The following is a 141615-nucleotide window of genomic DNA, read 5'->3' on the forward strand; positions in this document are numbered from 1 at the left end:
AGAAACCCCCCTCGAAAGTCCCACGTGACTACATGTCTCACAAGCAAAGCCTCGCAGAGCTTAGCTTCTATGTGTAAACATGGCGTCTTTCATTTCGACTGACACTCTGCAGAGTATTTCTGAGTCCATTAGTTTAGCATTTCTGCTGGATTTTCACAAAATATCAGCCACGACAATGGAACCAACAAGTTCATGTCATCTTTTTTGGACGACATCAAGGTGTTTGAGCCACGCGATGCCTCCAACATTGTGAGCGTTGCAGCTAAATGCTACTGGTTGATGAGGAAAACAGCAGATCTTCACACCCTCAGCATAAATATAGCTGTGGACAAGATCACTGATGGCTAATGTTCTTGCAAGGCTGGGTAAGTCGGACATTCATGGTTTTGAGAATTCGAATGTGTCTAGGCCTGATACACGGTACTCGGTGCTAGCGTGGCTAACACGATTACAGTTTAGTAAAAGCTAGCGTGGCTAACACGATTACAGTTTAGTAAAAGCTAGCGTGGCTAACACGATTACAGTTTAGTAAAAGCTAGCGTGGCTAACACGATTACAGTTTAGTAAAAGCTAGCGTGGCTAACACGATTACAGTTTAGTAAAAGCTAGCGTGGCTAACACGATTACAGTTTAGTAAAAGCTAGCGTGGCTAACACGATTACAGTTTAGTAAAAGCTAGCGTGGCTAACACGATTACAGTTTAGTAAAAGCTAGCGTGGCTAACACGATTACAGTTTAGTAAAAGCTAGCGTGGCTAACACGATTACAGTTTAGTAAAAGCTAGCATGGCTAACACGATTACAGTTTAGTAAAAAGCCTTTTCAGGTGAAATAAAATCTTTAATGTATGTCAGATACGGTCACATTGCATATTGATCTGTTCAGCTAACGTAAGGCTGTAACAGACAGGCTTCAGGGTGTAGAAGTTGTATCGGTACTGCCATTATGCTGTACTTGGCTAAAAGGTTTTCATAATGGATGTGTTTATTATTGACTATTTTTTTCATTCACTAAACACAAAGAAAGCAAAGCAATAATACTTACGCCAGCAGACACTTTGTTCTTATTGATCCTACGACGGTTGAGCTGCAAATGCGGTCGTGCACAAGCTTTGATCCAAGCAAGGCTTTCCATTTAAGAATTTGGAAATCTGTGAATTTTAGTTCCACAAACACGATCAGGATACCTGACATCGCCTGTACAGATACCCCACTGACGGAAAACCTTTTTTTTTCGAGTCCTGACGCAAAAACTTTCTGCCGGTCTGCTAGTCCACAATGTACATTAGCATGAGTATGTGAGACGGTAACCCACGTGATAGCTGCGCTGTGACGTCAAATGGGCATTAGCCAATGAAAGGCGGACCCTGTGGTAAGGTCCATGGAGACACTCAGCCCCGCTACAACAGAACCGGACATATAAAGTCCGAATTTTATGAGAATAAAACTGTTTTGAGGCAAAAAAAAAAAAACATCATAAGTTGAGAATAAAGCCATAATTTTGTTATAATAATGTCATAATATTACAAGAACAGTCTAATTTTTTGAGAAAAAACTTGAAATAATACGAGAACAGTCATATTTTAAGAATAAATACAAAATATTACAAGAATAAAATGTTGAAAATAAGGTTAAAATAATACGAAAATAAAGTCACAATATTTTGTGAATAAAGTCTAAATATTTCGACAGCCAAAAATAATAGAATAAAGTCATAATTTTGAGGCAATGAAGGGAATATTTTGAGAATAACAGTAAAATATTACAAATGATACGAGAATAGAGTCAAAATAACACAAGAATCTTACATGACTTTATAATTTTATTTGTTAAATCCATCCAGAAAACCACATAATTTCTCAGCAGAAATTAATTTTAGAATAATTAATTAAATAAAATCTATCAAACTGTAGGAGCTATTTTCCCATTTTTTGGTTAAATCTTAGAATTTAAATTGTTTAGTTTATTCTTATTGTTTATTTATCATTAGAATTTTTGTTTAATTTGCCGTTTAGAATAAGTTCTTTGATTAGGAATTCACTTAATTAGTTAATTAATTTCAGGTTGGGATGTGGGTATTTCACGGTATAAATATGTGGGTCTTAGGTAGCATATTATGCACGTGGTGGTCATAAGGTTTTTTACCAGCCTACAGAATTAGACAATAAGTCATATCAGTTTTTATTGTCAGTCAGAGAGCAGGTGCAGGAATAGGAGCAGAAGCCTGTAACCTTTTGTCTGATCTGAAAAGAATAAACCCAAAGAACTATATTTTGACTTTTGATCCGTTTTTGCTGCGTAAACCAGAATCCACGGTGCATCAGGTGACTATTTCAGTTTGATTCACCTTTTCTTTAGATCACCTTCGAGTTTTGAGTTTTTTGATTTTTGAATTTAAGTTTAGAGACAAATGGTCACTACACAAACTTTGACTTCCTGGTAAATTTATAACAAACATCTTTCTCGCAGTGAATCTCCATTTTGTGTAAATTTCACATATTTTCCATCATCGTCCCAGTTTCACACCGTGACCTCTTTCCTCTCGGTCTTTGTGACTTTGCGGTGGCGCTCCTGTGTTCAGGAGGAAGTTTTTCTTTCTTTTTTTTTAGTGCGTTGCTTTGCGTGGCGTTGCGTTGCGTTGCGTGTCCGCCCCCTTCCTTCCCTCCCTCTTCATTTCCTCCATCCTGCTGCTGCTGCTTCACATCGGCGTCGTGAGGGGCCAGAGGTTCGGCTGCGACCCGGAGCATGACGCGTCAAGGTAAGACGGAGCATTTCACCGCCTCACGGTCCGAGAAAACCCGGCCGGTTCGGTTCTGAACGCACTCTGGCGGCGTGGAAAAACCCCAAACAAGTCAGAATCAGAACTTTAGAAATCACTCAATCTGATCTGACGTCAATGAAAGAGACATAATCAATCAGAGAGGCATCGATCCAGGCTGTGGAGGACGAGCTGTGCTGTTTCCCTGTTTCTGAATGCAAAGTCAAAACACCTGCGGACAGGTGCGAACACGCCGGTGTTGCGTTCAAGTGCTGTCGGAAACACGTTTTTGGTCAAACTTGTGCACCGTGGCTTCCGTAGACGGTTTATTTAAATGTTTTTAATCAAAAACTTGCTTCGATGACGCAGATTTTAGCAATTGTGGCTTGAATCTCTACAAAAATAATTCACTTTAAAAATGCTGCTAACACAAACGCAGCTGGGTGAGGAAGTCTGGATTTCCTCCACAATAAATGACAGAAATATTACTCTTTTTTTTAAAGTGTGTAAACAAAAACAACAACAAAGGTGTATTTGCTGATGACGTCACATGATGACGTGATGTTTGAGCGGATTTGCTGGTTTCAGGTGAACGCTTCAGTTATTCTGAGGTTTCTGTGACTGATTGTCTCCAGTTCATGCCCGGTCCAAGATGGCTGCCGCCGCAGACGGTCAGAAAGATAATTACATCAATTAACAGATTAATTATGACATATTTGACCTCATCTTTGCTCCCATGTCCGCTTGTATTTGGGTATTTTAAATATTGAATCCGTTAAATTAGGGGTGTCAAACGCATTTTGTACCAGAATATTTTGATAAAACCAATTAAAAATCTGCTAAAATCGCTGCAATAACTACTTTTTAAAATCTTCACATTTGTTTAATTTGGTATTGCAAAGATACAAACTGCTTTGATTTGATTGATTGAGAGTCAAGAGGGCCACATACGTAGCTTTGACGGGCCAGATTTGGCCCCTGCGCCTCCAGTTTGGCACATGCCTTAGATAATTGTTCCATTTTTCCAGATTTTTGTCATATTGAAAGTTTCAAATCATCCATCATATCTAAAACTAAACAAAAAAAAAAGCCTAATTAGGTGCAGAGGTCAGTTTTCTAATGATGGATTCAGCAATTAAGTTAATAAATGTTTCCAAACTAACGGCGCGCGTTGAGGTAAGACGGCCTCTGAAAACGTTCGTCTCACGTTTTCCAGGAAGCCTCTGGATGATCGCTGGGATCTCCGTGACGATTTCTCCCTCCGGTTCTGGACGCTGTGCAGCCCGAACGATCTTTGCTCTCACTTTTCTTTTTTTTTTTACTTTCGGGCTGTTATAATGCGTAACCGTGGCAACAAGGTGTTGCTTTTACAACTGGGAGCAGCTGATTAGCATCTCAAATAATATCTTAACTATGACCTGGGGGAGATGAAAGGAGCTTCATGGATGCAGAGAGAGAAGCAGAAGCGTTTAGAGAGGAGCGGCAAAAGCAAAGGAGGAGGATTAGCAGAGCTAGCTAACAGCTGATGATGCCATCCTGGACTTTTTCTGTTTTATTTGGAATCTACCGCCTGAACACTGAGCAGGTATGACGTCATTAGACTGTCTTCAGTCAGAGGCGTCTTCAAAATCGCTGCGATACTGACTGCTACTGGAGATCCTTCCAGCCCTCCACAACAAATATCTGAAGAAACTCAGATTATATGAGCTATAACAACATTTAATGACCTGTTAGGATAAATTAAAAAAAAAATGTAATTGAATTTTAAAACAATTTTAACAACTTGCGAGTTCCTGAAGTAACTTTATGGCAACCGTTGCTGCCAATCGTTGCACAACCGGTTTTCCAGTTCAGAGGGTAATTAGGTTTTCATGTAGTGACGGGTTTTTTTCTCCCTTCATGAATGAATGAATGAAATCCTGATTTAAAAACTATGAATAATAATTATATGCAAATGTTAGGATTTCAGCTCTTTTCTGCAGACGTTTTGCACGTTTCAGCCAAATTGCACCAAAAAGTTAAAATTGGTTTCAGAAATGGGAGTTAAAGTCTATTTGGGACGTTTCAGTCATCAGTTCTGGAGAAATTCTTGAAACAAACTCCAGTTGGTCATGAATACATTTTGTTACGCAACAGTAATTTCCGTTACCCAAAAAGATTCAGTTTGGTCCAAAACAGTTTCCAAAGCTTTCCTGTTTGTTTGTTTTTTTTAAAAAGAGACGATTAACCAGATTCATTTCTGGTGAATTAAAAGGAAAAACCCTTCAAAGTGTTTCTGGAGTTGAATCTTAACGGTATAAAACTGGCTCTTCCTGTTGGAGACTTAAAACATGCATTTCCTTTTCCTCCAACCGGTTCTGAGCTGCTACCGGGTCTCTGCCGACCCGAGCTGCGGCTCGTTTATTCTGATTTGTTGTTGCTGTGGTAACGCAGCCGTCGCTTTAACCCCATTCTCACTCAGTTCCTCTCGGTAAACATCAATTCTGTAAAAGTGACAATTTCTGCTTGGTTAATTTTGTCCTAAATGTGATTGGTGGCTGCTTATCTGTCCTTAATGTTGAGGAAGTGATTTCTTTTTTTATCCCGCTGAATAAAAACTGATCATGTTGACAAACCCAGAAATTACATTTTTTTTCTCGGGTAGGAAGCAATAATCGAGTTTCTCTCTTATCAGCGGCGCTGATGGACGTTGGAATCACGTTGAGTTGGAGGCCAAAAGGTCGATTCGTCTCGTTTTTTTTTCTTCTGTTGGGATAAAATGTCGAGATAATTCAGATTTGGATTATAGACGTGTGGTTACGGTGGGAGTTTCTTCTCTGCACTCTCTAATATATCGCAATATCATCTGCAAACAATGAAATAGTGTGAAAATGCAAAGTTTTACAGTCAATAGGCATTATTATTTAGATTTTTACAGTTATTTTTTCAAGTTACATATGTTTCATGTTCCATTCTTTCCCATATTTATCTAGTTTCTCGTTTTGTCTTTTTTGTGTGAAGTGACTTTCCCTTAACTTCTCACCGAGATTTAAGAGATTAAGTTAATAATTCCTCAGAAAGAGGAAAAGGGATTTATTTGTTTCAGTAGGTAACGTCTCATTACATACGGAGTACCTCAAGGCCCAATACTAGGACCCCTTTTATTCAGTACACTGCAAAAACACAAAATCTTACCAAGAATTTCATAGTTTGAATATCTGATTACATTTAAAATAAGACTAAACTAACTTACAAATAAATTTAATCATGACGTAGAGCTTATTTTAAGTCTATAATTCCTTAAAATTGGGAAAGAAATTCTGGTTCTGTTGGCAGATTATTTCAGTTGTAACAAAACATTTATTTCTTGTTTCTAAGTGAATTTATCTTCCAATGATGAAACATTTTTCATCAGTATTAAGGATTTTAATTTACTTAAAATAAGCTCCTTGCTAAGTTTTAGCCTTATTTCAAGTGTTATCAGATATTCAAGCTAGACCAGAAACACTTGGTGAGATTTTGTGTTTTTGCAGTGTATCTTTATGCTCCGACTCGCTCAAGTTATTACAGGAAATAAGATTATCTGTCAAAACTATGCAGATGAAACGCAGATTACAATGTCACCTTCAGGCCTGACGCAATTAATCAATTAATCACAAGATAAATGATAAAATCAATATGGTTGTACTGGAACTGCAATTTTGTTGTCTTTCTGACAGAGACGATAAAATTCTTCTAATTTCCATTTGCATGATTTATTGTTTTTCAGTTTCTACCAAGAACTGGATGATAAAAGTTTTCATTCTGGTGTTTTTGTTCCAACTAACTTATTTTTTGAGGGACAGTTTTAATTTCAGATACTTTATAATTCAATTAACTTGCTAGTTTTTGGTTGTTTTGTTTTCTTTATTCTGAATATTTAAAATGTCTTCCAGCTCCAGTGTTTAATATTCATCAGAATTTAAAGTTTATTGATCTTTAAGAACGTGTTCTGAAATTATAATGTCATTATTTCTGTTGCATCACTGGAAAATGGTCTAAAAACAACAATGTTATCGTTTATCGCGATAACCTCTGGGACGATTTATCGTCTAGTAAATATATCAGTAATATTGACTAATTAAAGTTTGCATGATTTTATATTCAGTGGAAACTCTGCGAGCGAAGCTGGTTCTGCTGGACTGAAGCTGGTTCTGTTGGACTGAAGCTGGTTCTGTTGGAGCGAAGCTGGTTCTGTTGGAGCGAAGCTGGTTCTGTTGGAGCGAAGCTGGTTCTGTTGAGGCGAAGCTGGTTCTGTTGGAGCGAAGCTGGTTCTGTTGGAGCGAAGCTGGTTCTGTTGAGGCGAAGCTGGTTCTGTTGGAGCGAAGCTGGTTCTGTTGGAGCGAAGCTGGTTCTGTTGGAGCGAAGCTGGTTCTGTTGAGGCGAAGCTGGTTCTGTTGGAGCGACGCTGGTTCTGTTGGGGCGACGCTGGTTCTGTTGGAGTGAAGCTGGTTCTGTTGGGGCGAAGCTGGTTCTGTTGAGGCGAAGCTGGTTCTGTTGGAGCGAAGCTGGTTCTGTTGGAGCGAAGCTGGTTCTGTTGGAGCGAAGCTGGTTCTGTTGGGGCGAAGCTGGTTCTGTTGAGGCGAAGCTGGTTCTGTTGGAGCGAAGCTGGTTCTGTTGGAGCGACGCTGGTTCTGTTGGAGCGAAGCTGGCTCTGTTGGAGCGAAGCTGGTTCTGTTGGAGCGACGCTGGTTCTGTTGGGGCGACGCTGGTTCTGTTGGAGCGAAGCTGGTTCTGTTGAGGCGAAGCTGGTTCTGTTGGAGCGAAGCTGGTTCTGTTGGAGCGAAGCTGGTTCTGTTGAGGCGAAGCTGGTTCTGTTGGAGCGAAGCTGGTTCTGTTGGAGCGAAGCTGGTTCTGTTGAGGCGAAGCTGGTTCTGTTGGAGCGAAGCTGGTTCTGTTGGAGCGAAGCTGGTTCTGTTGAGGCGAAGCTGGTTCTGTTGGAGCGAAGCTGGTTCTGTTGGAGCGAAGCTGGTTCTGTTGAGGCGAAGCTGGTTCTGTTGGAGCGAAGCTGGTTCTGTTGGAGCGAAGCTGGTTCTGTTGAGGCAAAGCTGGTTCTGTTGGATCTGGAGTAAAGTGACTCTAAACTGAGAACTCTTCCTCTGGTCGGGTCTGTGAACGGCGCCTCCTCAGCTGGCACTCGTGACCTTTGACCCCCCTGGATGCAGTTGAACATTTTCACATCTTTAAGGAGGAAATATGTCACCAGCTGTTAGCGACTCGTGGGAAATCGGTGACCGTGTTGGTGAGATTTTGTAGCTTTGAAACCAAAATGGAGGAAGTTTAAGACGGAAAACTGAGCAGATCTTACAGGACAAAAGCTGGAAAAATGGCAAATTGTCCAGTTCTGGTGCATCTAGTCCAGTGGTTCTTAACCTGGTTCGATCGAACCCCAGGGGCTCGGTGAGTCGGACTCAGGGGTTCGGCGGAGCCTCTGCCGCGGAGGTAAAGACACACTTGTGTAAAGTCGTGATGACGCCCCGCTTTGCTGCAGAGGATCACGTTACATTGCTTAGCCAATCAGAGGATCACGTTACATTGCTTAGCCAATCAGAGGATCACGTTACATTGCTTAGCCAATCAGAGGATCACGTTACATTGCTTAGCCAATCAGAGGATCACGTTACATTGCTTAGCCAATCAGAGGATCACGTTACATTGCTTAGCCAATCAGAGGATCACGTTACATTGCTTAGCCAATCAGAGGATCACGTACATTGCTTAGCCAATCAGAGGATCACGTTACATTGCTTAGCCAATCAGAGGATCACGTTACATTGCTTAGCCAATCAGAGGATCACGTTACATTGCTTAGCCAATCAGAGGATCACGTTACATTGCTTAGCCAATCAGAGGATCACGTTACATTGCTTAGCCAATCAGAGGATCACGTTACATTGCTTAGCCAATCAGAGGATCACGTTACATTGCTGAGCCAATCAGAGGATCACGTTACATTGCTTAGCCAATCAGAGGATCACGTTACATTGCTTAGCCAATCAGAGGATCACGTTACATTGCTGAGCCAATCAGAGCTGCGGAGGAGCCCTGATTGAAGGAGCTCCTCTCAGCAGGGATTTGAACTTGTGTCTTTATTTACTTCAGCAAAACTCAAAGTTTTTACCACATTCTGTAGCTTTCGCTGTTCTTCTAAATCTGCTCCTTAGTCGCATCTTTTCAGGGTTGCTACTGCCTCTAGTGGCGTGGGGGTGGTAACACAACTAATATCATTACATTACTAAATAAGAATACCACAAAGTCTTTAGTGTGTCGGCGGGGGTGGGGGGCGGGTAGGAGGAATAAGAAGGGTTCAGTGAATGCGCATATGAAACTGGGGGGTTCGGTACCTCAAAAAAGGTTAAGAATCACTGGTTTAGAGCAACGTCAGTTAATTTGCTTTGGTCTCAATTTGCCTTTTTTTGAATGATGAATTAGTTTGCAGACTTCTGTCTCAATTATTGTGGATATTTTAATGGCTTCTAGTTCCAGTGTTTGTTGGAACAAATTGAAAGTTCTAACAGACTTTAAATTTGTTGTAATTTAAAGTTTAAAGATCTTTGAAAGGATCTGCTCGCATAGTGTAAATAGAAATAATTTTTGTCAAAAAACTGATACTTTGAGATTAATCCCAGAAATTTGCCAAACAAATAAAGTAAATTATTGAGTCTGAAAAGTCAAAGATTTTTTTAGAAAAACATCTGAAATTGTGAAAATAATCTCAGAATTTAACCAGGAAATTTCTTAGTTTGAAAAGTTGAAAATCTTGTAGAAAAATTTCAGAAATTTTGACATTAATCTGAAATTTTTGAGAAAAAACTTTGAAGTTAGAAAAAACTAATCTAAAAATTTCAGATTTTTTTTGCACATTTTGACTTTTCAAATCCAGAAATTTCCTAATAATTTTGCTAAAAATTTATTTTGACAATTTATTTAGGAAATTTAGTCCTTTTCTCTACCCAGAATTTCCTTAATACGTCGTCGTATTATTGTATTTATTATTATTATTACCATTATGTGACTTGAAAAGGTCTCAAAATAACAATATTATTGTTTTTCGCAACAATCCAGTAAAGTTATCCAGACAGATCTACTCAACATGTTTTCTTTGTAATATTTGACAGTATTTTTGATTCACATTTTTTAGAACGGATTATAAATATTCTCCAAAATGTGACTTTGTTTTTGAGGAAATTGTTAAAAATAAAAGCAGATTAATGTCCTGTTTAGCTGCGTTTGTCCAGAACACAGATGGAAGTGAGACCCGGTCCAGAAGCGGAAGCCGAACACGAACCGGGTCGACTTTTAAGCAAAACTTTTCTCAAGTTCTGGTTCAGGAGCCGGTTTCTTTTTCTTCCTTTTCTCTCTGTGCAGAACGATTTCCTCTCTGAGGTTTTTCTGGTCACGCCGACCCGGTTCTATAAATGACCGACCCATTTGTCTCGGTTTTGTGGAACTAATTTTGGAGGAACAAGTTTCAGTGAATGTGAGCAGCACAGTTCACAGTAAACCCAGCCGGTTCCTGACAAAACGGGTTCAGTTTATATTCAAACAACAGATAATTAATCCTGTAAAATCTCTTTATTCTCCAGCTGGAAACAAGTTTTCTTTCTAAGGAAATTCGGTCATTAACTTGGCGGTTTATTCTTCCTCCTCCAAGCATGTGGCGACAGCGGACGTGGTTTTCAAAGCGTGAGAAAAAACTTTAATCTGAGAAAGATTAACATGAATTTCCAGATTGAAATGCGTAAAAGCTGCAAGAAATCTGAATATTTCTATCATTTCCACTGAGAGACGGACGTTTCTCCCCACTTTTGTTTTCAAAATGCGATGTGAACGCTACTTTATTTTAGATCTTCCTTTAGATTTTCACTTGGATTTCGAGCTGGACTTTGACTAGGCCATTCTAACACATGGATATGCTTTGATTTAACTTCATTATCTCCTGCTGGAAGCTGAACTGCTCTTTCAGTCTCATGTCAGGACCAGCAGGTTTTCTGAGATGATGATGAGCAGCGTTGAAATTTTCCAACATTTTGTATCCGAGTCAAAAAACAAACTTTGGTCGCGTCTGATCAGAACGTCTTCTTCTACATATTTGCTGCTTCCCAGTTTTTAAACACGACATGTTTTTATTTATTTCCAGTCTCGTACAGAAACCTGATTTTTGTAGCACACAGCAAATATTTTCCTTTTCAAAGGATGGAGATTCTGTAAAATTGACTTTATGTAATAATGTTATTCTCATATCATTAACATACCTGGGGTGTTGCTTTGATTGTTTCAAAATGTTTAAGAAGCCCTTTCGTTTCCATGGCAACCATCAGCTGCTGTGTGAAACGCCGCCAAAACAAACTGAAACGCTGCTAAGGCTGTGATAACTTCACGGAGGCGGTGTGTCAGAAAGAGCAGGATCTTCTTAAAGGGACAGTATTTTGTATTTTCCAGCCATTTTATAGCACAATCAAGTAACTGTTGCCTTCAGTTGTAATAAAAATATTAGACGAAAATATATCAAATATGACTTATAAGAAACTCGAATTCATAATTTAATGTCGTTGAAATTGGGCCTCTGTCTCTTTAAGAAGCTCCTGCTCTTCATTAAGCTCCGCCCCCAGGAAGTTATCACAACATGGCTCCTCTATTAAGCCTTTAACAACATCTTTACCACTGAGAAGTGGCTCCTGTAATGAGCTCAGCAGATGTTTGCTAATTACTGCTGGCTAGTCTGAAGGAGCTGGGAGGGGGAGGAGCTTCGCCTTGAAGGCGGGGCTAGGTCCAGCCAGGCTTTTGCACCATGGAGATTAAAAGATTTCTCAAACATGCTTGAAGGAATCAAGTTATCGCTCCAGGTTTGTTTATGATGCGAGAATAACATCATTACATGATACTGTCCCTTTAAAGAGACAGAAGCCCAATTTCAAGACGTCATATTTTAATGACAACTGAAGGTGACGTAGTTACTTGATTGTCACAAAATGTCACTGTGTCCAGAAAATACATGTTGTTTCTAATTTATGTCACATAAAATGCTAGTGAAATACTTTGTTGGTCGAGGTTGGAATGTAAAAGATGAATATTTTTCCAGAAACGATTCGTCTTTAGGCCATTTTTGGCGTTTGAATTCACTGCTGCTGTATTTCCTCTCAGCCCAGCTCCGTCCCTTCGCGGCGTAGCGCCACGGACTGACGGACAGATGCTGCAGGTGGAGCCAGAATGAGTGCCGTTTCGCTACTGCAGGAGACGCTGATCAAGCGTTCGCAGCAGAAGAAAAGGACGTCGCCGCTGAACTACAAGGAACGAGTGTTTGTCCTCACCAAGACCAGGCTGACGTACTACGAAGGGAAACCAGAGGTCGCTCTTCCTGCCTGCTTTTTTTTATTTAAAAACATCAACATGGTGGCAGCTCAGCTTTACACACAAACACAGGATTTCAGTTTGAAATCTGGGCCGGTCACAGTAAGAAATAAATGAATCCCATGACAAGGTTGAGGTTTAGTAGGAAGTCTGGTGTTTTGATCTCTTTTTCAGGACAATTTTATTTGTTGTTTTGTTTATTTTGGATATTTAAAATGTCTTCCAGTTCCAGTGTTAAAATTTCATCACAATTTAAAGTTTATTGCTTTTTTTTTAATGTGTTCTTGCATTTTTATTATCCCATCACCATTATATTACTTGAAAATCGTATCAAAACAACAATATTATTGTTTAGTTCAATAACGTCTGGGTCAATTTATCGTCCAGGACAATTTGTTATCATGATAGGCCCACATGTAGCCTGTACACTGCAAAAACACAAAGTTTTACCAAGTATTTTGGTCTAGATTTAGTGCAAATATCATCCTACACGTAAAAGAATACAAAACTAACTTAAAAGTATTTTTTAAGAAAGAAATGGGAGCTTTTGAAGTAAAATAATTCCCTAACATTGATGGAAAAGTACTATTTCTTTCTGAACTTTCTAACTTTTAAGTTAGTTTTGTATTTTTTTAAGTGTAGTAAGATATTTGAAGTAGACAGTAGACACCAGATTCATTTACTTGGTAAGATTTTGTGTTTTTTCAGTGTATCGACAGTGTTTGTCATCAAGTAAATACACTTCAAAATGTCTGTCAATGTTTCATTTGAGATTTAAAGGCATTCAGGGTTTCAGCTGTTTTGCAGTTTTCTGGAAGTTTGCTCCAGATTTGCGGTGCGTAGAAGCTGAATGCTGCTTCTCTGTGTTTGGTTCTGGTTCTGATGCAGAGCAGAACCAGAACCTGAGAGGTCTGGAAGGCGATAGAAGGCTGATTTTATAATCGTCTTTATGTGTTTCAGAAGGTTAATCTTCAACTTTAATATTATTTTAAGCCTAAATCTGACATAAAACTACGCAGAAATTATTCATGTAGATTTAAAAGGATTCCATTTTTATCTAAACATTTTTATTTTACTGTAGTTACAGTTCGCATGCAGTTTGGTTTGAGAGGAATCCAGTTTTACGCCCACATGTCTCCACAGTCAGGCAGATAACCAAATCAAAAACTGTTCTAGAGGAAATGACAGTTTTAGTTTTTTTTTTTTTAGATATCATCAAGTTAAAAAAAGAAAGAAATGAAACGAGCGTTTGCTTATTACTCATCAGATAAACTCCAGCTCAGAAACCAAAGTGTCTGTCGACTGACATGTTAAGTGTGAAGAAACAGAGAAAGCATTTCTGACGCATTTTTTCCACCAACAGAAGAAGTTCAAGAGGGGCTCGGTGGAGCTGAGCCGCATCAGATGTGTGGAAATCGTGAAGATTGGAGGTGGGATTATCCCCTGCCAGAACAAATACCCGTTCCAGGTAAACCAAAAACACGCAGCGCCGCTGCATTCTGCTAAAAGCACGATGAAAAGTGAAGCTCTCATCACGCTTGGAGATGAAAAGGCGTCATGCGTCTGCGCCAAGATAACGATCAGAGCCGAGCCGCAGCTGCTTTAACCTGCAGATCAGCGTTTCGGCTCATTGAAGAGAGGAACTGCAGTCACTCCCACACGTTTCTTACCTGCAAACGTCCTTTTTCCATCCTTCACGGCTTCCTGGTCAGACCAACTGACCGTAAACATGCCCAACTCTGTTAACTGGGTTTATTATTTCACATTTTAACTTTTACTCTCCCAGTTTGTTGCCGAGTCGCTTTCTCCAGGATTTTTATCTGGTTATCACTTTAATCTGCATTCTTTTCCCCAGTTCCTCCATTCCACGAAAGAAAGAGGGACTTTTAAAGTTTAAACTGGTTTTAGAAGTATTCCTTATAAAAATTTGTTAGAATATCCTCCTGACTACCAGGAAAAAAATATTGCCCAATCACCATTTTTTTTAAATCCCACAGTCTTTGTAAGAGAATAAAAGGTTTTATGCACTTACTTTGTCTCTTCCCATAAAATGTGTTATTACTGATAAATGCCATTTTTATGAATTAGAAAAAGGAAGGTAAAAAAGTCCCACCCCTTCACATGTGGTATCATTGAAAAGCCCTAAATGTCTCCAGATACCAAAAGGAATTAATTCAGTAGGATGCAGGGTGTGGGAGATATTCAAGTTTAGAAATGTCCTCTACAGAGGACAAAAATGAACTACTGGTAGTCGGGAAGATATAATAATTTACACGTCTCTTTCCATCATCAAGTCTGACTACTTTATGTATCTAAAGTATTGCATGTTGAGTTCATTCCTGAGGAGGAACAAGAACATTTTTAGTCCTTTTTTGTTCAAAATGTAACAATTTTGACCAAAACTTCTTTAGATTCACCAAATCTTCCTGAATGTTTCTGTGTTTGTGTCCAGGTTGTGTACGATACCAACACGCTGTATGTTTTCGCTCCCAGTCAGAAGAGCAGATCTCTGTGGGTCTTGATGCTCAAACATGGTGGGTCAATAAAAACAAGAACCAGTCAAACTGAAAGATTAGCAGATGAGACATGGGAAAAACCAAGATGGCCGCCTCCAGTGGTTTGAAACCGAGAGGCACGATGCCAGGGGGTAAAGGTCCCCTGGGAAAGCCTGGAAGTTGATTCAAGTGTTTTCCAGGTCTGGATAAGTTTGGAAAAAGAAAATTCACTGTTTCATCCATCAGTTTGTTTCCCATCTGCTCTCACCAGCAGTTTTGTAACATTGGACTTTTCTTCAGAACTTAACTCCAAATCATTGGTGAAAAATTTACATTTTCATGAACTTTTTTCCTGTAGATTTCATCTAAGATATTTGATCATTTAAGTCATCTGCCAGGCTGCTGTTGGAAATCAGAAAAAAAAGTTTAAAGGGGGATTATTATGCAAAATTCATATTTTTGTTTCCTTTGTGTTCTTTCATTTTGCTTCTAAAAACACAGGCGCTCAAAAAAATCACTTGGCTGCTTTTTGTTGTCTTTTAGTTAATGTTACTTTTTTATTTATTCATTTATATTCAGTCATATTTAAATTACATCACATTTATGTATGCACATATTTTAAAAAATTATTTTACTTCTTTTATCGTCATCGTGGAAGGTCTAGCTTGTTTACTAATAATCAATTTCCCTTTCGGGTATAATCTGTTCTATTCTTCCTTTTTATTTTTTTGGCTTTTGGAAGATTAACCATTTTGTTACCTAGCAACCCCAGCAGAATTCCACCCGTTACTTAGCAACCCCAGCAGAATTCCACCCGTTACTTAGCAACCCCAGCAGAATTCCACCCGTTACTTAGCAACCCCAGCAGAACTCCACCCGTTACTTAGCAACCCCAGCAGAACTCCACCCGTTACTTAGCAACCCCAGCAGAATTCCACCCGTTACTTAGCAACCCCAGCAGAATTCCACCCGTTACTTAGCAACCCCAGCAGAATTCCACCCGTTACTTAGCAACCCCAGCAGAACTCCACCCGTTACTTAGCAACCCCAGCAGAACTCCACCCGTTACTTAGCAACCCCAGCAGAACTCCACCCGTTACTTAGCAACAAAGCGGAACTCCAGCACACTTGGTCAGCTGTATAATGGCTGGTGGAAAAGATAAAGTGTTTTGTTGTTGACTTACCGTCCAGAAACCGAACCGGTTCATCTGTTTGCAGCCATTTTAATGTAAAAGTGTAAGTTTGGAGTTTGGGGGCGTGGCCAGCAGCAGCTTGCTTGGATTTAAAGTGACGAGACACCTTAAAGCAGCTCAGTCTGAATGATTTATTACATAAAAACTTATTTTCATGCTCTTTCTAGGCCATGGAGCTATTCTAAGTTGTATTTACAGCATCTGCTGCAAAAGTACAAAATCTTACCAAGTACTTTTGGTTTGTTAGGAAGCATAATGAATGGGTCACCTTTAATCTCCCCTGATGTTGGGCAGTAATGGATGCCGTTGTTCTGTAGCTACTGGACCGGATGAGGTTCTGTTTACCTCCATAATGTTTTGTTTGATCACGTTCTGATGATCATGGCGTTGAGGGCGGATGCTGTGAAACGTTTTCACACTTCGAACCGCACTCTGAGGCTGGTTTCTCTGCAGCCCCCTCTGTTTCCACTGCACTGTCTTTCTTCCTTTTTAGCTCAAAGCGCTAACTCGGCAGGAAGTGGACCCTCTGTCTGCAGATTGATCTGGTTTGATTTTTAAACACAGATCCGCTGCAGTCGGTCAGTTTATCCGTTTCGACATCAAACCCCAAGCATGAAACTAAATTTATACCCACTTAATTTGTTCACACAAAGACAAAAAGTGATTTAGAAAGGCAAAAAGTTATTAAATCAGCAGAAAGATCCTATGTTACTCTTAGTTTTTCCTTCATATGATCTTTTTGTTGTTTTTGCTGCTTCCAGAGATCCAACACAACGCAGGCGTGCTGCTAAAGTTTCACCCCCAGTTCTGGCTGGAGGGCGTCTGGCTCTGCTGTCGCCAGGCAGACAAACAGGCGCTGGGCTGCGAGGAGTACAACCTGTTAGGAGACAGTAAGACCCGCCTCATGATGACACTTCCTGTTCAGTGTGACGCAGCATCATCAGTCAGTCAACTTATTTAGTCAGCTATGGTGCGCTTCTATGCATAGAAAGTTGAGTGGAAGGAAAAATGTAAGTTATATATAAGTGTAACATTTAAAGCTTCTTGAGAGCCATTCAGCTTGAGGTCAAAGGTCGCAGTGATCCCGCCAGGAAAGACGAAACGGAAACATTGAAACTTTCTGCTTCACTGACGGTTTCTGTTCCTCTTCTTCTAGTTTCCAGAAAACCTTTGCCTCCGATTCCTGGGCAGGAAAACACGGTGAGTAAACAAGTCGAGCAGCAGCAGCCGATGAATCAGGAGCAGCAGAGACGCTGACGCAAACACTCTGTCCTGCTGTCCGCAGCGCCGGCCCCGTCCTCCTCCTGTCCCGCAGGACGAAGACGAGGATGACGAGGAGGTGGTGGTGGCCCTCTACGACTTCCCAGGGATGGAGCCGCATGACCTGAAGCTGGTCTGCGGCAGGGAGTACGTCATCCTGGAGAAATGTGACGTCAACTGGCTCAGGGCGCGCAACGAGTATGGGTGAGAGGTCGCACACCGGAGCAGAGGTCACGCAAAACACTTCCGCCATTTTGGCTAAACCTTTTCAATGTCCGCCATTTTGGCTAAACCTTTTCAATGTCCACCATTTTGGCTAAACCTTTTCAATGTCTGCCGTTTTGGCTAAACCTTTTCAATGTCCGCCATTTTGGCTAAACCTTTTCAATGTCCGCCATTTTGGCTAAACCTTTTCAATGTCCGCCATTTTGGCTAAACCTTTTCAATGTCCACCATTTTGGCTAAACCTTTTCAATGTCCACCATTTTGGCTAAACCTTTTCAATGTCCACCATTTTGGCTAAACCTTTTCAATGTCCGCCATTTTGGCTAAACCTTTTCAATGTCCGCCATTTTGGCTAAACCTTTTCAATGTCCACTATTTTGGCTAAACCTTTTCAATGTCCACCATTTTGGCTAAACCTTTTCAATGTCCGCCATTTTGGCTAAACCTTTTCAATGTCCGCCATTTTGGCTAAACCTTTTCAATGTCCACTATTTTGGCTAAACCTTTTCAATGTCCACCATTTTGGCTAAACCTTTTCAATGTCCACCATTTTGGCTAAACCTTTTCAATGTCCACCATTTTGGCTAAACCTTTTCAATGTCCACCATTTTGGCTAAACCTTTTCAATGTCCACCATTTTGGCTAAACCTTTTCAATGTCCACCATTTTGGCTAAATCTTTTCAATGTCCACTATTTTGGCTAAACCTTTTCAATGTCCACCATTTTGGCTAAATCTTTTCAATGTCCACCATTTTTACATTGTGAGCCAAAATTATTAAGTTAAAGCAATCAGAGGTCATTTTTTTCCACTTAAAAATATCTAAATATTTTTATTGTAATCTTTGTGTGATTTAGGGCATGTACAAGAAGTATCAAGAAGTATCTCAGTGAAGTATTTCTATCCATGTCACAAATGTAGTTCCTGTCACTTTATCACTCGACAAATTTAACATCGTACTTATTTGTGGGAAAATTTGCTTATAATTTGTGCTACGGTAGTGATGGTAAAGTAAACTCTGTTTACGTAGCACCCTTCATAGCCAAGTGCTTTACACAAAGATACATGCTCTACTGCTGACCCTGCAGCTCAAGCTGGTTAATGTAAAACTAGAACTTTGTTGCTAAGAATGCAGACGGTGCAATTTACCTGATTCTCACAAGAAGTGAGAACCAGGTGTTTTTGCAGGCGTGTGCACTGCAAAAACACAAACTCTCACCTAGTGATTCTGTCTCGTTTTCAGTGCAAATATCTTAGTACACTTGAAATAAGACAAAACTAACTCACAAGAAACTTTTCAGCAACATATAGAAAGCTTTTTCTAAGTCAGTAATATTGATTAAAAGCAAGTAGTTTCACTGGCAGATTATTTCACTTATGATAAAACATTTTTCTCAGTGAAACGAGAATTATTTTTTATCAATATTAAGGAATGATTGATTTAAAACAAGCTCCTTTATCTTGCATAAAAGTTACTTATAAGTTTTGTCTCATTTTATATTTGCACTAGAAATCAGACCAAAAATATTTGGCAAGGTTTTATGTTTTTACAGTGTGTAATCAATATAAAGAGCTGGACGCCTCAGTAGGGAAAGTGATTAAATTAATCCGTTTTTCAGTTAAATATGTAAAGAATTACACTTTTTTGCAGAATAAACTAGATTTTTTTCCCACTGTTTGTACTTTTTAAACTCGATTTTCTGGGTTTGTTTCTCAGGGAGGAAGGCTACATCCCGAGTAACTATGTGACGGAGAAAACGTCTGGGAACCTGGTGCAGTTCGCGTAAGTGGCTGAAATATTTCCTGGTTCAAAGTTGAAACCTGCTGCTGATTTAGTCTAAATGTCTGCAGCTTTCATCAGTCATTAACTTTATTAACTCGCACCGATCATAAATTTAGTGAAAGAATGATCGAGTATGAAGATTTTCTTCATTAATGAATGTAAAAGTTCACTTTAATGACTAAAATTTCATTGAGAATTTATTTCATTAACTAATCAGGATAAAACCAAGAGATGCGATAAAAACAATATTTTGTTTCTACAAGCAGCTTTTCTCCCAATACGTAAAGTTTTAGATCTGTCCCTTCACAATGAAAGCATGAGGAGAAAATTAACTGACAAAAACAAGGTCAGCAATAACTTTGTCAGCAAATAATTAATCATTGGAGAGTAGTAGAAGAAGAAAGAGATGTAAAGAGGTGAGTTTGTCCAGTAGTTTAAATCTAAAGCAAAATAGATACAGAGCTAGCCCAGGTTAAACCAACTCTATCGTCCCGCCTCCTTGTTGCTAAATCTAGATGCTAAAACATTTCCCTCCTTTATAGGTAGAAGTAGGAACCACAGTGGCCTGCAAATACTTTAATTATCCTCTAAAAACGCTTATAACCGCTTATTTTAATATTTAAAACACCAAATGTACCTTAATATGCTTTAACACTGGCAGTAGAAACCGTTAGAGCTAACGCAGAAGCTAACGTCTACGGTTTATTTTATTTCCGCTATTCGAGGATTCAGCCAATCAGCGCCAAGGAAAAACTAAGACAGCTCTTTGATTGGCTGGCTTGCTAACTCCAGCCAATAGCGCGTCAGGTAGCATTTCTGGTACATATTTCAGATGTCCAAGTTGGATTTTCTTTCAAATGGTTTAGATTTGCTGTAAGAATTTGCAAACAGTTGATTTATTTACATATAATGTGTTTTTTGCTGCCCAGTTAGATTTGTTTTAAGTCACAGTGCAGCTAAATTACTCTTTTAATCTGCTAGTTTTACTGCAAAGGCTACAAATATGAACCTAAACATTCCTCACCTGAAAGTTGTTTTAGTTTCACAAGAACTTTTTGAATTTGTCATGCATTTAAAAAAAATAAAAGTCACATTTAGGTTGACATGTATTACAGAATATAAGGTAATCTCTCAGATTAAGTGTTGGAAGTGATAAAAGTCTTATAATGTTTGTTTCAGGTGGTACAGTAAGGGCGTAAACAGGAACATGGCCGAGGAGCTGCTGAGGAAGGAGGTCAGTGTTTATTATTATTCATTTTCTGCTTCTTCACTTTTAATATTTTAACGTAAACCTTCATAACATGACTGATTCAGACGCAGAAGCTTTTATTTAAATCTCCTCAGTTAAATATCAAGCAGTTTATCTGTTAAATAACCAATATGTTTGGTTTGTTTGTGTTTGTCGCCCCCTGCAGGATAAAGAAGGAGCCTTCATTGTGAGAGACTCCAGCCATCCGTCTACATACACCGTCTCTCTTTACACCAAAGCAGGATCTGGGTAATAATCCCTGTTAGCCTTAATTTCACTGGTTTTGTTTGTTTTAGATTCCTGACAAAACTTCTGTTAGTTAATATAATTAATATTTAGCTTTTTAGATATTTTTAAACCCCTGATTTGACTGGATTTAGCCCATTATTAAAATTAAACATGTGAACTAAACCAAACCTCAGTTGTGTTGAGTATTAATATTGGAGTTTTGTCTTGACTGGTTTAAGATTTCAACCATTTTTCTTTACATCATAGCTGAAGTTTAATCAATCAATCAATCAGTCAAATTTTATTTGTATAGCACATTTCAGCAGCACGGCATTTCAACGGGCTTTACATCAATAAACACAGAAATACAGAGTTATGCAACATTGAATAGACAGTGAGACGAGAAATAAAAAGAAAACATTAAAGAAATTAAAAGAAATTAAAAACATTAAAGACATAAAAACATGGAAGACATCAAAACCCGCACTCTAACCCTAATTCAGCCATAAGCAGCTCTAACCAGGTGGGTTTTAAGTTGAGACTTAAAGGCTCTCAGTGTTTCAGCTGTTTTACAGTTTTCTGGAAGTTTGTTCCAAATCTGTGGTGCATAGAAACTGAATGCTGCTTCTCCTCGTTTGGTTCTGGTTCTGGGGATGCAGAGCAGAACCAGAAGATCTGAGGGGTCTAGACGGTTGGTACAGTAATAACAGATCTTTAAGGTATTGTGGTGCTAAACCGTTCAGTGATTTATAAACTAACATCAGTATTTTAAAGTCTATTCTTTGAGCTACAGGGAGCCAGTGAAGGGACTTTAAAACTGGTGTTATGTGCTCTATCTTCCTGGTTTTAGTCAGAACCCGAGCAGCAGCATCTGGATCAGCTGCAGCTGTTTGATTGATTTATTAGTCAGACCTGTGAAGACGCTGTTGCAGTAATCAATGCGGCTAAAGATAAACACATGGATGAGTTTCTCTAGATCGCGCTGAGACATCAGTCCTCTAATCCTGGAGATGTTCTTCAGGTGATAGAAGGCCGACTTTGTGACTGTCTTAATGTAGCTCTGAAGGTTCAGGTCAGAGGTCATCACTACTCCCAGGTTTCGGGCTGATCGCTGGTTTTTAGTTGTAATAACTGAAGCTGAGCATTGATTCTGGTTCGCTCCTCTTTAGGTCCAAATATAATAACTTCAGTTTTGTTTCTGTTCAGCTGGAGAAAGTTTTGGCTCATCCACACATCGATCTGTTCTAAGCATCTGTTCAGTGATTGGATGGGTTCAGAGTCACCCCAATATCTGCCTCAGGCTCCCAGCTGCACTTAGGTTTGGACTAGGCCGTTGTAACACATAGCAATAGATACGCAGTGATAGTTTTCCTCCACACGTTGCGTTTTGCTTACAGACCAAACGGTTCGGCTTCAGTCTAACATGGATTTGTTCCTATTTCTCCCTCTCATCTGCTGTTTTGTTGTGTTTCGTAGGGAAGGAGGTCCAATGATTAAACATTATCACATTAAAGAGACGCGATGCACGCCCAGGAAGTTTTACCTGGCTGAGAAACACCTGTTCAGCTCCATCCCTGAACTCATCGAGTACCACAGCCACAACGGAGCCGGTAACAAAAAAACCCAGCAGAACGGAGCTTAGCCGACGCTAACCAATGTTATGTCTATGTAAACTCATGCTATGCTAACCAATGCTTGGCACCAACATTACATCTAAACTTTATATTTTCTTTTCTTTCTATGAATAGCTGTTTAATTACACTGAAAGTTTTAACACAATTTGGCATGAGATGCTGAGGGGGTTTAATTCTTAAAGGGGCAGCATCATGTAAAATTTACTTTCTTTTAGCTTTATCGTATCACAACATTGATTATTTCATGACTGCTTGAGAAATCCTTTAATCTCCATGGCAACAACCCAGCTGTGCAAAACGCCTGGGTGGACGTAGCCCCGCCTTCAAGGCCGAAGCTCCTCCTTCCAGCTGCAGTTTCAAAGCATCCTAGATTCAACTCGGCTCCTTCAGACTAGCCAGCAGCAATTAGCAAACACCTGGTGGAAATGAGCATCTGCTGAGCTCATTATAGGAGCTGCTTCTCAGTGAAACGCTGGTAAAAACGTTACGGTGGAGCCATGCTGGGATGACTTCCTGGAGGCAAAGTTTTAGACAGAGCAGGAGCTTCTTAAAGAGACAGAGGCCCAATTTAAAGATGTTGAATTACAGTCAAATTTATTTTAAGTTATATTTGATATATGTAGCATTTTTATAACAACTAAAGGCAACATAGTGGACTGTACTATAAAATGGCACTGTGTGGCTGGAAAATACTCATTACTGCCCCTTTAAATATTTGTATAGCAGATCATTTATGTGTGAATTATTTGTTTTTCAGGTCTTGCTGCCAGGCTCAGATATCCTGTAGGAAAGCAGGACAAGTCAGGTCCGTCGACGGCGGGTTTCAGCTACGGTAACAGCCAGATTATTGTTAATCTTTCTAAAGCGCTGGAGGCCTTTACTCCAGACTTGAGTTGACATATTTTGCAGTATTTTCTTGCTCTTCGTCTAAACCTGGATCTGTTGTATCTGCAGAGATGTGGGAGATCAACCCTAACGAGCTGACCTTCATGAAGGAGCTGGGCAGCGGTCAGTACGGCCAGGTGAGGCTCGGCATGTGGAGGTCTCAGCACAAGGTGGCCATCAAGGCCATCAAGGAGGGCGCCATGTACGAGGAGGACTTCATCGAAGAGGCCAAACTCATGATGTAAGGGCGAGAAAACGAGCAAAACTAGAATTACTGCAGTGGTGTACTCTTAAATTGTCGCCATCTAGTGAGTAATAAAAGGTACTGCAACTAAAAACATTTGTAATAATCAGATTTGTTCAAAAAAAGATGATTTGAGTTGGGATGGAGACCCACGTTTCCAGTGTTTTACAAAGTGGGAAAATAAATTTTGCTTAATGGAAAAGTAATTTATTTTTCTAAAATGTTTTAAGGCTATGATGAAGAGTTTTTTAAAATCAAAATTGGTTTATTTTGCTATCCTTCAATGGAAATGACTTTGTTGCATCATACGAGTCTCATGATCAACAACCGGGTGTTACTACTGGCAGAAACCATGAAGAAGACGACAACAGGAAGTAGCTGGAGGATCATGCAGTGGCATATTTTTTATGGCATCACATGATTTAAACACACATGTGATTTTAATTCTGTTTCTTGTTTAACAGAAACACAGCAATTCCGAAATAGTGTTTGTTCGATGTTAGTGGGACATCTACAAATTTTGCGCACATTTGTAATGGAAATGCAGTCACTCAGCGTAACGTTCAAAACAAACAAAGAGTCCTAGTCATCTCTCCCCCTAGGACTAGACTAGTGTGTTTGTTTTGGTTGTATTTACCCAGAATGCCCTGTGCTGTAGCCCACTTCCTGCTTGTGGAGCGGGCTCTGGTTTGCTTGGTGTTCACATATGGATTTGAAATGAACCAGAGTTCACTTCAGCTAAACCGAGACAGAGACTTTAAGTGGACCAGAGTTCGTATCAGAGACCACAGACAATTGAACCAAACGCTCTTGGCAAACAAGCTGGAGTTCAATTAGAGCGGCGTGACCAGGACTGGTGTGAGTGAACCCAAAAACCTGGATTTTCTTGTGACGGTCCGGTCATTCTCCTGCCGTCTCTCCAGGAAGCTGTCCCACCCTAAGCTGGTGCAGCTGTATGGCGTCTGCAGCCAGCAGAGGCCCATCTACATCGTCACAGAGTTCATGCAGCAGGGCTGCCTGGTGAACTACCTGAGGCAGCGGCGCGGCAGCTTCAGCCCCGGGTTGCTGCTCGAAATGTGCCTGGACGTCTGTGAAGGCATGGAGTACCTAGAGGCAAACAGCTTCATCCACAGAGACCTGGTACGGCTCTTCACGGGTTCTGATTGGGGCTTTGCAATCACTGCTGCTGTTTCATTTACGAGCTGTTTGTCTCCTGAAGGCGGCCAGGAACTGCCTGATGAACGACGCCATGGTGGTGAAGGTTTCTGACTTCGGCATGGCCAGGTATGACTCCATATTCTGATTATTTTCATATCACTCAAACAGATCTGCGGTCATTCAACGCTCCGTTTGCAGATACGTCTTGGACAACCAGTACACCAGCACCAAAGGCGCCAAGTTTCCTGTGAAGTGGTCTCCGCCTGAAGTCTTTAACTACTGCAAGTTCAGCAACAAGTCGGACGTCTGGTCGTACGGTGAGGGCGTTTAAACCACATAACCACACATTTACACATCAACACCCGTACAGAGCTGAGAAACTCACCCTGAAATGAGTCAACATTACTTCTGCTAACTCTAAAACAACAAACCAAGATGGTATTTAGAGGAAGCTAATGCTAAAGCTAGCAGAAGCTAATGCTAAAGCTAGCAGAAGCTAATGCTAGACTAGAGGAGACTAATGGTAAAGCTAGCGGAAGCTAATTCTAAAGCGCCAACTTAAATTTAAATTATATATACACCCTCAATCACCACTTTAAATTTGACATTATAATTTACATGTTCTCTTTTACCCTTATTTTATTTATATTTATATATTTTTCTCTGCTGTCTGTGTTTTATTTCCTGTATGTTTGTAGTTTTAAACATTTACTGGAGGGAGAAAAAAGAGAACATAAGAGGAAACGGATCTGCTACGTCCCCCATTTCAAAATAAGAGCATGAATATAAACTTTGTAACTAAATGAAGAATTCTTAACAGTTAATAACAAAAACGTCAACACAGATGTTGAACTTCATCCAACTGAAAGTTTTCAAAACAGAAAAGTGAATTAGTGTTTTAGAATTATCTAAATAAGTTAATCCAGGAGAAGCTAAGTGTGCTAAGTGTTTTCAAAGTTAGCAAAAGCGCTAAATGCAAAATTAGCTCTGCTATTAGCAGATTAGCGACGGCGTTGCCACCACTGTTTTTCAGATTATTTTATCATCAGACAAAACCTGGAAAAATGCAACAAAAGCATTGGGTTGGTTGGGTTCTGATAGTTTAATAAACCAAATAATTATTTGAAAACAGATTTTTTTTTTTTTTTGTTTTTTATGTTAAAACTTGTTTGATGAGCTAAAACAAGAACATTTAAGGTGCATTTTGAAGACGTTAACCTGCTCGTGTTTGTGTGTGTCCAGGCGTGCTGATGTGGGAGGTGTTCACAGAGGGCCAAATGCCGTTCGACCAAAGTCTCAATCACGAAGTGGTTGCCATGGTAACCAACGGCCACCGGCTGTTCCGGCCCAAGATGGCCCCGTCCGCCTTGTACGACATCATGCAGCTCTGTTGGGACAACGTACGTGGAAGGAAAACCGTAGACATCTGCTTTTTCAGCCTTTTCCTGAGACATTTCACTGCTTCACTGGTTTTGTGCCCTGATCCAGTTTGGCGTCGGATTCACAGAGCAAACGGCACAAATTATATGCTGGTGGAGGGATTTTTCCTTTGGAGAACATTTCAACATGGAGTTAACAAAAAAATATATGTATTCAAGTAAATAATCTGATATATTTTTAGTTTAAAAAAATAATCTAAAACAAATTCTGACTATTGACAGTGAGAAGATTGTACCTGATGACTTAACGGCAGAAGTGGGAGGAGTTTTTATGTTTTAACTGCCTTTTTATTAAATATACTTTTTACAATATGTATAACACTGCTATCTGTAAGTGGTACTAATTGCATGATTTTTCAGTTTTCATGGAGTGAAGATCGAAATTGGCACTAATATTTGTATTTTTGATGATAAAAGGTCTTATTTCCAGAGCAATGGTTATTCATTATTGAATGTAGCGCCATCTGGTGGTCTGTTCTGTTATTTCAATGCTTAACTTTGAAACGGTAACAAGAGACTTATTTTATTGTTGCAGATAAAAGGAATTTCTTTTAGCCGGAACAAAGATTTATTTATTTCCTTTACAACATTACTGTTGTAAAACTAATGATGTAGTAAGTAATTATCGTTAAAACTTCCACCAACGTTAACTGGAAAGTAAATATTTCACACTAAAATAATCTCTTTTTTTTTTGCTGAAAAATCACCTGTAAGTTAAAGTTTGTCTCATTTTAAGTGCACTGAAAACTAGATAAAAATACTAGTTTGGTGCCTTGTTCCATTTTGGCACAACACAGTTACTTTATTGTTGTAAAAAATGGCTCAATGTGGTTGGAAAACGCGTACCGGCCCTTTAAGAGCTCCAGATTCTGCTCCGTTTTTCTAGAGGAAGTGTCTGAAGTTGTATTTTTCTCTCTGCAGAGACCGGAGGAACGTCCGTCTTTCTCTCAGCTTTACCTCAAGCTCTCAGACGTTTTGGAGGACGACGGTATTTCTTCATCCTGACCACCCAGACAGGCTCCTCCTCATCCTCGCTGAAGACGCGCCCTGCTGTCGTAACCTCTCTAAAGGCTCTGTGGTACATATATTTATATTTTAAAGCCACAAACGGGAGGACGGCATTCTGCACAGTAACGCTGCTTAACGCGATGAAGCGTCCAGAGGAACCGACTGCTCATCAGCTGCTCCGTCTCTGCTGAACCCGGTTCAGGACGGCTAACTCTCTGACTCTGACCCTTTAGCAAGGCGTTTCAACATGTTGGGTGGAAGTAAATATTTTTTACTAAGCTTTATTTCTTCTGCTTGTTGGAGTTCTTACTGAAAGTAAAGAAACCCACAAGTCGAGGTGTGGTTTAACTGCAGCACAGACTGATTTTCATGTGAAACCATCACTTAAATTAAACCTAGAAAATATATGTATAACAAACTAATTTTTGCATTTTTAATTAAATACATTTTGTGGCCTCCCAGTGGTTTAAACTATCCAGTTTTGCACATTTCTTTGGGGGAAGAAAAGTTTAAATTTTTTAGACTTATCACACATTGTTTCATCATATTGTGGCGTGTAAAACACGTTTAACGCTCTTTATAACACAGTGTTATAAACAATCTTAAGGATGAGTTATAAAGCCTGAATATGTTGCTTTACATCGTTTTATAACATTTTAACATAGTTTTAACAGATCATACTGCAACAATATTGCTGTTAACATTGTTGTCTTACAATAACAGTATGTTGCCTTGTAATTTATTGTTTAACATTGTTATAAAGCAACATTATTGTTTATAACAATGTTGCTTCGTAACAACATATTGTTTCCAACAATAGATTGTTGCTACGGCAGAATATCAATGCTTTGTTACAATATGCTAAAACAAAGTTTAACTTTTTACACTTTTGTTAAAGTGACATGTTGCTAATCACAAATTGTTTCAACGTATTGTTTATAACATGTTTATAACAGTATAACGCAGTTATGCTTTATAACAACAGCATGTTGTCATAAAGAGCCGTTTCCACAGTCAGTGACGCTTCATCTGCTGGTGATGCAGTAATTCATGAAAAATTAGCCCCAGCTAATTTTTACCCGGTACAGATCTTACCCGGGATCTGTACCGGGTAAGATCCCGGTACAGATCTTACCCGGTACAGATCTTACCCGGGATCTGAACCGGGTAAGATCTGTACCGGGATCTGTACCGGGTAAGATCCCGGTACAGTTTCTTACCCGGGATCTGTACCGGGTAAGATCCCGGTACAGATCTTACCCGGTACAGATCTTACCCGGTTCAGATCCCGGGTAAGATCTGTACCGGGTAAGATCCCGGTACAGATCTTACCCGGGATCTGTACCGGGTAAGATCCCGGTACAGATCTTACCCGGTACAGATCTTACCCGGGATCTGAACCGGGTAAGATCTGTACCGGGATCTGTACCGGGTAAGATCCCGGTACAGTTTCTTACCCGGGATCTGTACCGGGTAAAATCCCGGTACAGATCTTACCCGGTACAGATCTTACCCGGGATCTGAACCGGGTAAGATCTGTACCGGGATCTGTACCGGGTAAGATCCCAGTACAGTTTCTTACTGGTCTACTTGCACTGAATGTGAAATAATGGTTTTTATTATCCTTGGGCCGTAAAACCTCAAAACGAACATACACATTATGGTATAAGTTTCAACTTTATGAATGTACTTAACTGAAATAAATAAATAAAAAAAATTTAACAGACTCCCACAGCATTTCCAGTGCGTTTGTTTATCCTCGTTGCCATGGTAACAGCGCCCAGGTCGACCGTTCAGTGATGAACACAAACGTTATATTTCCTCCTCCATCTCGCCTCATTTCTGACATTCCTTTGACGTTTGGACCATCAACGTTTCACCGGAAGGTCAGGGGGGGAAATGAAAACGCGAGACACGCAGCAGGTTTCAGAGAAAACTGAAGATGATTTCCTCGAAGAGGTTATCTCAAACATCGGACCTCACATTCTGTCATGCGAGTGAGCCACGACTTCCTGTCATGTTTTGAGGAAATGAAAAAATAAACGTATTGCTTCATTAAAAGGAGCCAAGTCACCGTGACACATTCTCGTAAGAAACGGTGAGTTAATGTTTTTAACTAAAGACGTGAATATGATGAGATAATACGAATTTACTTATTTGCAACTTTATATGCGGGTCAAGTTCAATATTTCAATTCAAGGTTTTCAGTTTGTAGTTTTAATGGCTTTGTTATTCCAACATGCTGACAAAAATTTTCAATTTCTACATTGTGAATAAAATATACTGCAAAAACATAAAACTCGAGTATTTTTTTGTCTAGTTGCTGGTTGTAATATCGTAATTTTATCTTATTTGAAATGTAGCTTACAGGTCAGCTAGATTGTTTAAGTCAATACTTTAGTATTGATTTTTTATTTTATTTTTTTTACTACTACGAACCGCTTATTTCACCTGTAATATGCGAAAAATGTATTATAGGGGAAAATCTACCAGTGGAATTGATACTTTTTGAAAATATTGATTTAAACCAGAGGAATTATTTGTGAACTTTGCGGTTAGCTTGAGTGCAGAAGCTAACCGCTTCTGCATAGTTACTCTATGGCAACCAGGGTAACCATCTCACTGGTTGCCATAGTTACTCACGGTTATCTTGCTGTTTGCAGTTAGCTAGCATGTTAGTGTAACCTGGTTGTAATTCTCTTTTGTTATAATCACACAAAATGTCTTTTTGTGATGATTTGTCTTGTTCCTTATCTGACTGAAACACCTGTCGTTGTTTTAACCGTGTTACTTTAAGATCGGAAGCCCCTCCTTTTTATTTCTTCTTCTGTGGTATTGTCTTTAAATTGTTTAGCCGCTTTCGTCATGTTGACCTGCGGGAGAGGTGCGTGCACTTTATTTTTCCATCTGAATACATTCAGTTTATTTATAGATCTATTAAGTTAAATTTTGGTTTAATACTTTAACGCGGTTGTTTTGTCTGTATTCTCGTCAGAAATAAACCGAGAATCATCCGTTCGAAAGATAAACTTGTGTCTCGGTCCATTCACTCGATAACCAGCACAAAAAGGATCCGGTTACATTAAAGGCTGTTGAGTCCCGCCACCAATATTAAAGCACATTTGTTCCCGGTGAGATCAGATCATTGGCTCTCGGTGAGAAGTGCTGAGTGTCACTACATGAGACAAACGTATCCATAGACACCAGATAGCCAGCATCACACTGGTCACAGATTTTGATGGCCATAATAATCCGTGACGTCACTGTACACACCTATAAATTATGTCAGCGTTTAAAACGACTATTTTTCAGAGTTCTGCCGCCTCTTCACCACCATCTGGGTGCATCTGTAACAACATTTAACCCCATGTGTGCGACGCTGGGTGGAGCAGACGCCGCTTGGCATAACACGGCCTGCTGGTCTGCTGTTATGGTGGTGGTGTTGGTTCATAACGAGTTGGCTTCCTGCGTGTTACAGCCAGTAACACGGAGGATGTAGTGGTACGTTTTTTTTTTGTTGTTTGCGGTTTGAGAGCTCCTGTTTCGTTTTCGCCTCGGCGGTGTCCACCTGGACCCCCACAGCTTCACACTGATGCACATGAGGGCTAAAATGTACATTTTCACAAAAAAAAATCATATTTTACTTACAAAGAACAAATGAAATATGATTATTTATTCCTATTTTGGTCACATTTAGCAGGTAGTTGTAGTTGCAGAGTGCAGTGGAGGCAGCAGGACTGTTCTGCCATTTATAAAGTTATAGAATAAAAAATAACGCCAACAAATTGGTTTATTTAGCCATTTAGAAAAAAATGTGGCTGTTTTCAAAGTCATATTTTCACCATATTATTCCTACATTTATGCTACGACTAAACATTTAATTTCCAAGCTAAATTAAATATTTAGTTAGGAAGCTAAATATCTAGTTTGCAACTAAATTTGACTCGGCTAAATATTTAGTTTACAAACGAAAGATTTAGCCTGTGAATTAAATATTTAGGTTGGAGCACTGACAAAATATTTAGTTTGCAAACTAAATATTTGGGTTTCAAATTATATATTTATTTAGGAAACTAAATATCGACTGATAATCTCTCTGCTGCGCAGTTACGTGTAAGTTAATACACTTGAAATGAGACAAAACTAAGATATCATCACCAAAAACCCGACTGAAAATACTTGATAAGTTCTGTTTGGTCGGTGTGAAGGGGTTGGCTCTCCAGAGCTGCCTCAGTTCTTCGGTTCAAGTTTCGTGACTTGATGCATTATCAGCAATAACATTCAGGAAGGAAACGGCTTGTTTGTGTCTCACATTTCAGCAACAAGGAAATTCATTCCAATTTATCCTGGTTGTCAACAGTGAATTGAGCTCAGTTTATTTCTCAGATTAGTTTAAACTAAAACCCAGCAGATTGTAAATCCTCAGAAAATGACATCGGCGTTGCTAACTGTTCTAATGCTAACAGCTGTTTTTGATGTGTGGCTGTTGCAGAGCAGATCTAGATCGACCCACTTTTGTCTCCTCTGATTGAAGGACATGACGTCCCAGCAGGTTTGGTGTTTCCTGCCGACTGCAGCTCTTCTCTTCCTCCTGTCCGTACAAACGATTGCAGAAGTGATGAAGTCGGTGTCGGACTGTGACCGCTTCCTTCTTGACCAAACACCACCGCACATTCCAGGCATCCTGGAGGCCGGGAGGATCCTCGATCAGAACCGGTACAAGCTCATTTGCCAGACCTACGGGAACCAAAGGAGATTTGTGACACTTTACGATGTTCGCAACCGGATTCCGGTGTTTTCCGCTGTCAAGTTCACTGGAGAAGTTTCCGGAAGGAGACCTAAAAGCGTTTGGAAGATCGAACCGCAGGTAGGCTTGTTTTCACACCTGAGAGTCCGGCAGACTCGGTTCGATTTGGGACCAAAGTTCCAACATTTGTTATATTTTCAGATGATGTGGTTGGCTTTCACAATGCACTGAGTCAAACCAACCAAACCCTTTGAAAAACCTGTTCCCCTCCTCGCCTGTGGGGGCACTACACCAAGAACCACTGAAGGGAAAATGACATAAAAACCTCTGAAGAAGACACTGAGCACAACTTCCTTCTTCACAAAATGTAAACAAAAATGGAGTGGTGTCAGATTTTAGCAGTTGTAGCTTATCGCTTTTGCCATTGGCAAAAAACTACAATCAATTTCTTACACTAGACTAGCGTGTTTGTTTTGGTTGTGTTTATCCAGAATGCACTGCGCTATAGGCCACTTCCTGGTTTGATCAATAACAGAGGAACAGCACTGATTAGGCACCTCCCCTCCCATACAGGTAACTAGGGCTCACGTCCCTTCGAGAACGCGCTGAGACGTGATTTTTTTCTTTTAAATTTGTAAATAATTTTTTTATAAACTCTGCCGCCAGGTCCTTCTCAAACAACAAGGTAATCTGAAAACACAAGTCAAGCAAAATGTTTGTGTGAAACCAAAATTAAGGAGCGTAAATTGGAATATATCAGAGAACAGAAATATTTAATGAAACGGCTTCATGAGACGGTCAAGCTGAATCATGAATTATTTGATAAAGTTAAACAGCAGATAAGGAAAGTTCTCACAGAGAGAAGACAGTGCAAGAAGTCAATGGTTTCTGTTCAGGTTCAGACCGATTCACAAGACGACTCAAAGCAGAAACCAGTCTACCAGTCTGCGTCAGTACAAACGGAGACGGATCTACAGGGAACCGGCTCACAATTAAAACCAGTCCATTTCAACCCAAACAGAGATGGATGAACTGGAAACCAGATGTCAATTCAAACCAGTTTATCAGACGATGTCAACACAAACTGAGCTCTGTTTATTGCTAAAAATCCAGCCCTCTGAAGCACAACTGAATGGACATCAGGATCGGCAGACCAAGCTATTGGAAACCTTCAACAATGGAAACATTTCTGGAGAAAATTATGAAGAACAAGAAGTTTCTATAGCAGAAACAGTTGGGGATCAGACGGCCGGTATCGAAAATTATGTTAATTTGATTGAAAAAATTATCTTTAGCCCCCAGCAAATCTATGAAGAGGAACTTAGAAAGGCAGCCTTGAATGCTGCCTCTGAATTAGACATCCTCAATAAAGAAACGGTTTCTGGATTAAACGGTGAACAAGAAGAAGTTATAGTTGGGGATCAGACAGCCGGTATCGAAACTGACATCCATACAAATGAACTAGTGATTGGTAACCTAGAGCAGGCGACTGAAGACGAAATGGTCCCTGAAATACAGCAAGATGGGGACCAGCAAGATGAGAAAAGGCCATTGACTAAATCTGAATCTGAACAGAGAAAGATGGCAGTGGAAGCTGAACTGAAAACCGTTGTAAGACCAATTGAGACGGATCAGAACTTGGTCCCAAACACAAAACCTGACTCAGAAATAACACCAGAGATCCCTCAGACAGTTTGTGAACAAATGGAGACAAAACCTGGCAGTTTCAGAAAACTTAACAGGTACGGTTCATGAAGTTTCCACAGAAGGGGAGAGTGGCCTAAAGGAAGAACAGAGAACATCCCCTCCACAGATAGAGATTACATTAAAGGAAGATGTCATCCAAACATCTCAGGAATCTGAAACTCTAGCAGCTGAAGAGTCGCTGAGGAGAACAATGTCTGCGAACAACAAGAGAAAAAGATCTCACTGTGGAGGCAAATCAAGGTTTTAACTCCAAAACATTGGCGCCAGTTCAAGGACAGATGTGAAGTCCATCCAGCGTAGAATCAATTTATGATTGATTCCACGCTGATTGGCGGGAATTGGAAAAAGAGCTGCTGTTGTTGTTAATTGGATATTTCAATATTAAAAAGGCAGGACTGCATGGTGGGAAATGTCTCCCTGTGTAGGTGTGGGTTCTCTCCAGGTGCTCCGGCTTCCCCCACGTTCAACAGCATCAGGACTCATGTTCATCCACTGTAAGATTTTTATTTCAGATTCAAAACAGAAAATCAGACAACCACATGTATAAGGGAGATTTAGAGAAAGAACATGTAAACAACATGGAACAGAAAGAGCTATCTACCTTCCTCCAAATCTGTCTATTTATATCCATCTGTCTGTCATCTACACATCTATCATAATATTTCTCTCTCTATATAAAAGAGAGGTAGATATATAGATTTTTATCGATATATAGTTTTATATACATATCTATCTATATAGATATAACTCTCATATATGTGTGTTTGTCTCTCTACATAAATCTATATATAGATTTATATATGTAAATATATAAATAATTAAATAATTAAAAATTCTCCTTTTCTTTTCCTCTTATAACAAGCTAAATAACTCAAATTATTGCTTAAAAATTCGTAAATCAAGAAATGGCACCGCAGTCATTGGTCCTTTACGTTTTAAATGTTGCTTGAATATATCTACATATTGATATCTATATACACAAATCTTTTACACACGCACAGATATTTTGAGACTATTTTCACTCCATTCTTCTCCGTTGAGCTGCTATCAAGCTGCGTCTTTTTAAAATGTCCACTCGGTTCTCCACCGTCTTTAGAGGCAAAACCTTTGGCAGAAATACAGACGTGGTGGGAAGACGCTCATTCCAGGCTAAACAATTACAGTGAAGTTGAATAGAGGCATTAAAAAAATGGATCGGCGATATTCAGTGACGCACAGTGAGTTGTTTGGTATCAGACAGAACGGGTCAGGAGAACAGCGCAGACCCGCCAGAACCTGCAGAACCAGACATCCCTCAATCATTTCCTGAAACCGAAAAATAATATAAATGGCAATTTAAAGAACAAGTCATACAAATAGATCAATAGTAAATAAATAAATATTGTGAAGAGAAACCGCTTATTTTTTCAACATTAAAAACGTTTGTTAGGATTGTGTAGGAAAAATGTTTATCTTTTATAAATTCAGTGTTTTGTGGTCAATATTATTTCAACATTTTATTAATGTGTTGTACAAGTTTATGTCATGGGGAGGCGGCGCCAATGTCGTGTTCACATACACCTCAGAAAGTATGTAGTTGCACCCCTGGCACCAGGGTTTGCTCTTTTGGTCAGACTCTGCATTCACACAACCCCAAACAAATCGGACTTTCTAGACAAACAAACTGGAGTTCAGTTAAAACGGACTAAACGTGCCGCTGTGAATGCACCCTAAAAAAGGGAGGAAGGCGTTCATTTCACAGTGAGAAGAAACAAAACGATGTCTGTTCTCTGTCTTGAATTTATAATATCCAGTTTCATTCCTCACTTTTCACAGCTGGAGGATCCAAATGGAGACAAGAAGATGATCCCCGAAGATAAGAACAGAACCTACAACCACCAGGCCGGCGCTGTGGATTACAGATCCAACAGAACATTTGACCGGGGTCACATATTTCCTAGCTCCTACGCCTCAACCAAAGCGGACAAACTGTCGACTTTCACCCTGACGAACGTCGTTCCCCAAGCGGAGTCCTTCAACAAGGGCAGCTGGAACAAAATGGAGAGGTGTGTAGACTTCCAGGTCCAACATGGCCGACTTCACAACAGACTCACTCAGGTTCACTGAATTTATTCTGACGAGAGGGAAAAAAAATCAAGTCAGTTAACATCAGTCCAGCAGCTTCTGCCCCTATACAGTAAATAAACTACAATAAATAACCTGAAACAAACTACAGCCCAATATCTCTCACTGAGCAGTTAACAGTTGTAAAATTAAACATGCCTTAAACGCACATCACATACCAAAAACATGGCAAAATTACACACAAAACTCTTTGTATAATTAAATCACTCTAAAAATATATATTGTTATATAATACTTGTAAAGAAAAGCACAGTTACAGACGGCAGTAGAAAAAGGTGGAGGAGCTGTCGGTTACTGGTTGCTACGGTAACCGCCAACTGCCAAGAGCAGCTTTACTTTTGCACCAGTGAATGTCAGGAGAAAATAAATTTGGTAAAACAAAATTAATTTGAATAATAAATACATTTTGTTCACATCAAATCAAACCCTGTTACGTGTAAGACTATGACACAGTGGATAACTGGGACATTACTTTGTATTAAAGATTAAAAACATACCTAATGAGAGAAAATCAAGTAAAAAAACCCATGTATATAATTAAATAGATCTAAAATATATGCTAAAATGCAACATAACACAAGATCTGATCCCATACCACAGTTACAGACGGAAGCAGAAAAAAGGGGGAGGAGCTGCCAGTTACTGGTTGCTATGGTAACCACCAACTGTCAGGAGCCACATGACTTTTACCAATGAATGCCAAGAGAATCGATGTCAAAATGTAGCTAAAGTTAAGATCGATGACATTGTTGAAATGAAACCGTGTTCCAGGTGCACCAGATGCGTGATGGAGAAGTACTGCGTCAACAGCAGCGGCGGTACCGGGGGCTTTGTGGTGACCGGGGCCCTGCCCAGCTCCAGCAGCACCCTCAACAACAGGGTCAACGTTCCCACCGCGCTCTGGTCGGCGTTCTGCTGCTACAGCGCCGTGGCCCAGGCGTGGATAGCGAGCGGGCACTGGGGCCGCAACGTCCAGGACGAGTCCAAACGCCAATATCTGAAGACGGAGACTCTGGAGGATCTCCAACACCGGCTGCGCAGGTCCAACTCTGAGTTTGTAATATTCCCTGGATCGAAATGTCCTCTGACAACAACCGTAACAGAGTTTTACCCAGAAATGAAAAACTGCCTCTGCCCACCGACCATCCCGGACCCTTCACCTTCTGTGTCTGGTCCGTCACATTCCCACCTTCTCATGCTCTTCTTCCCTTTCTTTTTATTCTCATATCATCAATTCTGATAATCAAGACAGACTGAACTGGGACAGTGAAAACCAGTAAATAATCATTGGGAACCTTTCTCTAATCTTTCCAGTCTGCGCTGCAGTAGATGGCGCCACCTTGAGGTAAAATTGGTTGCAATCCCCTTAGAAATGTATTCATGTATCCTTATTTATGTGAAACTGTTCAACATTATATGGAATGTGGTTTGTAAAGTTACACAATTAAAAATTAGCATCGATGATCTGGATTATTCAGTCCAGCATTAAAAAAATGGGGTTCATTTTTCAAAGTCATATTTTCTCTGTGCTTATCTTTCATTTATAATGTCAGTTTCAAACTAAATATTTAGTTAAACTAAATATTCAGCCTGAAGATAAACATTTAGTTGCCAAACGAAATTAAAGCTGGCTATTTAGTTAGAAGCTAAATATTTAGCTCCAAGATAGATTTAGTTTAGTTTGAAACTAAACAGCAAGTTAAATATTTAGCTCCTAACTATTTAGTTTGAAGCTGAATATTTAGTTTGCAAAGTAAATATTTAGCTTCATGTCAAAATCTTAGCTCCAAACTAAATATTTACTTAGCAATTTATATATTTAGCTTGAAGCTAAATATTTATCAAGCCAAATATTTAGTATACGCACTAAATATTTAGTGAGCAACGTAAATATCAGCAGAAATTTACAGGAACTTGAACATGAACAGAAATAAACTGTAAAACGGATCAGAAAATCCACAAACTTTTCCAATTAAATCATTTTAATCCATTTTTTGTTAATTTTCTTCAAAGTTTTTAGCATGCAACTTTAAAATACGTTGGTGCAAAAGATGTGATAGTAACACAGATTCGATGTATTTGTTGTTTGATATTAACGAAACCCGGACAGATTGTGACTTTGGAGATGAAGGGGAAACGTGTAGAAGCTGTTTTAGCTCCAGGACTTTAATATCATTTAAAAGAAAATTATACAATGAAAATGGCAGTAGAACATTTTTTTACTTCGCTACAAGCTGAAAAGATAAAATGCTGACTAACAGAGGTAGTGATGCCATAGTTAGATTCTCTATAAAACAAAAATGTTTTATTACTAAAGCAACATGATACAAACTGCTGGAAGATTCAAGTAAGGAACTGTTTATGCTTAGAGGTAGTGAAATCTGAGTTTAAAATAAAATAAAGACTTTTCTCCATCACTTTAGCTTCCATGTGGTGTAAACTAAGGTGGTTACAGCACTGATATATGTAAATAATCACATTTTACACCAATTAGTCATCAAGCAATACAAAATATGTGATGTAAGTAAGTAATGCCAAGACTGAAAATAAAAACACATTTATTTAAAAAAAAATACAGTGAAAAATATTTAAAATATGCTCACTGTACTGTTACCAACAGGTTAATGTTGATGTCAACTTCTATTTTAAACTAAATGTTTAGTTTTTTCAAGAAAACATTTAGTTGCCAAGATAGCATTTAGATTAGCTAAATCTTTAGCTTGTTAACTTGATATTTATTGGCATAAATGCTAAATATTTACGAAGCTAAACTATATTTAGTTTACTTAAGCTACATATTTAGGTCTGAGTTAAATATTTAGTTTCCCAATCTTATAGTTTGTAAATAAAATATTTAACATTCCAACTAAAATTTGGTCTCCTTTTCCTCTTATAAAAAGCTAAATAACTCAAATTATTGCTTAAAAATTCGTAAATTAAGAAATGGCACCGCTGTCATTGGTCCTTTACATTTTAAATGTTGCAAGAATACCATCATAAAAAACATTTATCCCACGAAGACATTTATAGTTCAATGATCCAGATCCCCACAAGGCTCCATGATCCTTCAGTCTCTAAATTTTAAACTCAACAACTTCAAGATTTCTATGGAAAACTATGACAATTTCAACTACTATTACTGTTTATGCAGATGATGTTTTTACATTTTTAAAAAGTTAGTCTATCTAATGTTAATACAGTTTTTGGATCTCCAGAAACGAGATCAAGTCTGTACAGAGACGATAATAAAATATTTTCTTCCCATAGAAATGGCACCAAGCAGTTTTGTCCCATTTGATATGATTTATCCAGTACCTAACTGAGCCTGATGAGCTCCGCAGTGTCTCCATCAGAGTAAAGCATAAACCCAAACATGTAGCGGCTGAGTGAATGTGGGCTGGACTCTGTGGAGGAGAGTCATGGTACAGAGACGCTGTAGAAAGACAGAATACCTGCTCGGTGGTCCATCATCTCAGTTTTCAACATTCATATCACTCCTACGTTTCCCTCGTGTTGCAGGCCTGGTTTATGACAAACTTTAAAAATCATTAAACAGCAGAAATTCTCCTGAAAGAAGACAAAACTACAGAGTGTGTTTTCAAACTGTCACTGAATTTATTTTTGCCTAGAGCAACAGAAATCAGAAAACAGACACTTGACTTTTAGCATTTTCTATAAGCAACTGAACTGATTGTAGTTGGTTGTTTTCACTCTAAGGCACATTTTTCATTTTGATACTACCTTCTCCTGGAAAATGCTGAAATGGCCACACTGGGTGCAAAAGCGGCGAGAAACAGCAATTAGCTTTCATTGAGTACAACAATAAACTATGGAAGAGCATTAGGGCCACTGAAAAAAAGCAAAGAATTTGGTCTTTAAAGCAGTTGGGCAAGTTGTGGAAGAGGACAACAAGCTTTCTGGAGGAACATGTTTGACTTTAGCCAGTTATTTCCATGGCCTAGAAGTCACTGAGGATGCAATTTATTAACAGAAGAGCAAAAAGGTTTACACCCAGGTCTGATTGAAAAAGGTTTACTCTTTTTATGACCCTAATTCTCTTCCATAGGAAGAAACCTAAATACACATTGAAGCTACTTCAGTTTCACAAACTCAGCGGTGTCGTTCGCAGAGTTGGGGAACCTCAGCCCGGCATGTAGCGGCTGAGTGAACGTGGTCTGGATTTTCAGGAGGAGAGTCATGGTTTCAGAGACGCTGTAGAAGGACAGACTTCCTGCTTTGGGATCCAGAAACACTCCTATTCTGTACGAAGGAGGACTCAACACCGGCGTGTGGACAGAGTTCTGCCAGAACGTGTAACCGGCTGAGTGACAGTGCAGCGACCAGGACTTGTTGTTCCAGCCAAACTCGGATTTCTCCAAGCCTCCCGCTCTGCTGATGTTGCTGTATGAAACGGCGACATCGACAGCCCTTCCTTTCCACTGCACCTCCCAGTAGGAGCGGCCAGTCAGGTGCTCTCTGCTCAGGACCTGCAAAGGAATCTTGAATCTGTCTGTGTTGTTGGGGTAATTCTGCAGCGCTGCCGTCGATAAAGCTTTCCGGTCTCCTCTGGATAAGCGAATCTCCTGGTGCGCTGTGTCTGGGTCCAGTGTGATGTCTACTGCGTATCTTAAGAAGTCCTCTCTGGTGGATAGTTCTGGTTTTGACAATAAAACATCCACTTTTGATATCGTCTCAGAGATCTCCGGCCATCCATCGCATATCAAGTCCGCCACAATGGCTTTGACCGCTGACACAGCTTCTGTCACATTCTCAAAGTATCCTGGAGGAATGCCATCAAATATGGAGAAGTATGTAGGCCGACTAAAGTCTGCCCATACAGGACAGTTGAGGAGAAACTGGTTGTGATCCTGTGTGTTTGAGAGCTGCTCCAGCTCAGCGTCTTTCCTCTTCAGCTCACTGATCTCCTGCTCCAGCTTCTTCTGAACATCTTTGACTCGACTCACTTCAGTTTCCTGCTGGGATCTGATCTGCTGCTTCACCTCAGAGCTTCTTTCCTGGAGGAGACGGATCAGCTCAGTGAAGATCTCCTCACTGTCCTCCACTGCTTTATCAGCAGAGACATTGATGGCCTCCACCTCCTGTTTAAGCAGCTTCACGTCCGCCTGCCGGGTCAGGATTCCCAACTGGAAGTCTCTTCGACATTCCTCCAGCTCCTTCTGCTTCTTGGTCCTTTCTGTCGCAGCAGAACCCGTCTTGCAGCCTTCATGTTCATCAACTAAGCAGAGGATACAGATACACTTCTGATGAAGGGAACAGTAAAGTTTCAGCGCCTCGCCGTGATGAGAGCAGATGTTCTCCTCAAGGTTCTTGCAGGGCTCCACCAGCTTGTGTTTTTTAAAGGCAGAAGATTCGTAATGAAGTTTAACGTGATTCTGACAGTAAGAAACTAAACAGACCAGACAGGACTTGACTGCCTTCATCTTCCTCCCAGTGCAGACATCACAGGCCACATCTTCAGGTCCAGCATAGCAGTGATCAGCTGGAGCAGCTTGGAAACCGTGGTGCTTCAGATCCCCCACCAGCTCCGCTAACACAATGTTTTTGGTCGGCACAGGCTTCGGTTTGAACGTCTCCCCACACCGAGGGCAGCTGTGGATCCCTTTCTGGTCTTCTTCATCCCAGTGGTCATTTATACAGCTCAGACAGTAGCTGTGTCCACAGGGAATAGTCGCCGGATCCTTCAGTAGACCTGCACAGATCGTACATGAGAAGGCCTCTGGGTCCAGCTTCACTTTCTTCTGAGCCATCTGATTGACAACTGGAGCACAATGTTGACGTAGAGAAGGAAGATGATCTAAGAGTGAACAAGAACATAAGATTAATTCTTATCAACCAATACTACAGAACCCAGGGTTCAACCAGGGTATTGTGAGCCTGGCAGGTCACCAGTCTTTACTTGCCACCCAACCAGACTTAAGTGTTGTCTGTTTATTTTAAACTGGATTTTTTATATATCACTCAGTTACAGTAAAGACGAGTTAAACTAGGTTTATAGTCAAATCGTTGAACTGGGTGCAAATGGGTGTGAAAAAACTGCACCGTCCCTCTACCTGCCGTTTTCACAAACACTATTGTTTCCAAATTAGGGAGCCTGCTCCTGAACCTCACAACATTTGTAGCTTAACTCATTTTTATTTTTCTACACAAAAACATGGTGTGCCGCTGGTGGGCTGTAGCACCCTTACACCAGGCTTAGCACGTATTATATAAACTAATGCTGATGGGTAAACATATGGACCAGTTTAACAGTTATCAGGGAGTTTAAATCTGCCTTAGTAAAAATAACTGAAAATCAATGGAGGGCACACCAACTCATATACATTTAAAATAAATAAACAGTGAAGCAGCTATGAGGTAACAAAACTGGATGCTAACTATTTCTTATGAAGCTGAAATCGTTGAGCATCTTTAATCTGCTCTGGATGAAACATTTCAACACTTAAACCTGAATTATATAACTCTACATTAAGGGCGGGGCACGTAAAACCAAGTTTGTCATTTGTGAAACCTTTATTTGATTGGTTAAAGTTCAATAAGAGGTTATATTAATGCTGAGAAAAAAAATGTGAAAGAATAATAATGTGATCAAGATGCAAAGAAAAAAGGGGGGAAAACCAGCAAGTAAGACTTTGCAAATCACAAGCTTGGTTTTAGATTTATTCCTGTATCAGTGTAGAGCAATCTGGTCTAGATTTGAAGAGTAAGTATTGAAATTGTTTTCTTGTTGTTTTTTTTTTTACAATACTAAAACGCAAGCAAAACACAAGCAGCGACATTAATGTCATTGTTTATTAAAAATGGATATCATAAAAGGAAGATAGTGACGCCCCTCATTAAACTCTGCTTAGGGCCCCATACAATGGCTGTGACGTCAGAAACATGAAGCGTCCTGGGAGCAAAGTAATAAATAATGACATCTTGAAGATATGCGGTTTGCTTGGTGAAGAAACACGCAAACATTGATTGGAAATATAGAGATTTATCTCTATTAGTGAATGCAGGGCTCCGGTTCAACTGGAGAAACCACGCCGAGTTACTCGATAAGGCGCCTAATTTAAAACAGTTTACGTCTTTCTTTCCTGACTAAATGCAAGTAAAATTCAACAACTTGGCGCACTAATGGCAGAAAGAAATGCATCATAAATAATTTTCTTACCAGCAAGCACGCAACAGTAGCACTGTTCACAACTTCATCCAAAGAAAAACTTCTGCTCAGCTTCTTCTTCTTCTTTTCGTTTTAATGGCGGTCGGCAAGCAACTTAATGGTGTGCATTACCGCCACCTACTGGTATGGAGTGTGGATCAGGACGCAACTCATATAATTCCCCCCCCCCCCCCCCCCCCCCCCCCCACACACACACACACAAAAAATTAAAATAAAAAAACTCCTGTCATAACATAAATATTCAGAAGAAAAGGAATATCCCAAAAACATCTTGTATTTTTAACTGTAAGTTATTCTTTTCTGCTCAGCTTCTTCTTCTTCTGGCATTTTTATGGCGGATGGCACACTGACTGTACCGTCATCTACTGGACTCTAAAAATGCTTTATAGAATTGGATTATATTTAGTATTTAGCTTTGTCTCTGTTTGATTTTTGTGTTAAATATATATATTTCAAAAACAGTTCTGTTTTTCAAAATAGTTTATTGATCTCCTGTAATATTCTAATCTTAAACGTTGTGTACTGACGACATTTTTACACATTTATACAGACTTGTATATTAATTAGACGACAGATATTTTAAGACTTTTATTTCTCTTAATTGTGACGATGTTATTCTAACAGTTAAGGAAAAAACAAAATTTAAGAATAGAATATCACATCAGATCGACAAACTACTTTTAAAAACAGAAATGTGGGATTATTTGTTTAATCGTGAATAACACACTATACCGGTAGGTGGCGGTAAAGCACCTTACATTGTTTGCCAACCGCCATAAAATGACAAGAAGAAGAACCAAAGACAACAAAGATGGCGGCTGCACGTTCGAGTTTTGTTTGGACTGATGAAGAGGTGGAACTTTTACTTCGTGTTACTTTAGAGTATAAATCTTCAAAGCACCAGGAGGACATTGATTGGGAGTCCTGCCAGACAAAGTATGCAGATATCCATGAAGCCTTCGTGCGGAGATACCCAGCCGGCAAAAAGCTCGAGTTCCCCCACAGCACCGAGGCCACCTCCAGGGTCCAGCTGACCTCCAAGCTCAAGGCGATCCGCGGGAAATTCCGGCAGGCTGTGGACTCCGGCCGGCGTAACGGGCATGGCCGTGTGGTGCTGCTTTATTTTGAGCTTTGCAAACAGATCTGGGATGGATCTCCGGACACTGACGCCCTAGAATCTGGGTTAGAGACCGGAGATGTGAAGTGCAGTTTGGGGAGTTTATCGGCCGCCATGACTCCTCGTGCGACCCCGCTGTTCGAGTCCGTGGGGGATGGAGGCTCTCTGAGCAATGAAAACCTTGGTTCCGACGTGAATACAAGGAGAAACACCCTCCAAGTAAGTGCTCACATTTTCTGCAGAGCAGTGGCGGGTCTAGAACATTTTAAATGGGAGCAGAGGAATTCCTATCAAGGGTGTCCAAAGTGCGGCCCGCGGGCCATTTGTAGCACTGGCACCGATTTAATTTTTTATTTTTTGTTCCCCCAACTGCAGCTCAAGAGTTTAATTTGTTCATTAAACTTTTTTATTTTTAATCAGGTGGAAATTCTTACTGACATAATAGAAAATAGGCCTTTTGAAACGAGCAACGGCATATTCTGCCTTTTGCTTGTTGCAAAGTGCTGGACAGTGTTGTAATTAACATTAATAGAAAATGGTAATTACAACACAAAATGTTTGTATTTTTACAGCCAAACTTTACTGAAAAGCTGACTTCGCTGCCCCCAAATCAACTTTTGTTTAGTTTATTAAATAATAAATTAATATTTATTTATAAATCAATTTGTTCGACTAAACGTGAAAGAATGTGAAAAATCCTTTTTAAGTTTTGGCTCTACAATGAATAACATTGCTACAAAAAATGAATAAATCAGGCTAATTTGAGCGACGGATGTGGACGTGTCGGGTGACGTTTTGTTTCTCATTAAAGGCGAAGGTCGCTGGCCACCGGAGAGACCGGCTGAAAAGGAAGGTCCACTCTGATCCGGCCGTCCAGGAAGACCTTCAGATTAAAAGACGCATGTTGGAGTTGCTTGAGGAATCTGAGAAGCACAACAAAGCTAAACTGGACAACCTGTCAGTGCAGATGGACAAGATGTTAGACTCTATTGATGAAGGGATGTCTTTACTAAGAACACTCATGTGTCGGTCAGAGAACAACAGTTCACGTCCTGATGGAAGCAGCAGCATAGATACAGATGTTCACATCCCTTCATCTGGACTCAAGATTGAAATCCAAGCTGCAGCAGCTGATCACTGCTATGCTGGACATGAAGAGGTGGGCTGTGATGTCTGCACTGGGAGGAAACTGAAAGCTTTCAAGTCCTGTTTAGTTTGTTTGATGAATTACTGTGTGAAACATCTTCAACCTCGCTGTGATGCTGCTACATTAAAGGTTCACAAGCTGGTGAATCCCTCCAAGAAGCGACAACAAATCCATCAGAGAATCCAGGACCAAGAGAAAGATGTGAAGCTGCTTCAACAGGAGGTGGAGGCCATCAATGTCTCTGCTGATAAAGCAGTGGAGGACAGTGAGGAGATCTTCACTGAGCTGATCCGTCTCCTCCAGGAAAGAAGCTCTGAGGTGAAGCAGCAGATCAGATCCCAGCAGGAAACTGAAGTGAGTCGAGTCAAAGATGTTCAGGAGAAGCTGGAGCAGGAGATCAGTGAGCTGAAGAGGAAAGACGCTGAGCTGGAGCAGCTCTCACACACAGAGGATCACACCCAGTTTCTCCTCAACTACCCCTCACTGCCAGCACTCAGTGAGTCGACACACTCATCCAGCATCAACATCCGTCCTCTGAGACACTTTGAGGACGTGACAGCAGCTGTGTCAGAGCTCAGAGACAAACTACAGGACGTCCTGAGAGACACATGGACAAACGTCTCACTGAGAGACACTGAAGAACCAAAGACGAGAGCAGAGTTTTTAAAATATTCACAGGAAATCACTCTGGACCCAAACATAGAAAGCAGAGATCTGTTATTATCTGAGGGGAACAGAAAAACAATAATAAAAGAAGAGGAGTTTGAACTCGATGATTATAATGGAGTCTGACTGGATGTTGTGTCTGGTAGGTCACGTGATCGTAGTTTCCTACCAGAACATCATTGGAGCAGGACAATCAATTGATGTTTATTTGGATTCAGTTACAGGTTGTTATGTTGCTACACAGTTAAGTTTCATCACGACAGCATTGAAACTCCAGTACCAGGTCCAGTTTCCTCCAGAATAGGAGTGTATCTGGACCACAGAGCAGGTATTCTGTGTTTCTACAGCATCTCTGTAGAAAGTGACTCTCCTCCACAGTGTCTGCTAGAGTTTGGTTTGTTTCTTTGGATTCTCTGTTGAGTTAATTAATCTAAACATTCAGCAGTGATCTGAGGTCCAGTTGGTTCAGCTGTGTATTTTAGTTTTTATTTATTTTGTCTTTATCATCTCCTGTTTGTTGAATTGAATTTATTGGAGGATTTGTGGACAAAGCTACTGTATTAAAACACTGGAATGGAGAAGATCAAAGGAGAATAAAGAAATAAAGAATAAACTAAGAAATTTTTAAGAAAAAACATTTTGTTCAGCTAAATTGGTTTTGGGAAAATCACAGTCACAAAATGTGAAAACATCACGGTAATAAATAGCTCGAATAATGGTTTAAATGCATATTTCTATAAAAGATTTCCTAGTGACATTAGGAAAACTACCTGAACATCCAAATATAAGAAAAGAAAACCCCACTGAATGGTAACTACATCTAACTAACTACATCTAACTTTTACATTGTTTGAAATAAGGAGCTTTTAATGTCAATTGTCCCAAGGACAAGACCGTTTTTATTACAATTAATTTTGACAATGTTGAATTTTGGGACAAAAGTAAAATAATATCATAGAAAAATTCCTAATTCCAATATTAAACCATGTAAGAATCCTTTAGACCCCAAAAATATGGAGTTAATTATTTCTGAAAGATTATATTTTAGTCACCTTTTTTCACCAAGTCAAAGTGAACTTATATGGACAAAGTAAAGACAAAAATCAGAGAATTCAAAATACCAGTAAATTAATTAACTCTACGGTATAAAATATTTTGGAGTTAATATAATATAAATAAAACCTCAATTAAAGTAATCTTTTAAATATATTACTTAGGAAAAAACTAAACATTAAATTTAATTTTAAAAAAGTATTACCTTTTTTTTGGGAAACAAATTAAAATATATGTATAACATAAAATGGACATTTTGAGCCACATGCCAGTAGGTGGCGATAACGCATACCTTTTGGTCAACCGCTAAAGAAAAATATCAAGAAGAAGAAAATTTGAAGAAGACGGCGGGAAGCCACTAGAGAGCTCCACCGGGGGTAAGTAAAGTTTCATTTAAAACTATTTAAACCAGAAAATATGATATTGTCATAACACCTGGCAGCTAAAGTTATAAAACTGTGCTGTTTGGAAACAGTCCGGTCGTAGAACAGAGAGCTGAGAAACATTTTAGCTCCGCCATGTTGGCCCAGTTTAACCGGAGTTTCCTTTCACCGCTACACCAAGATTAACACGAGTTTATAGACGCGCTTACATAGGATGATTTTACCTCGTTTAGACATTTTAATTTCAACTAAAGGCGTTTAAAATATATTTTACAATACAAAACAACATTTAAATTTTCCCCCAGTTTCTTAAATTGATATTAGATATTTTAGGAGGGGGTGTGCGGCCAACTTTTTGTTTTTAAAAAAAAAAAGTTTTTTAGTTGCGTCATATCCAAAACTATTTGAAATAACCTTGATTTTCACCTTCACCTAGTTAGTTAAATTCAAGGATAATTAAAAACATTAAAACTCAAGGAACACATTTTTTTTTTTCATTAAATTACTTATGTTTTTTTTAATATTAGGGTTTTTTCTATGTGGATTTTTTGCACAGTGAATTGATTTAGTTTTTTGTAAAAAGGAAAATCATGATTCCAAAACGTTCGCTGGAGATTGGAACCAGAACCTGATCCAATTCATCTCCTCTCAACTTTTTGGAAATCATTAAATTTTTATCTGTTAATGTTGATTATATTCTACTGCTGCTCTGTTTCTGAGCTCATTGTGTTCACATTTATTGATTATCAATTTAAAAAATGCCCATTTTACGTCACAGCGCAGCTATCACGTTGGTTACCGGCTCACAAACTCATGCTAATGTACATTGTGGACTAGCAGACCGACAGAAAGTTTTTGTGTCAGGACTTGAAAAAAATTGGTTCTCCACCATCAGTGGGGTATCTGTACAGGTGATGTCAGGTATCCTGATCGTGTTTGTGGAACTAAAATTCACAGATTTCCAAAATCTGAAACGGAAAGCCTTGCTTGGATCAAAGCTTGTGCACGACCGCATTTGCAGCTCAACCGTCGTAGGATCAATAAGAACAAAGGAGTGTCTGCTGGTGTAAGTATTATTGCTTTGCTTTCTTTGTGTTTAGTGAATGAAAAAAAATAGTCAATAATAAACACATCCATTATGAAAACCTTTTAGCCAAGTACAGCATAATGGCAGTACCGATACAACTTCTACACTTTGAAGCCTGCAGAGTCAGTCGAAACGAAAAATCCCATAAAAGCTCAACTCTGCGTGGAGGTTAATGTGAGACATGAAGTCACGTGGGACTTTCAAGGGGCGTTTCTGGGCGGAGCTTGGTAAGGTCCATTGTATTTGTTGTCGTTTCAACTTTTAAGTTGATGTTTTTTCACTTTAACTGCATTTCTTTTAGCAGTGTCACCTTCTTAGCGGTGTCACCTTCTTAGCGGTGTCACTTTCTTCAACAACTCAATGCAATCCTTTTGTAGATGATAAACTTGGTCATTTCTATTAGTGTCTAACATCTCTCTCTCTCTGTTAGACAAAGATCTTAGCTGAGCTTTTACTTTGACGAATTGTAACATCAGATGTACAATTCCCAGACAGTGAATTCAAAACTAGACTTCAATTTATTAATTATTCACCACTGAACAACTTTAACAGTAGTCATTCAGTTAAAATCCTCCACTAAAACAACATGGTTCTCTCTGAAGTAATGATGTGTCTTATTATATCTATCAGTTATAAACTCGGCTGTTAAAGTGTAGTCTGGTCCAGGCACATAAACCAGAATAACAATGATCTGTCTGAACTCCTGAGGAAGACAGTAAGTTTCACAAACCGACAGAAATGCATAATCCACCTCTGATGTGTAGCTACTACTGAGATGTTCAAATTATCTAATGAATGTTTTACTGTTTAATCACAGTAAATTAATACGTCTGATACAGTAAGATATTTATTTAATGCAAGAAATCAGTTGATTTTACTGATTTAAACAGAAAGATGTTTTATAGAGTTAAATATCTTCAAATGTAAAACCTTCATTGAGCAATAATTAACTTAGATCTTTACTATGCAACAAAGCTTTTACAAGTACAAAATGTAAAATATCTGTTAGTCACACAAATGAATAACAATGACACTCTTTACAGTGAATTAAACTAATAGGACCAATGATCAATAGATCAATAAATATAACAATGATTATGGTCGACTGGAGACCAAAGTCATAGTCTGAACTGAAATGCTTACAAAACAGGAAGTGAAGTGAGAAATGCAGCAACAATCTGAAGTCTTTGGAGATCCTCTGCCCTCCCAACAACTGCTGTGAAGCTCCTCCCTTCTGTTCAGCACAGAGTTCAGCTATGCTGCTGCTTTTCCTGGTTCCTCCCATAAAAGTCAGCTGAAAGCTTTAGGTTCGGTACGATCACTGAGCTGACGACACAAACTGCTGCAGATCAGTAAGTAACAAACTTGTGTTTGGCTTCTTGTGGGACACATCTACAGGAAGAATAAAATCAGTGTTGCTGAGAAGTGAAATGGCTCAGAGAGGAAATCAGATGGATTCAGAAAAATATTCTTGTTCTATCTGTTTGGATCTTCTGAAGGATCCGGTGACTATTCCCTGTGGACACAGTTACTGTATGAACTGTATTAAAGACCACTGGGATGGAGAAGATCAGAGGAGGATCCACAGCTGCCCTCAGTGCAGGAAAGAGTTCAAACAGAGGCCTGGACTAGAGAAAAACATCATGTTAGCAGAGTTGGTGGAGGATCTGAAGAGGACTGGACTCCAAGCTGCTCCAGCTGATCACTGCTATGCTGGACCTGAAGATGTGGCCTGTGATGTCTGTACTGGGAGGAAGATGAAAGCTGTCAAGTCCTGTTTATCCTGCCTGGCTTCTTATTGTGAGAATCACCTCCAAGCCCACAATAATGTCCCTGGATTGAAAAAACATACATTGGTGAATCCCTCCAAGACCCTCCAGCAGAACATCTGCTCTCATCATGATGAGGTGATGAAGATCTTCTGTCGTACTGATCAGCAGTGTATCTGTTATCTCTGCACTATGGATGAACATAAAGGCCATGAAACAGTCCCAGCTGCAGCAGAAAGAGCTGAGAAGCAGAAGAAGCTCCAGGAGAGTCGACAACAAATCCAGCAGAGAATCCAGGACCAAGAGAAAGATGTGAAGCTGCTTCAACAGGAGGTGGAGGCCATCAATGTCTCTGCTGATAAAGCAGTGGAGGACAGTGAGGAGATCTTCACTGAGCTGATCCGTCTCCTCCAGGAAAGAAGCTCTGAGGTGAAGCAGCAGATCAGATCCCAGCAGGAAACTGAAGTGAGTCGAGTCAAAGATGTTCAGGAGAAGCTGGAGCAGGAGATCAGTGAGCTGAAGAGGAAAGACGCTGAGCTGGAGCAGCTCTCACACACAGAGGATCACACCCAGTTTCTCCTCAACTACCCCTCACTGCCAGCACTCAGTGAGTCGACACACTCATCCAGCATCAACATCCGTCCTCTGAGACACTTTGAGGACGTGACAGCAGCTGTGTCAGAGCTCAGAGACAAACTACAGGACGTCCTGAGAGACACATGGACAAACATCAAACTGGCAATAACTGATGTGGATGTTCTACTGTCAGAACCAGAACCAGAACCAATCAGCAGAGCTGGATTCTTAAAATATTCACAGGAAATCACTCTGGATCCAAACACAGCACACAGAGAACTGTTATTATCTGAGGGGAGCAGAAAAGTATCAGCACCTAAAGAGGAAGAAGAAGAGATGGAAGATGAACTTTATTCTGATCATCCAGACAGATTTAGTAATATCCCTCAGGTTCTGAGCAGAGAGAGTCTGACTGGACGCTGTTACTGGGAGGTGAAGTGGAAAGGAGAAGGAGTTGCTGTAGCCGTTTCATATAAGAACATCAGCAGAGAAGGAAGATCAAATGAATGTTTATTTGGACTCAATGACAAATCTTGGTGTTTAGCTTGTATCAAAGATGATTATGCATTTCATCATAACAACATTAAAACTCCAGTACCAGGTCCAGTTTCCTCCAGAATAGGAGTGTACCTGGATCACAGAGCAGGTATTCTGTCTTTCTACAGCGTCTCTGAAACCATGACTCTCCTCCACCAAGTCCAGACCAGATTCACTCAGCCGCTACATGCTGGGATCCGGCTCTGTAATGATAAATCCTCTGCTGAGTTCATTAAACTGAAATAGTCAACAGTGATCTGAGGACCAGTTGGTTAAAATCTGTATTTGTTTATTTAATCTTAATCGTTGTTGCTGAGAGATCATTGTCAGTTGGGGTTTTTTTGGGTGCTGCCCTTTCCGGTTTCTCTTCAGCCATGGTGACTATCACTGCTCAGGAGGATTTTGATTAATGTAAACTAATTATTCACATTTATTGCTTTGACAGACCAAATATTGCTGTTTAAATCATGTACAGATTTGCTGATGGAAACCAATTGACAATCAATCAGGAAAGCAGTTATTTTATTGGATGAAGATTAGATCCTTATGATGGGATGATGAGTTTTGCAACTTTAAAATAAAAATTAGTGGGAACTGTGTAAAACTGACTGGAAAGTGAAATCTGGAGTTAGACAGAACTTAGTGCTTCCAGATTTCAGCTGAGAAGCAAAATCTTTCCTGTTTATGTAGAAAAGAGCTGAGATTCTGAATGTAGTTATTCTGTATCGATTACCATTAAAGTGATTATTTGTTTTTTTTTCTATGTGGGGCTTTATACAAATATCATGATTGATTGGTGTGTTTTTCTACTTTAATGATTAATCCACGTGGTGTGAAAATCTGAATCTAGATTTGTGACATTAAGTAGATTATAACGAGTTAATTTTTCATCTTGGTGAACATTTACATAATAATAAAGATGACCAAATATAAAATATTTTGTAAAATCTTTCATTTCACATTTTACTCTCATTTTAATTTTGGGGAAATGGATGACCTTTGCAATATCTGTTAAGCCAACCCTCCATCCACAGTTTGATTAAAATTTATAGCATTTCCTGTCAGAAGAGCCTTTTGGTATCAGAGGCTCAGTAGTTCAGTCATTTGTTGCAGAAACATGTTTGTAATTCAGACACATATAAAGACAGTCAACAGAACACATGGTCCTCATTCACACAGAAATGAAATCTGCAAACATTAACCAGCAAACACACATATGAAAAAACTAAACTATCTTTGGACATAAATACATGTAGAAACAGGGAGTGTTTATCCAAAGCTGCTGTCTGGAGGTCTGTAGCCGTTTTTTTTACACACACAGCAGCACCAAACAGAGAGATCAGCAGTCGGACAAAAACATCCTGTATAAAAACAAATCCTTCTCTAGAGTGGATAAAATTTTACACGTTTTTTTCAAACTCATGTCATGTTACAAAATATAAGCCACATTTTTAACAAAGTTTTTGACAGTTTATGACCGGTTTTCAATTTCACCTACCAGAAATGTTTAATGTATTAAGTAGCATTAAAGCCACACTGTACATAAGTAAAATACAAATATAATTAATTGATGTCTAAGATAATGCTAAAGTTTCTCTCCTTGTGAAATAAACACATATTCAGGTCACACACAGACTTTACAAACATGAAACGGATATTTAGGGCTGCATTTAATTATTTCAGCAACAGAAATCTTTGACCATTTTCAAGTAAACTCGGTTCATAAAATTTGTCCACTTGGTGGCAGCAAAACTCAACAAAAACCAAGCAACAATCCTGTCAGGATGAAAACAAACTAGGTTAAAAAAAACCCCAATTAATTTCTTTTTGAGATTTTGTTTGAAAGAAAAAAAAAATCTAAATATGAACCATACATGCATCCTATAGTTGGTTTCCTTTAACTTAAGCATTGTTTTCAGTATTTTCCCTGCTTAAGTAAATTTAAATAACAGTCAGGATCTACCCCTCCAAATTTAACTCTCTTACTGATGAGGTAGAATATTCAGGTTGAGAATAATGACATGATCTCATGTTAATTTGACATAGTAGGTTGACTTTCAATAAACTAAGCTCAGTGCACTCTAAAAAGCACTCTAAAAAAGTATGTCTTTTTTGTTCACTTGTATTTTTAGGTACTTGAACTACCTACCTGTCTGGACTTGAAGGAACATAATTCCTTGTTCCCTCCCCATTTTAAATAAGGCAGTGGGTGTAACCACAAACATTCGCTGCAGAGACATGTTGAGTTGATCAGAGTTTAAGACACCTTTACTGCAGTTGAGCTGTTGAAACTCACACATCCCAGGAACTGAGAGGGAAAATGGCTGAGAGAGGAGTTCATCTGGACAAAGAAAAATTCTCCTGTTGCATTTGTTTGGATCTACTGAAGGATCCGGTGACTATTCCCTGTGGACACAGCTACAGTATGAACTGCATTAAACACCACTGGGATGAAGAAGATCAGAGGAGAATCCACAGCTGCCCTCAGTGCAGGAAAGAGTTCATACGAAGACCTGATCTGGAAAAAAACATCATGCTGTCAGACTTGGTGGAGGATTTGAAGAAGACTGGACTCCAAGCTGCTCCAGCTGATCACTGCTATGCTGGACCTGAAGATGTGGCCTGTGAAGTCTGTACTGGGTTTTTTGTTTATGCCGATTTTAAAGCTCATTAAACCGAAATAGTCAGCAGGGATCTGAAATCTAGTTTAAGATGTGTACTTTAGTTTCAACTTCTTCAGTCTCCATCATTGATGATGAAACATCCTGACCTCCATTTCTTCACTGCTCAGAGAATCATCTTTCTTCTACTTTGTCATCCTGTTTGGGGTTTTATTGATGGTGGGGTTGGTTTCAGTGCTGCCTCTTCCTGTTAATTCAGCCATGGAGGCTCTCTGCTCATTTTGATTCACCTTAAATAATCAGATTTACATGTCTCACTTTGTCAGACCAAATGTTGTCCACATTAATCCACATGATCATCAATCAGGATATCAGTCATTGTTTTACTGGACAAATATCAAATTCTGCCTGAAGCTGATAGTAGAAGTTAATTTAAAAGTAGAAATTTACAGAACAAGAGTCACTGTCTGCTTCATTCAGACACAAATATTGTGTCTGAATATTGTATTAAATTTCTACAGTTTGAAACGTTTTGCGCAGACAAGTGGTCCCATTCTTAAAATGTTTATATACATCAATTTGGGGCTGTAAATGTGTTCATTGGGAAATGTTTAAAGAAGAAAAACTCTGGAAATCCCTAAAATCCACAGGCTTTGATTGAAAAGTGATTTTCCTCTCTGTATTAACGTTCTTTCAGGGGTTTTTATTTGTAATTTTGGTTTTTTGTGATCTTAGAATTAAAAGTCCTAATAAATGTAAAATCTAATGCTCCTAGATATTTGTAAAACAAATGTCAGTTTAACATGATTCACCATCTTTAGTTTCTGGATCTAATGTTCCAGAAATATTTATTTTAGTTTTTTAATATTTAGTTATATAATATTTAACATTTAATTCAATAAAATTAACCAACATGGCTGACACAACACACCTCGTGTTATTTCAATTTCGCAGTTACAAGTGAATCAATCTTCTTGCAATACATAAATTCATTTGAACCAAACCTGGGAAAAGGCGCCCTGAGCTTTTTAACACTGCCATCTTGTGGACAAAATGTGCAACTACCAGTTTTGGGCTTGAACAAAACCCCAAACTGGTAGTTGCAGTTTGGGGTTTTGTTCAAGCTGACTAAAGTCAGGATATGTGAAGGAAAGCACAAAGGGATCGTGACTGAGAGGATCTGAATCAGTTAAACCTCATCACTGGGAACATTTATTTATGAGATGTATGTAGATCCAAACAAAACCAACATCTACTGAAAGGGCATCCTGAAGTGTGGAGACATTTTCTCTGAGAGAATAAAACTCGACTAGAAATACATGCTGTAAATGGTCTGACGTGGGAACGAGCATAGAAATCTATACTTTTGAACAAGATTTAATACCAAAGTAATTGTTTCTTTTGGCATCTAAACATCCTGGCTGTTCTTTTTCTCTCTTTGGGGTTTGACTTGCAGCTGATGAGGAAGACAGAATCTGGCAGAAGTTGAGAGCAACATCACTTCCTGTCTAATTCAGATGATTTCCCTGATTCTGTACCTGCGTGTTGTTGCACACATGTACCGTAGCTCTGTAAACAAGATCATCAACTTGTAAATGGATTATAGCAATGACTGCCTGACCTAATTTTCTGTCAGGCTACAGGTCCAAAAGTCACATTCATTGAGGTTAAGTTCTTAGTTACAGGTGTGGCTTTACAGACTGTTGTCTGAATTGTTCCTTTATGGAGTTGTTGGTCTAATTTGAAGAGCAGTTTGTTTTTAGTGTTAAGAATTACCTTTTTAGGTGGAGATTACTTAGGTTTTTATAACTGACAAACTGCTGCCAGAATAAGAGAAACTGATCATGAAATCTGGATGTACATTTTAAACAAACCTTGGACTAATCCCAGCTGAGTATCCTCTCTGAACTGGACCCCAAACTAAATACATCTCGCTGTCCAGTAGCTGACAGCGTGTTGAGTTGTGGAGACTTTGGAGCATGTCTGATGCAGAAGGAGAGCATCCTCCCTCAGTCAGACAATCTTGCTGACTTCTGATTACTTCAATTTGAAAAATGTTCTGTGATTTCAAAACTTTAGCTCCCGTTTGTAATTCCAGAGTCCAGTAGGGCTGCAAGGTGTAGATTCAGCCTCCAGATCAATATAAAAACCCTGAGACATTTGGTTATGCACAAGTGGATGTACGTGTGTTGCATGTATCTATCTGCTTGATTGTGTAATGACACAATGTAGACTCTGTTCAACTTGTTGAATATTGTTTAAACTGAATGGTACAACCTCTGGGTGGGACATTCGCATACACTGGTGGGTTTGTGCCTTATTAGAGGCACAAAATAAGGAAAAGTTTTATGCGACGAAATTACAGTTTGCATGACCTGGTTGATTTGCTTCATAAGGGTAAGATCCACATTGGTTCAGCCTGATGTTTATTGCCCAACCCTTTAGAAGGCAAAACAATAATGGAAGAGCTCAAAGTCTGACTGAATGACTCACATGTTTGGATTAAAGTTCAAACTAATTAAACCTCTAAGACATAGAAACTCACACAGTCGTTACTGAGAGGCAAAATGGCTCAGAGAGAAGCACAGCTGCAGAAGATCACCTGTTCCATCTGTTTGGATCTACTGAAGGATCCAGTGACTATTCCCTGTGGACACAGCTACTGTATGAACTGTATTAGACGATACTGGGATGGAGATCAGAGGAGAATCTACAGCTGCCCTCAGTGTAGAGAGGCCTTCAGAAGAAGACCTGCATTGAGAAAAAGTACAATTTTAGCAGAGTTGGTGGAGGATTTGAAGAAGATTGGACTAAAAGTTGCTGCAGCTGATCACCGCTATGCTGGACCTGAAGATGTGGCCTGTGATGTCTGTACTGGGAGGAAGAGGAAAGCTGTCAAATCATGTCTGGTTTGCTTTGTTAATTACTGTGAGAAACATATTCAGCTTCATTATGAATCTCCAGCTTTGGCAAAGCACAAGTTGGTGGATACCTCCAAGAAGTTCCAACGAAACATCTGCTCTCGTCATAATGAGGTGATGAAGATCTTCTGTCGTACTGATCAGAAGCGCATTTGTTCCCTCTGCAATATGGAGGAACATAAAGGCCATGAAACAGTCCCAGCTGCAGCAGAAAGGGCTGAGAAGCAGAAGAAGCTCCAGGTGAGTCAACAACAAATCCATCAGAGAATCCAGGACCGACAGAAAGATGTGAAGCTGCTTCAACAGGAGGTGGAGGCCATCAATATCTCTGCTGATAAAGCAGTGGAGGACAGTGAGGAGATCTTCACTGAGCTGATCCGTCTCCTCCAGAAAAGAAGCTCTGAGGTGAAGCAGCAGATCAGATCCCAGCAGGAAACTGAAGTGAGTCGAGTCAAAGATGTTCAGGAGAACCTGGAGCAGGAGATCAGTGAGCTGAAGAGGAAAGACGCTGAGCTGGAGCAGCTCTCAAACACAGAGGATGACATCCAGTTTCTCCTCAACTACCCCTCACTGCCAGCTCTCAGGGAGTCGACACACTCATCCAGCATCAACATCCGTTCTCTGAGACACTTTGAGGACGTGACAGCAGCTGTGTCAGAGCTCAGGGACATAATGCAGGACATCCTGAGAGACACATGGACAAAAATCTCACTGAAGATCACTAATGTGCATGTTTTACTGACAGAACCAGAACCAAAGACCAGAGGTGAATCCTTAAAATATTCACAAGAGATTACCCTGGATCCAAACACTGCAAACATGAATCTGCTGTTATCAGAGGGGAACAGAAAAGTAACATCAATTGACCAACAACAGTCTTATCCTGATCATCCGGACAGATTCACTGTTTTTCTTCAGGTTCTGAGTAGAGAGAGTCTGACTGGACGTCGTTATTGGGAGGTGGAGTGGAGAAATGGAGGAGTTTACGTAGCGGTTTCATACAAGAACATCAGCAGATCAAAATTGTCAGATGAATGTAGGTTTGGATCCAATGAAAAATCTTGGTCTTTAGAATGTCACTGTTCCAGAAATAGTTACATATTTCATCATAACAACATTAAAACTCCAGTACCAGGTCCAGTTTTCAACAGACTAGGAGTGTACCTGGACCACAGAGCAGGTATTCTGTGTTTCTACAGCGTCTCTGAAACCATGACTCTGATCCACAGAGTCGAGACCAGATTCACTCAGCCGCTACATGCTGGGATTAGACTTTACTATGGATCTTCAGCTGAGTTTATTAAACTGAAATAGTCTTCTGAAGAAGATGTCTATACATTTCTAGAGTAGCAAAATTTCTATTGATTATGCAGAGAAAACCTGGTAATGAATTGAGTTATTCAGTAAAGTGCATTGATTAGATTCATTAAGATGATGCTTTGTGTTTTCTCCAAATGAGACTTTATTTCAACTGTCATGATTTTCCTTTTGTTTTACTGTCATGATTATATCAATTTGATACTTTGTTGTTAAATATGTGCATAAACTGAATTTATCTGACATTTAGCATATTTCATTAAATCTTTCATACCAGTAAACGGTAGTACAATAAAAACTGATAACACCTTTCTAAATGGTTTTATGTTGCTATTATTTATCATTTTATTTGTGGAGAAACAGAGGACCTTTGTAATATCTGTGACTTAAAACAGGTTTTCTATAGGGCTGCATTTAATACTTTCAGCAACAGAAATCTTGTCCAACATGAATCACATCAACTAAACTCAATTCGGCCACTTGGTGGCAGCAAAACTCAACATAAAAGAGTAAAAAAATTCAATCAGCAAACCTGTCGGAAAGAAAACAACTGAGTTGATAAATTAACAGCTATATCTATCCTTAAAGAAATTAATCCTAAACAAAGGGACCCACTGAAGGGACTTTATTTCTCAGCCTGAGGGTTGACCTTTCTTGTCACCCTCTGTCATTGCAGGGTCACAGGTCATACAGACTTAATAACAAGCTTATTCTTCTCGTCCTGATCTGACAGCTGGCTCTGTACGACCAAATTTACAACCCTCTCCCGGGTCTGTGCGCCCAGGACCAGACGATCACATTAAACCCTTTGGGGTCGTCATATCCCAGTCCCAAGTCCCTGAACTCCCCCCAGAGTTGTGTGGAAAATTGGCCTCAAATGGTCACAGAGGGCCATGTTCCACATTCTGCATTGAAAACCAAAGTTCAGAAGTGCCTTTTAGCCCTCTGCTTTGGCTAGGAGTGTCCCACGTGGTCATGCTGGGTTCGGTTTTAAAGACCAGGATTGCATGATCAAAACAAGACCACCTTTTTCTTTGCAGCCCCAGTAATCACCCCAGACACTTTAGGGAAAGTATCAATAAGGGTCAGTGGACGGTCACCAACAATACTTTGCACTGAAATTGGGAAGGTAAGAATAGGTCTCAAATGTGGTTGATCTCTCTGCTTCAGCATTCCCAGGTCTTCACACTGGGTAAAGGTTTAAAGAACAGGATTGCCCGATTAAAAAGAGCCCACACATGCCTCAGTAGACCACTCCTATCCCCTTCAAGAACCCTAAAGGGACCCCAAAGTAGTTTTGGAAAGATAGTGGGTTTGCAAGGGGTCACCAGCAATACTTTGTATTGAAATTGGGAGGCCACAACTGGCTTTGTCACCTCGGCAAGCATGGATCGGTGGGGCCGATCCATTGATTCTTTTTTTTTTTTTTTTAGTAGGCCATGGAACCAGTCACCCATTTCTTTTGGGTGGAATATTCTCTTTAAGACTGCAAATGTCTTCATAGAATCCAGCAAATAAGTTTTGTGGTCACTCTAAGAGGGGTCTTTATTTCTGATAAAGGTTTACGATCCTCGACAGGTTTGGGTCCCAGAATTTAGGAAACCACAACTAGTAGATACCTTCCCTATGCTCAATAGAACTTTACTGAATCCTAATTCCTGTGGTTTTAAACATGAAATAAAGCTTTTACCTTTATCAATACACAATTTCTTTAACAGAAGCCCTTACAGGTAATACCGTTTGTAAATGGATGGCCAATCTATTCCTCAAAGGGAAAAGTTTATTGGATCCTTTATTGTTTTATATCCTTAGAATTTGATAAATTAATTTCTTACTGTAAGTGAGTAATTCACCAGATAACAGCAGTTTGAGTTCTTTGATCCCAACTGTGGGGCAAAACCTTTTAATAGAAACGGTATAATCGAGAAAAATAATAAAGATAACGAGTGAGACTGTCTGGATCTCTGCTCTACTGAAGGTTATTTCTCCTGAGAAAACATTCGGTGTGTTGGCTAAGACACATTTCCACCAAACAAAGACGAAACATAATAGCATGACACAAAGATCAGATTAATAAAGTCATATTAAACTGCCTGATAAACTATTCCACCGTCATTTATGACATTCTGCAGCCATCGTCATCTACCTAGTCCAAATGAAGTAGCGCAAGTTTAACTCTCATGAGCTGATTGGCTTTTTATACAGATTAAATAAAAGTTAATAATCAAACATAAGTGCTCCACAAAAATCCCCCTTTGATCCAGTTTATTTTATTTGACCTTTATTTTACCAAGATGGCCGAGAACAAATTCTCATTTTCAACATCAAGCTGTTCAGGAAGCATCAAATTTACAATACAGGGAACATCACAAAGCAGGAAACAAGCATAAAAATGCAACATCTAATCTATGTGTCTAAAAGTCAAATACTAAACTTCCTCATTGGAGGCAATGAGGAAGTTTTCCCTGATAATTATGGCTGATTGTTGCTCACATGGAGACCACAGCTCTGTAAACTTGTAAATCAAATATGTTAACATTCTGCTGCAGGTTCAAAGGTTTTAGTAACAGGTGTGGCTTTAGAATATAATATGAATATAATGTATTGTCCCACAATGGACAAAAATCCTGTGCAAGAGCAGCAAAGTGGCAGACAAATTTTAAGTGTTCCTTTCTGTAGTTGCTGATCAAATAGGATCTGAAGTTTGTTTGTTTTTTGTTAAAACATTACTTTTTTTAGTTTCTTAAAACTAACAAAATTATGTCAAAATTAAATGTGGATATACATTTTAAACACAAGACAGGGGACAAAAGCTGCTACTGTTAAAGAAATAAGCATTCAGTTTCTGGTTTGAAATACTTCTTCCTGTAACTAAAGTCATGTGAGTCTATCTTCTTCCTGCTATAAAACACCACAATCTTTGTTCACTTTGATTTATATTACCCAACCAGTGGCAGAGCTCAAAGTCTGACTGAAAGAATCAAGCTCAGATTGAAGTTCAGTCATCAAGTCTTTAACAGAGAGAAACTCACACAGTCGCTGTTACTGAGAGGTGAAATGGCTCACAGAGGAAATCGGCTGGAGAAAATCTCCTGTTCCATCTGTTTGGATTTCCTGACGGATCCTGTGACTATTGCATGTGGACACAGCTATTGCATGATCTGTATTAAACAATCCTGGGATACAGATGAGACGAAAGTCTGTAAATGCCCTCAGTGCAGGACAGTGTTCAAACCAAGGCCGGTCCTGGTGAAAAACGTCATATTAGCAGAGTTGGTGGAGGATCTGAAGAAGACTGGACTCCAAGCTGCTCCAGCTGATCACTGCTATGCTGGACCTGAAGATGTGGTCTGTGATGTCTGCACTGGGAAGAAGATGAAAGCTGTCAAGTCCTGTCTGGTCTGTTTGATTTCCTTTTGTGAGAATCACCTTGAAACTCATGATGACGACCCTGAATTAAAGAAACACAAGCTGGTGAACCCGTGCAAAGAGCCGCTACACAACATCTGCTCTCGTCATGATGAGGTGATGAAGATCTTCTGTCGTACTGATCAGCAGTGTATCTGTTATCTCTGCTTAATGGATGACCATAAAGGTCATGACACAGTCCCAGCTGCAGCAGAAATGGCCGAGAAAAAGAAGAAGCTCCAGGTGACTCGAAACCAAATCCAGCGGAATTTGCAGGACCAAGAGAAAGAAGTGAAGCTGCTTCAGCAGGAGGTGGAGGCCATCAATGCATCTGCCGATAAAGCAGTGGAGGACAGTGAGAAGATCTTCACTGAGCTGATCCGTCTCCTTCAGAAAAAAAGCTCTGATGTGAAGCAGCAGATCAGATCCCAGCAGGAAACTGAAGTCAGCCAAATAAAAGAGCTTCAGGAGAAGCTGGAGGAGGAGATCACCGAGCTAAAGTGGAAAGACGCTGAGCTGGAGCAGCTCTCACACACACAGGATCACACCCAGTTTCTCCTAAACTATACTTCACTGCCAGACCTAAGTGAGTTTATACACACACAGGGCATCTATATGCATCCTTGGAAAAACTTCAAGGATGTGATAGCAGCTGTGTCAAAGCTCAGAGATCAACTACAGGATATTCTGGCAGACACTCGTACAAAGACACCAGTTAAAGTCAGCAAGGTGGAGACTTTAAAGTCAGAACCAGAACCAAAAACCAGAAGTGAGTTCTTAAAATATTCACAAGACATCACTCTGGATCCAAACACGGTGAACAAAAAGCTGTTATTATCTGAGGGGAACAGAAAAGTAACGAGAAAGAATAAAAAACAGTCTATTCCTGATCATCCAGACAGATTTACTGGTCACTATCAGGTCCTGAGCAGAGAGAGTCTGACTGGACGATGTTACTGGGAGGTGGAGATGAGAGGAGACAGAGTTGGAGTAGCAGTTTCATACAAGAACATCAGCAGAGCAGGATTGTCAGAGAAATGCGAGTTTGGAATGAATGATATCTCTTGGTCATTTGACTGCCGATCAAAGAGTTCCACAATTTATCACAACAGAGTTGAAACTCCAGTATCAGGCCCAGTTTCCTCCAGAATAGGAGTGTATCTGGACCACAGAGCAGGTATTCTGTCTTTCTACAGCGTCTCTGGTACCATGACTCTGATCCACAGAGTCCAGACCAGATTCACTCAGCCGCTACATGCTGGGATCTGGCTGTTTTATGTTGACTCATCTGCTGAGTTCATTAAGGTGAAATAATCAGCAGTGATCTGAGGTCCAGTTGGTTAAAATCTGTACTTTGGCCCAAGTCTCTTTAGTCTATATCATTGTCACTGTAACCTCAATGTCATTTCTTCCCTTCTCTGAGATCAGCCGTCTTTATGGAGCTACTTGATGTTGGAGTTTGGATGTTGTCCCGTCTGTCCAATGAAGCTCCTGTCTTTCATGGCGAGTTATTTTTGACAACCCAAACTGTTGGTATGAAGCCAACTTCTGCTCCATTAGACTCTGTTTTCAGACAACAAACAATCATTAAGGTTATTCAAATTTTTATATCGTGTGTAAATTGTGACTGAAACTGTGTTTATCCTGTTAATGATTAAACCTATGATGTGTCGGGTAACTGAGACGACTGCACACGATGTCACATAAGAGTCATACAGTCATAAAACTGAATAAAATCCCTCTGATTTGCAGTCCCTGGAGCTGCAGTTATGATAAATGTACTTTTTCCTAAATATCCTTTACAGATTCAGTATTTGGAGTGAATCCCTGCTGAATATTATTTGGTTTTTCCTGCCATGTGTGATTCAGGCTTCAATATTTCAGGCTTAGTTTCTAAATTCGCAGACACTTGTCAGTTTTAGATGTGATTTATGTCTTCATATATAAACTGTCACTGGAAAAAGTGTAAATGTTGATTTAGATTCAATTAAATTTACTGTTAAGTGATCAAATGAAATTTTATTCTGGTAAGCTGTGAAATTGATGTATGAAAGTGTTCTGATTCAAACAAACTGTGTAAATTAAGTACATTTTGATAAAAATTCATTTGTACTTTCAATGAAATGTAATGGAAGCTTAAAATCAAGAAGCAAACTTAATATTTTCAATCGTATTTATCTAGTGGCAATGGTAAAAAAAACAGTCAGTTTTTGATTATAAAAAAGTCACAAGATATTTTTTTTCAGAATTTGTTTATGTATGCAAATCAAAAACTTGAAATAGAATAAAAAGTGTAAGATCTACTTTGATTTTTTTAAACATTAAACTGTAACCAAGAATTGTCTTTAGACACAAAGTGTACATTTTATTGAAATGTTAATTCTTAGGTTTTTTTGTTTAAAAAAATGAATTGAATAAACTCTTACCAAAAAAATGGCTACTTGTTTATTGAACCATCTTCTTTTACTTATTTATTGTCCTGACATTTCAGGATTAATGAATAAATGAGCTGGTTGCCTCCATGCAAAAAGGCAGATTTTCTGATCAAAAACAAAACCTCTAACCAGAATCCTGCTTGTGTGACCAGGGGAAAGGGAAAAGGTACGTCTGGAGAAATGAGTGGGTTTTTGTTGACTGGATGTATGTGAGCGAGTTGTCATGTCACCGGTCCAGACAACAAACGGAAAGTAAAGAATAAAAACCGGTAACACTTTATCTGACGAGGTGTGCACAAGCCTGACACGACACCATCATAAACATGACATCTGTCGTGAACATGAAGGCGTCTTTATGAATGTCTGATTGTTGTCAGGAAGTGTCATTCGGTAAATAATGACACTTTTAATGGAAAGTTGCTGTAAAAATTGCATTAAAAGTCCATTAAAAGTGCCAACTTTGCATTAAAGTGTCATTACTTACAAAATAATACAAAGCCAGTCCTTCTAATGTACTTTTAAAGTAACTTTTAATTAAAAGTGTCATTTACTGAATGACACTTCATGACAACAGTCATATACCTTCATAAAGACTCATTTTCATAACAGGTGTCATGTTTATAACAGGGTCATGTCAGGCTTATCGACATCCTGTCAAAGTTGCATAAAAACCATAAGCAAACTACTCTGATTAACAGCAAAGAGACTTTTCATTGGGATTTCTTCAAAGGAAAGTTACCACACACATCTCACAGACTCCAGAAAGAACCCCGCCCAAACAAAAAGCTTCCCATTGATACAGAAAACGGTCTTTCATTGGACTCCCCCAAACTGAAGCTATCAGACTAACAAGGTGAACACATTCGCTCACAAACACAGACAGGAAGTTTGGATCTCACCCAAAGTGATTCTTAGGACAAGTGATGCTTTATTTATGAAACGTGAAGGTCAGGAGGAGCTGTGAAAATGGCCAAACTGTGGGAGCCATTAGCCTGTTTCCAGCCACCAGAAGACTTCAGACATACTTAGACTCTGTCTGAGTAACACAACGTTCAAACGCTGAGGTGTGTTGATTCTGTTGGATCGGTCCTGCTGGGCTTGTTTGACCAGAAAGCCACTTGATGCTGAAATGCAACTTATACAAGTGTGACGGTCTATTAAAGTTTGCTTAAATTAAATGTGGAGACTTAGTTTGCTTGCTTTCAGAAGGTTTCCTTTGAGTTGCTCAGTTGGTCACGTTTTATTCAGAAGTTGATTTTAATTGTATTTCCTGAGTGTTTTTCTTTTCTCAGGAATTTAACTTCCTAGAAAGTGTGTAATGTCCCTAAAACATGTTTTATTAATGTTTCTATTGTGGCGTCTGAAACCCAGGATGTTTATAGATCATGTTGCTTGATGCCCTTATGGGCTCGGAGTGAGCAGCAGTTTGGGGATGTAGATCTTTGGCCACCATTATAGCAAAATTAGGAATGCTTCTAAAAGACTGTAATCACATGAATACAGCATTTAATGTGAGATTCTTTTGTGGCTTTTATGGTTGCAGTCATCTGTGTAGTCATCACAGTGAACATTAAATGTTTTATCCTACTCCAAAAGAAAGCTATGATAAGTTTCTATGACTGTTTCATATCAGAAATAAACTATGTTGTTGAATAAAATGTTTTTATTCTGAAATTCCTGGGGGTATGAATATGCTTAGGCTAAACTCTTTCAGGAAATATATTGAAAAGAGTTGAACACACCTTTTGGAAATGAGTCAGTCTTAAAACGTGTCTTCTTCCTGCTTTGAGACAGATATTCCAGATTTTCAACATGTCTTGACTAATCCCTAAAACCTGGGAGTAACTAAGACCTGCTGAGAGTCAAAAGTCGGCTGATTTAAATGTTGTCGTCGTTGCTGAGAGGTAAAATGGCTCAGAGAGGAGTTCGTCTGGAGGAAATCTCCTGCTCCATCTGTTTGGATCTACTGAAGGATCCGGTGACGATTCCCTGTGGACACAGTTACTGTAAGAACTGCATTAAAAACTACTGGGATGAAGAACGTCAGAGGAAAATCCACAGCTGCCCTCAGTGCAGGAAAATGTTCAGATTTAGGCCTGTCCTTGTGAGAAACATCATGCTAGCAGCACTAGTGGACAATCTGAAGAAGACTAAACTCCAAGCTGCTCCAGCTGATCACTGTTATGCTGGACCTGACGATGTGGTCTGTGATGTCTGCACTGACAGGAAGGTGAAAGCTGTAAAGACCTGCTTATCGTGTCCAGCTTCTTACTGTCAGAATCATCTTCAACCTCACTACGATGCTCCACCATTAAAGAAACACAAGCTGGTGAACCTGTCCAAGAGTCGACAACAAATCCATCAGAGAATCCAGGACCAAGAGAAAGATGTGAAGCTGCTTCAACAGGAGGTGGAGGCCATCAATGTCTCTGCTGATAAAGCAGTGGAGGACAGTGAGGAGATCTTCACTGAGCTGATCCGTCTCCTCCAGGAAAGAAGCTCTGAGGTGAAGCAGCAGATCAGATCCCAGCAGGAAACTGAAGTGAGTCGAGTCAAAGATGTTCAGGAGAAGCTGGAGCAGGAGATCAGTGAGCTGAAGAGGAAAGACGCTGAGCTGGAGCAGCTCTCACACACAGAGGATCACAACCAGTTTCTCCTCAACTACCCCTCACTGCCAGCACTCAGTGAGTCGACACACTCATCCAGCATCAACATCCGTCCTCTGAGACACTTTGAGGACGTGGCAGCAGCTGTGTCAGAGCTCAGAGACAGACTACAGGACGTCCTGAGAGACACATGGACAAACATCTCACCAAGACTCACTGAGGTTGAGGGTTCACTGACAGAACCAGAACCAAAGACCAGAACTGAATTCCTAAAATATTCACAAAAAATCACCCTGGATCGAAACACGGCAAACAGATTTCTGTTATTGTCTGAGGGGAACAGAAAAGTAACGAGGGTAGAAGAACAACAGTCTTATCCTGATCATCCAGACAGATTCGCTGGTTGTTGTCAAGTCCTGAGCAGAGAGAGACTGACTGGACGATGTTACTGGGAGGTTCACTGGAGCGGAGGAGGAACTGAAGTCGTAGTTTCAAATAAAAACATCGGCAGAGCAGGGAGTTCAAATGAATGTGAGTTTGGATTCAATGACAAGTCTTGGTCATTAAATTGTACCACAGACAGTTGCACTTTTTATCATAACCTTGTTAAAACACCACTATCAGGTCCAGTTTCCTCCAGAGTAGGAGTCTATCTGGACCACAGAGCAGGTATTCTGTGTTTCTACAGCGTCTCTGAAACCATGACTCTGATCCACCGAGTCCAGACCAGATTCACTCAGCCTCTGTATGCTGGGGTTGGTCTCTTCTCCTTATTTTCATATTATGGTGGAGCGACTGCTGAGTTTGTTAACTTGAAATAGTTTCTTTAATCTCCTTCATTGTTGTTGTTTCTCCGCTGCTCAGAGATCTTTACAGAGCTGCTTTGCCATCTCATTTGTTTTTATTGGAGTTTGAGTGACTCTAGTCTTTCAGATATTTTTCATGGTGCAAACTTGTGGTGTTGTTTAGTTAAAATAAAGTTACCTTCAGCTGTATTGCTCTACTTTTAGACAAAAAAGGTTATTCTTTATCTAATAATCCCTGGTCCATTGTATGGTTTAATGGTGATTTTTGCTACTTTGTTCTGTTTGTTGTTTTGTTGATGTTGGAGTTTGTTTGGGTGCTGCCCCTTCCTGTTTCTGTTCAACTATAGGTGCTGTCACTGCTCAGAAGGATTTTTATTCAGCTGAATGACATTTACATTTATTACTTTGTCGGACCAGATGTTGCTGTTCTATCCGTGTACAGATGAGGTTCTATCACATGTGAATATTGTCATTTTGTTTTATAAGTGGTTTGGTGAAAACAGAATATTTATGTTAGGTTAAAAATCAACTACTGGTTTATGTAACACACAAATACTATGAATGAATAAATAGTTTCAGTGTTTTTATTTTCTTCTTTTACTATTTTATTATTTATTCATGTGGTTTGTTGAACATCAGATCTCGCTGTTCAAATGCTTCTAGTTAACGGCTTGATATGTAGTAGATTAATTTGTTTTGTCTCGGATAAACTGGCTGCAGGAAGAGGATTGTGTTGATATAAATGAGTCGGCTCCTTGTAATTCTAGTTCTTAGCTTTTACATTTCTTGAATTACTGGGCCAGGAAGAGGAGCAGCAACTAATCCCAGAACGAACAAAGGCTACAAATTAGTTTTCCTCTTCTAAATTACAAAGCACTGAAACCTCTGTTTGTTTTTTAATCATCTGTCTCAATTTTTATTTTGGATCTGAGGTTTTTATCTTATTCATTGTTAAATATGTTATGTTATGTTGATACTAAAATGAACCTTTTACCTTTGATTCTTTTGGCCTTTCTGTAAGAATCTACACTCCTGTCGTCACACCTTGGACTTTCATTTGACTTGCTGAGTGTGAAGAATTAAACGTACGTCTCCATAACTCCGTCCAGTTTGACCTTTTTAAACTACTTTTGAGTTTATTTCAACTAATCAATCAATCAATCAAATTTTATTTGTATTGCACATTTCAGCAGCAGGGCATTTCAAAGTGCTTTACATAATTAAAAAAAAAACAAACAGCATGTGACAGTGAATAAACAGAAAGACAGAGAAATTTTTTTTTAAGAAAAAAAAGGTTAAAGATAAAAACATTAAAACCTGCACCCCTTGTAGGACTTCAGTTAAACGTCTCACACCTCAGAGTTTTAGTTAAAACGCCATTTAACAAGGATTCTCACACCGCAGAGTTTTAGTTAAGATGTCGTTTAACAAGGATTCTCACACCTCAGAGTTTTAGTTAAGATGTCATTTAACAAGGATTCTCACACCTCAGAGTTTTAGTTAAGATGTCATTTAATAAGGATTCTCACACCTCAGAGTTTTAGTTAAGATGTAATTTAACAAGGATTCTCACACCTTAGATTTTTAGTTAAGATGTAATTTAACAAGGATTCTCACACCGCAGAGTTTTAGTTAAGATGTCATTTAACAAGGATTCTCACACCTCAGAGTTTTAGTTAAGATGTCGTTTAACAAGGATTCTCACACCTCAAGAGTTTTAGTTAAGATGTCGTTTAACAAGGATTCTCACACCTCAGAGTTTTAGTTAAGATGTCATTTAACAAGGATTCTCACACCTCAGAGTTTTAGTTAAGATGTCATTTAACAAGGATTCTCACACCTCAGAGTTTTAGTTAAGATGTCATTTAACAAGGATTCTCACACCTCAGAGTTTTAGTTAAGATGTCATTTAACAAGGATTCTCACACCTCAGAGTTTTAGTTAAGATGTCATTTAACAAGGATTCTCACACCTCAGAGTTTTAGTTAAGATGTCATTTAACAAGGATTCTCACACCTCAGAGTTTTAGTTAAAACGCCATTTAACAAGGATTCTCACACCTCAGAGTTTTAGTTAAGATGTCATTTAACAAGGATTCTCACACCTCAGAGTTTTAGTTAAGATGTCATTTAACAAGGATTCTCACACCTCAGAGTTTTAGTTAAGATGTCATTTAACAAGGATTCTCACACCCATAGACATAGTTTCGTTTAACTGGGACGTTTTCCGGGGGGATTTACATAGACAGTGTGAAAGAGAAATAAAAAGTTAACAACTAGATGAAAAGTAACGATAAAAACATTGAAGACATCAAAACCCTCAATTTAGCCATAAGCAACTAAGCACTGAAAACCAGAGATAAAATGTAATTATACTTTTATATACATAAAAATGCAAAGTGAAAACCGTTTTGGCACTACCACAAAAGCTAATTATCTCCACTACAGACAATTAGTGCCAAGAAAAATGGATGGCAACATTTATACCCACGTAGAGTTGCATTAATTTTTCATGAAGGTCTTGTAATGTCGGACCATTAAGGAAAGTCTTCTCCGGTCTTCTCTCAATGGGTTTAAGGTCTGGACTGTAGGAACCGACCAGAGTGGGAAAATTACGTCTCCTACTCCCAGAACCAATCCATCACAAGTAAAATATTAAATATTACTGTCTTATGAGGGAAGAAAAAAACACTGATGGAAAAACTCTGCCATTCAGTATATTTAGTAGTCAGCTGATCTTCCTGTGGGTGAATAATGTTGCAGAAACATCGGATTATGGCAACGAACAAAAACTGCACTTTTCATCCTATAAGCTGCAACGTCTTCTCAGCATGACTCTATTTGATAGCGTTGACTTGATCCCTACAGGGTGTGTGTGTGTGTGTGTGTGTGTGTGTGTGTGTGTGTGTGTGTGTGTGTGTGTGTGTGTGTGTGTGTGTGTGTGTGTGTGTGTGTGTGTGTGTGTGTGTGTGTGTGTCTACATTTCTTCTATTCACCACTAGATGGAGCCTCTGTACCACAACTGATCCAGACTGGGAACCATGGACATCTACAATGGCGTTTTATAATTATAGTTGTTCCAAACCAGTATGTGAAGATAAATTAGTAAATATGTTACATACACAGTTTGCATTAGTACATTTTATGGGTCGTATTATTGACCTTTGACATTTAGACAGGATAGTTTTTGTTTCCTTGCTGAGAAAGAAACAAACGTTTCAACACGTCTCGGATGCAGTTTAGTCTCTCTCCTCTCTGTGTGTGTGTGTGTGTGTGTGTGTGTGTGTGTGTGTGTGTGTGTGTGTGTGTGTGTGTGTGTGTGTGTTTGTGTGTGTGTGTGTGTCACATCCAGGTGCCATGATGTCTCCTGTGTTGTTGTCTTTATAAACAAACTGAACGCCACAACTGCTGCCATCGTCTTATTTCTTGGTAATGATTAACATGAAGCTTGTGGTGAAACTGATTTATTTTGCATCTCTTTAGTATTTATAGAAACACTTTGAGGAAAACAAAAGTTTAACCATGCATTTATTTTTAGTAAGCACGTGTCTAAACATTAAGCTAGTCTTTCCACAACTAGCCAAATATATAATTTAAGTGGATAATGTGACATATTTGAGATTTCTGCAACCTTATATCACAACATATTAATGCTTCAGATGTCTCTATTAGGGTGCAGTCAGCAAACACCAAAAGCCAGAAGTAATATAACATTTAATTATGCTAACCATTAGATCAGACCCAACAGCTGTTAAAGTGCTCCAGTTGTGAAGATAAACTCAATAAATCGTATTTATACTGTCTGCCATGTAAAGCTGTTGAAGGTGGACATTTAAATGTCTTCCAGCTGCAGTCAGGATTTGACTTTGTCTGGTGAAGTAAATGTAAGCTGTAATTATGAGGGCATAATAAGTGCTTTAAGCTCAGCAGTCTGTATTTATCTTATTTTGAAGTGAGAAAGGAAGTTGTTCTCGAGTTGTCCTGTTGTGTCCGCAGGGTTAAATACTTTAAAAATGTTTATGTGATGTGTTTATGTATTCAGAAGAAAAAAGAAATGGCAACAAAGTGAAAGATAAGTTACACTGTCTGGTAAGTACTGTAAAAATAGAGACCAGCTAAATGTTGCTAAGCTGCTAAATGCTAAAGTTTCTACCAATCTCTGGTGAACTTAATGGATGTTTCACAGTTTTTAAGGAAGTTTGATTGAATTTAAATGCATATCTGGAATTTAAATCACTTTATTTGATTAGTTTTACAATTTTATTGTATTAGTTCTTGTTAAAAAAAAAAATGAAGCATTTTTTTCCCCTGTGGGCCGCGGGCGCCCCTAGTGGTCCGCGAGGTACTGCATGTAAGCGGCCGTTTATTTGCCGTGACGTCATCTCAAAGCGCGACGCTACAGCTAGCTTACGGAAGGATTGTGATTAAAAATACTAATGAATAAGTGGCTTGAAAACTCAAAAGAAAAGCTGGAGATACCGGTGGGAAGGAAACAACGGCAGGAATACAAATATGATCGGAGAGTATTGATCAGTCGATTCGATTCTTTTGAACGAGTCTCGGTTGGTGAGAACTGTTCTGTGCTTGCTTATAATGCTCTGGTCGCACGTCAACAGCTATTGTTATTTTTATTTATTTAAAAAATATTAAATTATTTTAATACAATTGATAGAAATGGGTGGATAATTTTTATATTTAATGGTGCAGAAAATGATTTTTGTTCCTGCCAAAGCAACTCATCTCTATTTTTCTTTTATTGTGCTTCTAAATTACAAATAGCCCTAAAATGTCATTAATTCACTACTTATTTTATTATTTCCATATGTTTGACATTATAGGAAAGCTTAAAATCTTTATGAATATGTAAATAAAATGCACCAAATTGACTTGTTTATGGTTTTGCTCAATTTAAGACACAAATATTTCCACTTTAGGTTGTAAATATTAACATGTCGTGTTATTATGGGGCATTTTCAGATTAGGTGGCCTGTGAGTGTTTGTTAAACGGGTTAGGTTAAATAATCCTGGCGGTTTGGGAATAGACATAGAGATTTATTAACTTGTTATAAATGAAATGATCTGCCCGTGGATCTACTATTAAATAAATATTTTTGACCTAAAGGAAACGTCTATATTTTGATGAAAATGTTAATACAATTGAAATAAGACAAAACTAAGAAGTTTGATTTGGAAATTAGACAAAAATACTTGATGAGATTTTGTTTTTACAATTACTGTTCATTTTATTTTTTATGTTCTTAATTGTAAGTTTATATATTTCCTGAATGTTTCATGTCCGCATGTTATGGAGCTGAAATGCTGCCAATAGTCTGATCCTGGTTTTGAATGGGATTGTGGTGAAATCCTCAGATTGTAACAGTTATAGAGCAGACGGTAGGTGTGTGTGTGCAGGAATGTGCAGCAGTCGACATTCCTCAGACTCAAGTCACAACTGTTGCATCATGGGAAATGAAGTCTGCTCCCATGGGAACTGTACTGATATCTTTGTGTTTCTCTCTGTGAATTTTATTTATCTACAGAAATCTAAAGAAAACGAATCCGCATCCCTCAGGATACAATTACGTCAGCGTTTCATTTTCTGACTTAATCAGGTGTAACTGCGCATGAATGTTAAAAAGGATCTTTTCTCATCCGAATGTGCTTCTTATGCGCGAGACAGAAAGGAAAAAGTGGGGCACTAATCTGGTGAGAAAGGTTTGCAATCTAAGAGCTTTTTTTTCCTGGATTACTACACATATAAGAGATTAAACTCCCCCACAAGCAGCGCCACACATTCATTCCTCCAGACGAATTACATTAATGCTGTCTAACACTCCAGAGTTTATCTTTGTGCCGGATCGGGTTTAATGTGTGCGTCCTCTGCCTCTGGCGATCAGGCTGCGGTCAGATGACCGGCGTGAATAAAAACCGTGTTTGAGCCTCAGCGGCATGTCTGGTATGCGAACACATTCCCCTCTTACAGTTTGAGCATTCAGGTTTCAGCCACTGGGAAAAATATTTACGTTTCTATTCACTTTACAGATGCTGAGGAAGTTTGTAAGTCGTGGTTTTCGCTTGTTTTTCTACCTGAAACTACAAAAATTGAGCTCCAAATTTAGCTTGAGTCCAATTCAGTTCAGTTTATTCAGCACAAGTCATCAAAATAAAGTCAATTTAATTCAATCTGCTCACCTCTTAAACTGTTTCTGACTGTGTGAGATTTTATTACTGTTCAAGCTGCAAAAAACGTAATAATATTTTGGATTTCTCCCATTTATTTCCTGTACTTTTAGTCTCGTTTCTAGTACAAATTTCTCAGTGCACGTGAAAAAAGACAAAACTAACTCTTGGTTCGTTACTGTGATCCTGCAGCAGCCCTGCTGAGCCGGCTGGAAAACCCCCAGAAGGGCTGGACACATCCTAGTCCTCATTTATGATTCTGCTCGAAGCAAGAAAGGTGCAGAAAATCTGTCCTGTTTGATATTTGCTCACCAATGAATTCATGTTTGTTTGACTTTAAGGTCCAGCTGCACAGACTTGTGGGAAATGTGGGAAAATCACAGCAAAAATATAAACACTACCAGGTATTTTGGTCTAGTTTCTGGCTCAAATATCTTAGTACACATGAAATTAGACAAAACTAATTTATGATGGATGACGAGGCTGAAACAAGATAACAATAAATAACAGGAATCTTCAAAACTTAAAGAGAGAATCAACTTTGTTTCCCTGATAAACTGATTAATAGGTTAGTTAAGGTTTTATCTTTATGTTTCTACGTGAATTTTTACATTTTCATGTAAATTTAATTAGTTTCACGTCATTTTGCCTAAAAGTGCCTCACTGCTGCCCCCTTTGGCCAAACTGTGCCTAGCAGTTGAATTTTCCTGTTTGTTGAAATCTGTACTGATTTTGGTCATAATTACAATTTTCACCAATGGTTTCTTCCAGATTTACCACATCCACTGCAAAAACACAAAATCTTACAACTCTTATCTTCTCGTGCAGATTCAGTTCAATTCACTTCGATTCAAACTTCATTAAATATTAAATATTGGTCCATATTGCAAATATAAAACAAAACTAACTACAAGTAACTTTTCAGCAAGAAGTAGAAGCTTGTTTTTTAAGTTAATAAAAACTGACATGTAAAAATGGCTGCAAACATGCACAATTTAACAGCAGTACGTCTGTGAAAAATAGAAGTGGAGCCTCCTGCACAACCAACAGGGATACAGCACCGGTCTTTTCCACACTGCAAGACACAAAATCTTACCAGGTATTTTGAGTTTAGTTTTTACTGCATATATCTTAGTTTACTTGAAATAAGACAAACTGACTTATAAATAACTTTTCAGTCAGATGTAAATTGAATGTTTTAGACCAGTGGATCTTAACCTTTTTTCAGGTACCGAACCCTCGGGTTTCATAAGCGCATTACCTAAACCCTTCTGTAGTGATAAATAAAATATGATTTTTTCCCCCCCAAATTCAAGACATAGTGGTGACCCAACTAGAGTCCAGTTGGGTCACCCTAAGATCACTAAGTCTTCTTAAAGGTAGAGTCTCTGAGAACAGTTCTTCAAAATATAGTCAGTGTTTTCAGCAAAGTTGATCTGACTGTCCAGGAACGACCCAATTAAGGTATTTAAAATTTGTCACAGTTTCAACAGGTTGGCCATCAAGAGAAACTGGAACCACTTTAAGGTCTTTAGATCATTTAATTAGCTCTACATTCTTAAGAGAATTAAAAACTAATAATAAATAATAAATACTTTGCGGTATTCTGATTTAGTAATGTAATTATATTAGTTGTGTTACCACCCCCACGCCACTAGAGGCAGTAGCAACCCTGAAAAGATGCGACTATGGAGCAGATTTAGAAGTTCACTGAAAGCTACATAATGTGGTAAAAACTTTGAGTTTTGCTGAAGTAAATAAAGACACAAGTTCAAATCCATGCTGAGAGGAGCTCCTTCAATCAGGGCTCCTCCACAGCTCTGATTGGCTCAGCAATGTAACGTGATCCTCTGGTTGGCTAAGCAATGTAACGTGATCCTCTGATTGGCTAAGCAATGTAACGTGATCCTCTGGTTGGCTAAGCAATGTAACGTGATCCTCTGATTGGCTAAGCAATGTAACGTGATCCTCTGCAGCAAGTGATGGCAAAGCGGGGCGTCATCACGACTTTACACAAGTGAGTCTTTACCTCCGCGGCAGACGCTCCGCCGAACCCCTGAGGTTCGATTGAACCAGGTTAAGAACCACTGATCTAGACTAATAATTAATTAATAGAAGTTCTGGTTTCCTGGCAGATTATCTCACTTATGACATGTAAAAATGTCTTATTGTAAGTTAAATATTCTGCCAGTGAAACTAGTACTTTTCATCAATAAGGATTTATTTAATTAGAAAAATCTATTATATCTTTCTGAAAAATTACTTGTAAGTTAGTTTTGTCTTATTTTAAGTGTTGTGAGATATTTGCAGTAGAAACTAGACCAAAAATACTTGGTAAGATTTTGTGTTTTTGCAGTGAATGGTCAGATTAGAGATGAGCAAACTGTTAAAACTGATCTTATTGAGTCTGAAACAACAATAGCTGCACCCATTTGGCCTAATTTCTGAAGTTTTCCAGACTGATCTCTCTTTCTGTCTTCTTTTTTGTCTCTTTGTAATTAATGTGTGAAAATACCTGACAGCTGTCCTCTACAAACCCTCTTCCTGTTGTCTTTTGTCTCACACATTCTTAGTGATTAAGTCTCTTTCTTTGCCTCGTACACACCTCAACACTCCCTCCTGCTCTCTCTCTCTTCGTGTGTGTGTGTGTGTGTGTGTGTGTGTGTGTGTGTGTGTGTGTGTGTGTGTGTGTGTGTGTGTGTGTGTGTGTGTGAGGTCACATTCCAGCCATTCAGGTTCAGTGCAACTGATCCAGCAGAGTCAGCACACGAACACAAACTCGGCTCTTTGAGCTGCAGCAGCGTTCCTGAAGTCTTCAGCAGGACGAAGGCTCAAACTTTGTCACCTTCCAGCTGCTGTTCGGCCTCCTGATGTGGACGGAGCCGCTGAGGGGCCAGAGTCAGCAAGCCAAGGGAACCAAGGGCACCAAGGGAACCAAGGGCACCAAGGGCACCAAGGGAACCAAGGGCACCAAGGGAACCAAGGGCACCAAGGGAACCAAGAGAACCAAGGGAACCAAGGGCACCAAGGGAACCAAGGGCACCAAGGGAACCAAGGGCACCAAGGGAACCAAGGGAACCAAGGGAACCAAGGGAACCAAGGGAACCAAGGGCACCAAGGGAACCAAGGGCACCAAGGGCACCAAGGGAACCAAGAGAACCAAGGGAACCAAGGGCACCAAGGGAACCAAGGGCACCAAGGGAACCAAGGGCACCAAGGGCACCAAGGGAACCAAGGGCACCAAGGGAACCAAGGAAACCAAGGGCACCAAGGGAACCAAGGGAACCAAGGGAACCAAGGGCACCAAGGGAACCAAGGGAACCAAGGGCACCAAGGGAACCAAGGGCACCAAGGGAACCAAGGGCACCAAGGGAACCAAGGGCACCAAGGGCACCAAGGGAACCAAGGGCACCAAGGGAACCAAGGAAACCAAGGGCATTGTAGGGTTAAAGCGCTTAGAAAGCATCGGAGTTCAGGGGTCTGCAACCTGTGGCTCGTACGAAACCAAACAGGAAGTTTGATTTGATTATGGTCATTTTAGGAGTTTTTTTCCCAGAAGTCCTTGAGCGAAATCTGCTCTTACTATCTGCAGGTGTGTTCACACCTGTCCTGTTTAATCCGCTTTAATCAAACTCTAGAACGTTTGGTTTGAAAAACGGTGAACTCCGATCCACCTGCAAACTTTGGCCTCAGTTCGGTTGAAGTGAACTCTGACGCGGTTTGAAAGCCGAACAGATTGGTGAAAGCTTCCAAAGCAGAAAGTGGACGACAGCGCAGGGGATTCTGGGTAAATACAGCCAAATTAACCTTCTAGTTTAGCGCTGGTGTGAAAAATGGCTGGTGATCATTCATCCTACAACAGTTAAAATCTGATGCCGCCCCATTTTGGTTTACATTTCGTGAAGAAGGAAGTTGTCGTTTTCAGAAGGTTTTCATGTTGTTTCCTCCAGCTGTTCCTGGTGCAGCGCCCCCACTGGTGGGGAGGGGAACAGGTTTTCCAAAGTGTTTGGTTGGTTTGACTCACTGCAGTGAGAAATCAAACTGGACCAACTGAAAATGGAACAAATGTTGCCGTTTTTGTCCCCAATCGATCTGAATCTACCGGACCACCAGGTGGAAAAACCTACAACAAGCTTCCAAAAGTAGCTACTTATAAAAGTTTGGCTCCTCCCATTTTGCTGAACAGTTTTGTGTTTTATTGTAATGTTGGATTCTGCTCTGAAATCTGAAAACGGGAGTAAATTTCAGTTAATTTTTCTCGCTTTCATAATGAAACATTTTACGTTGTACGTTTTTAGAAAGTTGTTTTGAAGCAGGTTGAGATGAGCTTTATTTTAAAAGTGACTTCATGGCTTCTGACGCCTCAAATTTAAATAATTTTAACCACATCCCTCCTGCAGCCTCTAGTGGCCACTGTTTGTACTGCACTCACGGCTGGTTCCTCATTAGCTCCGTAAGTTCAACCAAACCGTGTATGAAAGCGTCTTAACATCCTGAAATACCAGTTTTTCTTCTCCTTCTCCGTAACTCACTCCGTCTTTCCGCTTTGATCGGTGAGTCTGTTAAATCTCGGCGCTTAGAGACCCACACATGACTGCTTGTTAAAATATACATGAGCACTAAGTCTCCTACATCCCTGCAACACCACCAGCATTCATTATTGATGAACACACACTCTCTCACACACACACACACACACACACGGTGCGGTTTGCAGCAGCATTGTTTATTGTCTTTATTAAGCACATGTTTGCTGCATTGCACCTTTGCAATCTGTCCCACTGGAAACACGAGAGGCAGCTTGTTATCCCACCAACAACAGTTTCTGTTGTGCTGACCGCCGCAGTGCTGGATTTTAATGAAGAAGCTCTCGGCTGTGGCGGCTCCAGGCGGCAAGCAGTTGTTTCACGCTGACGGATGAGATCCGAGGTCCTCACTGACGCTGCTTCAGCTCATGAATATGATGTAAAACAAGCGTTAATTACCTCCAGTTGCTTCGTTTCTGTGAATGTCTTGGCTTTCATTTGCTGAAATGCAGAGAGGTTTGTTTTTTTTTTCTCGGTGGTGTTATGACTTCACCCCCATCGCGGCTCTCCGCGCTCATGTTACACCAGCATGTTTTCAGAAAATGTCAGCTTTCTGAGAAGAAAATTGCTGTTTAGTCTGAACTTTACCTACATTATTATGGAAGTGACGTTCGGTTTCAAAACAAAGAGTTCACAAGAGGAGCAGTTTGTTTGCGAGGGATTATTGTAAAAATAGCATCACAGTTTAAAGGTAGCCCATCATTGAAGCGGTTAAAACAGATCTATGTACTTTATATCTGCACAAAGTCATGATGATCAGAGTTTAGTCTGGTCAGTTCTGCCGTTCAGGTTGAGCTCTTTTAAGGGCCTCTGTCACTTTAAATCCAAATAAGCCGCCAACTCAACGTTTACTCTCTAAACACGTAAAAATGGATGCGCAATTATACAATATTACGTCTTTGAAAAGCAAAAGTGGAGCTTCCTGCACAACCAAGAAGAATCCAGCAAGTGATTTCTGGATGGAAAATCAACAACAAAACATTTGTCTTTTCCAGCAGCCATTGCACAGAACATACAGCAGTAAAGCCAGCTGAACAAACCTGCTGGAGCTCAGCGTTGGTTGCTAGGTGACGATGCAACAGTTAGGAGGTTTTCAAACAGCTTGTTTTCCAACATTTACACTCGCACATGAGAATGGCTGCAAAAAGATCCACAATTATACAACTGCACATCTTTGAAAAGCAAAAGTGGAGCCTCCTGCACAACCAACAAGAATCCCTGCCAGCATGCCTAGGTGAATGCTTCAGTAATCTGTCACTATGATGCTGTTACACCTCCGTTTTCTCACTGTGGGACAATAAAGGATTCGATAGATGAAACCAATAAAGATGAAACCAAAATGTAAGAAAACAAAGTAACTCTATGCCTGAAGCTTAGCAACAACATTTCTAACATTTTGACATCTGAGCTTTGACTATAAACTTGATTCTTTGCCTTTTCTTCAGCTGCTCTGTTGTAGTTTCACAGCTGATGCCGCCATGTTTGACTGTAGGGTGGTTTTCAGATCAGTTGATGGAAAACCGTGTTTTCCTTTCGGATCTGAGGCGTCGTGATGCGTCTGCGCTCGTGTTTTAGTAACGGCGAACACAGACTGCGATCAGCACGTCCCGCTGCTTTTCCCAGCTGCAGCCAGAGCATGCACAGCTCTGAGGTGACATCACTCCCAGGACCCGACCTGCAACGCAAACAGACCCAAACCACCCCGGCAAGAACTCAAGTGGTGAAGCTGACATGAAGCTTTCGGTGTTTTTTTTTTTTTCATAATTTTCCTGAACTCTGCAGGGTTCAACCCCAGACCTTTACTGCACACCGTTCCTCTGTTTCTGCCCGTTTCCTGTCTGATTACTGTAGAGACACCAGAGCGACAGGGATCTAGTCTCCTTGATGCCGCCCCAAACCGACAGGTTGTTTAAAAGAGACACTGAACCAACACATTTGAACGTTTTCATGCGTCCATTTTGGTTTCTGCTGCTTACATTGGCAAACAGCCACTTATTCCATGAGAAACTTTAATGTTAAAAATGAAATAATCTGCCAGTGAAACTACAACTTTTTCATCAATATTAATTCTTTATTGACTTAAAAACAAACTCTTCCGCAAAATGTACTTAATTTTCTTATTTCAGCTCATCTAAGATATTTGCACTAGAAGCTACACAAAAATACTTGATGACATTTTGTGTTTTGTTAACTTGCTGCATCCCTGCCAGCATGCCTACGTGGGCCCCATGTGGGGAAAGAAGGGCTGATTTATGGGTCCCATATGGGTTTGTCCACAGGTTCCCTGGTGGCCCCACATGGGTTTTGCGATGTAGGACCACAGCCTACATGGGCCCTACATGGGCACACCCATATGGGGCCATATGGGTGTGCCCCTGATGGTCCGCCTGTCGGCGACCCCTGATGGTCCGCCTGTCGGCAACCCCTGATGGTCCGCCTGATGGTCCGCCTGTCGACGACCCCTGATGGTCCGCCTGTCCACAACCCCTGATGGTCCGCCTGTCGACAACCCCTGATGGTCCGCCTGTCGGCAACCCCTGATGGTCCGCCTGTCGGCAACCCCTGATGGTCCGCCTGTCGACGACCCCTGATGGTCCGCCTGTCGGCGACCCCTGATGGTCCGCCTGTCGACGACCCCTGATGGTCCGCCTGTCGGCAACCCCTGATGGTCCGCCTGTCGGCGACCCCTGATGGTCCGCCTGTCGGCCACCCCTGATGGTCCGCCTGATGGTCCACCTGATGGTCCGCCTGTCCACAACCCCTGATGGTCCGCCTGTCGGCGACCCCTGATGGTCCGCCTGTCGGCGACCCCTGATGGTCCGCCTGATGGTCCGCCTGTCGACGACCCCTGATGGTCCGCCTGATGGTCCGCCTGTCGACGACCCCTGATGGTCCGCCTGTCGACGACCCCTGATGGTCCGCCTGTCGACGGCCCCTGATGGTCCACCTGTCGGCAACCCCTGATGGTCCGCCTGTCGACGACCCCTGATGGTCCGCCTGTCCACAACCCCTGATGGTCCGCCTGTCGGTGATCCCTGATGGTCCGCCTGATGGTCCGCCTGTCCACAACCCCTGATGGTCCGCCTGTCGACGGCCCCTGATGGTCCACCTGTCGGCAACCCCTGATGGTCCGCCTGTCGGCGACCCCTGATGGTCCGCCTGATGGTCCGCCTGTCGGCGACCCCTGATGGTCCGCCTGATGGTCCGCCTGTCGACGACCCCTGATGGTCCGCCTGTCCACAACCCCTGATGGTCCGCCTGTCGACGGCCCCTGATGGTCCGCCTGTCGACGACCCCTGATGGTCCGCCTGTCGGCGACCCCTGATGGTCCGCCTGATGGTCCGCCTGTCGACGACCCCTGATGGTCCGCCTGTCGGCTCCATTAAAGACGCTCGGATGACGCACTGAGCGTCTCTCCTCCACACAGAACATCTCCAGAGTGAAATGAAACATCATCTCCTGAAAATCAATCCTTCACACATTCCTCTGATCCTCTCAGCCTCGGCCGCTCTTTATTGATTCTTCACACACTCGCAGGATAATCCAGCCAACACACACACACACACACACACACACACTCATTTATATATATATATCTACACGTCTTTGAAGTGTAAATGTGAGAGTTTCTGACTTTGAAGTGTTTTCCTTCCCTTTCCCAGTTTCCATTCGTGTGAATAAAATAAATCTACTGACACACATCCTGTTTTTGTAGTTTTCTTTATTTTTCCTCTCTAATGAAGGTTTTTTTGTCCCGTTTTCACACATGAGCTGCAGAGGAATTTGATTCAGACCTTCTGCGCAGTTTTTCCCACACATGTCCATTCACAGCTGGAGATTCTTTACTCAAGACGTAACGTCCCCCAGTGGGAGGACGCGGTCCAAGCCACAGAAAACACAGCAGTGGGGGGGATGATGGACGCTGTTTCTCTGTTTATGAATGGATTCCCAGCTGCTGGATTCACACTTTGTGTTGATTTTACTGACATGGATGATGTTTGGAAATTTCATTGCACAAATGAAAACGACTTTACATGCAAATTGTAAAGTGAGATGGGAAAGTTCACCTTCAGGGCTGGGACTGATGAGGTTAATCTCACATTTACACTCATGCATGGCAGGAGTGGAGCAGGTTTGGATGTAATTTGGAGAGCAGAGATGAGGGGAAACGAGTCTGTGTGTGAGAAACTCAACAATCTGGAGCAGCTTTTGGTGATTATTTTGTCTCATTTCCAGCGTGCAAAGATATTTAATACAAAAATACTTGGCAGGATTTATGTTTTTGCATTAACACAGTAAATACACAGCAGCAAAATGCTAACAATAAGATCCCTGGTTTGTGCTAAATATGCATCAGCAGGCATTAATGGTATAAATGCACATTAGAAAACGTGCAGCATGTGATACAGATAAATGGGATCAACTGGAATGGATTGAAGTTGTTTTTTCATAAAGTTCCTGAAGACGACATTTGTTATAAATTGTTGTAAATAAAAAGAATATGTTCTTTTGTACGTTTGCTGAAAAGTTTAAGCACATCCATCCATTTTCTTACACCCTTGTCTCTCAGTGGGGTCAGGGGGGTTGCTGGTGCCAACTAGCGTGCCGGGCGAGAGGCGGGGTCACCTGGACAGGTCACCAGTCTGTCTCAGGGCAACACAGAGACACACAGGACACACAACCATGCACACACACACTCACACCTAGGGACAATTTAGACAGACCAATTAACCTGACAGTCATGTTTTTGGACTGTGGGAGGAAACCAGAGTACCCGGAGAAAACCCACCATGCACAGGGAGAACATGCAAACTCCATGCAGAAAGACCGGGGCCGGGAATCGAACCCAGAACCTTCTTGCTGCATGGCAACAGCTCTACCAACTGCACCACTGTGCAGCCCTTGGCTGTGTAAAAATGTGTTTTAACACATTCTGTGCTTAAAACACATTTAAGCGCAGAATGTATTTTAATAATGTTATAAAACACATTTTTACGTTTTTTTTAGCATGAAATCAACAGGCTGCAGCTTTTACTGCCTTTTCTGCTCGTTATCCTTCAGCGCCATTTTAACTGAAGTCTTCTCATCTAACACCGACACAGTGGTGGAATATTCCTCCGTAACGTCAACGCTCCTCAGTGTGGGAACTGCTTAATGCAGAGCTTCAGGTTTTACAAGGCCATCAGGGGGAAAAGTCGCTGGAGGGACGAATACCAGAGGAGGGGGCGGGGGGAACCTTCAAAGCTTTGAATGAGCTGCAGGGGAAACGGATGAAGAGGAGCTGCAGACTCATTGTCATCTATGGCTGCTTTGTGTTTTAATTCAGCTCAGTTATTTCAGACCGACTGCAGGAAACAGCAGCTTTGACCGTCTGTCTGCATCTGATACATGGATTTTAACAGGTTATAAATGTGTGAATAATTACATAAAAGCAACATAAGTTTAGTTTTTTGCTGCAATACTCAGACTGAAGGTTTTAGAGAAATTTATCCTTTTATTCACGCAGTGGGAAGAAATGTAAAAATGTTTAATAGTTATTATTCCTTCAGCCACTTTTATCCTAAATTTACTTTGTTTTACTGGATGTTGTCAAATTTTTGGGTTTTGTTATCAAACTCTACAATAATTAAAAGTTGTTCACTTCAGTGTAGGACAGATTTAGGTGTTTAGCATGCTAATTAGCATTATAAGAAACATTATTGACACCAGCAGCTTAGACACAAATATCAGTTTTCAGTGATTGTATTAAATATGTTGCTTTTTTCTGTTTTCTTTGTTTCAAAAGCAAATGAGGCGGATCAGCAATGTGGTGGTTTTATCCATGTGACACAGGAACTGTCTTCAGTCAGAGGCCTCCTCAGACTGACTGCTACAGCATCACCATCAACGACAACTTTTGATTTACGGCAACATTTAGTTAGTAAAGTATTTTTCAACTGAACTGAATTCATTTTGAATCTTTTTGACAACTAAACCATGAATATATTTATATAACTGTTAAAAGTCCACACAGGGCAGAGAGTGAGACGTCCAAGCAGACGTGACTGTAATCCTCCTCTGTTGGAGGAGCAGAACCCAGCCGGTAGTTTCCTCCTGTTTGGGATCATCCGCCGTAAAACTACAAGCAGAAACTTGTTGAGTGGAAAACTCAAAGCTCTTAATCTTCTGTGCTGATGACCGGCGTCACATTCAGGGTTTGATTGGAGGAGACGGCAGCGTCTTTTGTTGCGTCGTCCTGTTTGGATTCGGTCTGCAGACGGTAAAAAACACAAAGACTCTGGAAATCCTGCAGCTTGTTTAAACATCCACACTGTCAGAGCAACGAGTTACATTTACTCAGTCACTTTTACCTGAGTAACAGTTTGATCAATTTACCATCAGGAAAGTTTTTACTACGCTGTACTGTTACTTTTACTTGAGTACCGTATTTTCTGCACTATAAGGCACCTAAAAACCTTCAGGTTCCTCAAAAGCCGATAGTGCGCCTTATAATGCGGTGCGCCTTTTGTATGGACCAATATTGAGCCACAACAGGTCTAGCAACTACGGTAAGCAGCCGCCGACTTCATTTTCACCGTAGAAGAAGAAGTGCGCGGTGCATGCTGGGATAGTTGTCAGAACGCTGGTTTGTTAATAAAGTTTTAAATACATTTAAGGCCAGGGGGGAAGAGAGACAGACTGCGGCGTGTCGGTTGGTTTGTGTTACCCAGAATGCAGTTGGGCACAATATCACAACTCCGTGAGTGAAACAACAACTGGAGCAGCTACTATATAAAGCACTCAGGGACCAGTTCTTTATAAATGTAGATGTGTAATAATAGAGTATGGTACAACACGAAGCGTCTATTCTATGCGCCTTATAATGCGGAAAATACGGTTATTTTATTATGAAGCATCACAATCAGATCGATCATCATCACAGCTTCTGATTACAAGATTATTGGTGATTATGGTTTCATGGGAGCCTGATTGGGTCAAATCTCTGGAATAATTTCATCCATTTTATGATTGTTTACCGTTTTTAACTGTAATTACAGAAATTAAACATTTAAAATGCGACATTTAAAATGCAAATTTAAAAGACAAAAGTCAGAATGAAATTTGTTTTAATTGGTCTAAAAGTTTATTTTTTAGACGTGACGTCCTCCTGTGTTAATTACGTCTTTAATTAAAGACACCTTAATTATGTCCTTACAGCTGAAAATCATAATGAAAGTCAAATTACTGGGGATGGCTGTCATGAGCAGAAATGAAGCTTTCATTGATTTGGTTGTTTTATCAAAATCTAGAATAGTTTATCTAGGTAAAGTATTTCTGGTCCTATAGGCATTTATAAATAACATGGATGGTGCATATCTGCTTTTCTACATTTGTCCAAACTTCTTTATTATCTCCCAAAAGCTGTTTGTATTTTTTTAAATCAATATTAGATCAATATTAGGGATTTATTGGATTTTTCTTCCTGAAATGTTGCATGTAAATTAGTCTAATTTAAATCGCAGCATCGTGTCTAGAGCAGAGACTCTGGGTAACATTTTGTGGTTTGTTTTGTTTTGCTGCCTGTATTTTGTGCTGCAGTGCAGGTGGGATGCGGAGGCCTCAGTCTGAACCGGCGCCATGTTTTGCTCCGGCGTTCTGCGGGTCGGAACACGGCGGCGAGACGACGGGCCGAGCAGGTGAGGCTGATGTTGAGTCTCTGCAGGCCGACCTGAAGGTTTGACCTCCTAAATGACCCCCTGATCCCCTGCTGGGTGTCACTCAGACTGTTAAATTTATGGATCTGCAGTTAAACCTGTTGGTTCAACCGTCCTGCTGGTCGGATGGAGGCTGTTTGGTCCGATTTACTGCAAATATCTGACTGGAAATGAGACTAAACTACTTTTTATCAACAGATAAAAGTCAACGATTCCTTAATGTTGATGAAAAAGTTCTAACTCCATAACTTCCAGTGGATCCAGAACTTTTTAATTAATTTTAAGGAATTATTGACTGAAAATTAGCTCCTATGTTTCACTGGAAAAGCTGATTGTAAGTTAGTTTGGTCTTATTTCAAGAACTACAAAACTAGATGCTTAATAAGATTTTGTGTTGTTTGTAGTGCAAAATCTGAAAGATCTGGATTTATTTCTTTAATTCATTAAAAGTTGCTTCTACCAAACAGAAATAAAAATGCTCTTATTCTCTCTAAAGGTTGGATTAAAGAACAAAACTGCAACAATTCCCCTCCTCGCCTGCGGTGGCGCTGCACCAAGAATTAGCAGAAAAAGACGAGGAAATTTCTGAGCTCCAAAAGGCGAAAATTTGCTAGAAAAACCTCAGAATGTTTTATTTTCAGAAATTTTCTAGAAAGAAATTAATATTCCCTTCATTAATCTAAACATTTCCAACTTTTTAAAATCATATTTAAAATTTTTAGAAAAATAAATTCTAGAAAATCTGAAATTAATCTAAAATTTTCTGAGGTTTCACTAGCAATTTTTCTGACAAAGTTTTGACTTTTCAAATTTATTTAAAATTTTGTTTAACTTTTCAAACTCAGAAAAATTCTTGAGTTTCAAATTTTGAGGTTCATCTCAAAATTATTATAATTTTTTTATTTTGTGCAGGTTTCCGACTGTTGGAACCGAGAAATTTCTAAATTGTTTTCCAAAAATTTCTTGAGATTTTGTGTCAGAATATTTTTTTAATCCATTCCTTTAGCACGTTTTTGTATTAAGTTTATAAAATCACCTCAAATTAAAACCTTTTATGAGAATGAAACAAATGTTGTGACGAAAACGTGACGTAAGCAAAATGTAAACGTCCGTTTTTGATTTATTGATCACTGCACAAGAATCACCCCGCATCACACACACACACACACACACACACACACGCACACACACACACACACACACACACACACACACACACACACACACACACACCCGCCCTGTCGTGCGCGCGGCTCCACCCCTCGGCAGCACGCGGCGCAGAGAGGCTTGTCCCTGCGTGTTCGTGCGGGAGAGAGAGAGAGAGAGAGAGAGAGAGAGAGAGAGAGAGAGAGGTTCCGTCCGTGGATCCCGCAGCGGCCGCAGCTCCAGCTCTGCGTGGATTCTTTAATCGATCCGCGATCGCTCCGATGGATCAGTGAGGCGTCTGGATCTGCGTGTTTCTGCGTGAATTTCTGCGTGTTCGCCGGCGGTTCGGAGCGGTTCTGCTGCCATGGGTTTCTACGGCACCCTGAAGCTCATCTTCTACAAGGCGAGTATCGGTTATTGATCGGCTGTTTGCTCAGAGGGCTGTCCGGCTCGTGCACCGGACGGGATGACGAGGCGTTTCTAGCTTCTGACAGCGGGGCGCGTGCGCGTGGCGGGGCGCGTGCGCGTGTGAGAGTGGACCACTGCGGAACCAGGAGAGAGAGAGAGGTCCGGTGGTCTGAGTCGTGATTGATTATTGATGATCAGCGGCTGGTTTCTCCGTCTGAAATGATCAAATCAGTTTAAATTAATCAATATAGTTATTGATATGGTCAGATTACCGGATTATTGGTGATTATGGCTTCATGGGAGCCTGATTAGGTCAAATCTCTGGGATAATTTCACCCATTTTATGATTATTTGTCGTTTTTAACTATAAATTACAATAATTAAACATTTAAAATGAAAATTTTTGCTTCAGTTTGTTGTGAAACTGTAAAAAAACTGAAATATTTGACTCAATATTCTGTAGAAATCCAGTATTTCATGTTAGTATTTCCCGTCTATAGTTGGTTTTGTCGTTTTATTGCTTAATTATTCACTTTTATTCAATGTGAAAAGTACTTTTTCTTTCGTTTTTGCTTCTCCAACCTTTAAAATGTAGAAATATTTGGAATAATTTCCTACATTTCATGATTAAACATTTAAAATGCAACTTTCTGCTTCAGTATTTTGTGAAACTGTAACAAAAAGCAGCTCATGTATCCAGAGTCAGGCTGAAATGGGATTTTATTGGTCTAAAAACTAAAAAAATGGACTTTGTCGTGTTAAATATTTAATTATAGCTCAAACACATGAAGTCAAATCTATAAAAGTCAAACTGCTGTGGATGTAACTTCATTTATTTGGTTAAAAACTCTTTTACTACCAGAAAAATCCATAAAAATACTTAAAATAACTTTTTGTTCCATGAAACAGAATCAATATTTACTCAATGTTCTGCAAAAATCCAATATTTCATGCTGATATTCTCCTTTTATAGTTGTTTTTGTATTTTTATAACGTAATTATTCCATTTTAATCCATATAAAAAGCAGTTTATTTTTGTTTTATTGTGGTTTTTGCTTGCAAAATTAGTTTTTTAAATTTAATTTCTTGGTGAAATTGGAGGATAAAATCCATAAAACAAGTTTGAAACACATTAATGTTCTTTAAAAAAATAAAAACATGCCAGTCCTCCAGAACAAAAGAACATAAAACTTTAATTTTCAAAGGTTCCTCCAAAGTGCAGCTGCAGCGTTTTGCATTGTTTTGGTCAAACCTCAGAGAAATTACCACCAATTACACTTTAATATTTGATGGTTATTGATATTTCCAGCTCCTCTGAAACAAAATGTTTCTTCTTCTCTGCTCAAATGCTAATGACGGATCACGGCGGCCATGTTGGCGCCTCAATCTGCTCAGCTGAAGGTCTTCACAGGTGCAGAATAAGATCTTAAAACGTCATTTTACAAGCTTTGATCTGCAGGATTAGAGCTGAAAATCGCCGGTTTTCCCTCCTGGAGGAGGAAGATCCCCAAACGCAGCTGCTGTAGTTGTGACATTTCCAGATAAACGTGTCATCAAGCCTCCAAACTGCAGGTTGAAATAAGGAAAAATGTTGTTTTTTGCAGGTGAGAGTTTATTTTTCTGACTCAGTGTTTGGTCTCTGAGAGGGAGAAATCATCTATAATCTGCTTTGAGATGAACTGTAATCTGCTGCTTGTTTTCTCTGCTGATGCAAACCAGCGGATTAAAAACCTGGAAACACGAAACGTCTGCAGAAATTCAGGCTAAAGAGGAAATCAGCTCATGTTTCCATTTACTGGATTCTGTTTCAAGTAAACATAATACTTTATAAACTGATTTAAATCTGTGAAATGATATAAATTTCATGACCCCACTCCAGTACTTTCACAGCCACCCCGAGGGCCACGACCCTCATGTTGAAAACCTCTGCAGTAAAGTCATTTTTTATTAAAATTTTCAAAATGCGGCACTTTTTTTATGACGGTGTATTAGAGACATTGTTGGTAGAAAAATCAAACTCTGAAAAAAAATTGTACATTTACAAATACCAAAAGTCAAAATGTGCAAAAAAAAAAGGAAAAATTTGAGGTTAAGATCAGAAAATTTCTAGAGAAAAATAGGAAATTTATGAGTTAAGAAAAAAAAATTATAGAAAAAATGTGTAAATTTCCTGAGATCATAAAGTTGAGAATGTTTGACTTCTGGAAAAGTTTCAGGTAAAATATTTTCCACTTTTGAAACTCAATTTTTTTTTTTTTCTTTTTCTGGAAAATTTCTGAAATGAATCTCAAAAATTCTGATTTTTTATTTTTTTTGGTGAACATTTACTTCTCTGACATTTGAGTGATATTCTGATTTACTGTATGTTAGAAGAGAAAACCAGTCAAACATAAACAAACTACCTGGTGAACTGGTTTTATTTGCTTACGTTTGCGTTTTGGGGCCACTGCAGATAGAAATAAGTACATTTGCAAACCACCAGACATAAATCTTGTTACTTCTCTGCACATTTAAATAAAATAGATCAGCTCACTGTCGACTCTTTTTCAGCACAAATCAATCCTGAAGATAAAATCAACCCTGAAATTATTGGAACAATATTTAAACGAAACCTTTTGCTTTTGTTTTTATTCAAGTCCGATCTCGACTAAATCCTGATCTGCATTGTTTTCAGCTGCATAATAAAAGATTAAAGCCTTAAAAATATGAACGTTGCTCTCAGGAGAAGGGATTTTGCAGATTACAGCTGCTGTAATCTGCATGGCTTAGACCCTGCATGCGGGACAAGGCATCAAAACTCTGTACTTTAACCACCGTTGATCTGCAGAGAGAGAAATCTGAGAGGATGGCCTGAAACTGAAACGCCTCCATCATAAAAGCAGTCAACACTTTGTTCCAATGAGACTTATTGCTCTGAAAAAACATTAAATCAGCTGCGGTCGTATTTAATTTCAGCTTGAAATGCTTTCTTAATATCAATCCTCTGGGGAGTGAATTATTCCTTCAGGAAGTAGAGATATTACAAACCAGATCTGTTTCTAAAGGAGTTATTTAGTGATATTTGCCCCATAAAACAGCTGAGCTCAACATTTAAAGCCTCTGGGGAGAGATGTGGCTGCAATGATTTTAAATCAACCAAAATATAACAATATGAAGTTAAATGATACAGATACGTTAATTTATTGTTTCCCAATGTTGTATCTTCAAAATAATTTAGATTGCTATAGATATAGCTAGCTAGCTGAACGGCTAGCCAGCTAGATGTTATATGTAGATAGCTAACTAGCTAGCTAGATGGATCTGGCTTGCCATAAAGATGGATAGGTAGATGAATAGATGCTATTACATCTAGCTATAGTTAGCTATTACATCTAGCTATAGCTAGCTATTACATCTAGCTATAGTTAGCTATTACATCTAGCTATAGCTAGCTATTACATCTAGCTAGAGTTAGCTATTACATCTTGCTATTACATCTAGCTATTACATCTAGCTATAGTTAGCTATTACATCTAGCTATAGTTAGCTATTACATCTAGCTATAGCTAGCTATTACATCTAGCTATAGTTAGCTATTACATCTAGCTATAGCTAGCTATTACATCTAGCTATAGTTAGCTATTACATCTAGCTATTACATCTAGCTATAGTTAGCTACAGTTAGCTATTACATCTAGCTATAGCCAGCTATTACATCTAGCTATAGTTAGCTATAGTTAGCTATTACATCTAGCTATAGTTAGCTATAGTTAGCTATTACATCTAGCTATAGCCAGCTATAGCTGATATAGTATCTGATACATATATCAGATAAGTATCAGATACTTATCTGATAGATACAGATACTTATCTGTATCTATACCAGATAAGTATCAGATAAGTATCAGATACTTATCTGATACATATATCAGATAAGTATCAGATACTTATCTGATACTTATCAGATAAGTATCTGATACTTATCTGGTATAGATACAGATAAGTATCTGTATCTATCTAGCTACCTATTTAGTTAGCTAGATATACAGATATCTGTCTGTAGCTAGATAGATAAAGCTATCTAGCTAGCTATAAACAGATACATGGGTAGCTGTTATAGGCAGCTAGAAAGCTCAATATGTAGATGCTATAGGTAGCTATCAACATTATAGGTTGATTCCACGTGAACCTCAGACTAAACTGTGTCAAATCAACAGAGTTCACTTTGATACATTGTCCTGAGATAAATATTAGGGATTCAACCTTTGATTCATAAATAATCTTGTAATTCTTCTTTGTGTGTTGTGGTCCAGCCTGTCTCAGCCAGAGTTAAGGATCCACTATCTAAATTTCACAAGAACTTAAAACCTGCCTTAAAACATTTATAACTGGCTATATAATTAATACGAACAGTGGCAGCCATGTTGGAGCTAAAGCTAACATCACCCTTTTGTCCATGCTAATCAGTGCAGCTTAGCATTGTTCAGCCCAGCTATTTCAACAAATATTTTAGGTATGCTTGACAAAAAGTAGATTTTCTCCAAATTTCCACACAAAAATCTACAAATACTGGACAATGAAATCCACAATATCCATTAGCAAATCTGTGCATTTCTCACAGAAAACCAGAAATCTGTATCAGAAGGAACAGCCTGATCAATTTATCTGAAAATAAAACGAAACAAATCAGCAAAATGTGGCTTTTCTAATCGTTGGTGTCGTTTTATCTTCCTACTGGGAACATTGGGATCTGGTGAATGGGTTTGTGTAGCGAGGTCAGAGTTAAAACATCAGGACTGAGTTATTCTGGTTCTAACAGGAAACACATTCTTTTGGCTTTTACCACAAAGTCAAGGTTTTTTGTTGTTGTTGTTGTTGGTGTTTTTAGCAGAATTGCCACCAACAGATGTGACATCTGTTGGATAGAAAGCAGATTCTGAATTAGATTTTATAGAGAATCACACACAGGTTGGGGTGTGTGTGTGTGTGTGTGTGTGTGTGTGTGTGTGTGTGTGTGTGTGTGTGTGTGTGTGTGTGTGTGTGTGTGTGTGTGTGTTAGCCTGCAGTGCTCTATTTTAAAGCAGCGCTGCACCGGCGACATTCCTCCGATTTTCTGCATTCCTGCATTCATTCACTGGCTGAAGGAGAGCCAGTCGGAGGAGGGAGGCTGGATCGGACCTCCGGGTGGGTCGCTGTGTCTGTGTGTTCCCGTCTCACTGTGGGAGTTTCCAGAAGAAAACGTTTATCTGCGTCTCCTCGTTACCTCTGGACTCGGGATGCAGCTGCTCTGAGGGTTTTTTTTTTTTTTTTTAATGATACCAGTGACGACCCAGAAACCCACAAATGTTTACAGGAACATGTTCTGCTTCTTCCACCCGAGATGTAGCTGCTGAAATGTACCGCTTACTGATTCTTCTCCACAAGGACGTTGGGTTCATGCCATCCAAAAATGTCCCTGTTAAAGCATGTTTATTTGTCCTCTGACATACGTTTGGTTTGTCTCTCTGATCCAATATGGCCGACTTCACAGCAGACTCGGTTTTATTCAAACGGGAGAAAATTAAGTTGGTGGTTCCCATCAGCCCAGCAGGATCTGCCCATATACATTAAATAAAAATGCAAAAAAAAATAAAAATAAATAACCCGAAGCAAACTACAGAGCGAAGTTTTTAACAGTTGTTGAATTAAATATGGCAGAAAGACCAAACGGAATTTTGATAAAAGTTAAAAAAAACATACAAAACACGGCGAAATTACACAAAAATATATGTTCAAATGTGATACTTGTAAAGAAACATGGATGGCGACAGAGAAAGGGGGAGGAGCTTTCCGTTACTGGTTGCTACGGTAACCACCAACCGTCATGAGCGGTTGGTGACATGACGGTTGGTGACATTTAATGTCTCCTGACATTAAATGTCAGGAGAAAATACATTTTTGTCTAAACAAAATGAATTTTTGGTAAATTAATTTTGACATGCTTTACATCTATAATATTGTTTTTTATATCATTAATTATGAAAACTGTTAAAAATAAAGACGCAAAACATTGCGAAGTTACACATGAAAGCCTGAATTACATTTGCTTAAAACGAATGTTAAAGTGTGTTATCTGTAAAGAAAGCAAAGAGATGATCCTGTTACATACCACAGTTACACACAGCAACACTTTAATTTCCCTTTGGGATCAATAAAGTTCAATTGAATTTGAATTTGAAGACGCTAGCCAGCTGGCTAGCTTCACTGAAACAGCTAGCCAGCTAGCTAGCTGGCTAGCTGTTTCAGTGGGTGAATAAAACTAAAACAAACAGCTGGAGAAAGACGAAAGCACTCAAATCTGAAGCTACTCCAGTTTTGTCCACATTTCATGAAGAAGGAAGTTACGCTCAGTGTCTTCTTCAGTGGTTTTTGTGTCGTTTCCTTGGTTCTTGGTGCAGCGCCCCCACAGGCGAGGAGAGGAACAGGCTTTTCAATCTCAATTTGAAAAAAGTTTATTTTTATTAACTTGGCTGATTAAATACTTTAATCAGAAGAGTGAGTTCACAGTAAAATAATTTAAATCAGTGGTCCCCAAGCTACGGCCCGCGGGCCGGATCCGGCCCGCCTCCACATTTGGTCCGGCCCCCTGAACAATACCAGAGAGCATTGTATTGTATATTGTATTTTCCGGTTTATATGTGGATTTTTCTTCAACCACCAGGGGGCTCTTTAGCAGGAAGTGTGTCCTGTAAACTGTGGGTGTTTTGTTTTGCATGGCGCATCGCTGCCATCTGTTGGACTTTTAGGGAACTGCTTGACTTTTATGTTATTTAATCCACTGGTAGAGCAGATGAACACGTGTTTGTTATAAACGCCGCATTCCAGGTCGAATTCTTTGAAGCCTGTAAGTAGCAGCTTATACTTCAAAACGAGCCTTTATGTTAACATATGAGGAATTCATAAAGCTACTTTCCCTCAATGAAATATATACTAGTCAGTCCCAGTGACCGTTTCACTAACGGTTTTTGCCCATGTGCTTTCAATCAATCGGGTAACGCTCACTCCACCAGCCCCTCAACAATTTCCGGCAGCGCAGGTGATAAACGTGTCACTTTTTCTGTCACAAACTGAGTCCGGCCCCCACCAGAGAAGGGAAAAGTTATGTGTGGAAAAAGTTTGGGGACCCCTGAGCTAAATGATACATAAATATTGCATTAGCAAAAACTTCACATGCTACCATTACTCATGTCTGGTTGTTTTCGTGGCTTTGGCTTTACATCCTGCTCAGATTCTGGCTCTCTGGGTTGTTTTCTAACAGACTCTGTGTCTTTTCTTCATCACCCCAGATGAAGAGGAAGCTGGATCACGGTCCAGATGGCCGGCCGTTCCCCTCAGGAAAGAAGCACTGCAAGGGGAGCAGCTACCTCAGGTACCAGACCAAACGCTTCATCACCTCCATCTAAAGACCGTAATCACCTTGAAACTACCAGCGATATTAACCCTTGATCTTTTTTTACATTTTGTTGCAATAAACTACGACTTTCAGTTTGTTTTATTTGGATTATAGCAGCATGTATTAAATGACACTCAGGTTTAAATTTGTTTGTACACAGTAAAACTGCCAGTGTTAATTTAACACCCAAAAGTGTCTATATGTGTCCAAGTCAGCTGGTGTTAAATTCAACAATACAGAGTCACATTAACATTTACAACGGTGCTGGTGTTAAAATATATTAAAAGTAACACCAGTGTAGTGTTGATCACAAAACATAATGTGGTGTTAAAACTAGTAAATAATTGACCCACAAGGTGCCAATATCAATCAAATCCAGTGGAAAATATTCAAAACAACACACAGAAATGGAAAGTTTAACTTTTCTTAAACCCATTTCAGTATTATAGACCAATGTTAATTTAACATAAAAAATGGGTGTCACTCTTTTAACACTTTCAAAAGTGTTACTTTAACACCTGCTGACTTGGACACATATAGACACTTTAGGGTGTAAATTCAACACTGGCATTTTTACAGTGTAAAATAAATATGGGGACAGTGTGGCGTACATTCAGATTCACCTTTTTACTCTTAAATCCCTGAATAAATAAAAGTATCAGGTCATCCTGAACTCACCACCTTCTCTCTAAAACATGGTAGTGGCAGGATCATACTGAGGGAATACTTTGCTTTGTCAGGAGCGTGAAAGTTGAGGATCACTGAGGCTGCAAAAGATTCAACACTTGGGTTGAGATTCCTCGTCCTACAGGACAAAATGATTCATGTCTTAGAATGGCCTAGTCAAAGTCCATAGTCTATTACAAGACTTAAGAATTGATCTGACTGAACTGTATCCAGTTACAAGTCTAGTAAAAGCTTGTAAAGTCAAGATGTACCCAAAGTACTTGCTGTAGAAAGTTTTGACTCGGGCAGCAAGCCACACTTTTCAGATTTTTACATGTAAAAATAAAATTTTATTCTTTTACTTCCTCTTTAAAATCATGAGCTACGTTCTCTCATAAAGTCCTGATTGAGGACAGAGAGGTCTGTGGACTCATTTGACTCGTACTTCCTGGTCTCACCTGCAGCCCCTCCAGTCTGGCTCAGGCCACGCCCACTACATTTGGCGACCTGCGGCTGGCCAATGGGCATTCAGCTCAGCGCCGGCGCGTCAACTCGGGCCCGCCTCCCTCTGGGCTGCAGGACTGGCTTCTCACCTTCCAGGTAAACCTGTTAAATCACACAAAAATTATTTGTTTTTCTAAGATTTAGAATCAGTAGGTCTGGAACGATTAATCGTGATTAATTGATTATTGAAATATCGTCAACTAATTTAGTAATTGATTGATTGTTAATTGGAGAGTACAGACTCATAAAACTACCATTTTCTGAAAGAACAACACATTGAAAGCATTGATTAAGCCAATGGAGGTAAAAAATTAGATACATTTGAAGTTAAGATGAAAAATTAGATTACAGCTGAAAACTCCTCCAGTTTCAGCTTCACCTGATTCAAATTCTGTAAACAAAAGCATAAATCTCCTTTTCTATCTAATTATTCATCAGTTAATCGAAAAATAGTCACCAGATCCACCTTACACTGCACTGACGATTATTTAGTAATCGATTAATCAATTATTCTGATGATTAATCAAAGGGAAATGTTTTATTTAAACATTTTATACAATATTAGAAAAACATGAAATACATTGTTGCCTAAAATGTAATTCCTTTCGTAAATCTGAACCAGAGGAAACTAAAAATATGTATTTTGTGCACTAGAGGAGTTTTGGTTTGTTTACAGTTGAAATGTTTTTATCTTAAATGAAAAATGTATATAAAATGTACAGTTTTAGCTTATTTACTGCAATGAATATGTTTGTTTTCCAGAAACTGGCCTTTTTTTTTAGTCTGTATGTTCCAGTTAACAGTTAATCTAAATTAACCATTAATTAATTAGTTGACGATTATTCCAATAATCTGACTAATCGTCAGAATAATCGTTGTTTCTGGTCATTTTTAATCTGATTAATCGTCAGAATAATCGTTATTTGTGGTCATTTTTTATCTGATTAATCGTCAGAATAATCGTTATTTGTGGTCATTTTTTTATCTGATTAATCGTCAGAATAATCATTATTTGCGGTCATTTTTTATCTGATTAATCGTCAGAATAATCGTTATTTCTGGTCATTTTTTATCTGATTAATCGTCAGAATAATCATTATTTGTGGTCATTTTAAATCTGATTAATCGTCAGAATAATCGTTATTTGCGGTCATTTTTTATCTGATTAATCGTCAGAATAATCGTTATTTGTGGTCATTTTTTATCTGATTAATCGTCAGAATAATCGTTATTTGTGGTCATTTTTTATCTGATTAATCGTCAGAATAATCGTTATTTGTGGTCATTTTTAATCTGATTAATCGTCAGAATAATCATTATTTGTGGTCATTTCTTATCTGATTAATCGTCAGAATAATCGTTATTTGTGGTCATTTTTAATCTGATTAATCGTCAGAATAATCATTATTTGTGGTCATTTCTTATCTGATTAATCGTCAGAATAATCGTTATTTGTGGTCATTTTTAATCTGATTAATCGTCAGAATAATCGTTATTTGCAGACCTAGAATCAGATAAATAAACAGGAAGTTCAGTATTTCTTAAAAGACAGCTTCAAAATACTTTTTCCTGTCAGTATTGTCTGTGGATAAAAGCCGTGCTTTAGTTGTCCGTGTCACGTTTCTCTTGTAATCTTGTAAAGCTGTCCCAATCAGCGGTTCTGCAGCTTTTTCTTTGGGCCGGTGCCGGACGGCGGATGACTCACTCGGTCTTCAGACTCACTCGGTCTTCAGACTCCACCTCTCCTGTCCTGCAGCGCTGCACAACACAACCCACATTTCTTCACGTCGTTCTGCGTCGTCTTGAATAGATTTCGGTCTTTGTCTTCATGCGGCTGCACATGAAGTGCTGCCTCCCAGCTGTCCTGATGCAGCCGACCAAAGCTCTCCGACTCATCTGCACACGGCCGGATTAAAAAAACATGGAGCCTGCTTTTGTAGCGAGGAACATCAAACGGCTCCAGAGGCATGAGAGACGAAAGGACACTGAACAAAGCAAAAAAGTAACCTAGTAACGGATATAAACAAGCAGAAAATCAGCTGGTATATTAAAATGACATATATTTTCCTTCCTTTTGGGTTTCCACTGCCTCCAGAAACTTTTTTATTGTAGCAAGTTAATGGGTTTTGGTTTGTTTCATAAAACACAATGTAATATAATAATGCAAGTTCACATTCTCAAAGATCAACAAGCTTTTATTTCTTACAGAAATGTAATGTTGGAACTGGAAGATATTTTCCATCCATCCATTTTCTTACACCCTTGTCCCTCAGTGGGGTCAGGAGGTGCTGGTGCCTCTCCAGCTGGTGTACCGGGCGAGAGGCGGGGTCACCTGGACAGGTCGCCAGTCTGTCGCAGGGCAACACAGAGACACACAACCATGCACACACACACTCACACCTAGGGGCAATTTAGAGAAGCCAATTAACCTGACAGTCATGTTTTTGGACCGTGGGAAGAAACCGGAGTACCTGGAGAAAACCCACCATGCACAGGGAGAACATGGAGACTCCATGCAGAAAGACCGGGGCCGGGAATCGAACCCAGAACCTTCTTGCTGCAAGGCAACAGCTCTACCAACTACACCACTGTGCAACCGGAAGATATTTTATAAATCCAAAATGAATAAACAACCGAAACAGCAAATAAGACTGATATTGAAATTATCATCCAATCTTTGGTACAAAGTACAAAGAGTATTAAGTCCATACGGAAAAATAAAATTACCAGGATAAGGTCAGAAAGTTTGAAGAAAAAGTCATAATATTGCAAGAATAAACTCAAAGGAGAATAAAGTCATAATATTACGAGAATCAAGTAGCAAAAGTATGAATACCATGACTTTATTTTCATAATATTATAACTTCATTATTGTAATTTTCTTTACTTTCCTAACGTGGCCTGAATGCAGAGACAAACGGAAAACAGTTTTCTGAAATGATCGAGCTCCTTTAATTAATCATGTGATTAACTGGTTTATTTCTTGTTGCCACAGGCCTAGAAAAGTGTTTTACTGTTGACTTATCATCCAGAAACTACTCGCTGCTTTCTTGTTGGTTGTGCAGGAGCCTCCACTTCTATTTTTCAAAAATGACAGTAACGAGCTCAAGATGGGCAGAAATGAGCCGACAAAAATCTGATTATCCAAGAAAGATTTTGTGCAATAACGTAATAAAGACCACAGACGTGTCCTAACCTGTTCAGGGAAGCTTTATGGATCTCCTGGCTCAGAAATACCGTATTTTTCGGACTATAACCCGCTACTTTTTTCCTACACTTTGAAACATGCGGGTTACAGCCCGGTGCCGCTTTTCTGTGTATTTTTCTTCCACCACCAGGGGGCTCTTCAGCAGGAAGTGACTCATTGGAAGTCAGAATTGAAAATCAAAGAAGAAAGTGCCAGTTTTCAGCACAAGCTAGCAGCAGGCACGACGGAGACATTTCTTCAAACTCATATGATGCAGCTTTAAGTTGAGGGCTCTGGCACGACAGGAGGGAAATGGACCCGCTGCTCGGCGTGAACGGAACCATGGTTCGGCTTTGGAGACGGAGAGCTGCGTCCTTAATAAATCCAGCTGCTTTATTAGGACGCTGCCCTCTGCTGCCCCCTGCTGGGTCTTTGTATAAAACCGACAGATTTCAGCGGCTTTTAGTCCGGTTCGGCTCATATATGAACCTTTCCAGTTCTTTTAAATTTGTAGCTGCTGCTTATAGCATGTACGGCACTCATTCTCTCCCTTCCTCTCCTGGTTTTTCTCTTTCTGCAGACGTGGAGCGGCCCGGAGAGGCTGCTGGCTCTGGACGAGCTGATCGATCGGTGCGAGACCAGCCAGGTGAAGCACATGATGCAGGTGATCGAGCCTCAGTTCCAGAGAGACTTCATATCTCTGCTCCCCAAAGAGGTAAAGCCTGAAGCTTCGACCGGAGACGGAGCTCGACGTTTTAATGGTGCGTTTCCGGTGTTTTAACGGTGCGTTTCCGGTCCTCTGTGCAGCTCGCGCTGTACGTCCTCACCTTCCTGGCCCCGAGGGATCTGCTGCAGGCGGCGCAGACCTGCAGGTACTGGAGGATCCTGGCCGAGGACAACCTGCTGTGGCGGGAGAAATGCCGTGAGGAAGGTAAGCACTGATCATATTAGCCTTTTACCGCGGCTGGGCGATAATCGATTTTATCAATTAATCAAACTTTTTGGTTTTTCAAGATTTCATTTTTGGAAAACGTGGATTTTTTTTTTCTCCCACCAATTTGATCCTTTGAATTAATTGGAGCTTCTATTTATTTGTACTTTGAATCCAGGTCAACTCCACAGCAGACTGTTTTAGTAATTGATTGTTCTGACGATTAATCGATTAATCAAATAGTAAATTGGGAGATTCTCCTGATTTTTAAATGAACCATTTAAGCTTTATTATACAATATTAGAAAAATGTAAATAAATGATTGTTCTGACGATTAATCGATTAATCAAATAGTAAATTGGGAGATTCTACTGATTTTTAAATGAACCATTTAAGCTTTATTATACAATATTAGGAAAATGTAAATAAATAATTAATTTTTAAATGATAAAATAAACATTTTATTTCCTAAAACTGAATAACATAGCATATGTTTTGACTTAATTTCTCCTGTAAGTTGTTATTTCAGTAAATGGGCTTTTTTATCCTTATTCTCCAGTAAACGATTACTAAATTTGCTGACAAGTATTTGAAGAATTGATTAATCACGATTAATCGTTTCAGCTCTACTACAGTGGAATATCCAAAGAGTATTTATTGCAAGAATAAAACCATAAAGTAGGAAAATTAGAAAAACGTGATTGTAATTTTCTGAAAACTCCTACAAGAAAATAAAATAAGGAATGTTTCTTTGTATTTTCACTACTTTCCACTAGTTTTCACTGTAGCTGAATATTTACGGAGGTTTTTTCGTTAGGCCGCTTCAGGATTGTTGACCTCATGAGTCATTCAGGTAGAAACAGGCTCTCCAACTTATGAGGTTTGTTGATTTTACTTGTATTCTAATCACATAAGTTTCAATTTGTAGTCTTGTTTATTTCTTTGTCTGACCAAATCCCTGAACCATAAATATAATCAATCTAAAATAATACAAGATGATGAAAATTATTACCTTGGAAAGATTATCTAAAAACTGTTCAATTGCCTTCTGCCAGATTTATTTATAGCTAATGGACTGAGTATTTTCCTAATGGGGTCTTGGCACAGTTGAGTATCATGCAAATAGGTTTTTACTTTAAATAAATGAAGTGCAAGTATGTGACACAGAAGGAAAAGTAGTTTATAAACAAATGTGTTTGTGAAGCTTAAAGCAATTTGTAAGAGCAGAAAACCTTCATATATGTTATTATTTTAAGATAGAAAAAAAAAACATGAATTCAAGCTAAAAGACAAACATTCTGGATGTAAAACGCCTTAAAACCTGAGGGCTACATGGTCATACAGCAATCCATCACTACTCTTTCATTCAGCGCAATGCAGTGGATGAGTGTGTGTGTGTGTGTGTGGCTGGGCGTTGAGCCAGTCAGTTGAGATTCACTGCCAGCGCTCAGCAGCCATACCAATGAGGCTACCTAACGTTAGCGCCACACCACAGCCATACTAATGAAGGGAGCGCTAACTGCAGCTCACCAGCTCCATAAATAAGGCTAATTATTAGCCCTCACCCCGCGCCGCTGGGAACAGTGTTGCTGTTCACAAGAAGCCAGTCAGAATACAGATGCAGCTAGCCTTCATTAGCATCGTTCCATTTACACACTAATGGGACAACTTCTCATGTTGCAGAGCTAGCTAGCTAAACTAAAGCTACAGCAGATGCTGTTTGGGTCAGAGCAGTAAAGACTGTTATGTTAGAAGGACTGGGCCTAAAGGACTGCAAAAGGCTAAATTACACTCCCAACCGTTAGCAGCTAATGCTAGCTTACCTCTAAATTATTAAAACAAATAGAATAAAACCTACTGTTTTGAAGCATCGAAGCTTTTTCTGTGGTTATTTCGAATTAATTAATTAATTAATTGGAATATGTGTCCAAGTCAGCTGGTGTAGATTCAACAATACAGAGTCACATTAACATTTACAACGGTGCTGGTGTTAAAATATATTACAAGTAACACCAGTGTAGTGTTGATCACAAAACATAATGTGGTGTTAAAACAAGTAAATAATTGACCCACAAGGTGCCAATATCAATCAAATCCAGTGGAAAATATTCGAAACAATACACAGGAATGGAAAGTTAAACTTTTCTTAAACCCATTTCAGTATTATAGACCAATGTTAATTTAACATAAAAAATGGGTGTCACTCTTTTAACACTTTCAAAAGTGTTACTTTAACACCTGCTGACTTGGACACATATAGACACTTTAGGGTGTAAATTCAACACTGGCATTTTTACAGTGTACTTTAGATCCTAATCTTGACCGATCATCAGGATTAGATTCATCCCACTCTAAAAGTAGACGGGTTATACAACATTTTATGTCTGAACTAAATTTAAAAGATATTTGGAGAATTCAGAATCCAACAAAGAAAGCATATTCTTGTCACTCAACTACCTATAATAGCTATAGCCGTATAGATTACTTCCTAATCTCAAATCCTTCGGTTGCCAGAATTAAAGGTTGTACTTATGAAAGCATATTGATCTCCAATCACTCGCTATGCTTGCTTACATTTATGTGGCGATTAAAACCCCATTGGCTGCAAATGCCCAACTTTCTGAAATATATTGAGGAAAATATTGATGATCATTTCAACCTTAATGAATCTGAGGCTACAGCATCTATTAGATGGGAAGCCTTCACGGCTTTTATACGGGGTCAGATGATAAGTTACACCAGAAATAAGACGAATAGAAACTTCATGGAGATGGTAAAACTTGAAGAACAAATTAAAGAGACTGAGCTCGAGATAAATGTAAACTAAAGAAAAGCAACAAAAACTGCTAATATTAAGGGCAAAATATAACAAACTATCTACTACCAAAGCTTCATCAGAGATTCAAGCTGAAACAATCCGACTACGATCAAGGAGAAAAGGCAGGAAAGCTTCTCGCCTGGCGCATTAGAGCTCTGCAGAATGAAAGGGCAATACATGAAATTACAACTGAAAATGAAAATACTTCTGATCCTCTAAAAAGTCTCTTTAAAGATTATTACTCAAAATTATATACATCTAAAGGACACTTATCACAAATACCACTTGATTCATTTTTTTAACTCTATAAATATCCCCACACTTAGTGAAACGGTTAAATCTGAGCTGAATATCCCGATATCTATAGATGAACTTTCAAATGCAGTAGATAAATTTAAATCAGAGAAAACACCCGGTCCGGACGGGATCCCTTTGGACCTTTATAAACTATTTAAAAACAGACTACTACAGCCCCTCTATCATATGCTTGCAGAAAGTTAAACCCTTAAAGAATTACCTCCTTCTCTACGAAATGCAATCATAACAGTACTACCTAAACCTGGAAAACTTCCCACCAGATGCCAATCTTTTCGACCAATCTCTCTTATAAATTCTAACATAATATCTAAAGTACCAATCTCTCTTATAAATTCTGACATAATATCTAAAGTACCAATCTCTCTTATAAATTCTAACATAATATCTAAAGTACCAATCTCTCTTATAAATTCTAACATAATATCTAAAGTACCAATCTCTCTTATAAATTCTGACATAATATCTAAAGTAGTAGCACTTGGGCTTGAGAAATGTTGACCATCTCTTTCTGAACCAGATCAGAACGGATTCATAAAGGGGCGGCCAGCTAAATATGAACATCCCGATACAGCTTTACTTTCACTTGATGCAGAAAAAGCATTCGATAGAGTGGAACATAATTATCTATACGATGTTTTATCTCAATATTTCATAACCTGGATTAAAATAAGTTATAATAAACCCAGAGCCTCAATTTTAACGAATAATATTATATCTGATTCATTTAATCTAGCTAGGGGAACACGACAAGCGTGTCCCCTCTCACCCCCCTCTTTATTCTGGCAATTGAACCATTGGCTTTTGCCATAAGCAACAATCAAAACATACAGGGTGTCAGAATAAAAAGTGTTGAATCTAAAATTGGACTATTTGCAGATGACAATATTTTAATGTTGTCTAATCTGAAGTCCTCAATCCCTCAACTACTTAAAACCGTCAATGAATTTTGGCCATCCATCCATCCATCCATCCATCCATCCATCCATCCATCCATTTTCTAACACCCTTCGTCCCTTAGTGGGTCAGGAGGGTTGCTGGTGCCGATCTCCAGCTAACGTTTGGGCGAGAGGCAGAGTCACCCTGGACAGGTCGCCAGTCTGGCAACACAGAGACAAACAACCATGCACACACACTCACAGCTAGGGACAATTTGGAGAAGCCAATTAACCTGATAGTCATGTTTTTGGACTGGGAGGAAACCGGAGTACCCGGAGAAAACCCACTACGCACAGGGAGAACAAGCGGAAAGACCGGAGCCGTGACTTGAACCCACAACCTTCTTGCTGCAGGGCAACAGCTCTACCAACTGTGCCACTGTGCAGCCTACACACACACACACAACTAGGGACAATTTGGAGAGGCCAATTAACCTGACAGTCATTTTTTTTGGACTGTGGGAGAAACCGGAGTACCCGGAGAAAACCCACCATGCACAGGGAGAACATGCAGAAAGACTATGGCCGTGAATCAAACCAGGAACCTTCTTGCTGCAGGGCAACTGTGCCACTGTGCAGCCTACACACACACACACAACTAGGGACAATTTGGAGAGGCCAATTAACCGGACAGTCATGTTTTTGGACTGGGAGGAAACCAGAGTACCCGCAGAAAACACACGCATGCACAGGGAGAACATGGAGAAAGACCGGAGCCGTGAATCAAACCCACAACCTTCTTGCTGCAGGGCAACTGTGCCACTGTGCAGCCTACACACACACAACTAGGGACAATTTGGAGAGGCCAATTAACCAGATAGTCATGTTTTTAGACTGGGAGGAAACCGGAGTACCCGGAGAAAACCCACCATGCACAGGGAGAACATGCAGAAAGACTGTGGCCGTGAATCGAACCCAGAACCTTCTTTCTACAAGGCAACAGTTCTACTAACTGTGCCACTGTGCAGCCCCGAAGCTAAACCCTATTTTTAAATCAGTCCACCTCAAATTTAACAAGGGACTAAATTTAAGGTCAAATTTAAATCTGGTGGACTAAATCTTGCTCAAGTTACCGAGTCAAGAAACTGAACAGCAATCTTCTCTATCTAAAAGGTGTGGGTTGTACTTAGCTCTGTCCTCACACGTTGGGCATGCGGCGTATTTCGATGTGGTTAGAGCTCGAGCGCCATAAATATCTTCATCCTTCCCCCTTTTGGCCAACACAGAAGTTAACGTCTCATAGTCCGGTCTCTTTCTAGGACAAACGTCCTCAGCCGAGGACGCCCTGTCTTGGGACCGGCCTTCCAACGTTGCTTCTGTCAGAGCAGAGGTTGAGGATTTAGGTCCAACAACCTCTGCTCTGCAAACTTCCCCAGCCGGGGAAGTTTGTTTGGCAGTCGGGGAAGGGTTGAAGAGGTACGCATCGAACTCGTCGTACTCGATGGAATCGTCCCTGTGACTGCTAATATCAAACGTCACGCTAGGAAGAATCTTATTAAAGATCTTCCTAACTCCGGTCGTGATCAAATATCCAGCACCAAAAGATACTGAGAAAACACAGTGGCTACAATCTGTGCCATTCCTAAAATCACTAAAATACACAAAGCTGTGGGCCGAAGAGATGCTTGGATATAAGCTCCTGTTCTGAGACCCAAGCATTCATAACCTCAGATGTTCTTTGATCTATGTCATAGATGATGAGGTCATAGATAATGAGCTCACTGTAGTTATGGGGGAATGTCTTGCTTCTGATGGTTGCTATGGATACGGTCAAATAAGTTCTGCATGACTCAAACTATTAACCTTTTGCAACTGCATCACTGAATCACTCGAGACGCCATGACGGACTTCAGAAGGGTATATTTCAGGAGGCTTGGCATTAAAACAGGGATTTTAATCTTTAAATATTAAGTTTGGATTGACAATGATATATTTAAACCATTAATTTAAGAAGGATTTTCATCATTCTATCAGGTTTAAAATTTTGAATCATACTTGACTTAAAAATATCCTAAAAGTAAAATTAAATGTAACTTACAAACATTTGCTGCTGCTGCTGTTGTAAATTGCGACAAGACATTTTGCCTGCTTAGACAAGAGCTACAAAGAAATACTTTTGGTTTAATAATTTTACATGTTAGCATAAAAAAAGAATAAAGAATGATCCCTAAGAAATGGTGCTGCCGCTCCATAGTTGATGGGTTGTAAACGACCCATTAGAACACATTTGTTCTGTACGGTGCGGAAATGTAAACAATAGACCAGTGGTGTCAAACTCAATTTCACCGAGGGCCACTTCAGCATATTAATTAATACGTTTTTTATATATTGTTTGTGATTCATATAATAAACTCAGAACTCGGATGACAACCATATTCATAGTTAGCTATAGTTTTAGTTGTTAGCTTAATTAGCATTAACTTTATTATCCATTTTAGCCGCTAGCTTTAAATAGAATAAAATAGAAATATCCTTTATTGCTCTATATTGGGGAAATTCAGCAGCAATCAAGGCATGTAGGTTCACACAAAGATAAAATAAAGTATATACATAAAAAAAACTAAAAATAAAATATTGCACAGTAAAGGCAGAAATACTGCGCAGTTATTCAAAATACATAGCGTCATGAGTTGTTTATGTTCCTACAAATACCGATTACCGTAAATATATTGGAATTGTAACCAAAGTAATTTATTTTAATTAATTACAATATATAAAGTGAACGTATTAAGCCATTGAAGGTTGAATACTTGTGCTGAAAATTAATTGTTCGGCATTTTAAACTAGAATTTTAATTTTAATTAGACAAAAATCTAATTATTCAGTTTCAAAATTGGCTCTTGCACTTTCCTGCTTAAATGATCTTGGCTCAATGCCACCATTAATACTGTACTTAACAGATTAATCACAAAGCCCAGTTGGTACCAGACACTGCAGCACCAACACTTTGCTGTAGATTTAATTTTAAATCAGCATGATGGATCTGCTGCAGCCTGGTTTAGTTTCTAACATGTCGCAGCGTCTAAAACAGTAAGAACAGCCGTTAAACTGGACTCTGTTGTATTATTGTTTGTTTTATTTTCAGGCATATCAGACGGGGTGCCGTATCGTCATAGAGAGAGCATTTGCCCCGACGCTTCGTTCAGCCCGTGGAAATCCGTCTACATCAGACAGCATCGCATAGAGACCAACTGGAGGATGGGCGACACGAGGGAACCAATGGTACCGTCCAGCTGGGACCCAACAAACCAGCCTCCCTTTCATACACTGACTCCTCACGCTTTCATAGGTGCTGAAAGGCCACGATGATCATGTGATCACCTGCCTCCAGTTCAGCGGCGACCTGATCGTCAGCGGCTCGGATGACAACACGCTCAAAGTGTGGTCGGCCGTCACTGGGAAGGTATTTAGATTACTGCTGTCTACAGTAAATCAGTAGAAACCAGTAGAAAAATCAAAGAGGAGGAGATCCACTTCAACATATTGTTACTGAAGTAAAAGTAAACGTAGCCGTCCAAGAAGTTACTCTAGTAAAAGAAAAAAGTATTTGGTGTAAACTGAGTAACTGATCAAATTATCAATCATTATATATTTTAAAATTACATCATCAGATGGACCAAAATATAAAATTAAGTTTAAATTTTGGTATTTCATAGACAAAAAGGACAATAATTCATATAAGTAACAAAATCAGGCCAAAATAAATTTTTCCAATTCAGTTTCTTTCAATGTAAAACGTATTAAACTGTAACAGAAACTGCAGCCATGTTTCTGTTTCTGGTGACATTTTGGTTAAAACATGTTTGTTTTTCATTCAGTGGGTAGAAAATACAGAAATGTTACTCAAGTAAGAGTAGAGATACTTTATAATATAATTACAAAAGTAAAAGTACTCTTAAAAGTACAAATATATATTGTGATAATATGATCAATATCAATTGATAATGCGTCCGGTAAAATATTAACTGAAGTCCAGAACCGCCAGGCATTCTGGGGGATTTAGCCAGCTTAAATGACTCACTGTCTTTGGTTACCTAGCAACTCATTCGTTACCTAGCAACCAGTTGGGTAACTGTCGCAGCAGTGGCAGTTTAAGTTCTGTCACTATTCCTCATAACTTCTATCTTAGCACTAAAGTACAACGCCGTGGAGTATTTCAGATATTTAAAACAAAGAAAACTAATCAATAACTATCAATATCGTTAGATATGAAGTACTGATGTTGTGCTACGTTCTTTAGCCATCATCTTAGCCTGTGCTGTTGGCTGTAAACACAACTTATAAAGGGTTGCGGAGGCTGTAGTGAGGCGGATGTCGGTGTGACGTGGAGGCGGACGGACCCGTTGTGTCGGTCTGGGTGTGTTAGTTCAACACACACTCTGTGTTTTTACCTGGACAACAGGCAACAGACAGTCAGCAGTGATCTGCTCTGTTTGTGAACAGTCACACGCTGCTCTGTCTGCCTTCTCACCCTTAAACAAACACAGACATGAAATGAAAACACTCTGGATCCGTCATTAAACCGTCACTGGAGCTTTAAAAGACCCAGCTAAGCTGCTCTTCCTTTAACTCTTCTATAAATGTCTCTATGGTTAAAGTAGGGCTGCGAGTAACTATCACTGTAATAACAAATTATTCTATCAATTTATTCTGACAATTAATTGATTAATCGGACACAAAAATTGACACAGTCTGTGTTTTTCATTTAACCAATTAAGTCATTTTTTACATAATGTTAGAAAAACATTAAAAACAAATAATTAAGTCTGTTTTTAAATAAGAAAATAAAAAATTGTAGTGCTTAAAATCCAATAATGTTGAATTCTTGATCATTTGTAGATAAAAGCTGCATCTGCAGTTTAAAAATAACTTCTAACATCATATTTATTAAAAGCATTCACCATGTTTAATTTTTATGTTGTTTTTTTTACCTGAAAAAGTCCAGAACTGCCAAAGAACATCGTTTCACGCTCACTTTAAGACATTTAAGTTGAATTAGTGAAGGAGCACATTATCCTGTAGCTAAACGACCTTTGACCTTTCTGACTGTCTGCTGTGGAAAACGTTAAATCTGAAATTGTTGAAAGATCCCAGTTAAGTGGATTTCCTAGACACTTTCTCTGCTGTTTGTGGTTGCTAACGCTAACCCTGCTAACTAGCATAAGATGCTAAAACTCCAAATCAGTAAAACGCTGCTTAACAGCGACTGCGATCTCATCTGCACACTGTTTCATGTAATATTTATAAATAATGAACCACAGGAAGGCTAAAATAAATATTTTAGAATTGTTTACTTTTTAAATAAAAATAGCAACAAATAAAATACAATTTATAAGATTAATATAAATGTCATTATTAACAATTAGTAATCGTTGCTTCTCTGTTCTGAAATAATGCTAATTAGATATTTTTATATATTTATATAATCGTAAACCTTTTTCCAGCTGCCTTGCTGTGTGGGACCGTTTTATGGGTCTCAACTATTCCAAAAATGTGCTAATGTGTTTCAAAACACCCATAAAGTCAGATCGCTATCACGGGGCTTTCTTCCTATCGGGACGGGTGAGAGTTCAGAGTTCAACCTGAGAGTTTCGGCTCAAAGTTCACCTGTTGAAACGACGGCAGCTGCACCTGCAGTGACGCATATTTTATATCTGTGTTCCTGAAAAGCACTAAATGCATCATGTTCCTCATATTTAGCGCTGCAGAGGTCGGCGGATGTGACCTTCAGTTGAGCAAACGAACAGTTCCCTGGTTTCGGTTGAACATTCTTCAGCGCGACACACCTGCTGCCGGTTCTGTCCGGACCTGCCTCGGTGCCGACCTTCACTCTCTCACGTTGTGAGGACATTTTCTCTAAAAACTCTTAAAACATGGAAAATTGAACATGAGCTGTTTTTAATAACCGATGAGGGTGTGCGTTCTTCAGGTCTGTTTGTTAAACAAACGTCATCGTCTGCAGTTCACAGGGGTCAAAAGTTTCGCTGAACCCTGTTACCCCCACCCCCTTTTTTTTTTTGTGGCGTTGCCACGGCAACCCCCACCACAACACCGCCGAGGTGAAACCGGATTGTTGTCTGTCTGCGCGTCCTTCGACGGCGGCTGTGAAAGTAAAAACAAATATTGACGCGGGTTTGTAAAGAATGTGACTTTGAGGGCGAAGTTCAGGCACAGGGAGGAGAGTTTGAACAAAAATAAAACATTTATTATTCATTTAATTTGTGGAAACTGACAAACAAACAAGGTCAGTTTAAGATTCTACTTTTGTCAGCCTGTTCTCGGTTTTGTTAGTTTATTTCTATCTTGCCTGGAGCTGTTTTTCAAATTAATAACTCTGATGCTGTGAAACTATAATCCATTGTTTGTGTGTTTAATAGTAAAATATATCAGAAAAAGCATCATTATAGATATTTAATCTGTGAAATTCCACTTTTAAAGTCATTTCTGACCAGAAACAAGACTTGATTCATGCTCTTAAAGTTAAGTTTATCTCCAAATATCTAAATTTTTATTAATTTTCTTTTGCCTTGCTTCACATGGCTGAACAAAACACATTTAATTTAAATATATTACCTTTGTCAGATCAGAATCTCCTAAATCTGTAAAGAAAACTTTATAATTTTGTGTCCACATGATCAAAGTTAATCTTTAACTTAGCTATAGTGTTAACATTTCTAAAAATGTACTTAATATGGAATGTTAATTGATCTATATATAGATATATAGTTGTGTTATTTTTTTTTATAAAATCTGATGTTTTTCTATAAAAAAAAACAGCAAAACGGGTGAAACTGTTTTTTTATAATCTCTATAAAAGTTTATCCAGCTGTTGGCGCCACGTGTTGGTGAATCTGTCGCTTCCGGATGTGATCGATCGATCGATCGGATCTGTAAAGCTAACCGTGACTCGTCTCTCTGCGTCGCCTCAGTGTCTGCGCACGCTGACGGGCCACAGCGGCGGCGTGTGGTGCAGTCAGATGGCCGGCGCCACGGTGATCAGCGGCTCCACCGACCGGACGCTGCGGGTCTGGGACGCCGAGAGCGGCGAGTGCGTCCACGCCCTGTACGGCCACACGTCCACGGTGCGCTGCATGCACCTGCACGGCGAGAGGTAGCGCACTCACTCACTCACTCACTCACTCACTCACTCACTGGGGGGTAGTGAGGAAGTAAACGTGTCGTCTCCATAGCAACCACAAAGACCCTGGAAAAGCGCACGCACCAACACGCATCTGTGTGTGGCTGGTTCCCGTCTCCATGGCAACCTGCTGATGCAGGGTGTTTTATTGTTGTCGTAGCATCGTTTATCACGGTCATGCATGAATGGAAGCGCTGAAGGCCAGCGGAGCGAGCAGAGCAAACAAACACTAAGTCATTAATAATTCATTAGAAAAATGTAAATTATGGAGGGAGGAGAAGGACGACATTTAGAGCAGATTCAGATCAGGGCGTCAAACTCTGGGCTGATTTAGTGACTCTGGCTGCAGTCAGTTGTTAGTTTATTCTGTCGATTAATCGATTTATTCGATTAATCATTTACTCTGATGAATAATTGAATAGACAGAGAAAATCAGAACATTTGGCATATCATTATTTTATTAATAAATTTATTCCATTGTTTAATATATTTATTCTATCTATCAGTTAATCGATATGTTTTATTGATTAATTAGTTCATTTTATTGATTAAGCGATTTATTCTGACAATTAATCTAATAGTTGAATAAAAAATTGGCACATATGGCACTCCATAATTTTAGTCATAGATTTATTCAGTCATTTAATTGATTTATTCTATTGATTAATTGCTTTTCTCTCTCAATTTATCGATTAATCGGAAAGAAATTGGCGCATTCTCTAGATTTTTTTTTTTTTCATTTAAGCACTAAAACATTTTTTATAGATTAGAAATATATTAAAATGTGGTAGTAATTTATTATAATTGTTTAACAACCCCAAACTTGTATCTTCAGCATCCTTTAACTACAGGGCTGCAACTAGCAATTATTTTAGATATCAATTATTCTATTGATTATTCTGACAACTAATTGATTCATCTGTTTGATTACAAAATTAGTTGACGATTATTGTAATCATTGATTAATCGTGATTAATCGTTTCAGCTCTTAATTCAGATTCTCCTAATTAAAGGTCATTTTGAGCGTTAAAAAGACTTTAAATCATTTTAGTTTCCTGTTATTTCACTGGGATTCGTTGTCTGATCGTCTTGGAGCATATTCAGTGTTTCTATCAGCCCTTAAAGTGGTAAGCGCCGCATCCTGATTGGCCCAGGCTGCAGTGACGTCATGCCCTCTGTCACAGGGTGGTGTCTGGTTCCCGGGACACGACGCTGCGCGTGTGGGACGTGTCGACGGGCCGCTGCGAACATGTGCTGGCGGGCCACGTGGCGGCGGTGCGCTGCGTCCAGTACGACGGGCGCCGGGTCGTGTCGGGCGGATACGACTACATGGTGAAGGTGTGGGACCCCGAGACGGAGGTGTGTCTGCACACCCTGCAGGGTCACACCAACAGAGTGTACTCTCTGCAGGTAAACACACACACACACACATCAGCGAGTGTGTGCCATTGCAGTTGTAGCTGAATCTGTTTCTTCCTGACGCAGTTTGACGGCGTCTTCGTGGTGAGCGGCTCGTTGGACACGTCGATCAGAGTCTGGGACGTGGAGACAGGTAGAGACGCGGCACATGCTTCAGACGTTTCCCCACCCTGAGAACTTTTTCTGTAAAAAAGCCGGAGCTCCATCCATCCATTTTCCTGCACCCTTGTCCCTCAGTGGGGTTGGGAGGGTTGCTGGTGCCTCTCCAGCTAACGTTCCGGGTGAGAGGCGGGGTCACCCTGGACAGGTCACCAGTCTGTCGCAGGGCAACACAGAGACACACAGGACACACAACCATGCACACACACACTCACACCTAGGGACAATTTGGAGAGGCCAATTAACCTGACAGTCATGTTTTTGGACTGTGGGAGGAAACCGGAGTACCTGGAGAAAACCCACCATGCACAGGGAGAACATGCAAACTCCATGCAGAAAGACCGGGGCCGGGAATCGAACCCAGAACCTTCTTGCTGCAAGGCTACAGCTCTACCAACTGCGCCACTGTGCAGCCCAGCCGGAGCTCTAAATACTCTAAATACTTAAAGAGAAAAGGGGCCTGGATACTTTAGCACACCGCACCTTTCAGTTTTTTATTTGTAAAAAATGTTTGGAATCATATAATTTTCATTCCACTTCAGTTCTAAACCACTTTTTGCCTGTTTGTTTGTAATGTGACAAAATGTGGAAAAGTTTTGCAAGCCGCTGCAAATCAACCTGGTTCAGATTTTAAACTGGGCTACAATGGCAGCAACCCAGGGCTACAATGTCTGGGGGCGCCACTAATATATATAAATTCTGCTACAAGGATTTTTCTTCCTTTTCTTTTTTCTTATGAATTTGTGTTTTGCAAATGTTGCATTTTATATACAATTCATAGGCACAATGAGTTTAAAAAATATACTTGAAAATGTTCAAGTATTTGAACAGGAAGTTAAATTCAACACCAAAAAACATGAACTTTTGGCAAAAAGAGAGCTGGGTGGTTTTTCTGAATGCTGAATATTAGAGCAGAAATGAGCAAAATGTGAACCTATCTATCATTTTTCTTCCTTTTACAATAAATACCAATAAAATATGTTACATTCTGTGGTTGTAAAGTGACAAATACTGAAGAAATAATAATATTTAATAGACAAAGAGTCAGAAGTTTGAGTTTGCTGCATTTTATAAGTGGTTATGTGTCGGATTTGACGGTTAAATGTCTTCATTAGCAAACTTCACTCTGTGGATTTAAAACCGCTCTAGGATGACACGACCTCTGGTTGACCTTAACTTTGATGGTGTGTTTAGGCGGATGTGTCCACACGCTGACCGGCCATCAGTCGCTGACGAGCGGCATGGAGCTGCGGGACAACATCCTGGTGTCCGGGAACGCCGACTCCACCGTTCGAGTGTGGGACGTCCGGACCGGACAGTGTCTTCACACGCTGCAAGGTGGGACATTAAAGCCAGAACCCAGTTTGACCAAAGATGGAGTCAAAGACGCCTGTGTGATCCGAGGACTGACGTTCTGGTCTCCGTTAAGGTCCCAATAAGCACCAGTCTGCAGTCACGTGCCTGCAGTTCTGCAGAGGTCTGGTTCTGTCCAGCTCCGATGACGGGACCGTCAAGCTGTGGGACCTGCGGACCGGCGCCTGGCTGCGGGACGTGGTGGCGCTGCAGAGCCGCGGATCAGGTCAGTTTCAAACACGTCTGGATGTTTGAGAACAACGTTTGTAGATCCAACGAGCGTTATCCCTTCCTGAAGAGGAGCGATGGAGAGTCAGCGTGTCAGGTATTACAACTAAAAACCAGCAATCAGCCCGAAACCTGGGAGTAGTGATGACCTCTGACCTGAACCTTCAGAGCCACATTAAGACAGTCACAAAGTCGGCCTTCTATCACCTGAAGAACATCTCCAGGATTAGAGGACTGATGTCTCAGCGCGATCTAGAGAAACTCATCCATGTGTTTATCTTTAGCCGTATTGATTACTGCAACAGCGTCTTCACAGGTCTGACTAATAAACCAATCAAACAGCTGCAGCTGATCCAGATGCTGCTGCTGCTGTTCTGACTAAAACCAGGAAGGTAGAGACATAACACCAGTTTTAAAGTCCCTACACTGTAAAGCTCCCTGTAGCTCAGAGAATAGACTTTAAAATACTGATGTTAGTTTATAAATCACTGAACGGTTTAGCACCACAATACTTTAAAGATCTGTTATTGTTGTACCAACCGTCTAGACCCCTCAGATCTTCTGGTTCTGGTTCTGCTCTGCATCCCCAGAACCAGAACCAGATGAGGAGAAGCAGCATTCAGTTTCTATGCACCACAGATTTGGAACAAATTTCCAGAAAACTGTAAAACAGCTGAAACACTGAGAGCCTTTAAATCTCAACTTAAAACCCACCTGGTTAGAGTTGATTTGAAATGTGATCAATTAAACATTAATCAATATTTGATTTGTTGGCTGTTTCATGACTTTGTTTGTTTTTATGACGTAAAGCACTTTGAACTGCCTTGTTACTGAAACGTGCTACACAGATAAACTTGATTGATTGATTGATTGATTGACTGACTGCGCTGCTCCTCAGGCGGCGTGGTTTGGCGAATCAGAGCGACCGACACCCGGCTGGTTTGCGCTGCAGGAAGCAGGAACGGCACCGAGGAGACCAAGCTGCTGGTTTTGGACTTTGACCTGGACGACACCAAGACCGACTCGGACCTGAAATGAGACCGAAACCGACCAATCAGATTGGAAACAGACTCTTTGATGTTGTTGTTGTTGTTGTTGACCAAAGTCCGACTGAGCCAGTCAGTCAGCTGTGAATGTTACAACACGACCAGAAACGGACGGACAAGAAGAACCTGCTGCTGGACGATGAATCGAAAAGAATAATGGATGTAATATATGAATGTTTGACGAACGAGGGATTTCGCTCCTTTTGCTGTTTTTTGTTTTGTTTTTTTGCTGCTGTACCAATGAGGAGGTGAAGATGCTGTCTAAACTAACCAAACCGTAACGGCGGCGGCCAGGGATTCCCCCTTCGGCTTCAGTCGGTGTCGATCTGAAGCCGGTGTTATTTCCGCCATGTTGCTCCGGCCGCAGCTGGAATATCGTTTCCACGTCACGAGAAGAGGGAGAACCAACCAGAAACCACAACCAGAGCCTCACATCTGAAATAACAGAAGCAAAGTGAAACGGATCCACTGCAGGTTAAGATGGGAGGAAACGGAGAAAAGAGCAGTTAAAGGGAGGATTTTAGCTGACAACCAGAAGATTTGGTCAAACTCATAAAATCACAAATATATTACTGATCTGCTGTTTATTTTATTTGAGAAGTTTTCAAGAACTTCTTGGTTTGAACTGATCTCCTTCCTGCACTTTCATCTCCACAAATACAAATTATGCATCAAAATGCAGGATTTTTCCTCCTCTTTGACGCGATGCGTCTCTCACTGCTGTGGGATTTACAGATTTCAGTCAGATCCCCTCAGTGTTTCACCCTGAACTCGATTTATTTCATCTCTAAACGTTTCCGTCAAAAACCACGTTAAATAATTTCCACCATAAATCTCTACAAGCTTCTTTTAGATACAGTTGAAAAACATTTGATTTGTTTGAGTCTAACATTGTGGCGCCGCCTCTTTCCCGCCTTTTTTGGGGAGCAAAAAAAGGCGGGAATCGTCATGGCAACCGTGTTTTTTTTTTGTTTTGTTTTTTTCTTTGCTACATAAATCCATCATCAAATCTAATTCATATACAGCTAATAAAGGGAAGTTGTTGGGCTTTCTGTAGCTGTGAACACATTTCAGCTTTTAGTTTCTTTTTAACCTCATAAAGCACATGTGTCAAACTCAAGGCCCGGGGGCCAAATCTGGCCCGCCGTAGCATTTTCTGTGGCCCTTTAGACTCCAAATTACATCAATACGTTCTTCCAGTTTTTCACAAATCTGCAAAATTCACACAAAATCAACAAATCTCCGCATTTTTTCTTCTTCTGATTTTTAGTGCAAATTTTCTCAAAATTGGTCAAAAACATTGAGTTTAAGTGACGGCAGCCTTACTTGATGTTGAGTTATAGTCCATAATTGATATGGTATGTAATAAAAAGTCACATTTCATATCATACATTAGCTAAAATGTCATAAAAATTCCTAATTCCTTCCTAATTTCTAAATTGGCACCACAAAATATGCAATTTTAGTTGCAGTAAAACAATCATAGAATCCTGGAGGAACAGCTATTTATTGATATTTTAATAATTTAATTAGTTCTATCAATATATTCTGGCACAAGCGGCCCTTTAAGAACATTCAGGTTTTTGATATGGCCCGAAATGAAAATGTGTTTGACGCCTCTGTCATAAAGTGTTTCATTTACTTTTAAATCTAACATTTAATCCAGTTGTCCAAGGATAAATCTTCTGTTTTTCTTTGGAAGTGAAAGAAATGACGCAGAAATATGCTCAAGGTCTGTAAATGTTTCAGATCGGAGGCTAAGTGCTTTTTTTTATCATCTTTCTTTAGAAAAGGGAACAATAAAAACATCGTTTATATGAAGAGAAAAGACATTATTACACCCGCAGCAGACGATTTGTTTTATTCAGCCTTGTAAACTTTCTAAATGTGACGAATATAGATGTAGGAGGAAGAGCGCGGTTTATGACAACAGAAAGCATTTATCACCTTGTGCCTTTTTCTTTCCTTTTAACAGCCAAAAACACATTTATTACTTGAACGACGGGTAGAAAAACCGAAGCGTCGCAGCAACAATATCACTTTTTCAGTTGAAAACATTAAATATGCCGTTTTTAACCTAATATACTTTAAAAACAGGATATAACTAGATGTATTTAGCTTCAGTACTCATTAATCATTTGTTGTTTTTTCTTAATTTTTCCTTAAACTCAGTAACTTTAGGAACATTTCAACTCTGGACAGGTTAAAACATTAAACAGCAGAGAGGATCAGATTATCTGATTTTTATCTGCTCATAAATCATATTTTCATATTTTTCCTTTTCAACACTGGCAAGAGATTTATTCAGTATTTAACAATTTAGCTTCTATTACGTTTGATGTCGGGGAGCTTTAATTTTTTCTATCATCCTGCCAGTAATTATTATCTTTTTCGTTTATTTGCGCAGCTGAACCATAATTATGTGCGTCTCCATGTTAATCCCTCGATTACACATTTAATCCAAATTTAAATTTAATCTCAGAAATCTGCCTTGTTTGAACATTTAGTCACGTTTTGACGATAAATGATTAAAAACGCAGGTTTATTAATGTTCCTGCCTGTTTGGAGCAAATTCACTTTAATTCAGCTTCTAGAAAATCAGAATCTTTTTAATTAATTTCTGTTTTGGGTTTATGAAGCGAAATCCTTCTTTCACGTTTTTCCTCGGCTATTGAAACGAATAACAATAATTTTAAAAAAAAGAGGATAAATAATTTAAATCAGCTGCTGGCTGCAGACATTATTTCGATGAGCCGCTGTTGCTAGGCAACAGTAAGCAGAGTTTGGACTCATCTTCCCGGCAACAAGTGGTATTTCAGGCAGGAGCGCTGACCTTCTGCAGGTGTGAGGCTCTCCGACGATCGTTTTCTGTGAAATAGTGTAAATAAAGAGAGGATGTACATAATGAACTTTTTATAAATAAAAGAAAACAGAGGAAATATTGTCCTGGTTGAGTGGAAAAAGTCCTGGATGAATGAATATGAATCAATAAACACGAGTTTTATAAAAATCTGGACTGATGGTTGTTAATCTAATAGCTGCTATGATAAAGATTAATAAATGTATTTCTGCCACATTTTTAATGAAGTAAAATTAACCAGAACAGCTCAGATCTATTATACAGATTCAATAAATATGATGCTTTTCTGCTTACAGTTCATGAAAATATGACGTTTAAGGTCAAAATATTAAATAAAACCAATAAAAATACATTTTAATACAAAAACTGGCTTTAATATCTGCTTAAAGTTTGTTTTTAAATACATTCACTTTAAATTAAACTCTGTATAGATTAACACAAACTGATGTTTTCAAGCCTCTATTTGTGTTAATTTTGATGATTTTCTGTTTACAGTGGATGAAAATATGACATTTAATGTCAAAATATTTATCTCTATTAATGTCTCACGAATAGCATCAGTCTTTGAGATTTTAACACTTTTCTCCTGGCTTTATTTTATTTAAATATACATAAAAAATGATTATATTTTCCTGAATAAATAAAAATAATCTGTTTAAAAGCTATTTGACAAATATGGCTCACAGTAATAAAAATGTAACAGGAAATATTGATAAATAAATAAAACTGGCTGATCCAGATCACTAACGGTTCACCTTTTGTTTTCATTTAAAGATTTTCTTAGTATTAACTTGAGTTTAATTCAGAAAAGTAGCTAGTTTCTATAGTTACTAAAGTGTAATTTCCTTTGGAGTCACTGAAGTGTTTTTGAATTATAATTTAGTTTAATTAAAATAAATGTCACCAGGTTGAAACATGTTCACCATGTAGAAATTGAATGGAAACGTTTGTTTCTGGTTTTGAATGAAAAATGATTCTTATTTATTGATTTACGTCACAGCAGCATGAAGTTCAGCTTCAGCCTCCGTCTCCTCGCTTCCTGTCTGAATCTCAGCAGAGCTTCGTGTTTCTCTACGTGGGAGTTGGTGGGAGAGCGGAGCGGAAAGCGTTACGCAACCAGAACCGGGCTCGGCGTCCAGAACCAGAACCAGGAGAAGAAGAAGAAGAAAAAAACACGTAGGAGGTGTGAGCATCTTTCTCTGAGCTTCATTAATAAAACAAAACCCGAATCCCCGGCTTGTTAGTATTCAACATGTGAGCTTTGTTTTCTGCAAACACTCCTTTTAAAATTCACTGAGGGGAAAAAAAAAAGCATGAAAACATAAATAAAATGATGAAAACAGGAAATAGGGACAAGAAATGGAAGGTAATTAAATGCAAAACCAGAAAGGTAATTGAAAAACCTTAAAAAACTGAATGGAAGGAGGAAGAAAAGGCCAATAATAGTAAAATTTATTGGCCTGTTTCTTAAGAGACGTGTCCTTGTGGTGTCTCTGTTGATCAGCGTCCTCTGTCCTCTGGGTTCGCCCGTTTCCATGTGAGTTATCGTTGCTACCTGAGGGGATCCTGGTGGTTCTGTGGGGAAGCAGCAGAACCTCCTGGGTCCGGATGGATCACAGATGTTTTTCAGCTGCAGGTTGGAACAAACCGGTTTAAAACTGAAACAGACAGGATGATAATAATAACAGCCTTTTAATATTGTTATTAAAATTATTAGTAAAGACTCAAAGTTCTATTAAAGTATTTCCAATGTAGTGCAGGTTTCTTCACAACACGCCCTTTTCAATAATATCAGGATCTATATTTTGTTCAGATGTTCACACAATGAGCAACTGTTACCTTAAAGAACAAACTCCTCACTATTCTCATTTCCCTTTTAATTAATAATTCAAGTTATTGTGAATTGTTGGTTTTCTGTTGCCCAACAACAGAATAAAACGGTGAATGTTTAATGGTGTTCACTGCAAAAACACAACATCTTACCACATATCTCTGGTCTAGTGTTTTACCTCACTTACAATAATACAAAACGAACTCATGAGTAACTTTTCAGCAAGACATATAAGATAGTTTTAAATGAATTATGCTTTAATATTGAATCCACTGGCAGATTATTTCACTTATGGGGAACAAAATGTCGTGTTATAATTTAAATAATCTGCCAATGCAACTAGAACTTTTTCATCAATATTAAGAAGGCATTATTAACTACAAACAAATAAATATATGTCTTGCTGAAAAGTTATTTGTAACTTAGTTTTGTCTTTTTTCAAATGGAAACTAGACCGAAATTACTTGATAAGATTTTGTTTTTGCAGTGAATTGCTGATGTTTTGAACTGTCTGTGTTTTTATCCACACTGAGAAATGTTCAGTCATGTATTTTTCCAGGCATCACACTCCACCTTCTTCTTATGAAACACTGACAGCTCCACCTATCTCAGGTATTTCCCCACCCTCTCAGATCTTGGCAATGTAAGGGTTTGGCCAACAGGTACATTCCACCTTAGATGACGTTAACTTAAAGCAATAGGAGCACAGCTGAAGCTCATAGAGGCATTTTTACTGAGAGCTGAAATAGAGCAGAGAGGAGTTCAGATGGAGAAAATCTCTTGTTCCATCTGTTTGGATTTACTAAAGGATCCGGTGACGATTCCCTGTGGACACAGTTACTGTATGAACTGTATTAAAGACCACTGGGGTGCAGAAGATCAGAAGAAAATCTACACCTGTCCTCAGTGCAGGAAAGAGTTCAAACCAAGACCTGTCCTAAAAAAAAACATGATGTTAGCTGCCTTACTGGAGGATCTAAAGAAGAATGGACTCCAAGCTGCTGCAGCTGATCACTGCTATGCTGGACCTGAAGATGTGGCCTGTGATGTCTGCACTGGGAGGAAGATGAAAGCTGTCAAGTCCTGTCTGGTTTGTTTGGTTTCTTATTGTAAGAATCACCTCCAACCTCACTATGACGCTCCACCTTTACAGAAACACAAGCTGGTGAATCCCTCCAAGAACCTCCAGGAGAACATCTGTTCTCGTCATCATGAGGTGATGAAGATCTTCTGTTGTACCGATCAAAAGTGTATCTGTTATCTCTGCACCATGGAGGAACATAAAGGCCATGAAACAGTCCCAGCTGCAGCAGAAAGAGCTGAGAAGCAGAAGAAGCTCCAGGAGAGTCGACAACAAATCCATCAGAGAATCCAGAACCAAGAGAAAGATGTGAAGCTGCTTCAACAGGAGGTGGAGGCCATCAATGTCTCTGCTGATAAAGCAGTGGAGGACAGTGAGAAGATCTTCACTGAGCTGATCCGTCTCCTCCAGGAAAGAAGCTCTGATGTGAAGCAGCAGATCAGATCCCAGCAGGAAACTGAAGTGAGTCGAGTCAAAGATGTTCAGGAGAAGCTGGAGCAGGAGATCAGTGATCTGAAGAGGAAAGACGCTGAGCTGGAGCAGCTCTCACACACAGAGGATCACAACCAGTTTCTCCTCAACTACCCCTCACTGCCAGCACTCAGTGAGTCGACACACTCATCCAGCATCAACATCCGTCCTCTGAGACACTTTGAGGACGTGACAGCAGCTGTGACAGAGCTCAAAGAAAAACTACAGGACGTCCTGAGAGACTCATTGACAAACATCTCACTGAGAGTCAATGATGTGGATGTTCTACTGTTTAGACCAGAACCACAGACCAGAGCCGACTTCCTGAAATATGTCCAACACATCAATCTGGACCCAAACACAGCACACAGTTACCTGTTACTGTCTGGCGATGACGGAAGAGCAACTTTGACTAAACAAAAACAGTCATATATGGACCATCCAGATCGGTTCAGTTCTTGGATTCAGGTATTAAGTAAAGAGAGTCTGACTGGCCGTTGTTACTGGGAGGTGCAGTGGGGAGGCAGAGGTATTGAAGTGGCAGTTTCATACCCAACGATCAGCAGGGCAGGTAACTCTCATGAATGTGCCTTTGGCTTCAATAACAACTCCTGGGCTTTACGTTGTGACAGCAGCAGTTACACATTCAGGAATAACAAAGTCGAAACCAAAATATCAGGTCCAGTTTCCTCCAGAGTCGGAGTGTATCTGGACCACAGAGCAGGTATTCTGTCTTTCTACAGCGTCTCTAAAACAACGACTCTCCTTCTCAGAGTCCAGACCTCATTCACTCAGCCTCTGTATGCTGGGGTTGGGTTCTTTTACTACTATTTGTACTATTCAGGAGGAGACACAGCTGAGTTCATCAAACTGTAATAGGAATAGTTGATTTAATTCTGTAATTTTCACATATATTTTTTGCTGTCTTTTACTATGTCATCATTATTAAATGTTCAACTGTCAATCATATTTCTTGGGAGCCTCCTTTAAAAGTTTACTTATTTCTTGTTTTGATTAGGTTTAGTCTTTTTATAGATGGGGATGCTTGGCTACAGATACTGCAGTAGCTTATACACATGACATATTTACCTTTACAAATTTTGCTCAACCAAATGTAAATTTTGATTCTTGTACCTAAAATCGATGTCATTTTACTTTGTAACTAAAATACTGTAATAAAGCTGTCCTGTATTTGCATTATGTATGTGCTGTTGTCCATCTATTTTTCTACAAGATACTAAAACAAAGAAACTGCTACACCATGATTATCACAGGTGGCTGGAAATTACTCCTCCTTGGGCTGCCACCTTATCGTGGTGGAGGGGTTTGAGTGTCCCAATGACCCTAGGAGCTATGCTGTCTGGGGCTTTATGCCAGCACAGCTGTCAGGGGCATAAAGCCCCTGACAGCAGACAGGTCCTAGGTGAGGAACCAGACAAAGCGTAGCCCGAAGAGGCTACGCTTGTCGTGGGGCACGATGGTGAGCGCCTGGTGGCCGGGCTTTTACCCACGGAGCCCGGCCGGGCTCAGCCCAAAGAGGAGACGTGGGTCCCCCTTCCAATGGGCTCACCACCTGTCGGAGGGGCCAAAGGGGTCGGGTGCATTGTGTGATGGGCGGCAGCCGAGGGAGGGGACCCTGGCGGTCTGATCCTCGGCTGCAGAAGCTGGCTCTTGGGACATGGAACGTCACCTCTCTGGTGGGGAAGGAACCGGAGCTAGTGTGTGAGGCTGAGAGGTTCCGGCTAGAAATAGTCGGCCTCACCTCGACGCATGGCTTTGGTTCTGGAACCAGTCTCCTTGAGAGGGACTGGACGTACTTCCATTCTGGAGTTGCCCACGGTGAGAGGCACTGGGCAGGAGTGGGCATACTTGTTGCCCCCCATCTTGGCGCCTGTATGTTGGGGTTTACCCCGGTGAACGAGAGGGCAGCCTCCCTCCGCCTACAGGTGGGGGGACAGGTTCTGACTGTTGTCTGTGCTTACGGGCCGAACAGCAGTTCAGATTACCCACCCTTTTTGGAGTCATTAGAGGGGGTACTGGAGAGTGCCCCTCCTGGGGACTCCCTTGTTCTACCGGGGGACTACCGTGGTTGGGAGGAACGGCCACCTGATCTGAACTCGAGTGGTATTCTGTTGTTGGACTTCTGTGCTCGTTACGGATTGTCCATAACGAACACCATGTTCAGGCATAAGGGTATCCATATGTATACTTGGCACCAGGACATCCTAGGCCGCAGTTCGATGATCGATTTTGTCATCGTTTCATCGGATCTGCGACCGTATGTCTTGGACTCTCGGGTGAAGAGAGGTGCGGAGCTGTTTACTGACCACTACCTGGTGGTGAGTTGGCTCCGGTGGTGGGGGATAAAGCCGGTCAGACCTGGCAGGCCCAAATGTGTAGTGAGGGTCTGCTGGGAACGTCTGGCGGAGTCCCCTGTGAGACGGAGCTTTATCTCCCATCTCCGGCAGAACTTCAAACACATTCCGGGGGAGGTGGGGGACATTGAGTCTGAATGGACCATGTTCCGTGCCTCCATTTGCCGAGGCGGCTTATCGGAGCTGCTGCCGCAAGGTTGTTGGTGCCTGTCGTGGCGGCAACCCTTGAACCCGTTGGTGGACACCTTCGGTGAGGGATGCTGTCAAGCTGAAGAAGGAGTCCTATAGGGCCTTTTTGGCCTGTGGGACTCCAGAAGCAGCTGATGGGTACCGACGGGCGAAATGGCATGCGGCTCGGGTAGTCGCTGAGGCAAAAACTCGGGCGTGGGAGGAGTTTGGAGAGGCCATGGAGACTGACTTCCGTACGGCTTCGAGGCGATTCTGGTCCACCATCCGGCGTCTCAGGAGGGGGAAGCAGTGCAGCACCAACACTGTTTATAGTGGGGATGGTGCGCTGCTGACCTCAACACGGGATGTTATGGGCCGGTGGGCGGAATACTTCGAAGATCTCCTCAATCCCACCAACATGCCTTCTGTTGAGGAAGCTGAGCCTAGGGACTCTGGGTTGGGCCCTCCAATCTCTGGGGACGAGGTCGCTGAGGTGGTAAAAAAGCTCCTCGGTGGCAGGGCCCCGGGGGTGGATGAGATCCGCCTGGAGTTCATTAAGGCTCTGGATGTTGTAGGGTTGTGTTGGCTCACGCGATATCGCATGGACATCGGGGACAGTTCCCCTGGATTGGCAGACTGGGGTGGTGGTCCCCCTGTTTAAAAAGGGGGACCGGAGGGTGTGCTCCAATTACACGGGGGTCACACTCTTAAGCCTCCCTGGTAAGGTCTATTCAGGGGTCCTGGAGAGGAGGGTCCGTCGGATAGTCGAACCTCGGATTCAGGAAGAGCAGTGTGGTTTTCGTCCTGGTCGTGGAACACTGGACCCAGCTCTTCACCCTCAGCAGGGTCCTGGAGGGTGCATGGGAGTTCGCCCAACCAGTCTACATGTGTTTTGTGGACTTGGAGAAGGCATTCGACCGTGTCCCTCGGGGGGCCTTGTGGGGGTTTCTCCGGGAGTATGGAGCCCTTTCATACGGGCTGTCAGATCCCTGTATGACCGGTGTCAGAGTCTGGTCCGCATTGCCGGCACTAAGTCGGGCTCGTTTCCGGTGAGAGTGGGACTCTGCCAAGGCTGCCCTTTGTCACCAATTCTGTTCATTACTTTCATGGACAGAATTTCTAGGCGCAGCCGAGGTGTGGGGTGATCAGTTTTTGTGGCCTTAGGATCGCATCTCTGCTTTTTGCGGATGATGTGGTCCTGTTGGCTTCATCGGATCGTGATCTGCAGCTCTCTCTGGAGCGGTTCGCAGCCGAGTGTGAAGCGGCCGGGATGAGGCTCAGTGCCTCCAAATCCGAGGCCATGGTCTTGAGCCAGAAAAGGGTAGAGTGCCTTCTCCGGGTCAAGTGGAGGAGTTTAAGTATCTGGGGATCTTGTTCACGAATGAGGGAAGAAGGGAGCGGGAGATCGATAGGCGGATTGGAGCAGCGTCTGCCGTAAAGTGGGCGCTGTACCGGTCCGTTGTGGTGAAGAGAGAGCTGAGTCAAAAAGCAAAGCTCTCAATTTACCGGTCGATCTATGTTCCCACCCTCATCTATGGTCATGAGCTTTGGGTCATGACCGAAAGAACGAGATCACGGATAGAAGCGGCCGGAACAAGTTTCCTCCGCAGGGTGGTTGGGCTCTCCCTTAGAGATAGGGTGAGAAGCTCGGTCATCCTGGAGGGATTCAGAGTAGAGCCGCTGCTCCTCCACGTCGAGAGGAGCCAGTTGAGGCTCGGGCATCTGGTCAGGATGCCTCCTGGACGCCTCCCTGGTGAGGTGTTCCGGGCACGTCCCACCGGGAGGAGGCCTCGGGGAAGACCCAGGACACGCTGAAGGGACTATGTCTCTCGGCTGGCCTGGGAACGCCTTGGGGTTCCCCTGGTGGAGCTGGAAGAAGTGGCTGGGGAGAGGGAAGTCTGGGCCTCCCTTCTGAAGCTGCTGCCCCCGCGACCCGACCCCGGATAAGCGGAAGAAAATGGATGGATGGATGGCTGGAAATCAACTCTTTACAAAAGAATGTGTGTTAAAATGTTTCTGCATTAGTTTCTCTATGGAGCCTGATGTAATGTTAACAATCAATAGTTACCAGGAACGATGCTTTCTTTCATCACTTCCAGGCGTACGGAGAAGAAGCCACAGCTCCGTTTTTAGGGGTTAAGGCCAAGCCCCACGTTGGGCACCAATTCTTTGGGGAGTGAAAAAATGGCCAATACCAAAAACAAATCATCACACTGCACTGTTTCTGTCCACTTTATTTGGAGTAGAGTTGGGGTGCGTTTACACTGCAGCCTGAAGTGACCCAATTCCAATTTTTTTGACGTAATGCGACCTGTTTCTGATCTTTTCATGGCAGTGTGAACAGCACAGGATTCTTTTCTGAATGTGACTTATATCCGATACGTATCCGATTCAAATGCGACCTAACGGTCAGGTCGCATTCATTAGAACAGAACGTCACTGATTCTCAACAAATCTCACTCTTCTGCGTCCTGATGCGCGCAAGTGGAAAGAAAAACAACAACCATGACGGACTATATGATGATTAAATGTTGCTCCGGCCGGATAACAACTTCAAATGTGTAAGCTAAGCTCCACCGTTAGCCTCCATGTTTACTTCCGCAAACACTGAGCATTTCTTCTTTTTATGGGGGTTGGCAGAACACCGAGAACGCTCACGCTATTGCGCCCTCTAGTGCGCATGTGGGACTCTATCAGGTCGCTTGCCCGTTCAGACTGCAGAACACATACAGGTTGCATTTACTGGCAGTGTGAACGGCCCCAGCAAAAAAATCGGAATTGCCAAAAAATCTGAATTGAATCAATTCAGGCTGCAGTGTGAACGCACCCTTGGAGGTTTCTTAGCAAACCTACATTTTACACATGTTTCATATTCACACAGTTCTCACAGCCTCCAACCTGTCCATATATTTGTCCAGGTCTAGTTCATTTTTTGATTGAAGCAGATCTTTTGACTTGTGATTTGCTGAAATGCTATGAGAGTTTCCTGAAACTGTCCTCAGCTGGGAGGCTTCAAACCTGCCTACGTGAGTATATCAAGAGTTATCTCCTCATCTCTCCAAATTTGAATTTGTTCCTGACTCTCCAGTTCAGAGTGACGCAGTACATTTCCTTCTGATGAAAACATGCCTTAATGCAAAATGACTATCTACATAATTATTCCTCTTGTACGTCAGTGGTTAGTCTGAATCTGAGTTAGCATTCAGAGTCTCTGTTAGCTTGACCTTAGCTAGTTATTATTCTGACTCAGATTCTAAGCTAATGGCAGGAAATAGCTGATAGCTTGATGTTGACAAGCTCTTACTTTTTACCATATGAGCTATTAGACCAATTCTGACTCACTGTAAGCTAAGACTACCTGCTAACTGATGCTAAACATCTGCTAGTGTGGTTCTGAGTAACTGTCAGTGTGAGCCTTACATGTTAGTCTTACTTTGAGTAGCAGACTCATTAGTTTTGCACAATTAGAGCCTAAAATTATCGTGAACTGTTAACATGATTCTTACATGCTGGTAGCTTTAAACTGCCTAGCTGTTAGCATTACTAGCAATAACTTCAGTACATATGTGTGTGTGCGCGCGCGCGTGTGTGTTTATGTGTAAACATGTTTTCTGTTGTTTTAGTCCTTAATAATTCAATTCTAATGTCTAAATATAAGAATGTAATATTTTCCATGGAAATAACCATCCATATATCCTTTATATCCTTGATAATGGAAATTGAATGCTCCTGGTGGCGTACGTGACAAATTGCTCCGTCTCCATAGTAACAGACTCAAGAGCCGATAGCTCGTTGAGCGTCTGGTGGAACGTGGAACTGAACTCAATCCGCAAGTTTTTCATATCTTTCTATGTTTTTTATTGGCCAAATAAATAATTCGTTTTCTACCACACATAGCTGCGTTTTCCCTACCGCCTGTAAGTCTTATTTATTCAACAACCGTTGGAAATATTTTACAATGTCCGTTATTGTGCCCTTGAAAATTTTAGCCGACCCTAATTCACATGGCACGATTTTTAGTTTAGTTTATTATTACTGTTAATAATTTTTCTACTAATTAAATGTTTTCACTGACATTGTTTGGCTGATGATGTTTGTCTATAGTTTTTTTAAAATGTCCTTTTAAACTGTTACTATGAATACGTATCAATACGATTTATCACTGGTTATTTAGCAAAAGTTAGCTGTTAGCCTCGAGCCGTTGGCCTTTGGCTGTTGGCTAGATTGAGTCCAGATGTTAAACATTGCTCAGGTTGAAATAGGATTTTTGACAAAGGAAATTGATACTGTTTATTTTCTTTATTTAAGCACATTAGGGAATCCTACTGAACAGCTGCCGTGACGCAACCTAAGCATGATGGACATCGGAGATGGAGAACAGATACTTCAGTATGTACATACTGCTGTGTTTGAAATTAGAATGTTGTAATAAAATAATTGTGTCAATATATGTGTTTTTATTCATATTACAAACATTAAACTAAGGGGTGGCAGGTCACCAACTGGGCCTGGTCTGGTTTGCCTGAGGTGAAACAGTATAAACTTCACACATTATTTTAAGAGCATTCTTTTTAAATTCATGATTCAAATTGCACAAAATTAGCACTGTGCATTTTGTTTGTTTTTCTGCTACTCTACAAAACCAGCTAGTAAATTATTTGCCATGTGGAAATATAGTTCCTATCAAGAACAGGAACTGGTCTGGTTAATGCTTTTTGGACTGCTGATGTTTTCAGTTGTGATTGAAAAAATAAGAGAAAAGGACATAACCATGGTGGACACAACGAATGTCCACCAGTGCTCAGTGTCTGTTCACACCAGACAAAAGACACTATCTTGTAGTATTATAACTCTTTAGTTAGAATATTGATAAAGATTGAACCTTGAACCCAGGGGAGAGTTCTGTCCTTATTTTTATGTGGTTCTTCCTAGTGTCGCTGAGCACTCACTAAGGTGTGGCAGAGAGAAAAACAAGCTCACGCGAATCTGGCTGCAGTTGGAGTGAATACTTTTTCCAGGCTATCCATGGGGTTATACAGAAGCCACTTTCTGAAATGCCACTAACATTAATGTTTTTCAGTTGTCTATTTTTCCAGGTTTGAAAGCTCCACCATCTTATTATGAAACACAGAAAGCGCCACCTGTCAAGTCCCCACCCTACCGCTCGGAGCTTGCTCAGTTAAAGGCGTGGCCAACATCCACTGCTGTGCCTTAGTTTATATGCACTGAAAGGGTCCAACTAAATGAGGAAGTGAAGCTGAGAGACATTCTTACTAAGAGCAGAAATGACGCAGAAAAGAGTTCAGCTGGGAAAAATCGATTACTTTTGTCTCATCTGTTATGATTCACTTAAGGATCCGGTGACTTTTCCCTGTGGACACAGCTACTGTAAGAACTGTATCAAATACCACTGGGATGGAGATCAGAGGAAAAGCTACAGCTGCCCTCAGTGCAGGAATATCTTCATACTGAGGCCTGATCTGGAGAAGAACACAAAGTTAGAAGCTTCAGTAGAAAAGTTTAAAAATGTTGGACTCAAAGCTGCTCCTGATAATCGCTGTCTTGCTGGACCTGAAGATGTGGCATGTGATGTCTGCCCTGGGAGGAAAAGGAAAGCTGTCAAGACCTGTCTGGTTTGCCCAGCTTCCTACTGTAGGGATCACCTCCAACCTCACTATGACGCTCCACCATTGAAGAAACACAAGCTGGTGAATCCCTCCAAGAACCTCCAGGAGAACATCTGCTCTCGTCATGATGAGGTGATGAAGATCTTCTGTCGTACTGATCAGCAGTGTATCTGTTATCTCTGCACTATGGAGGAACATAAAGGCCATGAAACAGCCTCTATGGAAGCAGAAAGAGATGAGAAGCAGAAGAAGCTCCAGGAGAGTCGACAACAAATCCATAAGAGAATCCAGGACCAAGAGAAAGATGTGAAGCTGCTTCAACAGGAGGTGGAGGCCATCAATGTCTCTGCTGATAAAGCAGTGGAGGACAGTGAGGAGATCTTCACTGAGCTGATCCGTCTCCTCCGGAAAAGAAGCTCTGATGTGAAGCAGCAGATCAGATCCCAGCAGGAAACTGAAGTGAGTCGAGTCAAAGATGTTCAGGAGAAGCTGGAGCAGGAGATCAGTGAGCTGAAGAGGAAAGACGTTGAGCTGGAGCAGCTCTCACACACAGAGGATCACACCCAGTTTCTCCTCAACTACCCCTCACTTCCAGCACTCAGTGAGTCGACACACTCATCCAGCATCAACATCCGTCCTCTGAGACACTTTGAGGACGTGACAGCAGCTGTGTCAGAGCTCAGAGACAAACTACAGGACGTCCTGAGAGACATATGGAGAAACATCTCAGTGGCAGTCACTGAGGTTGATGTCTTGGTGTTAAGACCAGAACCACAGACCAGAGCCGACTTCCTGAAATATGTCCAACACATCAATCTGGACCCAAACACAGCACACAGTTACCTGTTACTGTCTGATGATGACGGAAGAGCAACTTTGACTAAACAAAAACAGTCATATATTGACCACCCATACCAATTCAGTAAATGTTATCAGGTATTAAGTAAAGAGAGTCTGACTGGCCGTTGTTACTGGGAGGTTCAGTGGGGAGGCAGAGGTATTGAAGTGGCAGTTTCATACCCAACAATCACTAGGGTAGGTAAGTGGCACAAATGTGCCTTTGGCTTCAATGACAACTCCTGGGCTTTACGTTGTGACAGCAGCAGTTACACATTCAGGAATAACAAAGTCGAAACCAAAATACCAGGTCCAGTTTCCTCCAGAGTCGGAGTGTATCTGGACCACAGAGCAGGTATTCTGTCTTTCTACAGCGTCTCTGAAACCATGACTCTGATCCACCGAGTCCAGACCTCATTCACTCAGCCGCTACATGCTGGGGTTGGGTTTTTTTACTACTATTTGTACTATTCAGGAGGAGACACAGCTGAGTTCATCAAACTGTAATGGGAATAGTTGATTTAATTCTGTAATTTTCACATGTATTTGTTGCTGTCTTTTACTATGTCATCATTATTATTAAATGTTCAACTGTCATATTTCTTGGGAGCCTCCTTTAAAAGTTACTTATTTCTTGTTTAGGTTTAGTCTTTTTATGGATGGGGAAGCTTGGCTACAGATACTGCAGTAGCTTATACACATTAAATGTTTACCTTTACAAATTTTGCTCAACCAAATGTACGTTTTGATTCTTGTACCTAAAATCGATGTCATTTTACTTTGTAACTAAAATACATTAATAAAGCTACTCTGTTTTTGCTGTATGCATTTGTTGTTGTCCATCTATTTTTCTACAAGATACTAAAACAAAGAAACTGCTACACCATGATTATCACAGCTGGCTGGAAATCAACTCATTACAAAAGAATGTGTGTTAAAATGTTCCTGATGTAATGTTAACAATCAATAGTTACCAGGAACGATGCTTTCTTCCATCACTTCCAGGCGTACGGAGAAGAAGCCTCAGCTCCGTCTTTAGGGGTTAAGGCCAAGCCCCACGTTGGGCACCAATTCTTTGGGGAGTTAAAAAATGGTCAATACCAAAAACAAATCATCACACTGCACTGTTTCTGTCCACTTTATTTGGAGTAGAGTTGGAGGTTTCTTAGCAAACCTACATTTTACACAAGTTTCATGTTCACGCAGTTCTCACAACCTCCAACCTGTCCACATATTTGTCCAGGTCTAGTTCATTTTTTGATTGAAGCAGATATTTTGACTTTGCTGAAATGCTATGAGAGTTTCCTGGAATTGTCCTCAGCTGGGAGGCTTCAAACCTGCCAACGTGAGTATATCAAGAGTTATTTCCTCATCTCTCCAAATTTGAATTTGTTCCTGATTTTCCAGTTCAGAGTGACCCAGTACATTTCCTTCTGATGAAAACATGCCTTACTACAAAATGACTATCTACATAATTATTTCTCTTGTACGTCAGTGGTTAGTCTGAATCTGAGTTAGCATTCAGAGTCTCTGTTAGCTTGACCTTAGCTAGTTATTATTCTGACTCAGATTCTAAGCTAATGGCAGGAAATAGCTGATGGCTTGACATTGACAAGCTGTTACTTTTTACCATATGAGCTATTAGACCAATTCTGACTCACTGTAAGCTAAGACTACCTGCTAATTGATGCTAAACAGCTGTTAGCTTGGGTCTGAGTAACTGTCAGTGTGAGCCTTAAGCTGCTAGCTTGAGCCTCATGAGCTATTAGATTACTGTTAGTCTTACTTTGAGTAGCAATTAGCTTCTCTCGTTAGTTTCCCACAGTTAGAGCCTGAAATGACCCTGAGCTGACGAGCTGTTAACATGATTCTTACATGCTGTAGCTTTAAACTGCCTCTCTGTTAGCATTACTAGCAATAACTTTGACTCTGGGTCACATTTGACTTAGACTACATGCTAACTTACACTAACCAGCTGTTATTGTGTTTTTGAGTAGCTGTTAGCTTGGCTCTTACAAGCACTTTGCCTCAATCTAAATAAAAGTCAGTTGCAAATGTTGTTTTTTTGTTTTTGTAATGAAACTTTGTTTATTTTACTTTTAAAAGCAGTCAGAGCCTTTACATTTTACACTTTTTTGAAAAACTTGTATTAAAACCTCAATCTGTAAACATTCCTGTTGTATTTTTAAACACAAGCTTATATTTGGATTCTTAAGTCATTATTTTACATTGTGTATGAAATCCAGTTTAAAACGGAAACGATCATAAATAAATGAAAGAAAAACCACATCTTTTTTTTTTTAATCATTGCTTTATGTGTTTTAGTGTGTGCTGCTCAGGCTCAGAGCTTCTCTCTTCTCCTCTTTTCATCCTACACACACCGGCCTGCCCCACTACGCTGTGTGTAACCCATATTTCATCTTTCCAGTTCACACAGGGGCCTGATTGATTATGTATGTTGAGCTCGTAGCACTGCGCTGCGTTTCTGTCGGCCCGTTTCATCTCCTCCATCTCCACACTCCCCCATCGGTCACAAAGAAAACAACGTAGGCTGGTCTATATATATATATATATATGATATATGATCAAATAACACAAACACCTGCTCTCTGTAAGGAAGCGCATCCAGCTGTGTGAATCTCTCCAGAGCTTTCTGCTGGATATCATCATGCCGCTGTATTGTGGTCGTAAAACAGGCAGAGTTGTGCTTTCAGTGAGATGAAACTGGCCCTGATGTTGCTGCGCGCTTCACAGCAATTACATTAACAGGATAAACGCACAAACTGATTATGTGGGGAGCCGCAGTGATATAATGCAACCAACCAACCCGATCTGCTGTGAGTCGGAATCTAAAGCAAGAAAAAGAAAAATAATTAAACCTATTTTGGTTTTCTTTTAGCTTAGAGTTGGTCAGTTCTGTTGTTCATCTGTTTTTTAAGAACTAACCACTAGTTCTTAGTGCGTTTAAAATACAAATGTGAAGAAATGTTGGTCAATATTTAGCGAATGTAAAAAAAACAAAAACAAAACACAATTTCCCAATTACTGTGTTTCCATTAAATAAATAAGAAATGCAATTAAAATCACAGACTACGTTTTTATATATATATATATATATATAAATTCCTCTAATTACTTCCTGTCTTCTTCTTCGTAGTTTGCGCTAGTGTCAACTTCCGGTTGTAGATCATGTGACTCATATGATACGAAAAAAATGTTTTACATTGCAGTTATGCAAAAATAAATAAATTTCGAAACGGCCAAAAATAAATAAATAAATAAATAAATAAAAAAGACACCTCATCCACTTTTCTACCAGAACAGGTCTTTATTTTCACACAGCTCTCTGTGACGTAAATGCTACATGCTAATGAGTTCTTTGTAGATCAAACGTCATGTCAGGTTTTGTGTTTATCTGTTTTCTCCCAGCTGGATTTCCTGATTTGATTTGACTCGCACATCACTGCGATTCAATAAGGAGCAACGCTGACTGGTTGTGACAGACCCAGTTACCACAGAAACCAGAACCGACAGACCAAACCTGCTGAACCTGCTGCCTGCGTTCTCCAGCGGCTCCGGCTCCCTCTAGTGGCCAAACTGAGGTAATCAGAAATGTCACCACAAGCATTCAGGAACATTTGATTATTTTATTATTCCTTTAAACTGTGGTCGAGTTTTCTTCCTGTTATCTGTTCAAATCCGTGACTGTAACAAAGTTTGCTGGATGGTAAATTGTCCCAGAAATTATTGCAATCAACTATAATATTGTTGTTTTGAGACCAGTTTTAAGTAATATAATGCTAATGGCATAATAATAATGCAAGAACACACTAATGAATATTTAACACTAGAGCTGGAAGACATTTTAAATATCCAAAAATAAACAAAACAGCTCAAACAACAAATAAAGTGAATTCTGAAGTTTCTAAAAACTAAATTATTCTTCAAAAATGTAATTAGTTCAGACCAAATCAGCAGACTGAAGACTTTCATCATCCAGTTTTTGGTAGAAAGAGAAAACGATAAAACATGCAAATGCAATTGATTTATTGCTTAAGTGTGTAAGTGCGTGCTCCAAACTACTTTCTGAAAACCTTCTTAAAGTTGGTAAATAAACAATAAAAACTAAATGTGAATCATTCCTGTTTACGGTGTTAGAAGCTGGCTCCACATATTTCCTCCCTAACAGCGTCACAGCATTCTGGGCGTGAACTATCATCTACATGAGCATGCAAAGGAGTTTCTGTTGAGAGGAAATGAAACTTACAGGGCTGTTCTGACTAAGCGGTGCAATGTCTTACAAGGGATTTCACCTTGACCGAAGGAAATACTCCTGTTCCATCTGTTTGGATCTACTGAGGCATCCGGTGACTATTCCCTGTGGACACAGCTACTGCATGGACTGCATTCAATACTTCTGGGATGGAGAAGAGCAGAGGAGGATCCACAGCTGCCCTCAGTGCAGGAAAACATTCAGACCGAGGCCTGTCCTGAAGAAAAGCATCATGTTGGCAGAGTTGGTGGAGGATCTGAAGAAGACTGGACTCCAAGCTGATCACTGCTATGCTGGACCTGAAGACGTGGCCTGTGATGTCTGTACTGGGAGGAAGATGAAAGCTGTGAAGTCCTGTTTAACCTGCCCAGCTTCCTACTGTAAGAATCACCTCCAGCCTCATTATGTTGCTACACCGTTGCAGAAACACATTCTGGCGAATCCCAGGAAGAAGCTCCAGGAGAACATCTGCTCTCGTCACAATGAGGTGATGAAGATCTTCTGTCGTACTGATCAGAAGTTCATCTGTTATCTCTGCTTACTGGATGAACAGAGAGGCCCTGAAGTGGGTGTCTTCCTGCCACAGCCAGAACCAAAGAACAGAGCTGGATTCTTAAAGTATGCATGTAGAATCAGACTTCATCCAAACTCAGCAAACAAATACGTGTTATTGTCTGATGGGAACAGAAAAGTGACATTAATGAATCATCGGCTGTCTTATCCTGATCATCCGGAAAGATTCACCGACTGGTTCCAGGTCCTGAGCAGAGAGAGTCTGACTGGACGTTGCTACTGGGAGGTGAAGAGGAGAGGAAGAGGAGTTGATGTTGCAGTTTCATACAGGAACATCAGCAGAGCAGGGAAATCCAACAAATGCGCCTTCGGGTTCAATGAGAACTCCTGGTCGATATCATGTCAGAAAACGGGTTATACTTTCTGGCACGATGGAGTTGAAACTCAGGTACCAGGTCCAGTTTCCTCCAGACTAGGAGTGTATCTGGACCACAGAGCAGGTATTCTGTGTTTCTACAGCATCTCTGAAACCATGACTCTGATCCACAGAGTCCAGACCAGATTCACTCAGCCTCTATATGCTGGGGTTCAGTTTTATTTCTACCTAAATTCATACCGAGGAGGCGACTCTGCTGAGTTCATGAAACTGAATAGAGATTAATTTGCTGAAAATCGCAATTTCAGTCACCAGTTTTCACCATTACTGAACTTTGAACGATGCCCACATTGTTCAAAGTTAAACTTTTAAACACAAGAACTTTATCCAGTTTATTTCTTGTTTTTTTTTTTTTGGGTTTATTCGCTTTTAAAGGACGGGTGTTCAGGCAATAGGTACTTTAAAAATGTAGGCCTGTGTAATGAATTTAACAAAAACAAAAGGCAATTTTTAATTTGACTGTTAAATTGATGTAAAGTGTTTTTACTCACATGTTAAGTTACAGAAATAAAGCCGACTTGTCTTGATAAAAATGTTCCATGGTTCATATTATTGATGGAGTATTTGGGCCAAGGTAAGAAAATAAAACATAATAGAATTACAAAAATAACTTCTCATATTATTATGACCTTATTCTCATAATATTATGGCTCTGATCATAGGTTATTTCTACTGTATTTTTATTTTTAATACATTTGCAGGACACTCAGGAACTATTTTCCACTTTGTCCCAACAGTGTATTTGCGTGTCTAACTTTGAGAAAATAAATTAATTTTATACAGTTTGACACTCTAGTTAATCTGGATTAGAGAATAGGAGCTGTGAACCGATTCTGTTAATCTGGGATTGTTAATTTTAATGTCATTTATGTTTCACTTATAAACAACAGTCACAATTTTAGTTTGACAACTTTTATTTCACAGTCAAAAAACAAATCCAGAGGAATTGTTGGCACAAGGGTTTCAGTCCAAACCCGGTTTCAGTCCCTCATTAAAGCAACTTTAAATATTGGCAACCTGAAATATCCCAGCCCAATCATAACCAGTGGGAAGCCGATCGGTTGACCGTCAGTCTTCCAAACAAGCAGCTCAGTCTCCGTCTTCCTTCCTCTGATCCTGAGAGTCCCGGATCGGCCGCGTCGGATCACCTGATGGTGCGGTACATCATGAAGTCCACCGTGGTGCATCGTGGGAACTTGCCGATGGAGCTCTCCTCCACGGGCGTGTAAACCTTGATCTGCCTCATGTGCGTGTCTCTGCCGTTCTGGTGGTTGGCGAGCACGGCGATCTGGATCATGAAGGTACTGATTGGTTCGTTTGTTCGCTGAAAAAAAAAAAAAGAATGAAAAATTACACATTTGGAAAAAAACCCCAGAATAAACAACATAAAAATTAATACAGAAATACTTCAGGGATGCTTTTAATTTGCACCATAATCTAAATCTAAACACTAATGTCTTTGAAAGTTTTATGCTGCGGAACAACACTGCCGCCAGGTGGTGAAACCCGGAACTACATCTGTTTGAATTCAGGAGGAAATAAAATGCAGTTTTCAGGTATTTAAGAGTTTCAGGAACAACTGAAACCATCTTAAATTATCCATCCATCCATTTTCTTGCTCCCTTGTCCCTCAGTGGGGTCAGGAGGGTTGCTGGTGCCTCTCCAGCTAACGTGCCGGACAAGAGGCGGGGTCACCTGGACAGGTCGCCAGTCTGTCACAGGGCAACACAGAGACACACAACCATGCACACACACACTCACACCTAGGGGCAATTTAGAGAGACCAATTAACCTGACAGTCATGTTTTTGGACTGTAGGAGGAAACCAGAGAAAACCCACCATGCACAGGGAGAACATGCTAACTCCATGCAGAAAGACCCGGGCTGGGAATCGAACCCAGAACCTTCTTGCTGCAAGGCACCAGCTCTACCAACTGTGCCACTGTGCAGCCCATCTTAAATTATCATACTTAAAAAATAAGGAGATAAAATGAGGAGAATTAAGTTCAAATAACATGTTAAAGTCAGAATATTTTGAGAATAATGTAATATTACGAGACTTAAGTCATAAAATTACAAGAATAAAGTTGTAATATCTTTTTTTCTCTTGTTATTTCAACTTTACTCTCATAATTTATTACTTTATTGTCCTAATATTTTGTCACAGTTTTGGGCTGAAAAGCTAAAAACAGATTTAAACACACATCTCTTCAACCTTTCAACCCTTTGAAACATGTTTTTATATTTCCATCAGGCAGAAAAAAAAAAGATAAGTTTTGCACCGCTTCCCGTTTTCACTGAATCCAAAAACAGAATCTTGATGTTTTTACCTGATTTAGCAGAGAGATGTGAATCCAGCCGCTGGGCTCCACCATCTCCAGCTGCTGCAGAGACGAAGACGAAACAATCAGACGGGTTTAGCGTCCAGCAGCCGTGACGGTCTGAGCCGCAGAAACAGCGACTTACCCTGATCTCTTGAAGGTTGTGGAAATTGTTGCCCACTCTCACAGAGATTTTACTGGGCGTGTAACTTTCATCTGATTTATAATCGGCGTAAATACACAACATCTTCACCGTCGTCCTCCTCCTGCAGACGACCAGAGGACCAATCAGAGGCAAATATATGACTCAGAAACGTAACAATCAATAACAGTAAAGCTACAAAACTCTGCTCTAAAATCTGCTTTTCTCTAAAATTTCTAATATGTAGAAGTTAAAAACTGCTTGTAGCTTCTTCTGTTCATAGTAAGTAAAATAAAACCTACACATTTTTCTATTTCTGCCAAAAGCTTACCATTTTTTTAAACAAATACATGTCTGAAAAGTGTGGCATGCATTTATTTATGTGTTAGAATGGCCCATCCATCCATCCATTTTCTTACACCCTTGTCCCTTAGTGGGGTCAGGAGGGGTGCTGGTGCCTACAGTATCTCCAGTTAGCGTACCGGGCGGGAGGCGGGGTCACCCTGAACAGGTCGCCAGTCTGTCGCAGGGCAACACAGAGACACACAACCATGCACACACACACTCACACCTAGGGACAATTTGGAGAGGCCAATTAACCTAACAGTCATGTTTTTGGACTGTGGGAGGAAACCAGAGTACCCGGAGAAAACCCACCATGCACAGGGAGAACATGCAAACTCCATGCAGAAAGACCGGGGCCGGGAATCGAACCCAGAACCTTCTTGCTGCAAGGCAACAGCTCTACCAACTGCGCCACTGTGCAGCCCAATCAAATGGCCCAATCAAAGCCCAAAAGCTAAATCCAATAAAGAATCCATTCAGAGCGACAGAGCTGGAGCCGGTAGAGAAAAATCTCATCTGGTAGAGAAAACGATTTGCAGCTGTAGCTAAACGGAAAGGTGGTGCTACCGATTTAGAGCAGCATGCCACACTTTTCAGATTGCGTTACTGCTAAAAACGCATATCTTTTCTCATCAGCTCACAATTGTGACTTACTTTTAGTTGAACTAACGTAAATAAATCCCAATATAGTATATGGAAGTTTTAATGTGACAAAATGTGAAACGTTATTGTACGTGAATACTATTTTAAGGAACTTTATATTTAAAAGATCGAAAGAAATGACTCACCAATATTTCATATTATAATAATAAAATCTTAGTCTAATTGTTATTTTCTTATTGTTTTCTTTCTGGCTGGATTAAAGTTTTGCCGATTTATGTAGAGATTAAAAGAAAAGCTGCAAACTGTAGCACAGAGTAAAGTACTGAAAGTGAAGAATTGAGATTATTTATATGTATAAATGTACATCCAACATGATTCCTAACAGATGTTTAACATTCTAACACGTAAATAGGGGAGGAACTCGGTTTATATCAGAATGAATCTGAAGTAAGAAGGGACCCGATGTGATTCAGAAGGATTTTTTCCAGAAATACCTGAACTGAATGTTGACCAGGTGCGGCTGGGATCCATCTGACTGCCAGTAGGTCTCCAGGTTGTCATCCCTCAGCTGATCCACTCCAAACCCTGCGCACAGGACGCGTGTTTCCCCACAGACACCCCTCTAAATGTGTCTGTAGATCCGGTGCAGCGGTTCCTACCTGGTTTACAGGAGGACAGCGACCACACCGCCTGGGAGCCGATCTCCCGGACCGTCCCGGTCCGCTCAAGCTGCTTCGGGTCGGCACCGGGTGGGGTCTTGCTCGGGGTGGCCATCCTGCAACTATGGAGACGGAATACAAGCGATATTTAGTCACATTTTGCTCTAATACGCAAAGCGAAAAACTGATTATTTTTGTACATTTTTAAAAACTTATTTACACAAACTACTATAAGCTCATTAGATGATCAGTTTCAGGATCTGAATAAGTTTGTTCGGACATTGCGAAAAACTCGGCAAGCCAGATATCACTACCAATCACTTATTTCGACAGAAACGGCAAATAAACATTTTTAAAATTGCCGCAGCTAGCGGCTCGTACCTCAAGTTTTTCCACTAAAAACTCCTCTGAAACCGCTAAAACTCAGTTTAAAACAAAACCATCAGAGCGGAACTCACAATAAGCGTTAAAATATTCCTCAAAAAACACATGAGATGGGATTTTATTTTTTTTTAAAACTTGTAAAAACGCCTAAAAGAAATTATTGCTGCTATTTTCCTGCTCCTGCTTTGCGTCGCTTCTTGTAAACGTCACAACAGCGCCGCGTCGCACCAAAATGCACGTCACTCCCGCCATCTTTCCAACCGGCTTCAAGTGAAACACGTTGCTGGGGGGAAAAAAAAACAAGTTTTACTCCCAAATATTTGTTTCTAATCAGCTGCTACACTTAATTTTCACCGAAGGCGGGTTAGTGGAGCCGAAGAGGGGTGAGTTTTCAACCTGTCACCCAGGGTTTTGTTTGGTTTTCTCTGTTTGTTGCTGTAGAATGGGCAGCTGTCACGGTGCGGGCCTCAAGCTAACCGCTAACTGTTAGCGTCCCCTACTGACTGTATCTAGTTACTCTTTCTAGCTTTGCTTTGAGGATTTAAAATTTATTCATTATATTATCCGTTTTAACTGTCAATGAGAGCTTATTGGTTAGCAGGAACCAAATACTTCCTACTAGGTTGTAAAAACGGAAGGGGTAATCTCCCGAACTCCGCTCGGTTTCCAATGAATTTAACATTTTATTCACAATTTAACAACCTACTATAGATATTAAAGTACAAATCTCTGTGTTTTGTCAAGCAAGTGGATCAGCTGATGATTTCGGCTCATGTTTGATTTGATATTTGTAAATGGATTCTGGAGTAAATCTACCTCGGATGCTTGTCGCCACCGCCCGTCACGTTTCATCTGGACGCAGAAAACCTGAATGCATCGTCAGTGTTTCGGAGTTGAATGTTGGTCAATCATGTCTGGTGGTTTTGAACAGTTGCGGGCCCGGTCCAACACGCAGGTGTGACGCAGACTGCAGAGCAACCATCAGACGTGAGACAGAAACCGTTTGGTGTTTGGGTTTATCAGAACCTGGCAGCTGAAAATCCTGATCGAGCCTAAAAATAACATTTCCTCTGTTCCTCCCGGAGTCAAAGCTCGTGGAAATGCTTAAAATTCCCCTCAGTTCACAAAGTTTAGCTTCTAATTTTCTCCCAGACAAAACTAAAGTGTATTTTTATCTTTCAATGAATGCGAGCATCTGTTACCTACCATATAATAAATGTAAATTAGAGCCGCAAGTAACGATTTTGTCAATTAATCGATTATTCAGTCGATTAATCAAATAAAAAAAATTGGCACATAGTTTAGATTTTTCATTTAAGCTTTTCTTAAATGTTATAGTATATTAGATTACACTTAAAGATGCAAATAAACATTCATTTTTAAAAATAATAAAGTAATTTATTGCCTAAATGAAATGATACATTT

At 40.1% G+C, this 141615-nt stretch overlaps 14 protein-coding genes across 18 annotated transcripts in view; 12 read left to right on the forward strand and 2 right to left on the reverse strand.

Annotated features, from left to right (window-relative positions):
- Positions 1–2629: 2629 nt before the first annotated feature.
- tec (tec protein tyrosine kinase) lies at positions 2630–28170 on the forward strand. Its single transcript, XM_081599778.1, has 18 exons — positions 2630–2756; positions 11919–12122; positions 13489–13593; positions 14578–14659; positions 16575–16703; positions 16970–17013; positions 17099–17277; positions 19015–19080; positions 20260–20314; positions 20496–20578; positions 22034–22167; positions 22949–23023; positions 23146–23317; positions 24244–24460; positions 24540–24604; positions 24677–24795; positions 25721–25878; positions 26839–28170. Exons 2-18 carry the CDS (start codon positions 11985–11987, stop codon positions 26920–26922), a joined length of 1905 nt encoding a protein of 634 aa, XP_081455904.1. The 5' UTR covers positions 2630–2756; positions 11919–11984; the 3' UTR covers positions 26923–28170.
- A 528-nt stretch (positions 28171–28698) lies between these two features.
- LOC103480902 (endonuclease domain-containing 1 protein-like) lies at positions 28699–38778 on the forward strand. 2 transcript variants are annotated; one of them, XM_008436103.3, is made up of 4 exons: positions 28699–29023; positions 31460–31792; positions 35195–35424; positions 36275–38778. In XM_008436103.3, the coding sequence occupies exons 2-4, from the start codon at positions 31463–31465 to the stop codon at positions 36741–36743; spliced, it is 1029 nt and encodes a 342-aa protein (XP_008434325.2). In that variant the 5' UTR covers positions 28699–29023; positions 31460–31462; the 3' UTR covers positions 36744–38778. The 2 variants fall into 2 exon arrangements, with proteins under 2 accessions (XP_008434325.2, XP_081455562.1); XM_081599436.1 differs by lacking the exon at positions 28699–29023 and adding an exon at positions 29719–29809.
- A 318-nt stretch (positions 38779–39096) lies between these two features.
- On the reverse strand, positions 39097–42830 carry LOC103480829 (tripartite motif-containing protein 16-like). Its single transcript, XM_008436013.2, has 2 exons — positions 42681–42830; positions 39097–41318 (listed from the first exon to the last, which is right to left on the reverse strand). Exon 2 carries the CDS (start codon positions 41269–41271, stop codon positions 39595–39597), a length of 1677 nt encoding a protein of 558 aa, XP_008434235.2. The 5' UTR covers positions 41272–41318; positions 42681–42830; the 3' UTR covers positions 39097–39594.
- Positions 42831–43137: 307 nt separating this feature from the next.
- Positions 43138–46240, forward strand: LOC145548646 (uncharacterized). The gene is made up of 2 exons (XM_081599435.1): positions 43138–44025; positions 44618–46240. Exons 1-2 carry the CDS (start codon positions 43501–43503, stop codon positions 45743–45745), a joined length of 1653 nt encoding a protein of 550 aa, XP_081455561.1. The 5' UTR covers positions 43138–43500; the 3' UTR covers positions 45746–46240.
- Positions 46241–47055: 815 nt separating this feature from the next.
- LOC103480900 (tripartite motif-containing protein 16-like) lies at positions 47056–58200 on the forward strand. The gene is made up of 3 exons (XM_081599567.1): positions 47056–48121; positions 53157–53648; positions 56499–58200. The coding sequence occupies exons 2-3, from the start codon at positions 53345–53347 to the stop codon at positions 57878–57880; spliced, it is 1686 nt and encodes a 561-aa protein (XP_081455693.1). The 5' UTR covers positions 47056–48121; positions 53157–53344; the 3' UTR covers positions 57881–58200.
- LOC103480901 (tripartite motif-containing protein 16-like) lies at positions 49395–51270 on the forward strand. The gene has a single exon (XM_081599566.1). The coding sequence runs from the start codon at positions 49573–49575 to the stop codon at positions 51268–51270; it is 1698 nt and encodes a 565-aa protein (XP_081455692.1). The 5' UTR covers positions 49395–49572.
- Positions 58201–60482: 2282 nt separating the features above from the next.
- On the forward strand, positions 60483–63576 carry LOC108167204 (tripartite motif-containing protein 16-like). Its single transcript, XM_081600097.1, has one exon. The coding sequence runs from the start codon at positions 60941–60943 to the stop codon at positions 62603–62605; it is 1665 nt and encodes a 554-aa protein (XP_081456223.1). The 5' UTR covers positions 60483–60940; the 3' UTR covers positions 62606–63576.
- A 2059-nt stretch (positions 63577–65635) lies between these two features.
- Positions 65636–67652, forward strand: LOC145548770 (tripartite motif-containing protein 16-like). Its single transcript, XM_081599708.1, has one exon. It carries the CDS (start codon positions 65636–65638, stop codon positions 67151–67153), a length of 1518 nt encoding a protein of 505 aa, XP_081455834.1. The 3' UTR covers positions 67154–67652.
- A 19241-nt stretch (positions 67653–86893) lies between these two features.
- Positions 86894–118274, forward strand: LOC103480881 (F-box/WD repeat-containing protein 7-like). Its single transcript, XM_081599296.1, has 13 exons — positions 86894–87146; positions 94456–94538; positions 95693–95828; positions 99500–99634; positions 99727–99850; positions 107007–107143; positions 107211–107324; positions 110851–111032; positions 112244–112469; positions 112545–112611; positions 113832–113975; positions 114067–114216; positions 115117–118274. Exons 1-13 carry the CDS (start codon positions 87108–87110, stop codon positions 115254–115256), a joined length of 1677 nt encoding a protein of 558 aa, XP_081455422.1. The 5' UTR covers positions 86894–87107; the 3' UTR covers positions 115257–118274.
- A 2396-nt stretch (positions 118275–120670) lies between these two features.
- Positions 120671–122707, forward strand: LOC145548599 (tripartite motif-containing protein 16-like). The gene has a single exon (XM_081599297.1). The coding sequence runs from the start codon at positions 120722–120724 to the stop codon at positions 122381–122383; it is 1662 nt and encodes a 553-aa protein (XP_081455423.1). The 5' UTR covers positions 120671–120721; the 3' UTR covers positions 122384–122707.
- A 4921-nt stretch (positions 122708–127628) lies between these two features.
- Positions 127629–131338, forward strand: LOC145548780 (tripartite motif-containing protein 16-like). Of its 3 annotated transcripts, none has more exons than XM_081599723.1 (3): positions 127629–127967; positions 128359–128439; positions 129147–131338. In XM_081599723.1, exon 3 carries the CDS (start codon positions 129336–129338, stop codon positions 131019–131021), a length of 1686 nt encoding a protein of 561 aa, XP_081455849.1. In that variant the 5' UTR covers positions 127629–127967; positions 128359–128439; positions 129147–129335; the 3' UTR covers positions 131022–131338. The 3 variants fall into 3 exon arrangements, with proteins under 3 accessions (XP_081455849.1, XP_081455850.1, XP_081455848.1); XM_081599724.1 differs by having other exon boundaries at positions 127629–127879; XM_081599722.1 differs by having other exon boundaries at positions 128359–131338.
- Positions 131339–131408: 70 nt separating this feature from the next.
- Positions 131409–136276, forward strand: LOC108167203 (tripartite motif-containing protein 14-like). The gene is made up of 2 exons (XM_081599725.1): positions 131409–131859; positions 133944–136276. The coding sequence occupies exon 2, from the start codon at positions 134807–134809 to the stop codon at positions 135959–135961; it is 1155 nt and encodes a 384-aa protein (XP_081455851.1). The 5' UTR covers positions 131409–131859; positions 133944–134806; the 3' UTR covers positions 135962–136276.
- A 356-nt stretch (positions 136277–136632) lies between these two features.
- On the reverse strand, positions 136633–140377 carry anapc10 (anaphase promoting complex subunit 10). 2 transcript variants are annotated; one of them, XM_081599782.1, is made up of 6 exons: positions 140188–140377; positions 139807–139928; positions 139642–139732; positions 138203–138323; positions 138067–138117; positions 136633–137060 (listed from the first exon to the last, which is right to left on the reverse strand). In XM_081599782.1, the coding sequence occupies exons 2-6, from the start codon at positions 139919–139921 to the stop codon at positions 136881–136883; spliced, it is 558 nt and encodes a 185-aa protein (XP_081455908.1). In that variant the 5' UTR covers positions 139922–139928; positions 140188–140377; the 3' UTR covers positions 136633–136880. The 2 variants fall into 2 exon arrangements, with proteins under 2 accessions (XP_081455908.1, XP_081455907.1); XM_081599781.1 differs by having other exon boundaries at positions 138067–138120; positions 140188–140373.
- Positions 140378–140423: 46 nt separating this feature from the next.
- abce1 (ATP-binding cassette, sub-family E (OABP), member 1) overlaps positions 140424–141615 on the forward strand; it is a 10210-nt gene continuing 9018 nt past the window's right edge. The window contains exon 1 of the mRNA XM_081599779.1: positions 140424–140573. The gene's annotated coding sequence lies outside the window, so the exon portion shown is untranslated. The remainder of the gene's footprint in view (positions 140574–141615) is intronic.

This window comes from Poecilia reticulata, chromosome 18, assembly GCF_904066995.2.
Source record: "Poecilia reticulata chromosome 18, P_reticulata-male-v2, whole genome shotgun sequence".
Classification (NCBI taxonomy): Eukaryota; Metazoa; Chordata; class Actinopteri; order Cyprinodontiformes; family Poeciliidae; genus Poecilia; species Poecilia reticulata.

Coding starts and splice junctions, on each gene's coding strand:
- tec (XM_081599778.1), top strand. CDS start 11,985: ATGAGTGCCGTTTCGCTACTGCAGGAGACGCTGATCAAGCGTTCGCAG. Junction 17,278..19,014: donor AGGGCGCGCAACGAGTATGG/GTGAGAGGTCGC, acceptor TTTGTTTCTCAG/GGAGGAAGGCTACATCCCGA. Junction 23,318..24,243: donor GAAGAGGCCAAACTCATGAT/GTAAGGGCGAGA, acceptor CCGTCTCTCCAG/GAAGCTGTCCCACCCTAAGC.
- LOC103480902 (XM_008436103.3), top strand. CDS start 31,463: ATGACGTCCCAGCAGGTTTGGTGTTTCCTGCCGACTGCAGCTCTTCTC. Junction 31,793..35,194: donor TTTGGAAGATCGAACCGCAG/GTAGGCTTGTTT, acceptor CACTTTTCACAG/CTGGAGGATCCAAATGGAGA. Junction 35,425..36,274: donor AGCTGGAACAAAATGGAGAG/GTGTGTAGACTT, acceptor ACCGTGTTCCAG/GTGCACCAGATGCGTGATGG.
- LOC103480829 (XM_008436013.2), bottom strand. CDS start 41,271: ATGGCTCAGAAGAAAGTGAAGCTGGACCCAGAGGCCTTCTCATGTACG.
- LOC145548646 (XM_081599435.1), top strand. CDS start 43,501: ATGGCGGCTGCACGTTCGAGTTTTGTTTGGACTGATGAAGAGGTGGAA. Junction 44,026..44,617: donor CAAGGAGAAACACCCTCCAA/GTAAGTGCTCAC, acceptor TTCTCATTAAAG/GCGAAGGTCGCTGGCCACCG.
- LOC103480901 (XM_081599566.1), top strand. CDS start 49,573: ATGGCTCAGAGAGGAAATCAGATGGATTCAGAAAAATATTCTTGTTCT.
- LOC103480900 (XM_081599567.1), top strand. CDS start 53,345: ATGGCTGAGAGAGGAGTTCATCTGGACAAAGAAAAATTCTCCTGTTGC. Junction 53,649..56,498: donor TGGACCTGAAGATGTGGCCT/GTGAAGTCTGTA, acceptor CTGGACCTGAAG/ATGTGGCCTGTGATGTCTGT.
- LOC108167204 (XM_081600097.1), top strand. CDS start 60,941: ATGGCTCACAGAGGAAATCGGCTGGAGAAAATCTCCTGTTCCATCTGT.
- LOC145548770 (XM_081599708.1), top strand. CDS start 65,636: ATGGCTCAGAGAGGAGTTCGTCTGGAGGAAATCTCCTGCTCCATCTGT.
- LOC103480881 (XM_081599296.1), top strand. CDS start 87,108: ATGGGTTTCTACGGCACCCTGAAGCTCATCTTCTACAAG. Junction 94,539..95,692: donor AAGGGGAGCAGCTACCTCAG/GTACCAGACCAA, acceptor TCTCACCTGCAG/CCCCTCCAGTCTGGCTCAGG. Junction 113,976..114,066: donor GTGTCTTCACACGCTGCAAG/GTGGGACATTAA, acceptor GTCTCCGTTAAG/GTCCCAATAAGCACCAGTCT.
- LOC145548599 (XM_081599297.1), top strand. CDS start 120,722: ATGGAGAAAATCTCTTGTTCCATCTGTTTGGATTTACTAAAGGATCCG.
- LOC145548780 (XM_081599722.1), top strand. CDS start 129,336: ATGACGCAGAAAAGAGTTCAGCTGGGAAAAATCGATTACTTTTGTCTC.
- LOC108167203 (XM_081599725.1), top strand. CDS start 134,807: ATGTCTTACAAGGGATTTCACCTTGACCGAAGGAAATACTCCTGTTCC.
- anapc10 (XM_081599781.1), bottom strand. CDS start 139,921: ATGGCCACCCCGAGCAAGACCCCACCCGGTGCCGACCCGAAGCAGCTT. Junction 139,733..139,806: donor GCTGTCCTCCTGTAAACCAG/GTAGGAACCGCT, acceptor TCCTGTGCGCAG/GGTTTGGAGTGGATCAGCTG. Junction 137,061..138,066: donor ACATCTCTCTGCTAAATCAG/GTAAAAACATCA, acceptor TTTTTTTTTCAG/CGAACAAACGAACCAATCAG.